General features: G+C 42.7%; 7 protein-coding genes, 1 long non-coding RNA gene and 1 pseudogene across 14 annotated transcripts in view; 6 read left to right on the top strand and 3 right to left on the bottom strand.

Moving 5' to 3' along the window:
• The window catches only part of LOC118387783 (N-alpha-acetyltransferase 25, NatB auxiliary subunit-like), a 16,446-nt gene extending 13,070 nt beyond the window's left edge, over positions 1-3,376 (bottom strand). The window contains exons 1-5 of the mRNA XM_035776489.2: positions 3,257-3,376; positions 1,100-1,185; positions 799-937; positions 587-705; positions 402-476 (exon numbers count right to left, since the gene is read on the bottom strand). Coding sequence (XP_035632382.1) covers positions 402-476; positions 587-705; positions 799-937; positions 1,100-1,185; positions 3,257-3,314 — 477 coding nt within the window. The 5' untranslated portion in view covers positions 3,315-3,376. The remainder of the gene's footprint in view (positions 1-401; positions 477-586; positions 706-798; positions 938-1,099; positions 1,186-3,256) is intronic.
• A 4,291-nt stretch (positions 3,377-7,667) lies between these two features.
• LOC118387782 (BRCA1-associated protein-like) lies at positions 7,668-20,243 on the top strand. Of its 2 annotated transcripts, none has more exons than XM_035776486.2 (14): positions 7,668-7,936; positions 8,156-8,261; positions 8,690-8,851; positions 9,101-9,335; positions 14,037-14,226; positions 14,351-14,464; positions 14,558-14,706; positions 15,114-15,189; positions 15,456-15,594; positions 15,701-15,810; positions 17,552-17,641; positions 17,802-17,905; positions 18,138-18,277; positions 18,389-20,243. In XM_035776486.2, the coding sequence occupies exons 2-14, from the start codon at positions 8,183-8,185 to the stop codon at positions 18,601-18,603; spliced, it is 1,803 nt and encodes a 600-aa protein (XP_035632379.1). In that variant the 5' UTR covers positions 7,668-7,936; positions 8,156-8,182; the 3' UTR covers positions 18,604-20,243. The 2 variants fall into 2 exon arrangements, with proteins under 2 accessions (XP_035632379.1, XP_035632380.1); XM_035776487.2 differs by adding an exon at positions 8,394-8,608 and having other exon boundaries at positions 7,669-8,261.
• A 7,962-nt stretch (positions 20,244-28,205) lies between these two features.
• On the top strand, positions 28,206-36,946 carry LOC118387780 (torsin-4A-like). Of its 2 annotated transcripts, none has more exons than XM_035776481.2 (3): positions 28,206-28,862; positions 34,710-35,186; positions 35,274-36,946. In XM_035776481.2, the coding sequence occupies exons 2-3, from the start codon at positions 34,710-34,712 to the stop codon at positions 36,126-36,128; spliced, it is 1,332 nt and encodes a 443-aa protein (XP_035632374.1). In that variant the 5' UTR covers positions 28,206-28,862; the 3' UTR covers positions 36,129-36,946. The 2 variants fall into 2 exon arrangements, with proteins under 2 accessions (XP_035632374.1, XP_035632375.1); XM_035776482.2 differs by lacking the exon at positions 28,206-28,862 and adding an exon at positions 33,260-33,529.
• Positions 36,947-37,224: 278 nt separating this feature from the next.
• On the bottom strand, positions 37,225-49,057 carry LOC118387781 (voltage-dependent anion-selective channel protein 2-like; annotated as a pseudogene). Its single transcript, XR_008143293.1, has 8 exons — positions 48,956-49,057; positions 45,904-45,975; positions 45,450-45,499; positions 43,588-43,793; positions 39,967-40,188; positions 39,213-39,363; positions 39,005-39,062; positions 37,225-38,877 (listed from the first exon to the last, which is right to left on the bottom strand). The product of XR_008143293.1 is annotated as a voltage-dependent anion-selective channel protein 2-like (transcript).
• Positions 44,672-45,442, top strand: LOC127931852 (uncharacterized). 2 transcript variants are annotated; one of them, XR_008143294.1, is made up of 3 exons: positions 44,672-44,858; positions 44,895-44,966; positions 45,291-45,442. It is a non-coding gene; the product is annotated as an uncharacterized LOC127931852 (long non-coding RNA). The 2 variants fall into 2 exon arrangements; XR_008143295.1 differs by lacking the exon at positions 45,291-45,442 and adding an exon at positions 45,003-45,235.
• An 870-nt stretch (positions 49,058-49,927) lies between the features above and the next one.
• Positions 49,928-68,313, top strand: LOC118387779 (tricarboxylate transport protein B, mitochondrial). Of its 2 annotated transcripts, none has more exons than XM_035776478.2 (9): positions 49,928-50,735; positions 57,352-57,459; positions 61,653-61,752; positions 61,935-62,073; positions 62,209-62,293; positions 64,610-64,714; positions 64,811-64,926; positions 65,047-65,120; positions 65,245-68,313. In XM_035776478.2, exons 1-9 carry the CDS (start codon positions 50,624-50,626, stop codon positions 65,357-65,359), a joined length of 954 nt encoding a protein of 317 aa, XP_035632371.1. In that variant the 5' UTR covers positions 49,928-50,623; the 3' UTR covers positions 65,360-68,313. The 2 variants fall into 2 exon arrangements, with proteins under 2 accessions (XP_035632371.1, XP_035632373.1); XM_035776480.2 differs by lacking the exon at positions 49,928-50,735 and adding an exon at positions 51,080-51,149.
• A 382-nt stretch (positions 68,314-68,695) lies between these two features.
• On the top strand, positions 68,696-107,932 carry LOC118387778 (phosphatidylinositol 4-kinase alpha-like). Its single transcript, XM_052524744.1, has 51 exons — positions 68,696-68,897; positions 74,040-74,156; positions 74,297-74,390; positions 74,486-74,647; positions 74,855-75,117; positions 75,343-75,409; positions 77,767-77,915; positions 78,049-78,114; positions 78,210-78,306; positions 78,782-78,973; positions 79,081-79,181; positions 79,325-79,584; positions 79,691-79,786; positions 79,989-80,172; positions 80,282-80,382; positions 82,829-82,997; positions 83,115-83,165; positions 83,291-83,399; positions 83,590-83,730; positions 83,855-83,877; positions 84,422-84,506; positions 84,667-84,737; positions 85,296-85,502; positions 85,594-85,677; positions 85,745-85,834; positions 86,068-86,187; positions 86,412-86,504; positions 86,734-86,890; positions 87,174-87,301; positions 87,418-87,576; positions 87,780-87,931; positions 88,043-88,150; positions 90,091-90,311; positions 93,224-93,388; positions 93,476-93,555; positions 93,715-93,914; positions 94,067-94,154; positions 94,350-94,517; positions 94,600-94,653; positions 94,740-94,860; positions 95,394-95,523; positions 95,606-95,676; positions 96,414-96,486; positions 98,110-98,287; positions 98,398-98,502; positions 99,126-99,251; positions 100,701-100,821; positions 102,106-102,265; positions 102,352-102,441; positions 102,533-102,616; positions 106,160-107,932. Exons 1-51 carry the CDS (start codon positions 68,799-68,801, stop codon positions 106,209-106,211), a joined length of 6,282 nt encoding a protein of 2,093 aa, XP_052380704.1. The 5' UTR covers positions 68,696-68,798; the 3' UTR covers positions 106,212-107,932.
• Positions 107,933-119,008: 11,076 nt separating this feature from the next.
• On the bottom strand, positions 119,009-132,305 carry LOC118387777 (hypermethylated in cancer 2 protein-like). The gene is made up of 3 exons (XM_035776476.2): positions 132,219-132,305; positions 126,266-126,494; positions 119,009-126,049 (listed from the first exon to the last, which is right to left on the bottom strand). The coding sequence occupies exons 2-3, from the start codon at positions 126,482-126,484 to the stop codon at positions 124,595-124,597; spliced, it is 1,674 nt and encodes a 557-aa protein (XP_035632369.1). The 5' UTR covers positions 126,485-126,494; positions 132,219-132,305; the 3' UTR covers positions 119,009-124,594.
• A 1,034-nt stretch (positions 132,306-133,339) lies between these two features.
• Positions 133,340-141,559, top strand: LOC118387776 (ubiquitin-conjugating enzyme E2 L3). Of its 2 annotated transcripts, none has more exons than XM_035776474.2 (4): positions 133,340-133,480; positions 139,892-139,987; positions 140,158-140,344; positions 140,659-141,559. In XM_035776474.2, the coding sequence occupies exons 1-4, from the start codon at positions 133,355-133,357 to the stop codon at positions 140,811-140,813; spliced, it is 564 nt and encodes a 187-aa protein (XP_035632367.1). In that variant the 5' UTR covers positions 133,340-133,354; the 3' UTR covers positions 140,814-141,559. The 2 variants fall into 2 exon arrangements, with proteins under 2 accessions (XP_035632367.1, XP_035632368.1); XM_035776475.2 differs by lacking the exon at positions 133,340-133,480 and adding an exon at positions 137,961-138,122.
• Positions 141,560-143,144: the final 1,585 nt, after the last annotated feature.

Below are 143,144 nucleotides of genomic sequence, written 5' to 3'. Positions count from 1 at the left end.
GCAAGGAGGCTTAGAAACCTGACTCAGTTACACCAGCTCTGTCAGGAGGAATGTGCCAAAATTCACCCAACTTATTGTGGGAAGCTTGTGGAAGGCTACCCAAAACGTTTGACCCAAGTTAAACAATTTAAAGGCAATGCTACCAAGTACTAATTGAGTGTGTGCAAGCTTCTGACCCACTGGGAATGTGATGAAAGAAATAAAAGCTGAAATAAATCATTCTCTACTATTATTCTGACATTTCACATTCTTAAAATAAAGTGGTGATCCTAACTGACCTAAGACAGGGAATTTTTACTATGATTAAATGTCAGGAATTGTGAAAAACTGAGTTTAAATGTATTTGGCTAAGATGTATGTAAACTTCCGACTTCAACTGTATAGTGAGAGACCATGCCTACCTGCATGACAAGACTCATGACAGACCAGAAGTAGTAGGGGTTCTTAGGAACGATCTTATACAAAGCCATCCCTGCCTACAGCCAGAGAGAAAGAGAGACATTAGATAGAACTAGACAAAAGACATGAATTACTGTAGAACAATACATCATTTGTTCACATGTTATTACTGTGTGTGTGTTCTGACCTGCTGCATCTTCTTGTACTCCCCAACGCGGGCGTAGGCCATGAACAAGTGAGAGTGATACTCCTCGCTGAGGGGAACCTTCTTCACCGCAGCTTCATACAGCTTAGTCACCAACTCAGCTACAGAGAGAGAGGAGGGGGAGAGTCAACAGCGTCACAGCATCGAAAAGATCATATAGAGAGTTCTCTCTCTCTCTCTCTGTGTGTACTCACGGTGGTGCATCTCTCGGTACAGTATAGTGAGAGCCTGTAGTGAGTTGTCGTCGGTAGGTTCCAGGGTGGCCACCTCCTGGGCCAGGCTAAACGCCTCATCCTGCTTCCCTGTTCGCTGCAGACCGATGGCCTTCAACACCTGGGGAGAGGGAGATCTGCCTCAGTAACATGCCACCATCATCATCATCATCATAGGGGTGGGGAGTAGAGGTTAGTGGTAGGGGCCTATGGGGTCAGTTTTGAACAACTCTGGGCTCCATCTTGGGCCCTAAATACAGCCCAGAGCCAGAGTCCCACTCACCTTGGCACAATGCAGGTCCTTGTGTTTCTTCAGCAGTTTGTCAGCCTGCTGGATCGCCATCTTATTGTTGCCATTGTCCAGGTAGTCTGATGGGAGATGACATCACAGCATCAGTCAACCTACTCCATACAGTACATAGTATGAAGCACACGCCCACACCAAGTCAAGTCCCACACAAAGGGCAAAGGAGATATTCCTTCTATTTCTCTACAAACCATTCACAGAGACCTAAGACGCCGCAGCATCCACAGTTTTTTTATAGACCGGCACAGATTTCAATAATTCAACCAAAGCCATTATCAGGCTCTAAAAGGAGTTTCTAAAATGGCATTTTCAAGATGTATGAAGGACATGGGGCGGCAGGGTAGCCTAGTGGTTAGAGCGTTGGACTAGTAACCGGAAGGTTGCAAGTTCAAACCTCCCAGCTGACAAGGTACAAATCTGTCGTTCTGCCCCTGAACAACCACTGTTCCTAGGCCGTCATGGAAAATAAGAATTTGTTCTTAACTGACTTTCCTAGTTAAATAAAGGTTCAATACATTTTACATTTTTTAAAATGACAACAACAATAACACAGTAACTGGGAGAGGTGGAGAAAGAGTCATGGCCCTGATGTTCTGCTACTGCCTGTCTGATAAACTAAACCTGAAAATACACTCTGTGGTGCGTGTGTTTATGTGGTTCACTATGTGTACTGTCTTGAGTGGAGGTGTTTGGGCATGTGTGTATTTGTGGGAGTGCCCAAGAGTGTGACGAGATTAGAATGTCTATTTGTATGACCGATCGACAGTGTCTGTGTATTCGGTCTCTGACCTCTGCCATTGTTTGCGACCTTGATACACACAACTGTCTCTCACTGTGGTCCTCCCGTGGATCAAAGCACACACACAGTCCCTTTACCAGCACAAGCTTGGAGTCTAGGCTTCTAGACAGCTGGGTGCCAAAATTAACCCTGCCAGACAGACAGACAGACACAGTGTTCTACACTATGTCATCAGCCCAAATGGCAGCTAGGCCATAATCATTGTGACTCGTGTTGGCCATTATGGTTTCCCACTCTTCATGAACCAAGTTCTCCAAGATCAGTGCCAACTTATATACAGTATCTAGATCCATATAGCAGGTCTATTTTTCATTGTGTGCACACTCACTGACTGCATCTGTCACGTGATGATAATCAACTCTACATGGTTTTAGCAGAGCTTTTGAGGAAAGAGAAAAGTTGAGAGAAAACAGAAGCCTCAACAATGGTGAGTGTTTATTATAGCAGTCATTGATATAAATCTAACTGGATCTAGTTATCTGTATGATGGAACACGTCACTGGAATGTAATCGAATGGCCAAAAACAGAGGCTAACGTTGCAGCATCAACACAACCAGGCCTATCAAGTTAGCCAACTTTAATCCTCTTATGCACATCTGACACATAACGTTACCGTTAACTAGCCATGATCACTTAAAATCAGCAGAATGAGGCACGAAATGAAACACACCCGCTAATAAAGCAAGTTAACCAGCTAGCTAACGTTGGCATCACAGTTCACAACCATGAACACTTTCTCTTGCCCCTGAGGCTGCATTTTCTAGCGAGGTGAGCTTGCTCGGACGTTAAAATGCATCCGATCAATTTGTGTAACTAATAATACACCCCGATGTACTGTATCTGAACAACTAGCTACCTAGCTAGCTAACGTAAGTTAGTTGTTGATATTTCTGCCACATACAGAACTGTTTGCAATACGGTTCAGATTCATCTCGGTTTCTGCATACTAACATGGCTAGCTAGCTTATTAGGTAGCTTACCGGTAACTAGCTAGCTGTCAAATATAGGAGACCTGAACTTTACGAGTGAGAGAGACTGATCGTTGAAGCTCTTTTGGGGTTTCGTTTAAAGCAAAGCTGTCTCATTGTGCGTTATTGGTGGGCAAACGGTCTGCAGCTGTGCGCTGTCAGAATTGTGCTGACATCCACTCAAGGTGCACTGTCATTCAGCACTACAGGCGAATTGAGAACGGGGCTAAGACTTCGGGGGCCGCGGTACTGCCCACCGAGTCCCAGACACAAGGTACTGACCAGACGACCTCTCCGGTACGTCGATAAACACTGACAAAACATTTAACCAGACAGAGATTGGCTGTTTTTCTGCGAATTGTTACCGTAAATGGGTCTGAGTCTCCTGTCGTTAGGGTCTTGCACATGGCCTCTCGCCGCCATGTTGGAGGTTACCAGGGTATATGGCTGAGCATGCGCAGTCGCGTCAAACAGGCAGGGATTTTTCTTCTTCTTTGAGGTTTATTGGCAGACTACACTCATAATGTGTATTGCCGCCACCTACTGTACGGGGTAGTAAAATATCCCCCAAAACAAATTCCTACTAAATACCAAAAATAAAAAATACTAACCAAAAGTCATGCTACTTCTTCTGTTAAAATCCAATCTGACAGACAGGAATTAAAAGCGGGAGTAGGATTTCAGTAGAATTCAACTGAATTTTCAATAAACTCAAAACAGTTTATGAAAAATAAATGTTACAATACAGTCTAAGTATGTCTGTCAACTGCCATTAGCCCATATTGACATGTTATCATTTGAAAATATCAGACTGTTATTTCTTTCATCCAGTTCACAATGACACGTGACTGTTGTGTTAAGCTGTGCCACGAGGAGTTTATTTTAGTTTATTAGGGTCCCCATTAGCTACTGCACATGCAGCAGTAACTCTTCTTGGGGTCCACATAAAACGTACAAATCAATGTCAAAATACAGAACAGTTGTAGACAAGGACATTCAATAAATAAATTAAATATAAATACATAAAACAATAATACAAAATAAGAGTTATATATTGGAAAGACACCAAGAGAAAAATATATACTATTTACACACTATTCATACATATTCATATTATATACAGTTAAATTAGACCTTTGGAAAGAGGAGAGGTGCTGTGATACAATTTGCTGTTGTTTTTTATGTTTTTTAAAGCAAAACTTTTTCCTGAGTAACCTCTGGTGGCAGAGCATTCCACGATGACATGCCTCTCTCTATACATAACTGAGTGACGCATAACTCAGTGAAGAAACCCATAATGGTGTGTCTTGTGGGGTATGTACTGTATGTCTGTTTGAAGTGTATAGATTATACCTGTGACTAGGCATTTTCAACACACAAATGTTTCTTAAAAAGATTAGAAGAGAAGTTGTACATTTCTCCTCAACCACAAAATACTATCATGCATGTTGATGATGTTAGTTCTGTGTGTGCAGTTCAGGGCAGGGTGTGTTGCTTTGTTTTGAGCCAGCTGCAGCTTTGCTAGGTCTTTCTTTGCTGCACCTGACCCCATTATCGGATCACTCTTGCCCTTGGTCTATCAAACCCCTCCGACTCACCTGTTCTAGAGATACAAAATATTTCAGATTAGAGCAGAACTATAATTTAAAATGTCTCCAAGAAAATGTAATTGATCACAATATTAGTGATCTACCGATCTGCGTTGCAGGGTGACGTCTTAAAGCGGCAAACAGGAGTTGTAACAATAACAAAGCACATTCCCCGCCACTTGTTTTGCTAAAAAGCTGAGGGATGGGGCTGAAGATACGCAACCACTCAAATTCACAGAGAGAGCTAAGAATGCAAGGACCGGCCATTCGTTATATCGAAATGATAGTTTAACCATGTTGATGCTATACAGTGTATGTGTTTACTTTGTTTAAAAACATTGGTGCAAAACAAGCTTACATTTTGGGTTCTAATGGGGTACGACAGTTGAACAAAGCTAACAAGGCAGATATATTCTTCAAGAATCAATGGGTACATATCAATGGTTTATATGTATAAAAAAATGATTTAGCAACTGCAGATTGCCACTTTAACCAAACTCCAGCAGATCACTTGGAATGATCCCCACTCCCGTCCTTACCAGTAATGTACTGTACTAGTTCACAGCTGTTTTGAACGTGGCAATAGTCCGCCACAGTGGACATGTCATAATACCCATAATAACATGGAAATTGTTGCAATGGTTTTTCCACCATTCATTTTTTATATTTTACAACAAATCTAAATTAATTGTGCTTTTGGTGTAGGCTTCCCTTGGCGTGACTTTTGATAGCTGTGTAATTCTCTCTCGGACAAGGTCAGTTTTATCAATATATTCGCCTCAATTTACTCACAAAAATTAGCTATGGTAATTATTGATACAAATTACCTTGTCTGAGATTGCCATGGTAAGCCTACACGAAATACAGACCTTACATAAAGTAGTTCTAAAATCCCTGATGGAAAAATGAATGGTGAAAAAAAGATTGCAACCATTTCCGGGTTTTATTATTCATAGTGGAACTAATGTCCCCTTCAAAACAATTGGGAACTCGGAAATCCCCGACTTCCGAGCGTTCAAAAAAATTGGAAAATACTAAATCCGACTGGAAAAAATCGATATGAAAGTCATCCAACTCGGGCCTCTTCTAGAGCTCCGACTTTCCAACCTGATATTCACTGACGTCATTATTTGACCTTTTATTTTTCCGAGTTCACAGTTGTGTATTGACACGCCTGGTGCTCAAATTGATTCAATTTGTTGCGCAGTGAAAGTCGAGTGGATACCAACGGATTCGGTTCAGTCTATAGTCCAGAGGAGTTCTTCCCAACTAACCAGTTTATGCTTGTGGCTACACTATCTAGCTACTTTCCGTTCCTTACTGCGACAAACGAGAGCGAAGGCTACTGCTTCATGTTGTTTTGTTGTCGACTTGCAAGTGCAAATTCTCCCAATTGAATAGTAGATTGTATCATTGTGAATTTCCTTTATAATATTTTCCTCGCCCCATATACAAACGTGTACAAACAACAACTCATTGTCAATCCGCCGTCTGCATTGGCCGTGCAGCATTTACGGTGATAAGGTCTCTGCATAAATCAGGAAGCATTTACGGTGATATGGCCTCTGCAGAAGCCAGGGCATTCATACTTATTGTGCTTCACAGAGCAGCGCATAGCTGTGTCAAGGAAGTGAGTTTGTTTGTTCAGGACCTCCCGCCCTCACCTACCACAAGCCAATCATGTCAATTGCTGAGCTATATGGAGACTCCACATAGTTAGAACTTTTGAGAGGCGCACACGATGCCCTACGAGCTCATTGGCCTCTGCATCCACCAGAGGCTCAGCAATTGCACCACACCATCCATAAGGCGCCTCCTTCCACATTTTACTGATCAAGCATAAATTGGCTCTAACAGATGCACACAAACATCAAGGTGGCTTTCCGATGGTTACAACCAATATTGGTAGTTATTTCTCGTTTAGGCTGCTTTCCTACTCAAAATAAAATCAAGTTGTATGGGGGGAAAAAATGCATATATTGGCACCCCTGTGTCTTGAACTCACAGGTAGCTAAGATCATTGGGCCAGTAACTGGTTTTTCACCAAGCCGACTAGGTGAAATATCTGTTGATGTGCTCTTTGAGCAAGGCACTTAACGCTACAAGTGCTCCTGTAAATTGCCCTGGAGAAGAGCATCTGCTAAATGACTAAACTGTAATTAAAGTGTGAGCAACAATAGTGGACTCAGCAGTTCGCTTTCAAAATAAATGTCCTCCATTGAAACTGATGCAAACAGATAGAAATAGTGGAACAGTACCACAATTGGACTATATAATGCTAAACAACTTTGGAATTTAGTTAATTTGAACACAAAAAAAGTGCATATCTGTTGAAATCGCACTGTGTGTGTATTAGACTTCAGAATTGCATTGGGGCATACTTATATGCACTGTACAGCGTTATCTGTGGATCTTGGGTCCTGTTGCACCCTCTACAACCACTGGGATTATTATTATTTGACCCTGTTGATCATCTATGAATATTTGAACATCTTGGCCATGTACTGTTATAATCTCAACCCAGCACAGTCAGAAGAGGACTGGCCACCCCTCAGAGCCTGGTTCCTCTCTAGGTCTCTTCCTAGGTTCCTGTCTTTCTAGAGAGTTGTTCCTAGCCACACACTTCTACATCTGCATTGCTTGCTGTTTGGGGTTTTAGGCTCGGTTTCTGTACAGCACTTTGTGACATCGGCTGATGAAAAAGGGCTTTATAAATACATGTGATTGATATACGTAGGACACGTGACATGCCGGCAACTTTGAGAAAAAAATATTTGATTTCAGAGTTGTCTCGAGATGGCTATGAATATTCATACTATAAGGCTATCTTGCCATTGAATGAAGGCGTCAACAACCCTCGTCGAATATTTAACAAATTCTAATAAGATGTATCCACCAATCCAAAGAAAGGATAGGCAGGGGCTAGGCAGCCCGTCGTGCCGCTTTGTGGACCACGACTTCCATTGATAGGGCAGAGAAACATGTATTTTGTTTATGTAGTCCTTATTTAACTAGGCAAATCCGTTAATAAGAACTCATTATTATTTACAATGACGGCCAAACCCGGACGACGCTGGACAAATTGTGCGCCGCCCTTTGTATCTTGTCAGTATATCCATAATCACAGCCACAAATAAATAATTGATCTTCTTAAGATCCGATTTGAAACCAAACCACACTAATAACCGTATGCCTAACTTTAAATTAATTGTTGTTTTCATTCATTTTAACGAAATAGGCCAATTTGGACTTTGTGGCTGTGGTAACTAGTCGATACCATGAATCGGTGTATGTGAACGTGAGTAGATTAACTTGAAAACAACGGTCGGATATCTTGGACGCAGTTCCAGTGTTTTAGTTATTATTATACCTAGGCAAACAGTTTTTATCATGACGTCAGTTTAATAACCCGGAAGAAGTTCCTCACGGGGTCAGATCCATTTTCGAAGCTATATGGTGAATACTTGAAACACATATATTTTGATAATTCAGTGGTATGTGAGTGATCGCTAAAAAGTCGTCATGTTGGTGTTTCGTTAAACGTCATAATTTATCCCTCTCTTTAACCAGACATTTGGCTTGTTAACTTAGATACTCACGTAAGTAGCTGCTGGCTAGGTTAGCTGTAACTTGCTAGCTGTCAGACAGTCTTTGTTTTGGTTTGGTTTTTCGTAGAGAAGAATCGTCATTCTTTCATAACACATGAGTGTATCACTGGTCGTTATCCGTCTGGAGCTCGCAGACCAGTCTCTCTCTCCACGGAATTTCCAATACACCGCCGGTGAGTTTAATCATTTCAGATGTACTATCGACGTCAACAACTTGCTAGATACTAGCAGGAGCTAGTTAGCTAGCAACTGTTAATTAGCTAGTCCACAGTGACAAATGTTTTTTTTTGCACTCTTCCTCACAGGAGTATGAGGACTAGGAGCATGAGAACTAGCTAGGCTAAAACATTTAATATTCTGAGCCTCAGCATCAGAGCAAGACACTCTCCCCTCCAAGGAGTAGAGACCTGCTCAGGTTACGTTTTCTGGAACACATTTGGCTCCGAGTAACTTCAGTGACTCAGCCATTATGGCAAATTATCTACACACATACACGCACTGTTTTGGATGATGATAATAGGTATTGTATCGTTCCAGAAGTTGATGCTTTGTGTTTGTCTAGTCTCCCTCTTTCTACCTGTCCCCCTCTCTGCCCCTGTAGCTGAGGATATGTCAGAGGAGGATTTGCAGGAGAAAGCTCTGGGCTCAGCCAGGCTTTCTCTGAGTGGGAAGACAGAGCTGGAGAGAGCAGCAGTCCTACACCAGCACATCGGCAGCAGAGCCATGGGAGACATGGTCATCGAGACCATCGCGCCCAACCCTGGTAAAAAATGAGGGTGTATAGCTATATGGATTACATATTTAATTAATGCAATTCTGTACACACACCAATGTATTATTGATTGTTGGGGTTTAATAATGCTGTAATAAATGTTGAGTGTTTTTTTTAAATAAGGGTTGGGATGTGTTATGACATTCTGAGATTTCATAAAGAAAATACAGCTGTAAATATCCGTCTGTCAGTCTTCAAAGGAACAGAAGTCTCTAGTTAAACCTCGTCTCTCCTCTGTAGATAAAGGAAAGGTTGAGCAGACTGGGGCAGAGGGAGAGGAGGGTGGAGGAGCCCGCCCTCTAGAGAATCAACCAGACGAGAGGGACCCTAATGAGGGCACTACAGAGGACAGTGCCGATGGCACAGAGACGGCTCCAGACTCGCCCTCCAAGCATCTTCCAGACCAGATCTCCTTCTTCAGTGGAAACCCCTCAGTGGAGATAGTCCACGGCATCATGCACCTCTACAAGACCAAGTGAGTGTCTACTGCTATATGCAACACTCAGTCGAAAACCCTTGGCTTTATATTTCAATAACATTTTAGTCATTTAGTAGACTAGCTCAGTCGGTAGAGCATGGCGCTGGCCATGTCAGGATAGTGGGTTCGGGACCACCCATATGTAAAATGTATGTACGCATGACTAAGTCCCATCGGATAAAAGCGGCTGCTAAATGTCGTGTGTGTGTGTATATATATACACGTGTGTGTGTGTGTGTGTGTGTGTGTGTATACATACATACATACATACATACATGCATGCATGCATACATGCATACAGTTGAAATCGTAATTTTACATACACTTAGGTTGGAGTCATTAAAACTCGTTTTTCAACCACTCCACAAATTTCTTGTTAACAAACTATAGTTTGGGCAAGTCAGTTAGGACATCTACTTTGTGCATGTGTAACAGTATAGCTTCGTCCCTCTCCTCGCCCCTACCTGGGCTTGAACCAGGGACCCTCTGCACGCATCAACAACTGCCTCCCACGAAGCATCGTTACCCATCGCTCCACAAAAGCCGCGGCCCTTGCAGAGCAAGGGGAACCACAACTTCAAGGTCTCAGAGCGAGTGACGTCACCGATTGAAACGCTATTAGCGCGCACCACTGCTAACTAGCTAGCCATTTCACATTGGTTACACTCACCCCCCTTTTGACCTCCTCCTTTTCCGCAGCAACCAGTGATCCGGGTCAACGGCATCAATGTAACAGTATAGCTTCCTTCCCTCTCCTCGCCCCTACCTGGGTTTGAACCAGGCACCCTCTGCACACATCAACAACAGCCATTTCACATCGGTTACACATGACACAAGTCATTTTTCCAACTATTGTTTATGGACAGATTATTTCACTTATAATTCACTGTATCACAATTCCAGAGGGTCAGAAGTTTACATACATTAGGTTGACTGTGCCTTTTAAACAGCTTGGAAAATTCCAGAAAATTATGTCATGGCTTTAGAAGCTTCAAAGATGCTAATTGAGATAATTTGAGTCAATTGGAGGTGTACCTGTGGATGTATTTCAAGGCCTACCTTCAAACTCAGTGCCTCTTTGCTTGACATCATGGGAAAATCAAAAGAAGTCAGTCAAGACCTCAGAAAATAAATTGTAGACCTCCAAAAGTCTGGTTCAACCTTGCCTGAAGGTACCACGTTCATCTGTACAAACAGTAGTACGCAAGTATAAACACCATGGGACCATGCAGCCGTCATACCGCTCAGGAAGGAGACGCTTTCTGTCTCCTAGAGATGAATGTACTTTGGTGCGAAAAGTTCAAATCAATCCCAGAACAACAGCAAAGGACCTTGTGAAGATGCTAGAAGAAACGGGCACAAAAGTATCTATATCCACAGTAAAACAAGTCCTATATCGACATAACCTGAAAGGACGCTCAGCAATGAAAAAGCCACTGCTCCAAAACCAACATAAAAAAAGCCAGACTACAGTTTGCAACTGCACATGGGGACAAAGATCATACTTTTTGGAAAAATGTCCACTGGTCTGATGAAACAAAAATATAAATGTTTGGCCATAATGACCATCATTATTATACATAAGTATTCAGACCCTTTACTCAGTACTTTGTTGACGCACCTTTGGCGGCGATTACAGCCTCAAGTCTTCTTGGGTATGACACTATATGCTTGGCACACCTATTCTTCTCTGCAGATCCTTTCAAGCTCTGTCAGGTTGGATGGGGAGCGTCGCTGCACAGCTATTTTCAGGTCCTTGCAGAGATGTTCATTCGGGTTCAAGTCCGGGCTCTTGGCTGGGCCACTCAAGGACATTCAGATACTTGTACTGAATCCACTTCTATGTTGTCTTGGCTGTGTACTTAGTTGTTGTCCTGTTGGAAGGTGAACCTTCGTCCCATTCTGAGGTCCTGAGCGCTCTGGAGCAGGTTTTCATCAAGGATCTCTCTGTACTTTGCTCTGTTCATCTTTCCCTCAATCTTGACTAGTCTCCCAGTCCTTGCCACTGAAAAGCATCCCCACAATATGATGCTGCCACCATGTTTCACCGTAGGCATGGTACCAGGTTTCCTCTAGATGTGACGCTTGGCATTCAGGACAAAGAGTTCAATCTTGGTTTCATCAGACCAGAGATTCTTGTTTCTCATGGTCTGAGAGTCCTTTAGGTGCCTTTTGGCAAACTCCAAATGGGCTGTCATTTGCCTTTTACTGAAGAGTGGCTTCCATCTGGTCACTCTACAATAAAGGCCTGATTGGTGGAGTGCTGCAGAGATGGTTGTCCTTCTGGAAGGTTCTCCCATCTCCACAGAGGAACTCTGTATAGACAGGTGTGTGTGTGCCTTTCCAAATAATGTCCAGTCAATTGAATTGACCACAGGTGGACTCCAATCAAGTTGTAAAAACATCTAAAGGATGAGCAATAGAAACAGGATGGACCAGAGCTCAATTTTGAGTCTCAGAGCTGAACACTTATGTCAATGTATTTTTTTTATAAATGCACTGTGTATACATGCATACATACTAAACAAAAATATAAACGCAACATGTAAGGTGTTGCTCCCATGTTTCATGAGCTGAAATAGAAGATCCCAGAAATGTTCCATAAAAGCTTATTTCGCTCAAATTTTGTGATCAAATTAGTTTGCATCCCTGTTAGTGGGCCTTTGTCCTTTGCCAAGATAATCCATACACCTGACAGGTGTGGCATATCAATAAGCTGATTAAACAGCATGATCATTACACAGGTGCATTTTTTGCTGGGGACAATAAAAGGCCACTCTAGAATGTGCAGTTTTGATACACAACAAAATGCGAAAGATGTCTCAAGTTTTGAGGGAGCGTGCAATTGGAATGATGACTGCAGGAATGTCCACCAGAGCTGTTGCCAGAGAAGTTAATCTCAATTTCTCTACCATAATCCGCCTCCGTCGTTTTAGAGAAGTTGGCAGTACATCTAACCGGCTTCACAACCGCAGACCACGTGTAACCACGCCAGCCCAGAACCTCCACAACTGGCTTTTTCACCCGCGGGATTGTCCGAGACCAGCCAGCCGGACAGCTGATGAAATTGAGGGTTTGCACAACAAAATAATTTCTGCACACGCTGGCAGAAACCATCTCAGAAACCATCTGCGTGCTCGTCGTCCTCACCAGGGTCTTGAACTGACTGCAGTTTGGCGTGTCATAACCGACTTCAGTTGGCAAATACTCCCCTTCGATGGCCACTGGCACACTGGAGAAGTGTGCTCTTCAAGGATGAATACCGTTTTCAACTGTACTGGGTAGTTGTGTGAGCGAGCGGTTTGCTGAGTTGGCCCATGGTGGGGTTATGTTATGGGCAGGCGTAAGCTACAAACAACGAACACAATTGTATTTTATCGATGGCAATTTGAATGCACAGAGATAGCCGGAAAGATCCTGAGGCCCATTGTCGTGCCATTCATCACCTCATGTTTCAGCATGGTAATGCACGGCCCCATATTGATCTGTACACAATTCCTGGATGCTGAAAATGTCCCAGTTCTTCCATGGCCTGCATTCTCACCATGCTTGTCACCCATTGAGCATGTTTGGAATGCTCTGGATTGATGGCGTGTTCCAGTTACCGCCAATATCCAGCAACTTCCTACAGCCATTGAAGAGGAGTGGGACAACATTCAACCGCCTGATCAATTCTATGAGAAGGAGATGTGCCGCGCTTATTTCATTTGACAGATTTCCTTATATGAACGGTAACTCAGTCAAATCTTTGAAATTTTTGCCTTTATATTTCTCACAAAACCTAGACCAATAAAGACCAGGACTTGGAGGATTTTAACAAAATGTAATCCATAGAATATGGCCTGCTGGAGGTCATTTTGCAGGGCTCTGGCAGTGCTCCTCCTGCTCCTCCTTGCACAAAGGCGGAGGTAGCGGTCCTGCTGCTGGGTTGTTGCCCTCCTACGGCCTCCTCCACGTCTCCTGATGTACTGGCCTGTCTCCTGGTAGCGCCTCCATGCTCTGGACACTACGCTGACAGACACAGACACCTTCTTGCCACATCTCGCATTGATGTGCCATCCTGGATGAGCTGCACTACCTGAGCCACTTGTGTGGGTTGTAGACTGTCTCATGCTACCTGTCTCATGCTACCACTAGAATGAAAGCACCGCCAGCATTCAAAAGTGACCAAAACATCAGCCAGGAAGCATAGGAACTGAGAAGTGGTCTGTGGTACCCACCTACAGAACCACTCCTTTATTGGGGGTGTCTTGCTAAATGCCTATAATTTCCACCTGTTGTCTATTCCATTTGCACAACAGCATGTGAAATTTATTGTCAATCAGTGTTGCTTCCTAAGTGGACAGTTTGATTTCACAGAAGTGTGATTGACTTGGAGTTACATTGTGTTGTGTAAGTGTTCCCTTTATTTTTTTGAGCAGTGTGTGTATATATATCTGTGACTAACAGTTGCATATCTGTATTCCCAGTCATGTGAAATCCATACATTAGAGCCTAATGAATTTACTTAAATTGACAGATTTTTAAATGTAACTCAGTAAAATCTTTGAAGTTGTTGCGTTTTTATATTTTTTGCTCAGTGTACATGCATACATAGTCTACCCTTTGACTACAGTATACCAAAGATGATATGATTTATTGACGAGGTATCTCACTGGTATTGAAACAATTTGGTTTCCCCTGTCTGTCCCCTCGCAGTAAGATGACATCCCTGACGGAGGACGTGCGTCGCAGTGCCATGCTGTGTATCCTGACCGTCCCCTCCACCATGACCAGTCACGACCTCATGAAGTTTGTGGCACCTTTTTATGATGTCATGGAGCACATGAAGATCATACGAGACCCCACCCCTAACCAGTACATGGTGCTGATTAAGTTCAGTAGCCAGGTGAGATGAGTATGATCATAGAACACTGCGTTTGTTGTCATTTAAAGTCTGCTTATGAACTGTGTAATTATTTACTCGGGTCTCTCTCTCTCTCACCTTTCTCTCTACTACACCCCCCTTCCAGGCTGACGCAGATAGTTTCTACACAGCGTGTAATGGCCGTACGTTCAACTCCATAGAGGACGCAGTCTGCCAGCTGGTCTATGTGGAGAGAGCCGAGGTCATCAAGTCTGAGCAGGTGCCGTATGTACACTAGTCCTTTTAAAGACTGTCTTAGCAGAGTACCGCAGGATATGGATTATAATAACCTTTCCCTCCCTCCCACCTTCAGGGCGCCAGTCTTCCAGTGATGGAGCTGACAGAGCTTCCTAAGTGTACCGTGTGTCTGGAGAGGATGGACGAGTCAGTGAACGGGGTTCTCACCACACTCTGTAACCACAGCTTCCACAGCCTGTGTCTGCAACGCTGGGAGGACGCCTCGTGAGTAATTGGGCCTGATTCAACTCGCAACTAGGGCCGGGACGATACCAGTATCGCAATATTTTTTTTCCATGGCAAAAATTAAAACGCAACATAATGACGTTTGTTTCCAACATTAGAGCTGTTTTCGTGTTTTGTTTCCTTGCCGGGATACTAACGAGTATCGCGTTACTGGTATCATCCCGGCCCTACTCACAACATGGCCTTGTGTTTCTTTCTCCATCCTTCCTCTCTCTCTGGCCAGTGAATCACTGTCATGTGCTGCTGTTTTATCCCTGTGTTTTGAATGGGTCCTTTTTTGACACCACATTTGAACAATATGGCATTGTGTTTTAGCATGGAGACAAAAAAAAGTGGTAGCTGGTAGTTTTGATGTGTGTTTAAAGGTGTTGACTGTTCTGTTCCAGGTGTCCTGTGTGTCGGTACTGCCAGACCCCAGAGCCTGTAGAGGAGAACAAGTGCTTTGAATGTGGCGTACAGGAAGTAAACCTTATTTACATACTAAAACGACATACATTTACATGCCTCTAAAGGTACTCCTGTCATTTACAGTTGCTATTGGTGTAAAAAAAATTAGCACGGTTCATGTTTTCCCTCCTACGCCCCTCCCCCTGGTTCATGGTTTCCCTCTTACGCCCCTCCCCCTGGTTCACGTTTTCCCTCCTACGCCCCTCCCCCCGGTTCACGTTTTCCCTCCTACGACCCTCCCCCTGGTTCATATTTTCCCTCCTACGCCCCTCCCTCTCCAGAACCTGTGGATCTGTCTGATCTGTGGTCATATTGGCTGTGGTCGCTACGTCAGTCGTCATGCCTACAAACACTTTGAAGAGACGCAACACACGTACGCCATGCAGCTCACTAACCACCGTGTCTGGGACTATGCTGGAGGTACAGCAGACTGGGGTGTTCAGACTTCTGTGTTTTTAAATGCCAATGTGTATAAAACGCTGCGTGTAGCATTGCAAAGGTGCTTAACTGATTGTGCATGTTGTAGATAACTACGTTCACAGGCTGGTGGCCAGTAAGACTGATGGGAAGATGGTTCAGTACGGGTGTGAAGGAGAAACCTGCCATGAGGAGAAGATAGACGCTCTGCAATTAGAGGTGTGTGTGTGTGCTTCTGGTTTTACTACCCTTGTGGGGACGAGAAGTCCTCACAAGGACTGTAAAACAAGGAAATATCGGACGGGGGGCATTTTGCTATTTTAGGTGGGCCAAACTTTTTGGGGGGGCCCACGACCCCATTTTGTTATCTGAAAATTATTGCGAACACAACCATGTGGGGGAAAAAGTATGTAATCAACAGCCGATGTTAACTTTTTTGGGTGGGGGACTATGGCAGTCAATTGAACAGTATTTCTGATGGTCCCGGCCCTCAACTCACCATCACGTACTTTTAATATGGGGCTATGACAGTCAATTTCAAATGAGTCTTGACATAATGTCTCTTATCTCACCACCACTATTGAGGTGGGTGTGCTTGATGCATGTCGAGTCAGAGCTTCTCGAAGTCAGGGGGCGTGGTTGACTGTTACTGTTACCGGAGAAACTCTAAGTGAGATGGCTGGGTATTCACTTTGAGTCAGGAACCAAAACTCCTCCATGGTGACCCGTGAATGCGTTGTCTGCAGCATTCAGTCACAATGACAGCTCGATCAGCTGTTCGATTTCACTTACCGCCATGTCGTCTGAGCCAGGATCACAGTCAAAACGGATTGGAGAGTAGGTTCCCAAAGTGCTCTTCCAAGCATTGGAGGTGAGCAGTCATCACTGGTGTGGGACACTTACTGATGCTGTTTTCTGTTGGAAACCTGCACAGCCGAGGGAAGGGGGCATGGTTCGCTTTTGAAAGACTCTCTAATAAGAATTCTTAGTTTACAAATCAAAGTCACCTGCTGCAGTGTATCTCCCAGTTCTGTGCTCGGCTTTTTTCCCGCCAGTTGCTCTCGGTGCCTCATACAATGCGTCCATATGGCAGAGGGAGACACAGGCCTGCCCGCCTTCCCTCCATAGATGGAGCTCCATCTGTGAAAAAGCCCACCATTTGATCCCATGGAATCAGTATTTGTCAATATGGCCATGCAACACACTGATCATCCTCTGTGCCCTATTTCATGCTGAGACAGAACAATATGTCCTGGTGAATAGCATCCCCCGAACAAAAGTCAATGCATGGGCATCTCGGCCCTCAAAGCTAACGTTCATTTGGCGAACGTAAGCTGGGGAGTTTGAGTCGTTCAGTCAGTTATTTCTTGCTTGCTATCAATAGCATCAATTCCTAGTTTAACAGTGATATCTGACAAAGGTATGGATGTGATTTTCTGTGCCTCTGCCTCCCCACATATTGTTTTCACCATATCAATTGAGGCCGGTAATATCAAAGCCTCTGTAATGGTGTGGTTTCATATCCTAGCGGGTCTAGCCTTTCATCATGGGAATGAGTCAAGCCTTTTTCCCTGATCTAAGGGCACGCTGAATCGTTTTCATTTTGATTTTTAAGGTTAACCACATTACAATGATTTTGAGATACTAAGACGATATAATATTTTCTTTTGGTGTATAATTTTGGTAATTTTCCTTCAACTACACTAGTCATATCAGGCAACCTCTAGTTTGAGAACCACTGGTTTAGGGGTTAGGTTAAGTGTTAGGGGGAAATAGGATTTTGAACGGGAATCCCACAAGGATCGTAAAACAAGTTTGTGTGTGTGACACCCTGTTTTTTTATTCTAATGTAATGACATCAACTCACAGTTTGATGTGTTACATAATGTGGCACAAAAAGTGTGACCTATTGTTAGTTAACACACGTGTTAAAGAAGATTTGTCTTTCCTCTTCCTGCAGTATTCTTACCTGCTAACGAGTCAACTGGAGTCCCAGCGCATTTACTGGGAGAATAAGATAGTTCACCTGGAGAAGGACACAGCGGAGGAGGTAGGAATCAATGCTGCATGTCTATCTGTCCATTCACCTAAGTGCCTGATACAGTGTGGACATGTGTTCGGAGTGTGTGTGTGTACGCATCTGCCCAGCTGAATGTGTGGTTCATGTATGCTTGGTGTGCGCGTACGCTCATGCCCTGTGTGTGTTTTAGATCAACAACATGAAGGCTAAGTTTAAGGAGACCATAGATCGCTGTGATAACCTGGAGCGTCGGCTGGGAGAGCTGGCCAAGGACAAGCAGAGCATGGACAAGAAGTAGGTGGAGCCTCTCACACTGCAGCTGTCAATCATCCTGACACAGTAGGATTTTAGAATCTGCTTGTGGATTGCAGGTACATAGTCATTGCTATACATCATAATTCTCTCTATAAAGTAGTAGGGAGAAAGGAGAGAAGTTGTTATTGAGAATCTGCGTGTCTTGGTAGCACCATCTACCTGTAGGTGGTAGGTACATATTCATTCTGTATGTCGTGCCCCCCCCTCCCAGGTGTGGTCAGCTGTCGACCCGTGTGACAAAGCTTGGTCATGAGCTGAAGGAGGAACAGGAAATGAACCGCTGTCTGAGAGCCAATCAGGTTCAACTACAGGCCCAGCTGGCCGAGGAGGAACGCAAGGCGAGAGAGACGGGTGAGTCAGAGGGAGACTAGAGCCCTACTTTGTGGACATAATCTTTATCTGGGAGTGTAATGAATGACGATATTATCTAAATGACAAGTCCATCCTATCTCCCTCCTCCAGGCGAGCGTAAGGACGGGGTGATAGCCGAGCTCCAGGAGCAGCTGAGAGATGTCATGTTTTACCTGGAGACTCAGCAGCAGATAGAAGGTCTTCCTCCAGAGACCAGGACTGAGATACAGGAAGGAAGCATCAACATCGGCGCAGCAGCCACTCCCGCCCCAGGACCCTCCGCCATAGGCAGAGGCCGCAGGGGGCGGTCCAAAAGGGGGAAGTAGAGCGGACACAACTAGGAAGTGGAGAGAGGAAGGGATGCCGGAAGTGACCCACAAAAATGACATTATTGAAGTGTGAGAGTGCGTGCGTGCGTTTTTGTGCCTTCGTGTGTGCCTGTGTTTGTGCTTTGCAAAAGGACCCTGGCTCCTTAGACACTATTTGTAGATGAAGAAGTCAGACGTTATGTGTATATCTCTGCTTTAAGGCGCCCACTTTGCTGAATTAAAAAAATGATTGATTTGAAAGAGGTTTGCTCTTCTTCCTCGTTACATACATTTTTGGGGTTGACCTGCTTGTTTACGTCCTTAAAGGAGGAGAGATTCATGGGAATAAGGACGTGAGTAAACCGGACAGTAATGATAGAGGGAGAAAGAAAATACCTCTCATGTTTGAATATGCAGGCTTTTCCAAATTTAAAATCAGTCAATTTTTGTATGTACAGGTATGTGTGTTACTACAGTTTACATGAGTTGTTTAGAAGGTGTTCTGGATCAGTGGGAAGTTCACTACCAGCTGGTTCTCTGCACTTTTGTCATTTGTTTTGTCCAACATCTGATTCCTCTGATCTCATGAAATGTCATGACTCAGTCCAATTGTGAGAATGGGGTTTCTGCTGGGTTTTTATTTCTTCATTTTGATCATTTTGACGTGTCAGAACTGAAGATCCGAGATTTAAGTTAAGTGTTGAACTGTTTAATTTCTCAATTTACGAATGACCTGTGTCAGACCTATAGACTGGCACAGGATTATGTGGCTGATGCTTTGGCATTCCTACACAACTGAGATGTGCATCTGTACAATCTAGAATATATAGTACCAGGGTTTGACATCAAGGGTTGCCCTATTTCCTTGGGCAAGTGACTAGCAGTCACGCAAGTTGAGCCTGCACTGAGGTTTCCCCATTGGGCAGGTGAATTATGTTTGTTTGTTGATGTTGTGTGAAAATAACCAAACTGCAAATAATTCCAGTAGCCTAAAACGGATCTTTCTGGTTCCTCCCGATTTGTTTAAGTGAAAGACAGACAATTTATCGTATTTATAATCAGGCAAGTTTAGCTAGCCTCGTATTTTTTTGAAAATACAAAAAATTCCAGGACTGATCTTTGATTCCTCCCCTATGTGTAGGGGAAATGCAGGCAATTCATGGCACTTCTGCATGTAAATAGCAAATAAAAACATTTGGGGCAAGTAATAAGAATCTTCAAACAAGTGCCTAGCAGATTTATGTAAATCCCTGTAATGCAGTACAATACTCTACAAATACAGTCTACATCAGTTTCACTCCTGTTTCCATGCACCTACCTATATGTATGCGATCACCATATTCTTCACTAACAACCCACCTCGGGCAAGCATGAAAAAGCACTCTTGCCTCTATACTGACCATTATGAGCTGTTTGTGTTCCTTGTTTACGTTCCTGTTTGTTTGTGTTGCATTGCTAAAAGCCTTCCAGTATGTTCTGTTCAGGCACAGCTTTCCACTAGTTTAGCATCAACATTGTTAAAAGCATGGTGTCCAGGTCGACATAGACATTCAAACGGTACACAGCTGCATACCACCTTTTATTTTAGCAGTTTAAGTTTTCACTGTGTTTTGTATTCATGTTGTTAAAGCTCTTAATAAATGATCTTACTATTTGTACTCTGGGTGAGGGTGTGTTCAGTAATGTGCAGTTCTAGCTCAGTTGAGTATTGAATGCTGTTGCTTTAAGTAGGTTGTTAGGGAACTAAATGAAACGTTGGTTCTGGTGTCATACTTTGTATTCCATGTTATAGAGAAGAACACGATATATGATATGATATACTTTATTGTCCCTGAGGGGAAATTTGACTTGGACAATAGAGCAGCACTATCTTCCACACACTGAGCATACAAAACATTAGGAACACTCTCCTAATATTGAGTTGCACCCATTTTTGCCCTCAGAACAGCCTCAATTTGTTGCACGGACGCTACAAGGTGTCACGCATTCCACTCCAATGCTTCCCTCAGTTGTGTCAAGTTGGCTGGATGTCCTTTGGATGGTGGACCATTCCTGACATGCAAGGTAAACTGTCGAGTGTGAAAAACCCGACAGTGTTGCAGTTCTTGACACACAAACCGGTGTGCCTGGCACCTACGACCATACCCCGTTCAAAGGCACTTAGATATTTTGTCTTGCTCATCTTATCTTGCACACATACGTAATCCATGTCTCAAGGTTTAAACACCCTTCTTTAACCCGTCTTCCCTTTCATCTACACTGATTTGAAGTGGATTTAACAAGTGACATCAACAAAGGATCACATCTTTCACCTGGTCAGTCTGTCATGGAAAGAGCAAGAGTTCTTAATGTTTTCTACACTCAGTGTAGAGACACACCATATATACAAAAGTATGTGAATATCATTCAAATGAGTGGATTTGGCTATTTCAGCCACACCCGTTGCTGACAGGTGTATCAAATCGAGCACACAGCCATACCATCTCCATACACAAACATTGGCAGTTGAATGGCCTTACTGAAGAGCTCAGTGACTTTTAACACGGCACTGTCACAGTTTGTCAAAGTTTTGTCAAATTTCTGCCTTGCTCGAGCTGCCCCCCGGTCAACTGTAAGAGCTGTTATTGTGAAGAGGAAACTACTAGGAACCACAACGTCTCAGCTGCGATGTAAAAAGCGTCTGTCCTCAGTTGCAGAACTCACTACCGAGTTCTACACTGTCTCTGGAAGCCATCTCAGGGCAATAACTGTTCGTCGGGAACTTAATGAAATGGGTTTCCATGGCCAAGCAGCCGCAGGCACACAAGCCTAAGATCAACATGCACAATGCCAAGCATCAGCTAGAGTGGTGTAAATCTTGAAGCCATTGGACTCTGGAGCAGTGGAAATGCATTCTCTGGAGTGATGAATCACACTTCACCATCTCTCCTCTCCCCTCTCATCCTGTCTTATCTTCCCCTCTCATCCTATCTTATCCTCTCCCCTCTCATCCTGTCTTATCTTCCCATCTCATCCTATCTTATCCTCTCCCCTCTCATCCTGTCTTATCTTCCCCTCTCATCCTGTCTTATCTTCCCCTCTCATCCTGTCTTATCCTCTCCTCTCCCCTCTCATCCTGTCTTATCCTCTCCTCTCCCCTCTCATCCTGTCTTATCCTCTCCTCTCCCCTCATCCTGTCGTATCCTCTCCCCTCTCATCCTGTCTTATCCTCTCCCCTCTCATCCTGTCTTATCCTCTCCCCTCTCATTCTGTCTTATCCTCTCCTCTCCCCTCTCATCCTGTCTTATCCTCTCCCCTCTCATCCTGTATTATCCTCTCCTCTCCCCTCTCATCCTGTCTTATCCTCTCCCCTCTCATCCTGTCTTATCCTCTCCTCTCCCCTCTCCTTTGTAATGTGATAAGGTTGTGAGAAGGATTTCTCTTCCAACAAACATTGTTTTATTTCATGCATCGAGAGAGAGAGTGAGACAACCAGCCAGCCAGTCACCTTTTTCTGTTACCATTTACACCACCATTACATCACACACACATCATCACAATCCCCAGTCTTGATCTTCTGCGCTGTGTTCTTCTGAGTCATCAGCCTTTCATCCTCTGTTTGGACCGTGTACATATACACACACCCTGCGAGTGTGTACATCACTACAAGCAGCCATGACACTATTAATAGTTCAACATCACTGGTACACACTCTCTGAAGACTTACCAAGATGATGTGTGTGTGTTTGATTGGTGGAGGACTGGAAAGTGGGGTGTGAAATACACTGCTGGAGGAGAGAGCAAGAACGAGCGCAAGAGAGAGAGAGAGAGAAGAGAGAGAGAGAGAAGGAAGGAAGGAACCTGAGTGATCTGCAGTGAGACAAGTTATTTTGTCTCTGTCAGTGCAGTGTCTGACTGTCACGGTAATACACTATATATACAAAAGTATGTGGACACCCCTTCATATTAGTGGATGCGCCTATTTCAGCCACAGCCGTTGCTGACAGGTATATCAAATTGAGCACACAGCCATGCAATCTCCATAGACAAACATTGGCAGTTAAATGGCCTGACTGAAAAGCTCTGTGACTTTCAACGTGGCACCATCATAGGGTGCCAACATTCCAACAAGTCAGTTTGTATAATGTCTGCCTTGCAAGAGCTGCCTCGGTAAACTGTAAGTGCTGTTATTGTGAAGTGGAAACGTCTAGGAGCAACAAGGAGCAAAATTGTCTATCCACGGTTGAAACACTCACTACCGAGGTCCTAACTGCCGCTGGAAGCAACGCCAGCACAATAACTGTTTGTTGGGAGCTTCATGAAATGGATTTCCATGGCCGAGCAGCCGCACACAAGAGGAAGATCACCATGCACAATGCCAAGCTTCGGGTGGTGTGGTGTAAAGCTCGCCGCCATTGGACTCTGGAGTAGTGGAAATGCATTCTCTGGAGTGATGAATCACACTTCACCATCTGGCAGTCCGACAGACGAATCTGGGTTTGGCGGATGCCAGGAGATGCTACCTGCCCCAATGCACAGTGCCAACTGTAAAGTTTGGTGAAGAAGGAATAATGGTCTGGCGCTGTTTTTCATGGTTCGGTCTAGGCCACTTAGTTCCAGTGAAGGGAAATCTTAACGCTACAGCATACAATGACATTCTAGACGATTCTGCTTCCAACTTTGTGGCAGCAGTTTGGGGAAGGTCCATTCCTGTTTCAGAATGACAATGCCCCCGTGCACAAAGCAAGGTCCATGCAGAAATAGTTTGTCGAGATTGGTGTGGAAGAACTTGACTGGCCTGCACAGAGCCCTGACCTCAACCCCATCAAACACCACTTTTGTTCATGTAGTGTAAATACATAGGATAATTTGAGAATAAGACCCCATCATACACCCCACTCCCCACCAACCAAACATTTTTATAAGTTCATGTCAGAACACAAAACACTATTTTATGAGGATATGACTTACCATTGCTGAGATATCTTAGTTTCAAGTTATCGCAAAAGGTCAAAAGGTCGCAAACAGGTCACCTGTCTGGATTTTTATTCAACACGTTTTGTCCAATATTTTATATATTAAAGTTTAAGAATGTGCGGTGTGCACGGTGTGCATGTCACACGAGTTTGTACGAGTTTCTAACATGCTGATCTGAGGTAAAGACAATCAGTTTAATTGCAAAACAAGCCTCTGTGCATTTGTAACATTTGGCGATGAGGATGGCCGAGTTTAGTTTACCTTCACCATCTCCATTTCTCCCCAAACCCGGAGATCAACCTGCATAGCGTCGGGAAGTAGGGGTGCTGAGGGTGCTGTAATATATATATATATATATATATATATATATATATATATATATATATTTTTTATATATATATATATATATATATATATATCTTTTTTTTTTTTTTACTTTTTTTTTTTTATTTTTTTTTTTATAATTATATATATATATTTTTTTTTACAAAATGTGGGCACTTTGCCTTTAATAGTCCTGTATACAGCCATCTGCAGTGCAGGCAAAAGTTTCCAGCACCCCCATCCCCAAACTACTTCCCACGGCTATGTCAACCTGTACCATGGAATCACTGGCTGGTTTCAATCCTTCCAGTTGTATATGGTAGCTGGCTGGTTTCAATCCTTGTTTTTGAAAGAAAATCACTTTTTTCCCATAAAAATAGCATAAAATTGATCAGAGATACATTGTAGACATTGTTAATGTTGTAAATGACTATTGTAGCTGGAAACGACAGATTTTTTTATGGAATATCTACATGGGCATACAGAGGACCATTATCATAAACCATCACTCCTGTGTTCCAATGGCACGTTGTGTTAGCTAATCTAAGTTTGTCAGTTTAAAAGGCTAATTGATCATTGAAAACCCTTTGGAAATTATGTTACCACAGCTGAAAACTGTTGTTCTGATTAAAGAAGCAATAAAACTGCCCTTTTGACTAGTTGAGTATCTGGAGCATCAGCATTTGTGGGTTTGATTATAGGCTCAAAATGTCCAGAAACAAAGAACTTTCTTCTGAAACTCATCAGTCTATTCTTGTTCTGAGAAATGATGGCTATTCCATGCAAGAAATTGCCAAGAAACTGAAGATCTCGTACAGCGCTGTGTACTACTCCCTTCACAGAACAGCGCAAACTGGCTCTAACCAGAATAGAAAGAGGAGTGGGAGGACAACTGAGCAAGAGGACTAGTACATTTGAGTGTCTAGTTTGAGAAACAGACGCCTCACAAGCCCTCAACTGGCAGTTTCATTAAATAGTACCCGCAAAACTCCCTTCTCAACGTCAACAGTGAAGAGGCGACTCCGGGATGCTGGAGACTGGCCGACAAGAAGAAAATATTAAGAGGGGAAAAATAACACAGACACTGGACAGCGGAACTCTGCCTAGAAGGCCAGCATCCCGGAGTCACCTCTTCACTGTTGACGCTGAGATTGGTGTTTTGCTTGTACTGTTTAATGAAACTGTATGTATCAGCTGTATGTGACCAGGTGAAAAAATCTTTCCAAGCCAAACCATATCATGCTCCACACAGCCTACATCGTTGTCAACATATTAGCTAAAGTAACGTCATAGTCAACATAGCTAATAGAACTAACACGTTAGTAAACTCGCTACAGTCATGCAGTATTGTTACAGTGTGCAGTCAGTAAGCAGTTTAGCACTTACAATGGCGGTTCCCGGTGGCAATAAATGAGTAAAAACCAAAAGCGTACCTTGACCTGGAAGAGTTCCAATGATGTGTTGGATAGTCATAGCCAGCTAGCTAACATAACATCCCTCTGTTTGAGCAGTGTGTTTGAGTAGGCTAAACTAGCTAGCTGTATTTGCTAGCTAAGTATGTGAAACTGGAAAAAAATGACAACCCGCTCTCTCTTTCTTGCTTCTCCTTCATTTCTGAAGAAACATTTTTTTTTCAAAATTGTGGTGAGTAGTTGACTCAAAGAGAGAGAAAGACAATAATTGAAAAGTTTTGAACCAATACATTTCTTCAGAAATTAAGGAGAAGCAAAGAAAGAAAGAGAGAGCTATTTCGTTATATTTTTTAAAACTTTCCCTTATGTAACTAGTGAATGCAGCTAGCAAATTTAGCCTAATCAAACACCTGGCTGAAACAGAGAGGGATGCTATTTACGGTAGCTTGCTGGCTATGGCTATCCAACACTGGAACTTTTCCAAGTCAAGGTAAGCTTTTGGTTTTATACATTTATTGCCACTGGGGCCCACCAGTGTAACTGCTAAACTGCTTGGGTTTACTAACTAATTAGTTATAGTAGCTATGTTGACTATGACGTTAGCTAATATTGTGACAACGAGTTAGGCTGTGTGTAGCTGTTAGCGGTTATGATATGAAGGTTTGGCCCGGAGCGTTTTTTTTGCCTGGTCACAGACAGCTGATGTGTTGTGCACTGAAGTCCACAAGCGAAGGGAAATGGTGAGAGGAGGAGAGAGCGTAGATGGGAGAAGGAATTATACAACGATCACAGGGATCATGTTGTTTGTATGTGGCTGCTATGAAAGTGAACTGTGTTTGCGTGTGATCATGGTGTATTCATTCCACCGATTCTGTAAAAAAATATTTATTCTTAAACGGAAGCAAACGTAACGAAATGGGGATAAACATACCTGAATTTGTCCAATAGAAACTCTTGTTTGCAATTGTTGGACTAATGAGTACACCCTATATCAGTTAGATACAGGCAAGTGTGTGCAAGGTGGTATTGAATGTGTCAATGTTTGTCACCTTGATTACTCAAATTTCCTTCGACCTGCGCACATATGTTGTGAACTTTCATTCATAGGCTAGGTTGTAGCAACCTCATGATGGTTATAGGGGAAATGTTAGTATCATGTAGTAGCCTAAACCTATCGATGTTGCCTTGAACTGGATGAATGGAATATGAATGTCAGTCATCCAATATGCTGTAATAGAAATAAAGCCATGATCATTAAAAAAATGACCTCATCTCATCTTAAACGGCATCGGCCGCCACTGGTGGGTGTCAAACGAGTTTGTATGAGTTGCTAACATGTTGGTCTGAAGTAAAGATGTTCAGTTTAATTGCACAACAAGCCTCCGTGCATTTGTAACAGTGTTGTTTTACAAGATCCTCAAAGGTTCATGATTGTCAAAATTAAGACTTCCTAGAAAGGGCCTCCTTTTAAATTATACTTTATTTACCACCCACACAGTCTGCCCAGTCACTTCTGTGTGACTTCTGTGTAAAGGGAACGAAAAGATGGTAAATTAAGCTGTCAGGTAAAAGAAAGTAAACTATAAACTGTGAGTCATAGAGTCAAGCCCAGAACTATGAGATTTGCCAGTGAGAGAACAATGCTACAGTAGCTTGGGTTGTGGTTATTTCCATGTGACAGACACGTACAGTGTATATATGTATATATATATACAGAGTGTGGTACATTTTCTAGGAAGATATTTCAATATCATTATAACTCACTTCCTGAATTGAAAACTAAATTGACCCCAACCTTGAAGGAGATTAACCTTCTCTCTGATCCTTAAGATATTATAGTGAAGGCAAGACAAGGTTAACTCAGTGGTTACTTACAAAAAAAGAGATTTGCAATATTCTTAATCTACACATAAAACACACTGACCCTTTTCCTGTTTCAAAACGACCACACCAAGCCTAAACTCATTAACATACACTCATTAAAGGCCCAGTGCAGTCAAAATTTTGATTTTTCTGTGTTTTACTTATTTCCCCATACTATGAGTTTGGAATAATACTGTGAAATTGTGAAAATGGTGATATTGCCCTTTTAGTGTAAGAGCTGTCTGAAAAGACCGCCTGAAATTTCAGCCTGTTTCTGTGGGATGGCATTTTGGCCTGCCTGGTGACGTCACCATTAATAGACCAATAAGAAAGAGAGTTCCAAACCTCTCTGCCAGTAACAGCTGTTTTCAGGTTTCCCAGACAGTCTTAGCAAATTATTGAGAGAACAATTGCTCTTGGTAAGAAGCTATTTCTGTTTCTTTTCACCATTCTGATTGAAAACAATCACAGTAAAGTACTACATTTGTTACTCAGAAATGATTTGACATTGAGATAAAAAAAAATAAAAAATGGCTGCATTGGGCCTTTAATAACACACTGACATTCTACTACTACCCCAAACTCGCTAATAAGACACTCACACCCTCTCAGCAATTAATATCACTTTGTTTCCTGAATTGTTCTCTTTAGCAGCATCATGTTCATTTGGGACATAACACAGAGGCATTCTGAAGGATGAGGAGAGGTAGACAATAGGCGTGGTGTTAAAAGGTATGTTGCCTGGGGCTAGTGCAAAGCTATTTCAATCATAGGACAAAAACTCAAACTTTTGTGGAATGTAACCTGTTGTATGAAATGGATTTGAAGGGAACCTAATCCTGTGACGTTTTTGTTATCGTTTTATTTACACATAAACGACTTACAATAGCAGAAAATAACTCAAGGGGAGAGCCCATATTGTCGTAAAGGTCATCCTTGTTCACAACCATGACAACCATTCATAAGAACATGGTCACTGACTGACTCGTGACTTAAACATGCAAAATGACACCGGGTGTAATATTCACCTTCTTTCCATGGGCTCTCTGCTACCAACTATCTATGTCATATACTCCATTATTGTTACGATTGGTTATTATATGACAAATTCTCTCCTTGAGCTCTTGGCTACCAATCATCACGTTCACATAGATCTTACGTTATGAAGGGCCTAATAGTTTTCCCACTGCTTGGGTGTCGGTATCCTCTTCTCATATTTGCTGTGAGGCAAATAACATAAAATATGCAAACATTTATCCCACCACCCAGCAGAGGACCTCTAACAAAGTAAACAAATTAATTAAACAAAGTTATCCATGAGTGCAGGCTGGGAGTAAAGGTCATTAGTTGCATGACTAGGAGAGTCACAATAGCCTGATTTTCACTCTCATCTCAACAACATGAATGGAAGAGCCGGAGGGGGGAGATAGTGGGTGGAAAGACAAAAAGAGAGAGAGAGAGTGAAAGAGAAGGTGAAAGAGAGAGAACAAGATAAAAATAGGAAGGAAGAGGAGGAGTCTGCAAAGGCCAGAAGCAGGAATTGGGAGGGTGAGTTAGAGAGATAGGAGTGGTATCGTAGTTGTAGTTGATCTGAAACCAGCTCACTATCCAGGGATAGAGTTCCACAGAAGGAGTTTACTGTTCTCTCCCCACAAAACTCATGGAGCGAGCCTAGTGAAGAACTCAGTCTATAGGAGGCTTGGTATTACCGATACGTTCAAGGTAAGCAGACTGGTTTTCCAGAATTTCTCTTTCTGCATTCTATTCTCCTCCTCTTCCCTCTCCTATTTCTCCCCTTCCTTGCTTACACGGTTTTCTGGGTGAGGTATTTGCAGCTGTGTTTCTAGGCCTCTGGCCAGCTTCACACTCTCTCTCTCTCTCTCTCTCTCTCTCTCTCTCTCTCTCTCTCTCTCACTCACTCACACTCACTCACTCACTCACTATCAGGGTTAGAAAAGCTTCCACCTAAAAAAACACAGAACCAGAACTTGAAAATCTATATTCAGCAATGGAAACAGGTTGTGAAGTGTGAAGTGAGATCTAGTGTGTTTTAGAATCATTCAAAAAACAAGCTACAAACTTCTGGTTTCTGCCTTACACAAGAAAACCTATGTTACACAAGACACAGAGGAACATTTATGCTACTCTCTATTTCAGTGTGTGTGTGTGTGTGTGTGAGCTAGGAAGGAAATGTAGTCAGCAGAGAGCAGCGAGGGTCTGGGAGAGGGACAGAAAGCTTCTGGAATGCAGCCAGGGAAAGGCTCTAGAACAGGGCTCTCCAAAGCTGTTCCTGGAGAGCGACCTCCTGTTGATTTTCACTCCAACCCTAATCTAGCACACCTGATTCTAATAATTAGCTCGTTGATAAACTGAATTAGGTAAGTTACAACTGGGGGGCGAAAACCTACAGGAGGGTAGGTCTCCAGGAACAAGGTTAGAGAGCCCTGCTGTACAATGTGTGGAATGGAGACATCACCTCTTAGGCCGCTCGCTACCTGTACATGTGAAGGCAACCTGGACTCGGGGGTAGACGTAACATATCAAAAGTAAATCTATCTCCCTCCATTTAGTATGATATGTTATGTTTTGTATGGTACGCAGCAAATTGGCCGGTGTAACCTAGTGTTGATTTTTCAGTGTAACATTTCTAGTGTTGATTCAGGTGTTAAATGAACTCTATAAGTGTTAAAATAACACTCACTGGTGTAAAACAACCCTAGTGTTGGTGTTAATAACCAGTGTTAAAGGTAAACCACGCCCAACATTATCATGTTTCTCAGCATGCTCTATTGCAGGTAGATTTTTGGAATTGTATTGTTTGTTTCAATATGGATGTTTTTGCATGAACATTAATTTATGAATGAATGTTATGCTACTCAAATACACATAACATAGATTTTTCTAAACTAATCCAATCTGTTACTTATTGCCCCCGTTATTGAAAAGTCTGTTTCAGTTTACAGTGGCTTGCGAAAGTATTTACCCTCCTTGGCATTTTTCCTATTTTGTTGCCTTACAACCTGGAATTAAAATAGATTTTTTGGGGGGGTCCATATCATTTGATTTACACTACATGCCTATCACTTTGCAAAATATTTTTTATTGTGAAACAAACAAGACAAAATACAAAACTTAAGCATGCATAACCAGCTCCTTCAAGGCAAAGCTGCTCCAGCTCCTTCAAGTTGGATGGGTTCAGCTGGTGTACAGCAATCTTGAAGTCATACCACAGATTTTCAATTGGATTGAGGTCTGGGCTTTGACTAGGCCATTCCAAGACATTTAAATGTTTCCCCTTAAACCACTCAAGTGTTGCTTTAGCAGTATGCTTAGGGCCATTGAAGGTGAACCTCCCTCCCCGTCTCAAATTTCTGGAAGACTGAAACAGGTTTCCCTCAAGAATGTCCGTGTATTTAGCGCCATCCATCATTCCTTCAATTCTGACCAGTTCCCCAGTCCCTGCCGATGAAAAACATCCCCACAGCATGATGCTGCCACGACCATGCTTCACTGTGGGATGGTATTCTCGGGGTGATGAGAGGTGTTGGGTTTGCGCCAGACATAGCGTTTTCCTTGATGGCCAAAAAGCTCAATTTAGCCTCATCTGACCAGAGTACCTTCTTCCATATGTTTGGGGAGTCTCCCACATGCCTTTTGGCAAATACTAAATGTGTTTGCTTATTTTTATCTTTAAGCAATGGATTTTTTTCTGGCCAATCTTCTGTAAAGCCCAGCTCTGTGGAGTGTACGGCTTCAAGTGGTCCTATGGACAGATACTCCAATCTCCGCTGTGGAGCTTTGCAGCTCCTTCAGGGTTATCTTTGGTCTCTTTGATGACTCTCTGATTATTGCCCTCCTTGCCTGGTCCGTGAGTTTTGGTGGGCGGACCTCTCTTGGGAGGTTTGTTGTGGTGTCATATTATTTCATTTTTTAAATAATGGATTGAATTGTGTTCTGTGGGATGTTCAAAGTTTCTGATATTTTTTTATAACCCAACCCTGATCTGCACTTCTCCACAACTTTGTTTGTTGATGTCAATCATCTATTTCGTATGATATGTTAAGAATTAAAATTCTAATGAAATGTTATGAATTGCAATTTGTGCAATATGTAACGAATTTGCAATACATACAGTTGAAGTTGGAAGTTTACATACACTTAGGTTGGAGTCATTAAAACTCGTTTTACAACCACTCCACACATTTCCTGTTAACAAACTATAGTTTTGGCAAGTCAGTTAGGACATCTACTTTGTGCATGACACAAGTAGTTTATCCAACAATTGTTTATAGACAGATTATTTGTCTTATAATTCACTGTATCACAATTCCAGTGGGTCAGAAGTTTACATACACTAAGTTGACTGTGCCTTTAAACAGCTTGGAAAATTCCAGAAAAAGATGTCATGGCTTTAGAAGCTTCTGATAGGCCTTGAAATACAATGATGCCAATTAGCCTACCTTCAAACTCAGTGCCTTTTTGTTTGACATCGTGGGAAAATCAAAAGAAATCAGCCAAGACTTCAGGAAAAAAAATTGTAGACCTCCACAAGTCTGGTTCAGCAATTTCCAAACGCATGAAGGTACCACGTTCATCTGTACAAACAATAGTACGCAAGTATAAAAAACATGGGACCTCGCAGCCTCCATACCGCTCAGGAAGGAGACGCGTTCTGTCTCCTAGAGATGAATGCACTTTGATGCGAAAAAATGCAAATCAATCCCAGAACAACAGCAAAGGACCTTGTGAAGATGCTGGAGGAAACAGGTACACAAGTATCTATATCCACAGTAAAACGAGTCCTGTATCGACATAACCTGAAAGGCCGCTCAGCAAGGAAGAAGCCACTGCTCCAAAACCGCCATCAAAAGTCAGACCAACGGTTTGCAACTACACATGGGGACAAAGATCATACCTTTTATAGAAATATCCTCTGGTCTGATGAACCAAAAATGAAAAAGGGGGATGCTTGCAAGCTGAAGAACACCATCCCAACCGTGAAGCACGGGGGTGGCAGCATCATGTTGTGGGGGTGCTTTGCTACAGAAGGGACTGGTGCACTTCACAAAATAGATGGAATCATGAGGAAGTAAAAATTATGTGGATTTACTGAAGCAACATCTCAAGACATCTGTCAGGAAGTTAAAGCTTGGTCGCAAATGGGTCTTCCAAATGGACAATGACCCCAAGCATGCTTCCAAAGTTGTATCAAAATGGCCTAAGGACAACAAAGTCAAGGTATTGGAGTGGCCATCACAAAGCCCTGACCTCAATCCTATAGAAAATTTGTGGGCAGAACTGAAAAAGCGTGTGCGAGCAAGGAGGTCTACAAACCTGACTCCGTTACACCAGCTGTCAGGAGGAATGGGACAAAATTCTCCCAACTTATTGTGGGAAGCTTGTGGAAGGCTACCCGAAACATTTGACCCAAGTTAAACAATTTAAAGGCAATGCTACCAAATACTAATTGAGTGTATGTAAATGCCTGACCCACTGGGAATGTGTTAAAAGCTGGAATAAATAATTCTCTCTGCTATTATTCTGACATTTCACATTCTTAAAAATAAAACTGGTGATCCTAACTGACCTAAAATATGGCATCTTTAGTAGGATTAAATGTCAGGAATTGTGAAAAACGGAGTTTAAATGTATTTGGCTAAGGTATGTAAACTTCAGACTTCAACTGTATGTAAATAAGGTATTTCTATATTTACATTTTTAATACATTTGCTAAATTCTAAAAACCTGTTTTTGCTTTGCCATTATAGGGTATTGTGTGTAGATTGATGAGGATTTTTTTTAAAATCAATTTTAAAATAAAGCTGTAATGTAACGAAATGTGGAAAAAGTTGACAGGTCTGAATACTTTATGAATGCACTTTAGAGTAAGCAAATTAGTTTAATTCATGACCTCATTCTCTCTCAAAATATGTTTTGTTCACATCATAACGCACTTTATTTTTGTATTTTAATTTTACCACCCTTTTTGATAATGTCTCATCGCTGCAACTCCCCAACCGGCTCGGGAGAGGCGAAGGTGGAGTCATGTGATCCACCGACCTAACCGTGCCCCTTAACACCCGCCAGTTTAACCCGGAAGCCAGCCGCACCAATCTGTCGGAGGAAATGCCTTTCAACTGGCGACCGGGTCAGCCTACAGGCACCCGGCCATCCACAAGGAGCTGCAAGGGCGCGACGAGCCAAGTAAACCCCCCCTGGCCAAACCCTCCTATACGACGCTGGGCCAATTGTGCACCGTCCTTTGGTACTCCTGGCCACGGCCGGTTATGGCACAGCCCGGGTATGAAACGGGACTATAATAACGCCTCTAGCACTGCCTCAGACCACTGCGTCACTCAGGAGGCCATCATAACACACAATAAACTAAAGTAAGTAATGATGTCTAACTTTGAGTGAACATCATTGTGCGATCCACTGTGTGGAAAAACCTCTGCTTGTTTGGTGGAGAGTAGAGGCTTCCTATTTCAGCTGGAACATCTGAAAAATATGTGAGGACCAAGTGCCTGTAATTAACCCCTTGTCATAATAGTTGTGTGTTTCTGTAAAACTACAACGATTTGTAATGATTAAATAAATGCACTATAATGATTTGAAATAACGTGTTATTACTATATTGTGGCAAAGAATGAACTTAATCAGCCACACAAGGTGCTGCACAACCAGTAGTGGACTTATAGGCCTCCAAGCACTTTCTCTCGAGACACACAGGCCAAAATATGATTGTAGTAATTTGTGTGTTTTGGGATGCTGAAAAAAGTGTGTTCTATTGGACAACGTTCTAGTCTCTGATCTCCTTATCAGGAAGTTTTGGGGTGGGCTGAAATCTTGCCTCAGAACTCTTGCCGCAACTGCGAAATATGGTTAATGGCTTCACTTCTATTCCCGTAATCGTTATCTGTCAATAAGCAGAAAAAAATGCTCGCAAACCTTCGTAGATGATTGTTCATGTGTTGAGTCACATTACGTGAAATTAGTTCTCACAGTCTGCTACTTCTTAGGATCTGAGCCTATATCTGAATAGAGGAAATGGCTGAGGATCGCACTACACGCCAAGTTTGACTACAGTCAGATGCGACTGTTTGCACATAAATTTACGGCCTGAAAGGATGACACAATATCCTTGTTGAGTTGCAATACCTCAACAAGGATATTTGTCAAATATATTGACACAATTAGATACCCAGGTCATTTTACCAGGTACTATCTGATACTGACATATCTGAGCATGTGTAATATTGGATATTTTTTACCGGTCTATTTGTTCAGTGACAGGCAAGTTATTATAGACAGTTTAAGAAGTAATTCAGTTTCAGTGGCTAAGCTGTAACCCTCTGGGTTTTTCCATGTAACTTTACGACTATAGTAAATCTAACACCATAACCGATACATTAGTGGTATCATATAGCATGTTAAATGCATCTATAAGTACATTCTTCAATAGTTGGCATCCCTTGGCGAGGTATCTTTTCCGCCCTCTAAAAAAAAGAAAACGGAACGTAATTCACTGTGACTGTAATTGAATGATTAAAGCCTCTCTCTCTCTCTCAGATGGGCGACCAAGATGTTTCTGACAGACTGTCTGGGTCCCAGACAGACGGAGAGATGGGCGAAGAGAAAGGAGAAAGCGAAGGAGAGAGTGAAAGGAGGGGGTCGTGGACAGGCGCTGAGAGTTTGTACCAGTTCTCATCCTCTCTACGTGCTGTGGTTCGCATTAGACAGAAATACCTGACCATGAAAAAACGACGGCTGGAGTTAGCCGGGCTGGGTGTAGTAGGGCCAGTGGTAGGGGCTGGTCTCTTCACTGGGGCCCCTGTTCGCACCAGCCCCAAAATCTTCACCTTTGAGGGGTTGACCCCCTCCAGCACCACCACAACCTTCTCCTCGCTCCTCCAAAAGAGGAAGAAGAAGAAGAGATCGCGGCGGGTCATGTTCCCCAGTGGAGGGGGGTGCAGGAACCCTGTCATAAAGGAACACAGCCGAGCAAAGAACTGCCTCTTCCTCCTCTGCACCATCCTCTTCCTCCAGGTAATGTGTATGCGTGTGAGGTTGATCTTCATCTTCCTCTTTGTCTGTGTTTTAATGTCTCATTCTGTACTTTATCCCTCCATACAGGTGTATAATGCCATAGAAAACCTTGACGACCATGTCCTGAGGTATGACCTGGAGGGATTAGAGAAGACTCTATGCAGGGAGGTGTTTGGCCAGCAGGGGGCGATGGAGGCTCTGTTAGCCCAACTCAGAGACTACCTCTCTACCTACGTCCACAATAAACCCCTGGTCCTCTCCTTACATGGAACCAGCGGCGTGGGGAAGAGCCACGTAGGGAGACTCCTAGCTGGGCACTTCCGCTCAGTAGTGGGGGAGCCCCTGGTTCTCCAGTACTTTGTGTTGCACCACTGCCCCCTGGAGGATGACGCCTGGCGATGCGCCCGAGCGCTGACGATCTTGGTGTCGGAGACGGTGCTGAGAGCAGAGGAGGAGGAGAAAATTCCAGTATTCATCTTCGACGAAGCAGAGCACCTTCACCCAGAGCTGCTTGATGCGCTGCGGGATCTGGTGCAATCAAAACTCTCCAACGAATATCTTAACGCAGTCTACCTGTTCCTTAGCAACCAAGGACACAATCACATCACTAAGCACCTGCTGCACAACTCCTCCAGCGACTCCATGATGACTGTGTCTGAGTACCATGGCAACTTCGTCAAGGAGCTGACCCCGTTGTTGCGGAACACTCTGGAGATGCTCCACCCACTGTGGGCAGACGCTGAACTCATACCTCTGACCCTGCTGGAGAAAGGTCACGTGACAGAGTGCTTCCTGGACGAGATGATGAGGGAGGGGTTCTACCCGGACCGTACCAACATTGAGAGGCTGGCAGGGGAGATAGAGTACTACCCCGTGGTATGGGGCCGGGTGTATGCCCGGACAGGCTGTAAACAGGTTGTGGCGAAGGTCAACCTCCTATGAGAGACCTACAGAGGGATGTTGAGATGACAGAAGACAGGGACCGAGAAAGACGTGTCCTGAGAAAAGATACTACTGGACAGTGTCAGTTCCAATAACTGTTTTGGCCCATAGTCTTTTGGAGCCTAAAGACTTTGTGTTTCTTGTGATCCATCAAGCAAACAAAGCCCAAGTTACTCGCCAGAACCCACCATTGGGGAAAAAACATTGTCGTATGTCTGAGAATGAGGAGTATCTCCACGATGAAGGCTAATCATGTCAGATAATCGTCTTTTCTATGTTCTGTATCTTAGCACCATCCGGAACGAGCCCCTTGGTTACTAGATAATTACCATTTAGGTATGAGATAGGATAGGTAAGGGCTAATATCATAGCCTGCACATCTGGAGAGGAGTCCAAATCAGGAGTTGTGGTCATGGTGAAGCACCACTGCTCATTCTCCCACGATGCTGTTAGGCAAACTACTGACAGTAATACACAAGACCCCGCTCCCAATAGAGCCTTCAAACTCAAATCTGGACCCCGAAGCCAGTTCCACTTCATTTGTTCATTGTTCCCTTCTAATCAGGAACTGATTTAGACCTGAGACAACAGATGTGTGCAATTAGTTATCAGGGCTAAACAAAAAAACAGCAAGCTCCAGACCTCGTAGTGTAAGAGTTGAATAACACCGCAATAGAGGAAGATATTAGGATTCGTACCAAATGAGTCTGGTTGTGACAATGACAAAGACAGGGCCAAGAGCAGCACAGGAAAATGTGATGAAGTAGTTGTATTTTGTTAACATACTATATTGATTAAACTGTATCATGCTTTCTGAATTATTCAGCTATCTGATTGACAGCGACCAAGGGGTTTGGGACATAATGCTTGTTCTGAAGCCCCCAGAAATAATTTTAAATAAAAAAATACATATGCAAATTATTCCAACTGAACCAAATACTGGAATAAGCAGGCTGGTACGGTACAATCTCAGAAACACTGTGCCTCTACTCATCACATTGTTATCTATAATCTCAACCCTCTTATCACTACTATTCTCACTAAAGTGTTAATGGACCACAAATATTCTCAAAATAACATTGAGAAATAAAAGACATCAAGACAAGCTTTTTTTAATTAGAATTCCATTACTTGAGGTTGGGGGGAAAAAACGAGATGCTGTGTCTTGAACACAACCAATTCAAAAAGATTCATAATTATGACAAAATTGGAAAGAAAACAAAGATACATGGAGTCATGGTTTATGACTTGGTAAAGGAGGGACCGAGCCTATACAACAGCATCCCTTTAAATGTTGTCTCACCGTATCAGTGTTGAAACTCAGGAGGAGAATATGTATACTATGTACAGAGAGTGGGACATACAGGGAGGGTCGTTTGGCTCCCAGGGGCACCAATGACAGCCAGGAAGGAGTGTAAGTCTAAAGCAGCATGAGCAACAACATCCTCATCCCTCTTCATGTGACCACAGATCTTAAGAGTAGATCGATATAAGCAACACTGTAGAAATGACATCTTTCCTCACCTACTGGGAAGATTTCACCACAGCTGTCCTCTAAAGACGAGTGGCCTCAGAGCAAAGACAAGGAAATTAAGAAATATTGCGTTTTGGGACATGTAGAACTGCATTCAGCCGACAACAATCCTAATAGGTCCTTCTGTCTGTAGCGCTGTATGCGTAATGTAGAATCTTCCTTAAACTCTCCTGCAGACTCCCGTATTCAGTGTAGTTACAGTAACAGCAGACTGTAGCGGTGGTGAAATGGTTGGTTCCCTCTCAGGGTTGGGCTCACTTAAAATCTCAGTTCGGTCAAGTCAGGAATTGAAAGAAAATTGGCTGAAGTGGCATACAATTGAAGTTGTGCCCATCCAAAATCACAAACATCCTACGATCACACTGGGTTTAACGGACAACATGGTCCACAACTGAACACAGCACAACCAAAATACACCGAAACATTTTATACTCGAACCAATACAAAAGAAACAGACGGCATTCTTTTTAAACCAAGAGAACACCGGGCTTCAAATGCATCCGGCTTCCATCCTTACTAAGCCTCCTGTCCTACACCCGGTATTCATTCAGACATGCTTACAATGAAATACGAAGGGGAAAATAAACGTAAGTTCACGCCGAGCGACACGTTTACCGAAGACTACTCAGCCAAACGCCTACTGAAATATTAGTGCCGCTTCAGTAACCAGTCAGAAGATTTACAAAAAAACTTAGCCAGTGTTTCTGTACAACGTCAGCTAAAAGGGGAGGTATCCATCCCCAGTGCTTGCCTTTATGCACTCAGACTGAAACACTCCATTTCAAACAAGATGACTAGTAGTGATAACTAACCAACTAAACCAAAAGGCTAGACTATAACGGCCATGACATTACAGAATGCCTCTCTCGGTCTCTCTATTCATTCATGTATTTTAGCCACTTTAGACAAGATGGACATGACGGCCACAGGTTTGACTATTACTGCCAAAACACTCGATGTGTGTGAGTGTAAAGGGACTGTGGTGTGTGAGAGAGAGGTGGGAATGGAGTGTCTACAGGATGATTGTTTTGGATAAGGGCTGTGGTAGGGTGTGTGGGGTTGGGAATGGGGGTGATTGGTTCTGGGCTCTTCTCTTGGTTGTTGGGTCTTGTTCCCTGCCGCTCTATGCCTCCAGCTCGAAGCCCAGGCCCACTTTGTGGCCGCCGGTGTTGAAGTTCTTCCCGTCGATCAGGGCTGACAGAGTCACCTTCACACCTACAGAGGAGAGGAATTTACTGGAGATGTAAAGCAGTATAGCTCGACCTAAAATGACAGTTGTGCTCAGAGACCTTGCTCAGAGGATATCATGAATTGTAATCAAATCAATCAGTCATTAGATCACCTGGCCTGAGGGTCTGGGTGTAGCCGACTCCAATCAGGCTGGCGTTGTTCACTTTGGCCTGCAGGGGGAGACACAGGCAGTCATTGAACGTGTTCTGGTGAGCAAATCTGAATGAATTGCAAAAAGCTTCATCCCTGCTAGGGGTGGGTCTACAGCAAGAGCCTGGGTTGAGACTAAGATAGACAGAGTACTTGTGTGTGTTACTCACAGACAGGGAAGCATCTTTGTCCAGGGCGTATTTGGCTGCGATGCCGAAGCGTGTGTTGTTGCTGCCGGCCGTCCAGGCCAGAGTGACCGCCGTCTCCAGCTTGTCATCCACCTTCTGGTAGATAGAACCTCCAAACTCAGTCCCATCATTACTGAAAGAGGAGAGAGAGAACAGATAGACATGCCCAAATCAAGCACGAGTTCACACTCCTAGACAACCTCTCTCCATTGTTCCTGAAAGAGAGAGGGGGCAAGATATAGTAAGAAACCATCCTAAAATGAATGAATACCTCCCTGCTCCATGACATTATTACTGAGAAAGAATCCATAGAGCGGGGCTTCCCCATTCATGTCAATGGTGGCATTATGGGTGGACCCATGAGTTAACCAGTCAAATTGCTAGGGTTAGAGGTGTTACGTTCATGTTTTAAGTATCCCTATATTGCTGTTATTACGGCGCTAACACCCTTATTAGTACGCCTGCGCAGGAGTCTCGTTGATGAACACAGCCTAAGTGCAATGGCAACTATGTACTGCGCTAATACAGCTGAGTAAACGTTCAACTGGAATCTTGTCGTTGTGTCATTTTGACTTAACATGAGGTTCTAAGCCATTCTATTGATTCATTTTCTATTAGAGAGACACAGGGCAACAGTTACCAAACTTGTATCATCTAACACATTTCTACATTTATGGTGATTCACAAAAACAAAACCAGCGTTTTTAGCCATGACCCACTGCACTGAGATACTCACACGTTGGTGTGGAGCTGGAAGTCTCCAGCCTTGTATCCCAGGGCGAAGTTGTTCTGGGCCAGTTTGGACTTGGCCATATCGAAGGCCATCTGGTACCCGGCAAGCCAGCCGTCATAGCCCACCACGGCTGCTGCGTGGATTATGGGACCCTCGAAGTCAACATCACAGCCCACATTAAGGAAGTCACGCTTGTAGCCAGTCTTCAGCTTGCCACTCTTCTTGCTGAGTACAGATGGAGAAGAGAAAGAGCCAATTAGACAGCCAACAAATATCCTTTCATATCTGATCCTTGATTTTCTAAAAAAGGTGATAGCATCGTCAATAAATAAATCCCAAATCCTTTCGTCAGGTCATATTTTAGTTAACCTCGCCTTTCATGTAAAAACGTCATGAACATCATGCTTTTAGGTAATTTTGGGCATGTATTAAATTAAAGTTCGACCAATTACAGTCCCCTTGTTTAGGACAGGGGTTTTCAAAGGAGGGTATTGCAGGAGGTCCGTGGGCAAGTCTCTTCATATATAATTTTGGCCAAGGAATCCATGGAACATGTGCCTGGCAGGCTCACAGGGATATTGGTCTCCACACTACTCCACCAATTATACATTTTTCAACTCAATACTTCTTGGATTCCCCAAAAGTGATTTTCTTTTCAACATAAATGCACTGTAATTTAAGCTTTAAAACTGCAATGCTCTCTCTGCCTCATTACAAAATGTGTTGAAAAAACAGGAGATTTGCCAAGAGATGGGCCTTTAAATATTCCTTCCGAGGGACCCAAGAGTTGGGTTCGCCTGGCCATGCACTATTAGAGCTCCTTGTATGCTATATTTATGTCACTTGAGTTGTGTTCTGATTATGAAGGGGTCCCTGATGAATTTACCATCACTAAAGGGGTCCCCCATCATTTTTATGTAGAAAGACTGAAAAGCTCAGTTCTGGTGATGTTTCTGCAACTTGGAGTCCACCAGTGAAAAATGAAATTGATTGGACATTACATTTAAGTCATTTAGCAGACACTCTTATCCAGAGCGACTTACAAATTGGTGCATTCACCTTATGACATCCATTTGGAAAGGCACACACCTGTCTATATAAAGATCCCCCAGTTGACAGTGCATGTCAGAGCAAAAAGCAAGCCACGAGGTTGAACTAATTGTCCATAGAGCTACATTTCTAATAAAAAAAAAAAATGTTTTTTTTTTGCCTTGTCATTATGGTGTATTGTGTGCAGATGGATGAGGGGGAAAAAACGATTGAATCCATTTTAGAAAAAGGCTGTAACGTAACACTTGGAGGGACAAATAAAATCACCCCCTACCAGATAGGAAACACTGGTCTAAACAATGCTTGAAACTCCAGTTGTACGTGTTTAAAAAAAAAAAAAATGATGCCATTGTAGGAGTAGCGATATAAATGTGGTTGCGATGGAAAGCTGGGACCAACATACAGAACTGCTTTACAGAAGAAATATCAGCCTGCGCATAGAAGCACGAGATTGAACTTCACTCAACTTGCTAGAACTTTCCCCGTTAGTATACTCCATCGTTTGTGAGAGAAGAAAAATGGTCTTTGCATTAAGGCTTATATAAATTAAGGCTTATATAAATGATAGGAGTGTTACTCTGGTTGTGCAAGTTGCTGTTTTCACATAACTCTGTACCTAATTCACCACGGCTGTGCACATCTCGTGTTCTTACCCTCCACCCTCTGTACTCTGAAACTTGCACGTTCGGAACGAGGTATCTCTATTCCATACAGTCTCTCCTTATCCTCTTTCTAAGAATAAACTTAGGTCTCGCAGGATACCTGGCAGGAGGACTCAGAATATATGGCCACCTCATCTAGTAGATATGGGTTGGTTCGGCATATTTTTTATATATATTTTTCCTTTATTTAATTAGGCAAGTCAGTTAAGAACAAATTCTTATTTTCAATGACGGCCTAAGAACAGTGGGTTAACTGCCTGTTCAGGGGCAGAACGACAGATTTGTACCTTGTCAGCTCGGGGATTTGAACTTGCAACCTTTCAGTTACTAGTCCAAACCTCTAACCACTAGGCTACCCTGCCGCCCACATTGAGACAGTTGTGGTGGATTATGGAAATGTAACCAGGTTGGGCTATATAAGGCAAGCCCCAATTCAGAATCATTGGGCTCTCAACGAATCACCTACGGTAGGTCGTTGACCAGCTCCATTATTGTAATAATGAATCATTATCAAAGAGAATGAGAGAGTGCCAAGAGTGTGCAAAACTGTCATCAAGGCAAAGGGTGGCTACCCTGAAGAATCTCAAATATATTTGGATTTGTTTAACTCTTTTTTGGTTACTACATGATTCCATATGTGTTATTTCATAGTTTAGATGTCTTCACTATTATTGTACAATATAGGAAACGGTAAAAATGAAGAAACTCTGGAATGGGTAGGTGTGTCCAAACTTTTGACCGGTACTGTAGATCATTTGTAGACAGCAATAGGGGAGTAGCATGATTTGTCTGATTCTCAGTAATAATGGTATGGGAATAATGTAGCATTTTATTTTGTAAAGTATTTTTTTTGCATCTAACACCACAACAACATTTTCAGTCACCTCATTGTCTGAAGGACAAGTCTCATGGTATGTAGAACTACATTGAACACCCCACATTGGCTGCTACTGTAGGCTAAATTATAGGACAGCTATTTCCATGATAACATGTTATGCAATGCATTTTCTCCATTGTTTTTCCCCATTATGATCAAATAGCCACAGTAGCCTACTTGACCACTGTTAAAACTAACTTAAAGCAGGTACATCCTGCTTTCACAGTAAACGTGCGCCCTGGAAGTTGCACAGAATGTTCACAATGTTCAGGTTCACACTCAGCAGACCTGTCATTTGCTCAGTGCCCCCCCAAAAAATTTAGAAATATTTATCTCGCATAGAATGCACAACATTATTTGGGAATTTATTTCATCGAATAGACATACTACTTTATTAGGCAATGTTATCCCCTCCCCTGAGATTTTTTATTGCCCACCGAAAACGTTAACACCTGTAAATGGCATATATACACTGAGTACACCAAACATTAGGAACATCTTCCCAATATTGAGTTGCACCCCCTTTTGCCCTCAGAACAGCCTCAATTCAGGGCATGGACTCTAAAAGCTGTCGAACGTGCTCCCCACGGATGCTGGCCCACGTTGTATCCAACGCTTCCCACGGTTGTATAAAGTTAGCTGGATGTCCTTTGGGTGATGGACCATTCTTGATACACACAGGAAACTGTTGAGTGTGAAAAACCCAGCAACGCTACAGTTCTTGACACACTCAAACCAGTGCGGCTGGCACTTACAACCATACCTTGTTCAAAGGCACCTCAATCTTTTATCTTGCCCATTCACCCTCTGAATGGCACACATAAACAATCCATGTGTCGATTGTCTCAAGGCTTAAAAATCCTTCTTTAACCTGTCTCTTCCACTTAATTCACACTGATTGAAGTGGATTTAACAAGTGACATTAATAAGAGATCATAGCCTTCACCTTGATTCACCTGGTTAGTCTACATCATGGAAAGAGCAGGCGTTCTTAATGTTTTGTCCACACATATCAGATTGACGTCTCTCTCTCACCCCGTGTTTGGTACGAAGGATGTGTCCAGGGCCACCTTGAGTCCCTGAGCCAGCTGGTCCTCCACAGTGACCTCTGTAGCCAGGGTGTTGTCGGTGTTCCACTTCTGGTTGAAGCTCAGGCCCAGCTCCTTCATCTTGTACTTGGTCTCCAGGTTACCTGCTGCCTTCCCCGTGTCTGTGTTACTGGAACCTGATGTGTTGAACTCCTGAGAGGGTGAGAGAGAGGAAACAAAAAGAGAGTGGGACAATGTGTGAGACAAGCGACGGTGTGAGGGGAGAGAGAGTTGAGGTCAAAGAGTTTGAAAGGACTGAGGGAATGAGTAATGAGTGTGCGAGTGAGAGAACGGGAGAAAGAGAAGAAGAATCTAGAAGAGCAGATCGTTGAAACGGGCAGTTTTGTGCTGACTGCAGAAGACATCCTGACAGAATCATGCATTATGTGAGGAGAGACACAGAAAACATGACAGGTGAGAAGAAAAGTATGCGAGGAAAAAAAAGGTCAAGAAAATCAGGGATGCAAGGTAAGGATGGTGGGTGACTGGATCCCTGGGAGAGAGGAAGGATAGATCATTTGGATGGAGACAAAAATAATAATAATATTCACTGGACAGTGATGAAGATGCAAACAGACCGACATTACCATCAGCGGGACATAATTTTAACAGTGAGATCAGACCGTCTGAATCTCCCAGCACATATCACATATATATATTTTTTTACTTGCTATATTGTATTTACTTCGCCACCAAGGCCTTTTTTTGCCTTCACCTCCCTTATCTCACCTCATTTGCTCACATTATATATAGACTAATTTTTCTACTGTATTATTGACTGTATGTTTGTTTTACTCCATGTGTAACTCTGTGTTGTTGTTCGTGTCGAACTGCTTTGCTTTATCTTGGCCAGGTCGCAATTGTAAATGAGAACTTGTTCTCAACTTGCCTACCTGGTTAAATAAAGGTGAAATAAAACATATCACGGATCATGCTGTATATAGTACAGACATCAGTACACTGTGGGAGAGAGTCTTACCATCTACAGTAGAGAGCAATCCAGGAGGCAGTGGGACAGAGCAGGGGTTAGGATGGCAGATAGGGAGACACACACACACAGTCTTACACACAACCTATAGAATGGTTGTGTTATTACAGAGCCATAGACAGGATTAGAGAGAGAGAAGCTGAGGCAGAGCAGAGCAGGTGGGACAGAGGATAAAGTGAGGTAGAGCAGAGCAGGTGGGACAGAGGATAAAGTGAGGTAGAGCAGAGCAGGTGGGACAGAGGATAAAGTGAGGCAGAGCAGAGCAGGTGGGACAGAGGATAAAGTGAGGTAGAGCAGAGCAGGTGGGACAGAGGATAAAGTGAGGTAGAGCAGAGCAGGTGGGACAGAGGATAAAGTGAGGCAGAGCAGAGCAGGTGGGACAGAGGATAAAGTGAGGTAGAGCAGAGCAGGTGGGACAGAGGATAAAGTGAGGCAGAGCAGAGCAGGTGGGACAGAGGATAAAGTGAGGTAGAGCAGAGCAGGTGGGACAGAGGATAAAGTGAGGCAGAGCAGAGCAGGTGGGACAGAGGATAAAGTGAGGCAGAGCAGAGCAGGTGGGACAGAGGATAAAGTGAGGTAGAGCAGAGCAGGTGGGACAGAGGATAAAGTGAGGCAGAGCAGAGCAGGTGGGACAGAGGATAAAGTGAGGCAGAGCAGAGCAGGTGGGACAGAGGATAAAGTGAGGTAGAGCAGAGCAGGTGGGACAGAGGATAAAGTGAGGTAGAGCAGAGCAGGTGGGACAGAGGAGAAAGTGAGGTAGAGCAGAGCAGGTGGGACAGAGGAGAAAGTAAAGGGGAAAAGGACAGTAACAGAAGACTCACCACTCCACTCTGAGACTTGGTCTTCAGGTCCAACTTCACAATGCCGAAGCCTGGATGGTTAAACAAGAGGTTGATGAGTTAATGTTACATCTGAGCAGACTCGTAGAGTCATAAAACACATACGGCCGGCCCCATTATAGTCAAAGACTTCTGAGAAAGCACGAATGACAATTGGTTTATGATGCATTCAATTACACATATTGTTTGCTTTGCTTTCTAACAAACCATAAACTCGCCAGCCAAGTGCAATTTTAAAATGTTTACATCACATTGACTGATTCCCAGTTGACTTCTGCGTTTCAAATTCTGGCAAGACCAGGCTATGAACAGTAACTTGATCTGTTCTTCACTGCTTTAGCCAACTCCCTGGCGGTCATGTGTTTTGTGTGGAATTATGGCTTCTCCTCCTTAGCCTTACTGTTCAGGTGTGCAAACATTTTTACTATTAACTCACCATAGCCCTTGCTGAATATGTCCTTGGCAGTCTTGCCCAGGTCTGAATATGAAGGAGGAACAGCCATTGCACCTGAAGAAGAGAGAAGACAGGACATTCAACATACGTAGGCCTGTGTCCCACTGCAATATTTGACTCAGTTCACATAGATCAGGTGGTTAGTCAGTGGAGTGTGATTTTCTAGAATATTGCAAACAGCCAACACGATTCCCTCAGGACTGATTCGGAAAAGTCAGAGGTGGTATGCATTTTCTTGACAGAACAGGCTGCAGTATTTGCAGACCTAGACCCTTGTTATGGCTTGACAGGACTGGGTATAGACACATATTGTAACAATATTTGCAGGCATCACAAAACCAAACTAAGAAAACAAGTGTATTTGTGTTTATTAAGGATCCTAGCAGCTACTCTTCCTGGGTTCCAAACACATTAAGGTACATACATCACACATAAAACAAAAGATAAAACAGTACATACAACATTACCCTCTTCCCGTGGAACCATAAAATGTAAGGATTGGAGAGAAGGGGGGTGTCTGAAGTGGAGAATATATACTTGTGATGGTAGGAACCTGTCTTTGTCTGAATTACAGCTGTAACGACCCCTTAAGAAGAATTCAACTTGGTTGACCTTCTCTAGTTTCCATGAGTTATTTACTCTGAACATTTAGAAACTAACAGAAGGCAGAGCAGCGCTTTATTATGGACAGACTTCTCCCCATTTTAGGTACTGTTGTATCAACATGTTTTGACTAGGGATGAAACTGTTACCGGTTTCACGATAAAATTCCCAACGGTTAGTATTACTGTTTCTAATTTTTATTATCGTTAAAACGTACGGTAAATACTGTCCAGCATCAACCAAAGTTAGCAACAGTCGAACGCAGGCGCAGCATGGGTTTTATTTTGTGTGGAAACATGGCGGAAGGCAGTGACAGCGATCGGGAGATTTTTCAGCCTTCTAATAAGAGGTCAACATCTGAAGTGTGGTCGTATTTTGAGTTTTACAAGAGTGCTGAAGGAAGTTTAATCGAAAATGGTCACTGTCTGCAGAACATGCAACGACAAAAAAAAAAAACGCGGCGAAAGGGGGCAACACTTCAAATCTCATGAGTCATCTTCGTAACCAACACCAATTAACGTTACTGTATTGCGAATGAAAGGTAATTTAACGTTTAGCTCAACGCATGTGGGGACTTCGTAATGGGGGAAAATGTAATGCTTTGTCTGTCTAACTTGCTAATAGCTTGTCAATAATGTAAACTGAAGCTTTCAGTGTTACCTACTTTTGTAAAAACACTGCACGTTGTTCTGCTGCTGTATGCGTCGTGTGTCTGCACACTATTCGTCCATTGCACAGGATAGCACGTTGTCGTTTAGTCACAGAACCAACATATTTTGTTCATTTAAAATCCGGCAGTTGTCGACTTGGTTGTAAAAGTGTTACAACAGGAGAAACACTAGACTCTTATACAAGACTCCTGTATTTATGTCAATTGTTGGGCTCATTGCAATTACTATCACTGTCTTCTTAAGACTCAATTGTATTTATGTCATATGTGCATGGGTCATTGCATATACTCAAATGCAACACAGAATTGACTGTGTGTGATAATTATTATAATGTAACACTAATAATACATTTGCTATTCCCTTGTTTACAGAGTGGGCGTGCAGCCATATTTAATGTTACTATTTTAAATGTTTATGCACACAAAGTGCATAGTGCTGCTAATTTTATTTGTTGTTTATCCCATTTGCTTACTTAAGGTTGTTTTCATTTAAACCTGCACAAGAAATTTACCTCATGGCCACATGGTGCCATCTTTAATGTTATTATTTTAATGTTTATGCAAAGTGCATAGTTCTGCTAATTGTATTTGTTGGTTTTCAATATAACACTTGGTGAAATTATTTCATTGTGTATATCAGTACTTTGAACATTTCCAGCACATTTGAACAATACCGCGATAATAGCCAACTGATAATTTTGGTCACTATAATCGTGATATGAAATGCTCGTATCGTTTAATCTCTAGTTTTGACCATGACAGATTATAATCCAATGTTACTTCAAGCAGTTTAGTCACGTCAATTTGCTAAATATCCACATTATTCATTACAACATTTTGTCGATGGCTAAATAGTTGATTTTACAGAGACATTTCTATTCATGTGTATTTTGAGATACTTTTAAATGTCGCAAAGCATTTCTATTCATTAATGATCAGGTAACTAATAATCAGTCAATGTATTTATAATATTGAAAAAATATAATTTGCTATTCTAATTAGCTAATGTTCAACGCTATAAAATTGTATTATCCTGCCAACGACCTAACAATGAGACTGGTTAATCCACTCCTGATTTTTTTATTTGACCTTTATTTAACTAGCCAAGTCAGTTATTATAGGAACAGTGGATTATCTTTCAAAATGAGCAGTCAATGATAGCTAACGTTAGCTAGCTTTAGCTGAAAGCTAGTATCTTGAAGGTGAGGGCCATCGGCATAAAATAATACCTTTGTGCCCTAATATCGGGTTTAACATGTATTGTGCACCGTCAATTTCGGACAAAGGACAGTTTGGAGAGTGGTCTTTAGCAAGGCTAGCCAAATTGTCCTAATTGGAATGCTGGCTAGGCTAGATAACTAGTTACATCTGCGTTGGGGTGGCTTGACTTCATCAGTAAATTAACCAACTAGCCAACATTAAGTAATTCGTATGTTAAGTCATTGTAATGTAATAATTTATATATTGAGTTAACACAAAATTATACTTGGGATTAGACGGTACGACATTGGCAAACAACATTATGTAACATTTGCTAGGGCACTAGCCAGTGCTCTGAACTATCTAGTTAGCTTGCTAGACAACCACATTACTCAACAGATGGACATTGGAATAGTCCCTTGTAGCCGGCTAGTTGGTGCAGTGGCTAACCTTGGACAAACGCGCTAGTTAGTGACATGCATTTTCCATGATTATTCCATGCAATAAACAGCATTATAACAAATAAACCGTTGTGCTTTATATTAGCTAGATTGTTCATACCGATGTTATGTTGTGAAGCGTCTGAGCACTGTTCTTCCTTCACCCTGTCAAGCTAGCGTACTTTAGTTCTCTCCCACCAACTAGCATGAAGAATCTGTTTGGCAAAGATAGGGCACAGTGAAGGAGACACAATGAGCATGCGCAATTCACCGTAGGGCACAGTGAAGGAGACACAATGAGCATGCGCAATTCACCGGGGCGATGGCATGAATGACTGCAGCAGAATGTTTTAGCTACATCATTTGTCAAATTCATTCCAGCATTTGCCAATAAAGCAATATATTCAGTGAATTCAATTTATTCATAGTAAAATTGCATCTCAAAGGGCTTGGGAGTGACACTGGCTCTTTTGCAATCTTCAGACTTTTTGCAACCTACAATTTATTTGGTTAGCCGCATCAACTGCAGATTTCTTTAGGGGTACGCCTCTTCTGTGATGTACGCATTTGCACTCCTAAACAACGAGATTTTAAAAAACTTTTGCAAAGTGTAAAGTCTACAAAACGTAGTCCACTCTGTTCATAACATATTATAGTTTTTGGAACAGAACTGTATTGAGATCAAATGTTTCATCGATGAGAAAATGTGCAGAATTTCGGCCTAAATCCATCTCGTTTCGTATTCTCCTACTGCCGGACAGTGGGCTTCCTCTCCCTACCATATTTGTTAGTGAGTGGAAACGCTAAACGGATGCTTCACATTTATAGAACAATTGTGTATCTGTGATATAGCCATCTTTGACTTTGTGGTCATGGTAACTAGTGGAAACCGCATCCACTGGAGATCCATAGTGGCCACTAGCGACTGCGCAGCAGGGGAGGGGGGGGGGGTGTAGTAAGCTTACCTAATATAGGGTCCAATGACGTGTCAGTGTAGAAGGCTGCCAATAATTTGTGTAAAGCTCCCGAGTGGCGCAGCGGTCTAAGGCACTGCATCTCAGAACAATAGGCGTCACTATTAGTACCTGATTTGGAGTCCCATAGTCCCAGTGTCGTCCGGGTATGGCCGGAGTAGGCCGCCATTGTAAATAATAATTTGTTCTTAACTGACTTATTTTATTATTATTTTATTTTTTTAAAGCCCAATGTGAGGGTCACGTTGGTGAATATTTGTGTTTATACCTACATACCAGGCCACCCTAAGAAATGTACAGGTTGTTTGAAGAGGTCAATGTCGGAAACGTTTTATAAATGTGGTGGTTGAGGCCAACAAGGGCTATGGGGCCGCTATGAATAACACGAGACTACTGACTGATATATTTCTTTAGGGGAGGCTGCAGTTACTCTGTCTGGACTATGGCACAGTGAACGACTAGGCTAATCAAAGCAGCTGAGGGAATTTCCCGTTCCACCTTAAATCTGGTTTGTTTGTGAAAAATAATGGAGACGTTCTCTTTTTACGTTGAAGGGTGAAAGCCCCGCCCTGTGAACACTTGCAATGCACGAGTGAACTTCAACTGTCAAAAGTGGAGGACACATTAGCTTTTGAGCTGTGCGGTATTCAATTATCAGCATCGCCTTTGTAAGTGATCGCACATCAATACGCTGTAGGTGCAATTTGTGTACAAAGCGCCGGAGTGCACGGAGGCTGACGATCGGGAGGGATAAAGAGTGTCGTCCTAGAAGTGAACAAGTTCTTGGTTGTTTGGGGGGGGCGATTGTTGCCAATATGTCCAGGAATCCCACATTTGTGAGTCCATTCCACAGACCCCACTGTTTGGCCGCTGCCGCCCAGGCAGGAAAAGCCAAACTCACCCACCCTGGCAAAGCCATTCTAGCAGGTAAGGATGCATTCATTCATCTTTCCTTGTGTAGGCTGCTGATATTGCTTCACAATTCAGGCAGCGTTCATTATAGCATCTTGTTACGTTGTAACAATGCAAATCATTGTCACTGTGACAATACTATATATTATACAGGACTTTTTACTTTTGTAGTGGCAGTCAGTTTGTAGCAAGATATTTCAACACTATTTGTACTGTATAGAGCTTGCCATGGGAGGCAACGTGAACTTTGTTAGTGTAGTAAATCATTATTTAAGTCTACTAATCTATTCAGCCTTTTTTCTTAATTTCTTTATGAACTACGTGTCCGTTGCTAGGGAGTAAGGCACATTTGATCACAATATAGCAACACAATTATGTGCTGTGCTCGACAGGGTGTCCAAACCGCCTCTAAAACGGCACCAGTGGCAAGTAAGTATCCAATGTGCTTTGGCATGAGATATTGTGTATCTGGTCATGTGCCTTGTTTTTTGTGACTGATGGGGGAGGTTTGTGATTCAAAAGTAACTAGTCACCCTTTGAGTGCGATGTACTGTCTTCATGCACTGTGGAACTTGAGGTGTGGCATGAATCTGCAGCCTGCCTTGTGTGTGTGTGCGTGTGTGTGTGTGTGTGTGTTTGCTCGCACACATGGAGCTGCAATATGAAAATTATTGAATGCATATGAGACTTTAGGAATACAAGGCAGTATTCAATTGTTTGGAAGAAAAAAATAGTCTGCAATGTCTATGCCTGGATTGTCTTCAAATTATGCACTCCCGAAGTGCACACCTCATTTCGACTATAGTTCAGGAGGACTGGCTGCATCTGTTGAACTATCAACTTGCCCTTTTAACCTTTGATTCAACTTGTCTGTGTGAGCGATCTGTTATTCCTCTTGAAACCCAGACAAAAAATACCATGATTTGGGGGATTTTCACAAAATGTATTCCATAGATAGCATGGTGCTTTGAAAGAAGGATTGTTGACATATATTTGACATTTGTATCTAAAAGCATAATAAATAAATAATTAATAAAAGTTGGCATATTTATTACATTTTGGCCATACCCGGGCTTCCTTTAAGACTCCATATTGGCGCAACAAAGCTAAAATGTGTGTCATATGAAGCTTTACCGCTTGCTCTGTAATATGAGTAGTATACTGATTTCAATAGAAACGTCCTTACATAAATGTATTAGTATAGTAAAATAAACATGAATATATAAAATGTTTGACTTGGCAATTTAAAATTTTGTTTTTTGCCCTAGCACTACACAGCTGATTCAAGTCATCATCCAGCTTTGATTATTTGAATTAGCTGGGTAGGGCTAGGGCAAAAAACTAAATGTGTCCCCATGACCGAGTTTGGGAAACGCTGGTCTATGGGCATATTAAAGTTCCAGAGTGAGCAATGATAAAAGGAGGTCTGTGATTGGTTACATTATGACAATGTAGTGAAAGATTTGCTGACTCAATTATGGTTTATTTTCCAATATTCATGTTTTTATATTTTGAAACATTCAAATTAATGTAAGAACTACTATTACAGAGCAAGCCGTAAAGCTTCCTATGACAATCTTGTTTGCTTTGTAGCATCTACACACAAAATATTATGGAGGCTTTGGTATGGCTAAAACTTAGGTTAATAACAGGTTATTTCTCAATTATGCTGTTAGATTAAAATGTGTCAACAATCCTTCCTCCAAAGGACCAACATTTTGGATTAACATTTTGTTAAATTCCTCCAAATCATGGTCGTTTTCTTTGTCTGGACAGATCACTCCTGTTCTACAAGGACACATGCTTTGCTCTAGTCGTCAGTTCCAGGGTGTGTAGAGTTAATTAGATGTGTCATGGTCCTTTTCTCTGGTAATTCCTGACCCCATGATCATACCAAAGCCCCCTTTCCCTTAGTCCAGCAGAGTGTGGTCATCATGGCTTATGAATGGGAGTTTGGCAGACACCTCTCACAGCACTGAGTGGGATGTGCCGGACACTGTAAAGCTAGGCTACATAGGTACAAAGTCCAAGCCAACCATGTCCTTGTGTTCCACAGCTGTGTAGAGGTTTGTAGCCCTAGTAAGGCGTGTCAAGGTTTGAATGCAGCCTGACGAGTAAGGTCCTTCGATGGAACCGTTGCTGCACGTGCATCCTTGAATGCAGTTGCGCTACTTAGTTTGTCTCTTTTGGGACAATGCATGGCGCCGCATTATTGAGGGCATTCATGGTTGATAACTCGTTTGTTTGCGTAAATTGCTTCTTGCAAGAGTAACAAGAGTAACAAGTGAACACTGATCCATTCCAATTCCTTGATATAGTAGAACTATACTCTCCTATCAGGTGATAGAAATCATTTGTATGTCTCAGTTCTCTGGCACATGTTTCAGGCCTGTTTTCCCATGTCTATTAGCCTATCCTTGACAAGCAACTACGCTTTCACCTGGAGTAAATTGTAAGCTAACGGGGCCTACTCATTTGCGCTCACAGGATAGATGAGAGCAATATGTCTACCAGGAAGTGCTTTCACAATCAAGCCAGATAAAGGAAATGACAGGGAACCTATTACACAACCAGTGAGATTTTATTTGATCTTTATTTAACCAGGCAAGTCAGTTAAGAACATATTCTTATTTTCAATGACGGCCTGGGAACAGCACACTGCCTGTTCAGGGTCAGAACGACAGATTTGTACCTTGTCAGCTCGGGGGTTTGAACTCGCAACCTTCCGGTTACTAGTCCAACGCTCTAACCACTAGGCTACGCTGCCGCCCCAGATTCACCCAGTAGTGTGAGTGCTTGACAGGGGGCTGAGGCCTGCAGTGCAGTACAGTGTTGTGTGCCTGAATCCATGAGCCATGATGACACAGCACAAACTGCACTCACTTCTGCAGTTCAGAGAGTACACACACACACACACACACACACACTCCTGCACAGACACACTGCTTCACACACGGCACACATGCAGCTGGTTTACAACACCCTTTCACCAGACCGGGGGCGCATGCTGGCGGGTCGGGGGGGTTATAATTTGCCTTCAATGATTACTCTTCAGTCCACTTTTTAAACGGGATTACCCCCCATAGAATGCAAAGCAATCTGATACCTAATAAAACGTGCTGTAAAATGAATTAGTAATGTTGTTGAGCATTATTATGGCACTCAACACACCCTCATCTACCCAGATTAAGTTATATCTTGCGAAACATGCAGTCGTTTGGCTTGCTTCTTATCTCTCAGGTTGTGTGCCTTTTTATAATTCAGCTGACACCTGCTTCCTTCACTGCTTCCTTAGAATAGTAGAGTAGGGAATGAATGACTGGCCTGTTATGAGGAAACAATTGGACATGTCTAATTATAAAACATCTAGCGTTTATGACAGGCACTGGGCAGAATTTGTAGCCTATTGTGTAATAACAAGATAATGAACATGAGCCTACTTGTGAGAAAAAAAACTAACTCTTTTAGGCAGTTTTTTGAAAAGGGGAAGAAAAATAATTCTGGGATGGGCCCACTTCAGACAGACAACTCTCCCAACAAATCACGAGGTACACATGCCAGAAAGTGGTTTTAGGTGAAGCTAGTTTATGTCAACTAGCCACTTGCGAAATGCACTCATTAAAAAGAACCACTCATCTCCATCTTGCTAGCTACTAGTTTGTTTTTTATTCAAGCGGTTAAGGAAGTGACATAGTTCCTCTATGCCAAACTAAAGTTTTCTGTTACATGCAGACTTGTTAAGCTGGAACATTTGGAAATTGTGGGAGGCAATCTGGATGTCTAGGGTTAGGGTGCTGTAGGTCATGTAGCTATTTGTTACATGCAATATGCTTTGTGGACATCAACGGACAGAGGTTGCACTCCAGTTTTGTGATGAAACAAAGGTGTGGTTGAATTTATTCTAACACTGTGTCTTATTTCCTTGGCCTTCGTTCCTATGCCTTGCGACCGTGATATATAGGCCTAACAGGTTATAGAGCAAACAACGTAAGATTCTCTCTCAACACATACTTTTGCATATATAGTGTATGTGGACACCCCTTCAAATTAGAGGATTCAGCTATTTCAGCCACACCCGTTGCTGACAGGTATATAGAAATCGAGGACACCGCCATGCAGTCTCCATAGACATTGCCAGTAGAATGTCCTTACTGAAGAGTTCCGTGACTTTCGAACGTGGCACCTTAATAGGATGCCACCTTTCCAACAAGTCAGTTATTGTGAAGTGGAAATGTCTAGGAGCAACAATGGCTCAGCTGCGAAGTGGTAGGCCACACAAGCTCACAGAATGGGACTGCCGAATGCTGACGCGTGTAAAAATAGCCTGTCCTCGGTTGCAGCACTCACTACTGAGTTCCAAATTTCCTCTGGAAGTAACTTCGGCACAAGAACTGTTCCTCTGGAGCTTTATAAAATGGGTATCCATGGCCGAGCAGCCGCACACAAGCCTAAGATCACCATGTGCAATGCCAAGCGTTGGCTGGAGTGGTGTATGATGTCATAAGGTGAATGCACCAATTTGTAAGTCGCTCTGGATAAGAGCGTCTGCTAAATGACTTAAATGTAATGTAAATGTGTAAAGCTCGCTGCCATTAGACTCTGGAGCAGTGGAAGCGCGCTCTCTGGAGTGACGAATCAGGCTGAACCATCTGGCAGTCTGACGGATTAATCTTGGATTAATGGGAACACTACCTGCCCCAATGCATAGTGCCAACTGAAAAGTTTGGTGGAGGAGGAATAATGGTCTGGGGCTATTTGTTCATGGTTCTGGCAAAGCCCCGTAGATTCAGTGAAGGGAAATCTTAACGCTACAGCATACATTGACATTCTAGATGATTCTGTGCTTCACAATTTGTGGCAGCAGTTTGGGGAAGGCCCTTTCCTGTTTACAAAGCGAGGTCCATACAGAAATGGTTTGTCGAGATCGGTGTGGAAGAACTTGACTGAGCTGCACAGAGCTCTGACCTCAACCCTATCGGACACTATTGAGATGAATTGGAACGCCGACTGCAAGCCAGGCCTAATCGTCCAACATCAGTGCCCGACCTCACTAATGCTCGTGGCTGAATGGAAGCAAGTCCCCGCAGCAATGTTCCAACATCTAGTGGAAGTCCTTTCAGAAGAGTGGATGCTGTTATAGCAGCAAAAGGGGAAACGACTCCATATTAATGCCCATGATTATGGAATGAGATGTTCGGCGAGCAGGTGTCCACATATTTTGTCACGTAGTGTAGGTTGTAAAAAAAAATGTTTTTTGGGGGGGGGGCTTCCCAAGTGATTAAAATAAATAAATATATTTTTTTACCCACATGCCACTACTAAGAGGGACTAATTGTGTGTGTGCTTGTGGATAATGAAGTGTTGCATGACCATTCCTGTGTGGGACTGACCACCCTGCATGCTTGTGTGGTGAGGTGAAAGGCATGCTGAAGTCCAGAGCCTCAACAAATGTCTCTTTCAGAAGCATCAGCATGGGGTTGATGTTTAAACTCAACCAGGACGTTTCCCACACACACATTAGGGTCAGATTTCCCCACTTCAAATCAAACAGATTTTCAAGTGGGGATTGTTCAGTTAACTGGTTAGAGATCTGTGGTTGAGCATGCTATGTTATCACATAACTGTTTGAGAACTTGGAAGACAGTTTGCTCAGCTCTTATGGAGTTGCCCCTTGACCCAACGTTTGTTTGTTGCCAGCAACAAACTCTATCGGTTTATGACGACTCTGTGTGAGAGAGGCGTCCACATGCTTCTCATCCGAAACAGTTTCAGTAGAGTTCGTGCATATTTTGTGACGTCTTTGTTCGTATGGACTTTGGTGAGAGTTTTTCGGCTGTTCGGGCTCACCACTTTTTTTTCTGGAGGCAAGCCGAACTTTGGAGCCGAAGTCTACGCCCCTTCATCGGTGATTAGTTAACAGTAGGGATTCTTCAATAAAGTTTCTGTTGTTATTCAACGAGAGACGACTCGTTTTCATTCACCAAACATCTTAGTTAGATGTAAAACTGCGCGAAAGATCTATTCGGCAAACACGTCAAAAATAAATGATAGATTTATTGAGTTCTCTTAGATTAGTTATATATTAAGTGTATACTGGCTACGGCGTCTCAAAATGGACAAGCAGTACTTTTTCTCGTTTTTCAAGCAAAGGTATTTTAAAGGAGTAATATGCGAGCACACTCGTTCGGCTAGCTGAGTTCCGAACTGAAACATGCTGACGTCTTAACTCTCTCTGTCAGTGGAATCACACCCCCACTGATCAGAGCAGAGGGGCGTATCCTGTGGACAGAATCCCAGCTCAGCCAATCAGAGCCCTCTTTTCTGTTAGCCGTTCAACTGCAGATGTGTGGAGCTCCGGCTGTTAAGGTGGAACCAGGAGGTTTACCGATAAAACTACAGTTACAGAGAAACTGATTAAGAGGACTTAAAAAATACATCTGTTTTTGAGACACTGATGATATTTTATTTGTGAACGTAGTAATGACGTTATACATAAAATGATGCCATCTATTCAGCCAGCAGAGAAGACACAAGCCTTTAACTGAACTTGTCTGTTGTTCCAGATGGAGCAGGGGGAATAGAGATCCGCCTAACGACCATAACTTTTCTGTCTCTCCCTTTCTCTCTCTAGGTGGTATTGCTGGAGGAATAGAGATCTGTATTACATTCCCTACAGAGTATGTGAAGACTCAGCTGCAGTTGGATGAGAAGGCCAACCCTCCCAGATATAAAGGCATCGGTGGGTATCTCAAATCAAGTGTTATTTGTCACATGCTACATGCTTCAACAGGTGTAGACTAATAGTGAAATGCGTACTTACGGGTCCTTTTCCAACAATGCAGAGTTAAAGATTGTATTCATTTAAATAGCAAGTGACATGAGGAATAAATTCAATGAATAAAAATAATAAGTGAAACATTTTTTGGCTATATACAGGGAGTTCCAGTACCGAGCCGATGTGCATGGGTACGAGGTAATTGAGGTAGTATTTACAGTACCAGTCAAAATTTAGGACACACCTACTCATTCAAGGGTTTTTCTTTATTTTTACTATTTTCGACATTGTAGAATAATAGTGAAGACATCAAAACTATGAAATAACACATATGGAATAATGTAGTAACCAAAAAAGTGTTAACCAAATCAAAATAGATTTTAAATTCTTTAAAGTGCCTTGATGACAACTTTGCACACTCTTGACATTCTCTCAACCAGCATCATGAGGAATGCTTTCCAACAGTCTTGATGGAGTTCCCACATGCTGAGCACTTGTTGGCTGCTTTTCTTTCACTCTGCGGTCCAACTCATCCCAAACCATCTCAGTTGGGATGAAGTCGGGTGATTGTAGGCCAGGTCATCTGATGCAGCACTCCATCACTCTCCTTCTTGGTCAAATAGCCCTTACACAGTCTGGAGGTGTGTTGGGTCATTGTCCTGTTGAAAAACAATTGATTATCCCACTGAGTGCAAACCAGATGGAATGTCGTATTGCTGCAGAATGTTGTAGTATATTTTGATTTGTTGAACACTTGTTTGATTACTACTTGATTCCATATGTGTTATTTAATAGCTTTGTTGTCTTCACTATTATTCCAGAATGTAAAAAATGGCACAAATAAATAAACTCTTCAATGCGTAGGTGTCCAAACCTTTGACTGGTACTGTACATAGTAGGGGTAAAGTGACTAGGTTGCAGCAGTATACTGTATGTGGTGAGTGTTAAAGCGTGTGTGTGTGTGTGGCATCCGTATGCATGTGGGCGTATGTAGTGTGCGTATTGGGTTGTCAGTTTTAGTATGCGTGGGTAGAGTCCAGTGTGTGTGCATAGAGTTAGTGCAAAAAAGGGTCAATGCAGGTAGTCCTAGTAGCTGTTTGATTAGCTACTTTTCTGACTTGTTTGCAGTCTCATGGCTTGGGGGTAGAAGCTGTTAACTTCTTATGGCTGGGGGCATTATTGAGTAGCTTGGATGAATAAGGTGCCCAGAGTAAACTGCCTGCTACTCAGTCCCAGTTGCTAATATCTGCATATTATCAGTATATTTGGATAGAAAACACTCTGAAGTTTCTAAAATTGTTTGAATGATTTCTGTGAGTATAACAGAAATCATATGGCAGGCAAAAACCTGAGAAAAAATCCAACCAGGAAGTGGGAAATCTGAGGTTGGTCGTTTTTCAACTCATTCCCTATTGAAGATATAGTGGGATGTTGGTCAGGTTGCACTTCCTAAGGCTTCCACTAGATGTCAACAGTCTTTAGAAACTTGTTTGAGGCTTCTACTGTAAAGGAGGGGCTCATAAGGGCTCTTTGAGTCAGTGGTCTGGCAGATTCACACGAAGGAACGTCATGAGCTTGTGGCAGAGTTAGCTCGCGTTCCATTGCTTTTTTGAAGACAGGAATTTTATGGTTGGAATATTTATTGTAGATTTATGTTAAAAACATCCTAAAGAATGATTCTATAAATCGTTTTACATGTTTCTACAGACTGTAACGGAACTTTTTGACTTTTCGTCTGCAACTAGTGAACGTGCTTTGTGAGTTTTGGATTTGTTTACAGAACGCACTAACTAAAAGTAGCTATTTGGACATAAATGATGGACATTATCGAACAAAACAAACATTTATTGTGGAACTGGGATTCCTGGGAGTGCATTCTGATGAAGATCATCAAAGGTAAGTGAATATTTATAATGTTATTTCTGACCTCTGACTGCACAATATGGCGAATGTCTTTTTGGCTTCTTTGGTCTCTGAGCTCCGTACTCAGATTATTGCATGGTTTGCTTTTTCCGTAAAGCTTTTTTGAAATCTGACAGCGGTTACATTAAGGAGAAGTGTATCTAAAGTTCCATGCATAACACTTGTATTTTCATCAACATTTATTATGAGAATTTCTGTAAATTGATGTGGCTCTCTGCAAAATCACCAGATATTTTTGGAACTACTGAACGTAACGCGCCAATGTATACTGTGATTTAAAAAATATATAAATATTAACTTTATTGAAGAAAACATACATGTATTGTGTAACATGAAGTCCTATGAGTGTCATCTGATGAAGATCATCAAAGGTTAGTGATTAATTCTATCGTTATTTTTGATTTTTGTGACTCTTTGGCTGGAAAAATGGCTGTGTTTTTCTGTGACTTGGTTCTGACCTAACATAATCGTTTGTGGTGCTTTCGCCGTAAAACCTATTTGAAATCAGACACTGTGGTGGGATTAAGAAGAAGTATATCTTTAAAATGGTGTGAAATACTTCTATGTATGAGGAATTTTAATTATGGGATTTCTGTTGTTTTGAATTTGGCGCCCTGCACTTTCACTGGCTGTTGTCATATCGATCCCATTAGCGGGATCTCAGCCCTAAGAAGTTTAAGGATCGTCTTGGTTCCAGACCTGGTGCACTGATACATCTTGCCAACAGTTTCCTCTAAACAAGAGAGAGAACTCATTTGTTTTTTTGACAGCACCTCATTTGTTTTAAACAAACTTTCCATATATGTTTACCCATGGAAGAAGGTTAAAGTGACTTTTTGGACCCGAATGCCAAAACATTCAGTTGACCCATTTTGCATAGCCCACCCTACCATGAAACATCCATGTCTTCATCGCTGCAAAATATAAACGGTTGAGTTTGTTATAATTTAAAAGCTAAAACAAACAGGGTTGTCAAACTGTTTAATCATTTATTTTTCTAAATAGGAATTGTCAATTATCCAAAAACGCATTAACTTAGACTCTTCTCATATTCGGATATTTTATAGCTTAGACCATATTTTATTTACGTCATCTGAGGTTTTTGTGTTGTGCCCGCCATTGTTGAGACACAACATGCTTTTGAATACTGTGTGGGTGTCAGCAGCTGTTTTCATGAGGCCTTTACAGTAGGCCTTACATGTCAGCTTAATAAAAAGCCTTGAGCAAGGGATCTGTAAATCAATAGGAGAGGTCCAAAGTGGAAATGTTTGTGTATTAAAACAGCTGCTCTATCAATCAAAGTTATTTATAAAGCCCTTTTTACATCAGCCGATGTCACAAAGTTCTATACAGAAACCCAGCCTAAAACCCCAAACGGCAAGCAATGCCGATGTAGAAGCACAGTGGATAGGAAAAACTCCCTAGAAAGGGAGGAACCAGGCTCTGAGGAGTGGCCAGTCCTCTTCTGACTATGCCGGGTGGAGATTATAACAGTACATGGCCAAGATGTTCAAATGTTCATAGATGACCAGCAGGGTCTAATAATAATCACAGTGTGGTAGAGGGTGCAACAGGACAGCACCTCAGGAGTAATTGTCAGTTGGCTTTTGAGAGAGAGCTCTTAAATTCACACTGGATAAGACAGGAGAAATACTCCAGATATAACAGACTGACCCTAGCCTCCCCGACACAAACTATTGCAGCATATTTGCTGAAGGCTGAAACAGGAGGGGTTGGGAGACACTGTGGCCCTGTCCGACTATACCCCCGGACAGGGCCAATCAGGCAGGATATAATCAGACCCACTTTGCCGAAGCACAGCCCCCACACCACTACACTGCTAGTGAGTGCCAGCGCCTTTACTGAGAATTTCAGAGCTTCCTCTGTGTGTGTGTGTGTGTGTGTGTTCAGCCTAGCTGTGTTATCTGTATGTTCAGAGTCACTGAACTTTGGCCTGGAGTCTGTCTGAAACAACATGTTAGTCAGTCAGTACTGAGAGTTCACTCTCCTGGACTTAACTGTAGCTGCTAGCACCATGACTCTCACTAACAGTTTCCTGTACCTGTACAATGCAGTTATTTGCTAAAATACCGTTGAATGTCCCACAGGTAACATGCACAACACACCATGCAAAAAAAACAACTCAAAAGTGATTTGAAATATCTGCAGTTGACTGTATTTGTGTCCTCTCTCACTCTGATTATCTCTCCGTCTCTTCCTTACCCTCCCTGTAGTTGACTGTGTGAAGCAGACGGTAGACGGTCATGGGGTGAGAGGTCTATACAGAGGGCTCAGCTCACTTCTCTATGGCTCCATACCCAAAGCAGCTGTCAGGTACACACACACACACACACACACACACACACACACACACACACACACACACACACACACACACACACACACACACACACACACACACACACACACACACACACATCACACTGTCCCTCTCTGCCTCATCCTCTGTCTCGGTCCATTTTCAATATGTCCCTGACATCCTCTCTCTCTCTCAGGTTTGGTGTGTTTGAGTTCCTCAGTAATAAGATGCGTGATGAGAGTGGGAAGCTGGACAGTACCCGGGGTCTTCTCTGTGGGCTGGGGGCTGGAGTGGCTGAGGCTGTGGTGGTGGTCTGCCCCATGGAGACGGTCAAGGTGTGTGTGTGTGTCTTAAATGACTTAAGGAAATCTTAAACCGTTATCTGCATGTATCGGTGTGTGACGTTACTAGTTTGAAAAAACAAAGGTCTGCATATAACTTGAATCTGTGTTGTCCTCTTGTCATTTCAGGTAAAGTTTATCCATGACCAATCGTCAGCCAACCCAAAGTACCGGGGATTCTTCCATGGAGTCAGGGAGATCGTCAGAACAGAAGGTATGGAAACGAGACCGACACTGTGTGTTTACTGCCACCCAATGTTCCCCCGAGACTGCTGCACAGAATAAATATCAGCCCACAGAGAGAAGCATGAGATTGAACTTCACTCAACTTTCTAGAGCAGTGGTCACCAACCGGTCGATCTCCAAGGCATTCCTAGTCGATCGGCAAACATTTCTGTAAAAAAAAAAAACATAAAGCTATTCCTGTTCTTATTTATTTTTGTTGTCTGGGGCTGTTTGTAGGCACACCCGAATCAGGTGAACTGTTGCCATTTTGAACCATTTCATGTGTCTGAAGGTACAAACTCTGCCTTCCCGGTGGGCCCGGAGAGCTAATCAAGTGCTCTATAGGCCTACTGCTGGTAATCTGAGATTAGTGTCTGCAGTAACGTAACAGGCATGAAAGGCTACAACAAAGTTGATACTGTGAGATTTCAAAACGTTTAAAACCGTGACTAGAGAGAGGCTGTCAACGAATACAGCAAAGAGCTGCTGTTTTTATGAGTGTGTTCATGTTTAATTTCTTTTTCAGCACTGTTAACACTTTGTATTCAACAATTTTATAATCCATAAAATATGCGTTCTTCCTATTTCAACTCATCGCTACAACAAGCACTGCAGCAGAAATGAATGAATAGGAAAATGTATCTATAGGCTTGCGTTGTTGTTATTATTAGCGGCTCAAAGAATATTTCACTTTCTCTGTTCATAGGAGTAACAACTTGAATTTGTATGAGGCAAAAAATGATGTGGTGCGACTCGAGTTTCGCCATCAGCTGGAAGACTGTATACCTTTTTGGTCAGTGTCAGCGGAGGGATGTTGAGAGGGGGGACCCTCAGTCTGCTGCGTTCTCTCTGCACTGAGACTGACCATTAGATGCAGGCACCATCAGCCCAGTAAAATAAAAAGCTAATTATTTAAATGTATGCTCACTCAGCTGTGACTCACAAGTAATACATCAAAGGATCTATTACCGGTGTGATCATATAGCCTACCTCCAAAAAATGGCCTGAACAGCAATGCATTGGCAGGGTAATTCAAGCAAAGCCAATATGTGGTGACAATTTATTGGGCCTACAGCTTACTGCACAAACCTCATTGCTACAGTACTGTTTTTAATTGGTTAATGATGCACAGGCTTATGTTTCTTTAAGTCATGTTTAAAAAGAAATCTGAGCGGTAGATCTTGGCTTGCGTTTTGACTCAAAGTGATCTTGACAAGGAAAAGTTGTGTGACCACTGTTCTAGAGTTTTCCCTGTTAACCTTATCAATGTTTTCCTTTACTGTGGCAATTGTGATTAAATCAATGCAAAATTAGCCACTTTCAATGCAACATACCAAAACAAAACAAACAATACAAGAGCTTTTGTTGTAGGCAGAACGCATCGGAGTAGGATTCTATTGCATTGACACGCACGACTCGGCCCGTACTCTAAACAGACCGGTGTGGCATAAACAATCAGATCTGCAGTAGGCATATATGCAAATAGACCATAGCCATATATGGATCTGTGCAATTAGACCATTGCCATATATGGATCTGTGCAATTTACTTTAAACTGGACTGTGTTTACAGCATGAACGGCCGTGAGTAGATGAGCTTGTTTTGAGATCAAAGCAAGAGCTGCATGTAGCCACGTGTGCACATTGGCTGCTACTGTAAGTTGAATGATAGAATGATTGTATTCCTCTGGTTGCACATTTAACAAGCTGGTGGAAATTTGGTCAAATGGATTTAGGTTTCCCTGCATTAAAGTCCCTGGTCACTAGGAGCGTCACCTGGATGAGTGTTTCCTGTTTGCTTATGGCGGCATACAGCTCATTGAGTGCAGTCTTAGTTCCAGCATCGGTGGTATGGTGGTATGCAGACCGCTGCGGAAAATACAGAGAAACTCTAGGTAGATAGTGTGGTCTACAGCTTATCATGAGATACTCTACCTCAGGCGAGCAAAATCTTGAGACTTCCTCAGATGTTGTGCAAAAGCTGTTGTTTACAAATATACATAGGCAGCCACTCCTTGTCTTACCAGAGGCTGCTGTTCTATCCTTTCGATACAGTGTAAAACCCACCAGCTGTATGATTTTTCATGTCGTCGTTCAGCCACGACTCGGTGAAACATAAGATAATACAGTTTAATGTCCCATTGGTAGTTTAATCTTGCTCGTAGGTCATCTAGTTTTTTTTTACAATAATTGCATGTTTGCCAATTATAACGGATGGCAGTGTAGTTTCACTTGCTCGCCTACGAATTCTCAGAAGGCAGCCCGACCTGTGTGTTGATGTGTTGTGTTATCTATGTCTCCTCTAGGCCTGAGGGGGACGTACCAGGGTCTGACAGCCACGGTACTGAAACAGGGATCCAACCAGGCCATCCGCTTCTACGTCATGACATCTCTAAGGAACTGGTACAAAGGTGTGTGATCAACTGAGTTTGAACCCTTCTCTCCTGTGTGTGTGTGTGTGTTTATCCAGAGTGTCTCACTGCTCTGTCTCTCTCTCTGTTCCCTAGGTGAAGATCCTAACAAGGCCATTAACCCTCTGGTCACGGGAGCATTCGGAGCCTTCGCTGGAGCTGTCAGTGTGTTTGGAAACACTCCTCTGGATGTCATCAAAACCAGGATGCAGGTACACACCACCATTATTAATGACCTGGTCACTTGCAGTGAATTGAGTCTCTTTTACTATACTTTTTTTTACTATACTATTGTTTTGTTAGTTAAACCCTGCCTCTCTCTCTACTAACAGGGTCTGGAGGCTCACAAGTACAAAAGCACCCTGGACTGTGCCGTCAAGATCATGAAGCATGAGGGACCTAAAGCGTAAGTGTCTCTGTACACACTAACTTTGACCTCCTGTCTCATTTTCATCGATTTGTATCAGATATAATTGTATTGATCCTGTCTGCTCTTTGCCGCCTCCCTTCATTATTTCCTCTCTCCCCAGGTTCTATAAGGGTACAGTCCCCAGGCTGGGCAGGGTGTGTATGGACGTAGCCATCGTCTTCATAATCTACGAGGAAGTGGTGAAGGTCCTTAACAAAGTCTGGAAGACGGACTGAGATCACGTTTCCGTGACAACCAGCGGAGTGGAGAACCCCCGGCAGGGCGGGGCTAATGGCCTGATTCCAAACCCAATCCCTCTGCCCTGTCCTTAGGTTATCCATGACTTGCTACCTCCTTACAGATCTGATATGGCTAGTTATATTTCATTACAAATAAGTTGGTCTCTGTCCCCTGCCATTGTTTGCTTTAGTCAGTTGGAATGAAATGCAGCCATGATAAGTGTAAACAATCTGGGGATGAGTGCACTTCGCCTATGATCCTATTGGGGATACTACTATCATATTGTTTATACCTACATCCTCTGTTCTTCTTTATATCCACAGGGGGGAGTGAGCAAGGGCACATGGGTAGGGTGAGGGATTTGGCCTATATGACTGGAATAATGGGAACACTGTATCATTCCAGAGCAGTGTCTTAGACTGACAGTGCTTCAGTTCACTAATTGCTATTATTAACATCTTATGTTGTACATTGATTAAAGATGAAACAATACTTACAGCTAAAACCCAATATAATGTGATGTAAATCAGAGGAAAAAACTTGAAATGAGAGAGGAGGATCAAAGGCTTTTAACTCCAAAGACCATGTTGTATATTTAACACAATGGTGTGACCCAGTGAAATGGGTCTGGTAGAGATGTGGAGGCCGTCGTTCATACACATGATAGCACTACAACAGACATGCCTGTTCACGTGTCACATGGGTGTTGTTTTCCAGGTTTAATGCAGGTCTGAAATGTAGCTGCTTTACATACCTGAGTGCAATTGCAACACAATGCCTTATATATCATTATATTCAGAGATATCTTTATGGTAGAGCGCTACTATATGTACAGTGCCTTGAAAAAGTATTTGCCCCCTTTCTGAGTTTCTCTATTTTTGCATATTTTAATACTGAATGTTATCAGATCTTCAACCAAAAGGGAACCTGAGTTTACAAATAACAAAAAATATATACTTATTTTATTTATTTAACATTTTGCTTACTGGGACTTCTAATTTTGAGAGGGGCAGCAGTTTTTGGTCTCGCCTAGGGCGGCAGAACAGCAAGGACTGGCCCTGCTTCCAAGAGTCTTGATGATCTTCCAGGTGCTTTATGGCAAACTTGTCAATTTTGTTGGAGGTCATGGGTCTGTATATGCCTAGCAAAAACCAAACCAGGCATTCCGCAGTAAGAACCTTACACCAACGGTCAATCAAAGGAGTCTAGGTGTCATTTAGATTTTGGCCACCAGAGGCAGCAGGGGTTCAAACTGTAGAACCCAGTTCCAACATTTTAATATAAAAATGTATTTTATCAAACAAAACTATGCTACATTTGATCTCTTGGACCTTCAGTATGACAAATCAGAGCAAGATTACTGAATGTAAGTCCATTTATTTACCTTCAGAGGTGAATGTATCAAACCAGTTGCTGTGATAAGTGTTTTGTTGTTGTGCACTCAATAAATAGCATGCTATTTTTTTTTTTACTGTAATAGCTACTGTAAATTGGACACTGCAGTTAGATTTACAATAATGTAAGTTTTCTGCCCATATAAGACATGTCTATGTCCTGGAAAGTTGGCTGTTGTCATTCTAGTCACATTAGCTCACGTTAGCAACAACTGTCCCAGTTTAGGGACACCGATCCCATAGAGGTTAAAGCAGTTCTGCATGGAAGAGTGGGCCAAAATTCCTCCACAGCGACGTGAGAGACTGATCAAGAACTACAGGAAATGTTTGGTTGAAGTCATTGCAGCTAAAGCTGGCACAACCAGTTATTGAGTGTAAGGGGGCAATTACTTTTTCACAGAGGGGCCATTCAGTGTTGCAGCATAATTTTGTTCATGAAATAAGTAAGTGATTGTTGTTATTTGTTCACTCAGGTTCCCTTTATCTTGTATTAGGTTTTGGTTGAAGACCTGATAACATTCAGTAAAATTAGAAAGGGAGCAAATACTTTTTCACAGCACCGTATGTAGTAGTATAATATTAATTGTTAAAATAAGAACTCAGTTTTGAATTACAACCCAGTCTTATTCTATGGTTGTCATAACCCTGTTTTGGCATAGAATTAAGAATGAGAATCCTAATTAAATAGTATTTTTAATAGGATTTCTATGTTTTTTTGGTGTCTGTTGGCTACAGAGATGTTGTACAGTATACTCAGACATTCTGCAGAATGAACCAAAACTTTTCAAGTGAATTACATAAAAACTGACCAAGATTGAGATGGTGAGGGACTTTGCAGTTGTAAATGTGAAACATCAGAAATATATTTACATAATGATTGTTTGTGCCTGCAAATGTAGTTGTATGATGGTTTTAGAAATCTGGTGTAACATCTCTAGTGCTACTAATGTCTAAAATTGAAATGATTCATGTTGCATGTCTTAGCTGGGTCAGTTTTTCCTCACTGAGTTACAGTATGATACAATAACACCTAATCATTGTTTTTAAAGTGTTAATTTGATATAGACAGTAACACATTGTAATGATGCCTTGCTGAGATGTTTATAAAATCTACTGGTACTAGTTGACAGTATAGCTTACCAGATCATCTTTGTAATGCAGCCTTGAGTAATTCAATGTGATGAGATATTGCCTGGTAATGTTACCTGGCAGTTATCAAGTAGGTATAAATGCCCTTGGATTTACAATTAGTTCACACATATTTTCTTGGTAGTGTTAGTGGAGGGGGTGGGGACACCAATTTTTATTTAAGATGTCTAGATGTATCCTTTTGCAAAACCTAATATACATTTTTAATGAAACAATACATTTGCCACTGTCATGGTCTCCATCTATTTTTTATGCTAAAAGACAAGATCTTATGTAAGCATGTTTTATTGAAAGACCATGCACAGCCATTGCAGATTGTACTGCCTGAGAGACTTTTGTAACATTTGCGTTTGCGATTTTGAATATGCCATGTGTGCATTAAAGAGTGTAAAGGATTGTATACAAGATGATTGAGTCTGTTTTGCGGTGATTTTTAAAGTGTTTTGGGCATCTTACAACTGAAGTATTGTTTGCAGACCATAATACCATAGAATAAGATAACAGGAGTAGTTATCGTCAAGGTCCTAAAGCTGCATTCTCCCACATCAAGATGTTTGTGTGACCACATGAGCCTTCAAACCTATTGTTTATAATCCCCTATTCATTGTCAACCCAACTTGAACATTTGACATTTAATTAATCTTATATAATTCTTCAATTTCTGGTTCTCAGCAGACATGATTTGAGAAACATTCGAGTTCTCAAATTGTTTGACTTCAAAACCTTGATCACTGCTTACCATTAACAACGCATTTTTCTAATGACCTTGTACTGCGCCGTATGAACTCACGTGCTCGCCGTAGTTGTTGGTGTCCGCTACCTAGTTAGCTTGCCCTCTTCGCAGTGGTAAGCGCTGTAAAATGTTACTACCTGTTTGTGTGGGATTATAAAAATGTCTGCGAAAGCAACAGGAACCAGAGGGTTTTATTTCAATACTGTCTTGTCCTTGGCGCGTTCTTTGGCCGCACACCGCCCTGCGCCTATAGATAAGGTGAGTCTGAATGATTTAAAAGCATTAGTGAGCTAATGCTAGCTAAGTTGACTATTAGGTTCGGTTAACATTACGTGTGTACCTTGTTGCTATATGTACATGGCTAACTCATAGTGATGTGCGATGCTATCGAGAGCAGCTACTAGCTAGCTACTCGTTTTCCATAAGCTACACAGCTGTTGGAGAAACAGTTTACTAATTTAGCTAGCTTTGTTAGTCATTCATTCTCAAACAAGGCCCTTGCTTTGGCTTGTCATTCCACATCGGAACACGATACAGCAACAAGGCAGTTGTACACATTGGGCTAGTTCGTTTTACATGACCCGGTGCCCAGGAGGATGAAGATTGCATTTAAGGACCAATGGAAAGGTCTAAGATGACCAAACTCCGCCTACCCGGAGCACCGTGCCTTGCAAAACGAACTAGCCCATACTGACAACCTAGTTTAATAACTAGCAAACAATTTGCTTGGTACGCCTTTAGCTGTCTGTCGATGAAATGGTCGATTGTCATTCCATCAGAATGAGGAAGTTAGTATAGCCATTAGTTATCAAGCTAGCTGTCAAACCTGTCAAATTAGTTAACGCCCCCATTTATTTGTCAACATTGGTCATTGATTGATTTACTATTTACTTGAATGTGCTGAATTCTTTATTTCAACCATACGGTTTATGATTTCAACAAACATAATTTGCCTCATTTCACATATCACAGTCATATAAAACCAACAACATGATTTGGGGTCTATTGTATTGCGAGGCTAATTATTCAGCGGTTGGCAGGAAAGCTGCATGGGAGGAACTGTCAGCCAAACTCTATTAAAAAACTGGAAGTCATCAATAGTGGCAAGGTGTAACATAACACAACCATATCTCCCATCTATGAAATGGATGGTTGTGTAAAAATGTTTTACTGCAAAAGTGGTTCAATTGATGGCACCACCCCTTAACTCAAACAGTGCAGAATAATGCCAGGCTGGAGGGGGGAGTGGCCACAAACTTATGTAACCCAATATTACAAGCTCTGATATTGCTCAAATTTGTTATACATGTAGCCAGCTGTCTGCCCTACACAGATAAATAGCATTATACCTGTAAACAGACAGATACAATAGGCGGAAATATAAACTCATTATGGTAAATGTAAACTTTTTGCACTCATTCAGTGCTGTATGGTCATGCCTGGAAATAATGCATACAGTTGGAAATATGTTGATGTTGTGGCTATTGTAATAGGCTCTACGGAAAACAAGTGGGCTCAGACATAGAAATAAAAACTTTTCGGGTCCAAGGTTCCTTAAGTGATGTTGTATCTATAGCCCCTAGTCTTGCGATTAAGTCAAAGGGACAATCACAGATGACCTTTTATTTTTTGCTTCAAATCCAAAATGGCTGCCGTTATAACAGTTGCTGGAGGTTAAAAACCACCTGTAAATAGGAATTTAGTAAATTGAGCATTTTTGTTTAGAATTGTGTACAACAGTCATGCCTATAAAGACTGTTGGTTTGAATATAAGTAGCCCTTGTTAATTTTGTATTGTTTTATTCTTGTTTGAATTCTTGTTTGAATTGTTTGAATAGCCGAAGCAAACTAGTTTTTCAATATGTGGGCAATTCCACCAAAATATAGTAACAAGCACACATTAGCATAACCAAGTTACAGGAAAGCAATCGTAATATAACAGGCAGGTACTCTAGTAGTGTATAAATACAGCTCTTTTCCCCAATAAAACTAATTGTGCAAGGTTGATTCAAAGTCTTTGAGCTGACCAGGTCATGATTGTGTCCTTAAAGGATGAGGAGACAATGTAGTCAGTGGTGGTTGTAGTTCTGGGGCCTGACCAGTAGCCAGTGGTGGTTGTAGTTCTGGGGCCTGACCAGTAGCCAGTGGTGGTTGTAGTTCTGGGACCTGACCAGTAGCCAGTGGTGGTTGTAGTTCTGTGGCCTGACCAGTAGTGGTTGTAGTTCTGGGGCTTGACCAGTAGTCAGTGGTGGTTGTAGTTCTGGGGCCTGACCAGTAGCCAGTGGTGGTTGTAGTTCTGGGGCCTGACCAGTAGCCAGTGGTGGTTGTAGTTCTGGGGCCTGACCAGTAGCCAGTGGTGGTTGTAGTTCTGGGGCCTGACGAGTTTACACAGCTAACTGGTCATTCTGGGCAATCTGCAGCGACAAGGTTAGTATCCTTCCTGTATGACTGGTGGAGTATTGGGGCTGTGGGCTACATTTTTACAAATGTATTAAAAATGAAAAACTTAAATCTCTTGGGTCAATAAGTTGTCTCTTTGTTATGGCAAGCCTAAATAAGGTCAGGAGTAAAAATGTGCTTTACAAGCCACAAGTTGCATGAACTCACTCTGTGTGCAATAATGGTGTTTAACAGGATTTTTTGAATGACGACCTCATCTTTGTACCCCACATCAGAGTTTCTGAACAATGTGACCGGGAAGATTTTAATTTACCAGACAATTTGAGAAATTTACCGGACATCCGTATCCATTCGATTCTGAACTGGGGCAGCCAGGGCCATCAATAAACAAGTGATATTGGCCAAATGAGACACATTTGAGAGACATGTCCTTAAAAACAGCATATAAAAAATGACCAAAACACCATTCCTTGTGTTTTGATATGTAGCATACTTTGGGGGGGTTTTTACTTTCCTAAAACAATAATTGTCCACATCACGGTTCAGGTGTCAGAGATTTGAGCACTACATGCATCAGAGCATTGCATGCATACAGTGCCATAGGAAAGTATTCAGACCCCTTCACTTTTTCCACATTTTGTTACGTTACAGCCCTTATTCTAAAATGAATTAAATAAATACATTTAAAAAAACTTCAGTAATCGACAAAAAATACCCAATAATGGCAAAGTGAAAACAGATTTTTGGAAATGTTTGCAAATTTATTAAAAATAAAATACGAAAATTCCTTATTTACATAAGTATTCAGACCCTTTGCTATGAGATTCGAAATTGAGCTCAGGTGCATTTTGTTTCCATTGATCATCCTTGAGATGTTTCTACAACTTGCTTGGAGTCCACATGTGGTAAATTCTATTGATTGGACATGATTTGGAAAGGCTCACACCTGTCTATATAAGGTCCCACAGTTGACAGTGCATGTCAGAGCAAAAACCAAGCCATGAGGTCGAAGGAATTGTCCGTCAAGGCACATAACTGGGGAAAGGTACCAAAAAATGTCTGTAGCATTGAAGGTCCTCAAGAACACAGTGGCCTCCATCATTCTTAAATGTAGGAAGTTTGGAACCACCAAGACTCTTCCTAGAGCTGGCCGCCCGGCCATATGGAGCAATCAGGGGAGAAGGGCCTTGGTCAGGGAGAGGGTTGGGCTAGTAACCGAAATGTTGCAAGTTCGAATCCCAGAGCTGACAAGGTACAAATCTGTCGTTCTGCACCTGAACAAGGCAGTTCCTAGGCCACCATTGAAAACTGACTTGCCAAGTTAAATAAATGGAAAATAAAATTTTAAAAACCCGATGGTCACTGCCAGAGCTCTAGAGTTCCTCTGTGGAGATGAGAGAACCTTCCAGAAGGACAACTATCTCTGCAGCGCTTCACCAATCAGGCCTTTATGGTAGTGACCAGACAGAAGCTACACTTCAGTAAAAGGCACCTAAAGACTCTCAGACCATGAGAAACAGGATTCTCTGGTCTGATGAATCCAAGATTGAACTCGTTGGCCTGAATGCAAAGTGTCACTTCTGAAGGAAACCTGGTACCGTCCCTACGGTGAAGCATGATGGTGGCAGCATCATGCAGTAGGGATGTCTTTCAGCGTCAGGTACTGAGAGACTAGTCAGGATTGAGGTATAGATGAACAGAGAGATCCTTGATGAAAACCTGCTCAGGGCCTCCGACTGGGGCGAAGGTTCACCTTCCAACAGGACAACGACCCTAAGCACACAGCCAAGACAATGCAGGAGTGGCTTCAGGACAAGTCTCTCTGAATATTCTTGAGTTGCTCAGCCAGAGTCCGGACTTGAACCCGATCGAACATCTTTGGAGAGACGTGAAAATAGTTGTGCAGCAACACTCCCCATCCAACCTGACAGAGCTTTGTGCAGGTTTGTGCAGTAGACAGGACTTGTACATTATCACAGCATATTAGCTATATGCCTTGCCTGACAATGTTGTTCTCAGATCATATTTTATTTAAAAACTCAAGCTTTAATAGCAAAATAGATTTAGTTTACAGCCTGAAACCAACTTTTTGGTCCACCAGCCAATGTGGCAGGTAGAAGAAAAACAATTCTACCAGCCAAATAATATATATTTTTATTTTTATAATCTTTTGCCATAATTACACTAAAAACGGATGAGGGGGCTTTGTAATGTAACTGCTGCTGACATTTATTTGGATACATCTGTAAGAATGAGCTAATGATTTGAAATTTCATCTGGCATAGAAAATGTGCTCTTTTCGTTCTACCTGTTTTCTGTTGATATTTCTTTGTATATATCCATACAAATTATGCTGATTCATGATTTCGACTGCCTGAGAAAAGCTGCCTGTCTGTCTCTCATCCAGACTCGTTCATTACTATGGGACAGCTGGATATAAATTTGAATATTGAAACAATGTTGCAGATGTCGGACAGACAGCTAGGTTTATACAAATCTCTGCTGTTGAAAATGAAATGTTAGTCTAAAAGAAATGTGAGAATGTTTAGATGCTTTGCAAATATATTCATTAAAAATACTACAAGGTGATTTTCTGGATTTTTTTTTTCTCATTTTGCCTGTCATAGTTGAAGTGTACCTATGATGAAAATTACAGGCCTCATCTTTTTAAGTGGGAGAACTTGCACAATTGGTGGCTGACTAAGTACTTTTTTCCACACTGTAGTGGTGATCAAGAGTATAAATTGCCTGACTGGGCTGATGAGAAAGTGGATTGCACAGTCAGATGGAACAGAGTAAATGGGCATTTTAACGTCGTAGCTTTAGCCGGTGGTAACATGTGGAATAGACACCGGCTGGAATGCTGTTTTAACCAATCAGCATCCAGGATTTGACCTTGCGATATAGGGCAAGATAGTATATATTCGTGGCGGTTAGGACTGATGGACTGACTAGTTAGCAAAATACAAGCCACATGTTTGCTGTTCATCTCTGTTTCAGGTCCAGAAGCTACAATGCATGTGTCCAGTAGATTTCAGAGGGGTGTTCCAGCTGGACGAGAGAAGGAGGGATGCGGTCATAGCTCTGGGCATCTTCCTGGTCGAGTCGGACCTACAGGTAGATTGAACTGAAGCAGCTAGGCCTACTCTGTTAATTGTTGCGTTTCTATAATGCTTTATATGGGACGGATGTTCCTTGAGTCCCTGACCCTGTCAGCTTTTCCTCGAGTGTTTTGCGATTTTATGTTTTTATTGCAGCACAAAGACGCTATCATCCCCTACCTGTTGGGGCTGCTGAAGGGACTTCCCAGAGTTCAATGGATCGAAGAAAGCTCTGGAAGCAAGGGACTTGGTAAGGATAGAGATGCAAGCGTTTGTCTGTCTCACGGCATTCAGTATGAATTCATCCTGTCTGACTGGTTGATGGTCTATCTTCCTGTCCTACAGAGATCCTGCCGGTAGCAGAGAACTTCTGCTTCTGTCTGGGCACTCTTCTATCTGACGTTGCCCAGCGAGATAACACCTTGCGAGGACAGATCCTGGAGGCCATCATGGACATAATGCAGGTCCTGCTGGACATCTGCCTGGACCCAGAGAGCCATGATAAAGGTACCAGCATGTTCTCTATGTCACCATTTGTCTTTCAAAAGTGTTTTTAGGAAAATGTTAGTTCCAGGTTAGTTATTGAGTTCATTTCTCTTGTCCTCCTCACAAACGTTGTGATATACGTAGATGGACACAGAAAGAGCATAGAATGAAAAATGCAGCTGTTCACCTGTCTGTCTCTTTCTCTCACCCCTCTCCCTTCCTCCCTAGAATACCTGTGCCGGTACACTGTGCCCTGCCTGTTGGGCGTGGCCCGGGCCTTCGGTCGCTATAGCAACACAGAGGAGCCCCTGCTGTCCAAGCTATTCCCGCGGGCGGGAGCCCCGCTGCTGTCCGGTGCCGAGGAGGCTGACCCGTCACGACGGCGCTCCTTCAACGACTTCCGCTCCATCATGCCGGCCTCGCTGCTCACAGTTTGTCAGGGAGACACCATCAGGCGCAAAGGAAGCTCCGTGTCCAGCATATCACAGCAGGTACTATTACCATACTATACCAACACTACTACCATCACTACTGCTTCACCATAGTACTGCCATTACTGCTCATTGTGTGTCAGGGAGACACCATGAGACGCAAGGGCTCCTCTGTTACTATTTCTATTTCAGTACAGAGAATACGTCTGTACTACCATACCCTGCCACTAGAGGTCAAGGGAGTATCGTATTTGAAATGTCTGAAAATGTTATTTTCTTCTGTAGGCCAGTCCAGAGCGAGCAGGACTGACTCTCAGCTGCCCAGTTGATCCCTCTGCACAGTACTTTGAAGGTGAGGAAATATAAGAAAAGCAATATACACTGCTCAAAAAAATAAAGGGAACACTAAAATAACACATCCTATGAAATATTCTTAAATACTTTTTTCTTTACATAGTTGAATGTGTTGACAACAAAATCACACAAAAATTATCAATGGAAATCAAATGTATCAACCCATGGAGGTCTGGATATGGAGTCACACACTCAAAATGAAAGTGGAAAACCACACTATAGGCTGATCCAACTTTGATGTAATGTCCTTAAAACAAGTAAAATTGAGGCTCAGTAGTGTGTGTGGCCTCCACGTGCCTGTATGACCTCCCTACAACACATGGGCATGCTCCTGATGAGGACTCCTGGACAGTCTGTGGTGCAATGTGGCGTTGGTGGATGGAGCGAGACATGATGTGCCAGATGTGCTCAATTGGATTCAGGTCTGGGGAACGGACGGGCCAGTCCATAGCATCAATGCCTTCCTCTTGCAGGAACTGCTGACACACTTCAGCCACATGAGGTCTAACATTGTCTTGCATTAGGAGGAACCCGGGGCCAATCGCACCAGCATATAGTCTCACAAGGGGTCTGAGGATCTCATCTCGGTACCTAATGGCAGTCAGGCGACCTCTGGCGAGCACATGGAGGGCTGTGCGGCCCCCCAAAGAAATGCCACCCCACACCATGACTGACCCACTGCCAAACCGGTCATGCTGGAGGATGTTGCAGGCAGCAGAACGTTCTCCACGGTGTCTCCAGACTCTGTAACTTCTGTCACATGTGCTCAGTGTGAACCTGCTTTCATCTGTGAAGAGCACAGGGCACCAGTGGTGAATTTGCCAATCTTGGTGTTCTCTGGCAAATGCCAAACTTCCTGCACGGTGTTGGGCTGTAAGCATAAACCCCCACCTGTGGACGTCGGGCCCTCATACCACCCTCATGGAGTCTGTTTCTGACGGTTTGAGCAGACACATGCACATTTGTGGCCTGCTGCAGGTAATTTTGCAGGGCTCTGGCAGTGCTCCTCCTTGCACAAAGGCGGAGGTAGCGGTCCTGCTGCTGGGTTGTTGCCCTCCTACGGCCTCCTCCACGTCTCCTGATGTACTGGCCTGTCTCCTGGTAGCGCCTCCATGCTCTGGACACTACGCTGACAAACACAGCAAACCTTCTTGCCACAGTTCGCATTGATGTGCCATCCTGGATGAGCTGCACTACCTGAGCCACTTGTGTGGGTTGTAGACTCCGTCTCATGCTACCACTAGAGTGAAAGCACCGCCAGCATTCAAAAGTGACCAAAACATCAGCCAGGAAGCATAGGAACTGAGAAGTGGTCTGTGGTCGCCACAAGCAGAACCACTCCTTTATTGGGGGTGTCTTGCTAATTGCCTATAGTTTCCACCTGTTGTCTATTCCATTTGCACAACAGCATGTGAAATTTATTGTCAATCAGTGTTTCTTCCTAAGTGGACAGTTTGATTTCACAGAAGTGTGATTGACTTGTAGTTACATTGTGTTGTTTAAGTGTTCCCTTTATTTTTTTTAAGCAGTGTATTTCGGAAGTATTTCAGTTGATTTAGTAGCCCACGTCTCACTTTTTGACTGATACTTTTCTCATTATATATATCACTCTCTCTCACCCTCCCTCTCTCTATCCCCCCTCTCACCCTCCCTTCCTCTCTCTATCCCCCCCCTCACCCTCCCTTCCTCTCTCTACACCCTCCCTTCCTCTCTCTATCCCCCCTCTCACCCTCCCTTCCTCTCTCTATCCCCCCTCTCACCCTCCCTTCCTCTCTCACCCCCTCCCTCCCTTCCTCTCTCTATCCCCCCTCTCACCCTCCCTTCCTCTCTCTATCCCCCCCTCTCACCCTCCCCCTTCCTCCTCCCTATCCCCCCTCTCACCCTCCCTTCCTTCTCTCTATCCCCCTCTCACCCTCCCTTCCTCTCTCTATCCCCCTCTCACCCTCCCTTCCTCTCTCTATCCCCCCCTCTCACCCTCCCTTCCCTTCTATCCCTCTCTGTCACCCTCCCTTCCTCTCTCTATCCCTCTCTCTGTCACCCTCCCTTCCTCTCTCTATCCCTCTCTCTGTCACCCTCCCTTCCTCTCTCTATCCCTCTCTCTGTCACCCTCCCTTCCTCTCTCTATCCCTCTCTCTGTCACCCTCCCTTCCTCTCTCTATCCCTCTCTCTGTCACCCTCCCTTCCTCTCTCTATCCCTCTCTCTGTCACCCTCCCTTCCTCTCTCTATCCCTCTCTCTGTCACCCTCCCTTCCTCTCTCCATCCCTCTCTCTGTCACCCTCCCTTCCTCTCTCTATCCCTCTCGCTGTCACCCTCCCTTCCTCTCTCTATCCCCCTATCGCTTTCTTTCCCCCCAGGCTCCTATCTCCCTGATGGTAGTGCTGTGGACCCAGACTATTACTTCTCCACCATCAGTTCTAGTTTCTCTGTGTCTCCTCTGTTCACGGGCAGTGCCCAGGGAGAGTTTGACGTCCCTCTGGACATTCTGCGCCAGCTCCTCAACATGGTCAGTACATGTGTAGAATCGGATTGGATAGAACTGTGGAATCGGGTTGGATAGAACTGTGGAATCGGGTTGGATAGAACTGTGGAATCGTTTTTCAGAATTAATTTCTAAGTGTTCTGTTTGTCTTGTGCAGGTTGAGCAGTTTGTCGCTGAATCCTTTCTGAAAACACTGGATGACACCTTGCAGGAATTTCTGGAGGTAGGTTCATTTCCCCTCTATTTGATTGAAAGCACCTTCCTGTGTAGCCCTCAAGATAGATGTTCCATCATGTTTGTTGTGTTCTCTCCCTGTAGTTGAACCCAGGTATGCACCTGCACTACAGGACCTTCAGTGATCCTCTGTATGTGACCATCTTCAAGATGCTCAGAGACACGCTGTATAACCTGAAAGGTAACAACCCCACTGGTCTCTCACCCGAACCTTTTTAAAGGGGAGAAATCTGCAGTTGCTACATCCATTTTTGGACATATACATGAATGATATGTACCCATATCTTATAAGTGCCTCCTGAACTCAACTGTCGTACCCCATCAGAACTCAAAAGATAAGTTGGTTGTAAGCAAACACTATGCAGCCTCAACTTGGTTACAATTATCATTTTGATTTCATGCATGAAATCAATTTGTGAATTTGAGCGTGGTTACATTTCTCCAGTCCAGTCCCTCAGCTGTTTAGCAACACCAGTGTTGTTGTTTGAACAGCAGATTGACCCTAACCTTTAACCTAACCTAACCCAACCCATCTCTAATATACAGAAATGACCTGATTTGCTATTGTTCAGAATCAGTTCAGCAGACTGTTTGCTGCACGTGTTTCTGACTGTTCCACGAGCGAGTTATTGATGTTGGTGTGGCGGTGTTCCCAGACCTGCAGACGGGCTACGTGAAGGAGGTTCATGACTTTGTCCTGGAGCAGTTCAGTAGTAGCCAGTCAGAGCTGCAGAGGATCCTACATGATGTAGATCACCTCCACAGTGAGCTGAGTCCTCTGAAGCTACGCTGCCAGGCGAACGCTGCCTGCGTCGACCTCATGGTCTGGGCCGTCACTGAGGAGCAGGGTAAGACTGTCCCCCGTGCGCATGCCTTGAAAAGCAGGGGGGGGATTGGGTCATTCATTTGGAATGAACACAAACCGACTGTTGTTCATGCGTTTTGCTTTGATCAGGAGCTGAGAACCTGTGTACCAAGCTGTCGGAGAAGCTGCAGTCCAAGACGTCCAGTAAAGTTATCATCGCTCACATGCCCCTGCTCATCTGCTGTCTACAGGTATGTTCTGAAATGCCGACAGTGGTTCCCTCCGAGTCGCTTCCTGTTTTTGTCTGTCTTCACAATATTGTGTTGATGAGAATGCCATAATACGAGTATCAATCATACCTAATAAGAATGAGCCTGGGTGTGTTTGTGTGTAGGGTCTGGGTCGTCTGTGTGAGCGGTTCCCGGTGGTGGCCCACTCTGTCACCATGTCTCTCAGAGACTTCCTGGTGGTCCCCTCTCCTGTCCTGGTCAAGTTGTACAAGTACCACAGCCAGTACACCACAGGGACAGGTGAGGTCAAGATCCACGTGACCAATGAGCACTCCCAGTCTACGTTCAGTGCTCACGCCAATAAGAAGAGCCAGCCCTCCATGTACGAACAGCTCCGAGACATCTCCATAGACAACATCTGCAGGTGAGGAAAGACTTTTGTTTTCAGAGAAGAGAAATATAAGCAACGTTCGCGCCTTTCATTCGCTGCTGTCACCAAATATGCGGTCTGTTTCTTTCCCTTCTCTCAGCTGTCTGAAGGCTGGTCTGACTATGGACAGTGTTATAGTGGAGGCTTTCCTAGCCAGCCTGTCCAACCGTCTCTACATCTCTCAAGAGAATGACAAGTAAGTCTATCTGACCCCAACATCACCTCTTACTTTACTTATGAAATAACTCTCAATGTTAGCGGGTGAACCTCAGGTGACCTGCCTAGAAAGACTGTCCTGCAGTTATTGATAGGAGCTCTAACCAATCCCCATCTCTGTGGCAATGACTGGCAGCCCCTGTGACCAACCGTATGTCTCTCTTCTCCCCCCCCCCACCCAGAGAGGCCCACTTGATCCCAGACCACACCATCAGAGCCCTGGGTCACATCGCGGTGGCTCTGAGGGACACGCCCCGCGTCATGGAGCCCATCCTGCAGATCCTACAGCAGAAGTTCTGCCAGCCGCCTTCACAGCTAGACGTACTCATTATAGATCAGCTGGGATGCATGGTCATCACTGGGAATGTGAGGCGCTCACACACTCGATCTTGTCCTTTTATACTCATTCCTTCTTCCCTCTCTCCCCTTTGCAATACATCCCTCAGCAAACGCATGGTTTTCTCTCACCTCACAGCAATATATCTACCAGGAGGTGTGGAACCTGTTCCAGCAGATCAGTGTGAAGGCCTCCTCGATGGTCTACTCCACCAAGGACTACAAGGACCACGGATACAGGTGTCCTCAGCCCCTAAACCTTTGCCCCCTATCCTATCCTCAGTAGCCAATCATGACTATAGGAGCTAGTGCTTCCGAGGGACCAGAAATCTTCCAATACGTTGTATCAAACAAACAAAAAAAATCAAGAAGACGACAGAAAACATGATATCTTCTGTAGTTGATCGGTTGTAGTGAAGGAGGAGCGATGCTTTTTGATGACATCATGAATGAATCAAACAGGCCTGGCCGCGCTTCGGGCTGCAGCACACAGAGTCAGAACCGGCACGGACACGACATCTGACACACAGCATAAAATAATGTGACCGGCAAAACAAAAAAAATCATTGACCACGTTTACATGCGCACAGTATTTCGGATAGTAGCTCATATCCCGCTTAAGGTCTTATTCGGGATAAGCTGTTTACATGCACTTTTGATATCCCGCTCACTAGTATCCCTGTAACCATGAATAAACAGAACATTCCTCATTTAAGATCATCAGGTTTAAATGGAATCGTAACTGACATCTGGACACTGACTGTAGGTCTATAACCTCTCACATGTAGTGTAATATAATATTAACTCCTGCAGAATTATGCATTTCTTGCAGTTAAATGATACACCAAATGTTGATTTTTGTCTCGGGAACAGGAGTGGAGAAATATGCTTTATTTCAGCGTCTCTTGAGAAACTGCGAATGTGGGTGTCGTGTTGTCTTGGACACTGTTATGCAAGCAGACAGTATTTCAACCACATAAAATATGCACCCAAGACTAACTGAACTGTCTTATCAGAAACGTGTTTCATCGATTTTCTCAGCATCTCATTTCCTTAAAACCGGTCAAACTGTTGACATTTTGCACAGGTCCATTCTTTCCTCTGTTGTGGAGTTATTGACTTTTCTCCCTGGTTTCCTAAACGAAACCGACAACTTTACTGGTGTCAGCTAGATTACTAATGCATTCATTCTATTGATGTAAGACGTTCTGGTGAGCACTGCTTTATTTAGACTTCTAGGGCAACAAGTTATGACCGAAGAGAATCTGCATGTAACTGTAGTTGACAAATAAATGGCCTACCAAATGTTGGAAATTATAAGCAAAAAACATAAATTAGGTGTGAAAGTAGCATAACCCAGTAAGTCAGCGTCTCCCTAACTCGGTGCACGTTTTGGTTTTTGCCCTAGCATTACAGCCGTGTAGTACTCCAACAAAAACCAAAACGTGCACCTCTTGTGGTCCCCAGGACCGAGTTTGGGAAACACCGCAGTAGGCTATATCGTCCAGTAGCCTGCAGAGTATCAGCAAAACCAATTATTATAGATGTATTATGGTAGATGGAACTGCACGGGTAACCTACTTTCTGAAGGGATTTGACAATCCGGTGAGAACAGCATCACACAACACCCGTGATATGTGAAACGGAGCAGACTGCGAAAAACAACAGTAAACAGAATAAGGTGTTTACATGCCACAGTATCCCGTCTAAGATCAACATATCCCAGCTATCTCATGACCTGTATACAAGCTTTTCCAGGTTATGGTAAATGGGATATGATTTGTAGGGTGCCGTCTTTCGGATGGGACGTTAAAACGGGTGTCCTGACTCTTTGTGGTCACTAAAAGATTCCATGGCACTTATCATAAGAGTAAGGGTGTTAACCCCGGTGTCCTGGCTAAATTCCCAATCTGGCTCTCATACCATCATGGTCACTTAATCATCCCCCGTTTCTAATTGGCTCATTCATCCCGCCTCCACTCCCCTGTAACTATTCCCCAAGTCGTTGCTGAAAATGAGAGTGTGGAGGGGGTTAATATTGTTTTTAATTATGTCTATATGCGTCAACTCCAAAAAATAATAACGGGATATTGGTGTGCGTGTAAACGTGGTTACTGTTTACACAACCTATGATAGCCTAACACCACTGTCACCAATAGAGACAACAACAGTGTCACATCAAATGTGACAGGCTCGTTGTGCTGAAAGGACAGCGACCGTAATACCCGTGCACTCCAGTTTTAGTCAAGTACATAGACACGGCTGATAGACAGACGACAGAAGTCACACACAGCATCAAATAATGTTAAAGAATAAGCAGCCCATTCACTCCAGTAGGCCCCACCCAATCAGAACAATGCAAAAGACCTTCTGTCCAGCTTCTGAAGGCCTAGCCAATGGCTGGCTGAACTCGTTAGATTGTTCTACCCAGAGACCACCAAAGCAAAATCCTGATGGGATATTTTTTTTGTCTTCAGTATTAACCCACTCACTTACTGACTCAAACTGAAGAGATGAAATCAGAAGATCATTAAAATTATTGTAAAAAGACAGACATTTTGTTTAAATCCTCAGGCCTTCCCTGTTCCCCACAGTCCCCCACTGCCGAACCCCTTCTCACTGCACATAGCCAGCTCCATGACCCACTATACTAAAAACGACTATGCTAATCTCATGTGTGTTTCAGACACTGTTCCCTGGCCGTGATCAATGCGTTAGCAAACATAGCAGCTAACCTGGCCTCAGAGCAGATGGTAGATGAGCTGCTGGTCAACCTACTGGAGCTGTTTGTCCAGCTTGGACTGGAGGGCAAGAGGGCCAGCGAGAGGGCCTCGGACAAGGGCCCCGCACTGAAGGTACACTCCATTTACACAGTAACCATAACTTAGGCCAGACTACAAGGTTCCTTGACAACAGGCTTGTGTTAGTTGTTTTGCGTTGACATTGTTTAGCTATCGTTTATTTATTTCCAGGCGTCAAGCAGTGCAGGAAACCTTGGCGTACTGATTCCTGTTATTGCCGTGGTATGTGGGTTGCCTCTATACATTTAGTATTTTCAACAGTTTGCGCAGTATTTGTCTCGAGTGTCTGTGCAGCACTACTTCATCTCTACACTCCGTATTGATCTGGGTCTCCTTTCTCTGTGTAGCTGACAAAGCGTCTGCCGCCCATCAAGGAAGCGAAGCCTCGCCTGCAGAAGCTGTTCAGAGACTTCTGGCTCTACTCTGTGGTGATGGGCTTCGCTGTTGAGGGATCAGGTGGCTGTTTAAGATTATATTAACATATACTACAGTAAACCACCAGGATTGGTGTACAATCTATAGAATTGACTCGACGTGGTTTAAATGGTGGCCTATACCCATCTGATGGTAAGATTAAAGTGAGTTTATCAGTCATTCTGCTGTGTAAAAGTGCATAGGTTTATTAAGGGTTTTGTGTGTTCTGCAGGTCTGTGGCCAGAGGAGTGGTATGAGGGAGTGTGTGAGATCGCCACCAAGTCTCCCCTCCTCACTTTCCCCAGTGGAGAACCCCTACGCTCTGAACTACAGTACAACTCTGCCCTGAAGAACGACACTGTCACCGCAGTATGAAACGCAACCACACACACACATACAGATTGTGTACAGACATACACACACATCCTACTACAAACACACACACACACTGATGTTCCTGGTTTTGGCTGATGTTTATAAACCTGCTGGTTTTGTGTGTGTCTACAGGCTGGAGTACATGTGTTTTTTTCTCTCCCCTCTCTCACCAGGATGCGGAGCTGAATGACCTGACTTCTAGACTCTGACCGTTTCACCAGGATGCTAGACTCTGACCGTTTCCAACCATCTCTCCCCTCTTCTCTCACCAGGATGCTGCGTGCTCTAGACTCTGACTGTTTCCAATCCATCTCTCCCCTGGATGCTGCGTGTCTGACTCTGACAATCCATCTCCCTCTTCTCTCACCAGGATGCTGCGTGCTCTAGACTCTGACCGTTTCCAATCCATCTCTCCCCTCTTCTCTCACCAGGATGCTGCGTGCTCTAGACTCTGACCGTTTCCAATCCACCTCCCCTCTTTCTCTCACCAGGATGCTCGTGCTCTAGACTCTGACCGGCCAGGATGCTGAGACTCTGACCGTTTCCAATCCATCTCTCCCCTTCTCTCACCAGGATGCTGCGTGCTCTAGACTCTGACCGTTTCCAATCCATCTCTCCCTCTCTCACCAGGATGCTGCGTGCTCTAGACTCTGACCGTTTCCAATCCATCTCTCCCCTCTTCTCTCACCAGGATGCTGCGTGCTCTAGACTCTGACCGTTTCCAGGTGATGTTCCGCTACTTTGAGGACAGAGCCATCCAGAAGGACAAGTCTGGTAAGCTGCATTACACAGTCATTGCAGTTAATACACAGGTGTTACATAGGTATTACTCATGTATTAGACCGCTATTACACATTTATTACAAATATATTTGCCGTTTATTCCACATGATTTAGACAGTGATATAATGAATGTCTCCTCTCTTTGTCTCCAGGGATGATGCAGTGTGTGATAGCCGTTGGGGACAAAGTGTTTGAGGTCTTCCTACAGATGATGGCTGAGAAGGTAAGGTTGTCGGATAACACTTAACATTTACATTTACATTTAAGTCATTTAGCAGACGCTCTTATCCAGAGCGACTTACAAATTGGTGCATTCACCTTATGACATCCAACACGAGCCATGGAGTCATGGAGCCATGGAGTCATGGAGTCATGGAGCCATGGAGCCATGGAGCCATGGAGCCATGGAGTCATGGAGTCATGGAGCCATGGAGTCATGGAGCCATGGAGCCATGGAGCCATGGAGTCATGGAGTCATGGAGCCATGGAGTCATGGAGCCATGGAGTCATGGAGCCATGGAGTCATGGAGCCATGGAGTCATGGAGCCATGGAGCCATGGAGTCATGGAGTCATGGAGCCATGGAGCCATGGAGCCATGGAGCCATGGAGCCATGGAGTCGTACAACGAATATTTGAGGACCGTCGTCAGATTCAATCAAAACGGAGAGACGCAAGAGCATCTGAAAGTCAAGGACACCTGACCGTCTGTGGAGCGTGTCCTCTCCAATGATTGGTGGGTTGGTTTAACCGCTGCTCTCTCTCCTGTGTTTCTCTCCCCAGCCGAAGACTAAAGCCCACGAGGAGGAGTTGGAGCGCCACGCTCAGTTCCTATTGGTCAACTTCAACCACATCCACAAGAGGATCCGTAGGGTGGCCGACAAATACCTGTCAGGTCTGGCCGAAACGTTCCCCCACCTGCTGTGGAGTGGCCGCGTACTGAAGACGATGCTGGACATCCTGCAGACCCTCTCCCTCTCCCTCGGCGCGGTGCGCACACATGCTCTCTGGTATCCACCTGCCAATTGTTATTCTCTGTGATCCCTCAATGTATTGACTTGTGCCCCTGCTTTGTGTATAGGACATCCATAAGGACCAGCCGTACTACGACATCCCGGACACGCCCTACAGGATCACTGTACCAGACACATACGAGGCCAGAGAGGTAGGAATGGGTGTTTGGTGTGTGTGTGTTTTCTGAATGTTGCATTGACGTTTCTATGTGGTTGTAGAGCATAGTGAAGGACTTTGCTGCTCGCTGTGGGGAGATCCTGAAGGAAGCCATGAAGTGGGCCCCCTCTGTCACCAAGTCACACCTACAGGTGAGCTACACACACACACACACACACACACACACACACACACACACACACACACACACACACACACACACACACACACATTTTGTAAAGGAAAAGCAGATGGAAACGCATTGCAGATGTTCTGTCAAATCATTGTTCATGAAGAGGTTCTAAATGGCTTTTTTTGAAGAAGTCAAGGTTTTAGATGAGTCTTGTCTTCATTCCCTGTTTTTGATGTTCTTCTCCATCTCCAGGAGTACCTGAACAAGCATCAGAACTGGGTGTCAGGTCTGTCCCAGCACACTGGCCTGGCCATGGCTACAGAGAGCATCCTGCACTTCGCTGGCTACAACAGACAGAGCACTACGCTAGGGGTGAGAACACACACACACCTAAAAATGTATTTCCATTCAAAATTGTATTTTCCATAACTCTAACCCTAAACCTAACCCCTAAACCTAAGCCTAAAATAGCCTTTTTACAAGTGAGGACCGGCAAAATATCCTGACTTCTCAGAGTTGTAGGACTTCTGGTACTCACAAGTATAGTAAAACGTGTCCACACACACACACTAACCAAGTCCCTTCCTCCCCTCCAGATCACTCAGCTGACAGAGAGGCCAGCCTGTGTGAAGAAAGACTACTCCAACTTCATGGCCTCACTCAACCTGAGGAATCGCTATGCTGGAGAGGTACAGATAGACACTACTACAGTTCTGGACCGGACACTCACTTCTTCATAGACCTCATATTTCTTTGGCTGAGTCAACAGAACGATGTTGCGGTTCACATCGACATTGCGTGTGTGTGTGTGTGCGTGTGTGTGTGTGTGCGTGTGTGTGTGTGTGCGTGCGTGTGTGCGTGTGTGCGTGTGTGTGTGTGTGTGTGTGTGTGTGTGTGTGTGTGTGTTTCTCCCTCCAGGTGGCAGGTATGATTAATTTCATTGAGGCGGTGCGTAGCCAGTCAGACCTGTCCACCCTGATGGTCAAACAGATGACAGAGGCCCTTGACACTCAGAACCCTGAGGCCTTCACTGAGAACATGTTCAAACTGGCTGCTCTGCTCATCAGCACTAAAGGTGTGTGTGCTGACGAGTTGACTTTGGTTTGGAACGGAATGAAGGCACCATGTAGCCCAGGGTCGGGCAATCATTTCCGGCTACATCGGGCTTTCAAAATTCAGCTGAAGGGCTGCGCATATTTTTGTCCAGATCGATTTGTTCATCAGAAGTCTTTAGCGGGCCAGAGAAAGGGCAGCTATTTGAAAACGTATTGGTCCATTATGATGTCTACATACTTTCTGTCTCTGTCTCATTATATTGAAGGCTTGTGTTGTCTCTCTCGCTCTCTCTCTCTGTGAAGAGTGTGATCCTCAGCTGCTGCACCACCTGTGTTGGTCTCCTCTGAAGATGTTTACAGAGCACGGCATGGAGACGGCTATCGCCTGCTGGGAATGGCTGCTGGCTGCTCGCACTGGAGTGGAGGTCCCGGTAAGCATGTTGTAGACATCTATTGCTGGAGTTGAAGTAACATTGTGTATTTCTGTGAAAATAGTGGTGGGACCCGGATTCAAACCCACACTAACACGGGTATTCTCTGTCTGTAGTTCATGCGTGAGATGGCGGGGGCGTGGCAGATGACAGTGGAGCTGAAGATGGGCTTGTTCTCTGATGCTCAGGTGGAGGCTGATCCCCTAGCAGCCTCAGAGGAGAGTCAGCCTGTCCCCTGTCCCCCCAACGTCACCCCTCACTGCATTTGGATAGAGGTGTGTGTGTGTGTGTGTGTGTGTGTGTGTGTGTGTGTGTGTGTGTGTGTGTGTGTGTGTGTGTGTGTGTTCAATCCAGTTCGCTTAAAATAAGAGTAAGTGGAATTCACTGCACGAGTCCTATGTGTTTTCATTCCATGCCCCCTCCCCCTTCAACTCGTCTTCTACTTTCTCCTTCTCTCTCTCCCTCTTTCTCTCTCCAGTTTCTGGTTCAGAGGTTTGAGATAGCTAAATATTCCAGTGAAGACCAGGTGGAGATATTCGGGAGCCTATTACAACGCTCGCTCTCCCTTAATGTAGGCGGGGCCAAGAGCAGCCTCAACCGCCACGTAGCCGCCATCGGACCTCGCTTTAGGTACACACACACACACACACACACACACACACACACACACACACACAAGATCCAGTTTCTGATTCAGAGCAAATTCATTGAGGTAATCTCTCTCTGTGTGTGTGTGTGTAGGCTCCTAACTCTGGGTCTAGCACTGCTCCATTCTGACGTAGTCACCAACACCACCATCAGAAATGTCCTCCGAGAGAAGATCTACTCCACCGCCTTCGACTACTTCAGGTACACACACACACACAGGAAGTTCTACTCCACCGCCTTCACTACTTCAGGTACACACACACACACACACACACACACACACACACACACACACACACACAGGAAGATCTACTCCACCGCCTTCGACTACTTCAGGTACACACACACACACACACACACACACACACACAGGAAGTTCTACTCCACCGCCTTCAACTACTTCAGGTACACACACACACACACACAGGAAATTCTACTCCACCGCCTTCAACTACTTCAGGTACACACACACACACACACACACACACACACACACACACACACACACACACACAGGAAGATCTACTCCACCGCCTTCGACTACTTCAGGTACACACACACACACACACACACACACACACACACAGGAAGTTCTACTCCATAGTCCTTCACTACTAACATGGGCGATAACTTTCCCTCTCTAAATCAGTATCTTTACCACAAGGAGAGAGCGTCATGTTGACTCAACAATATGCGATATGACATTTTAATAAATAGTTTCCTCTCCGAGGGAGGATCCTCAAAAGCCAGATGATGTGATGCCAGGTAGCCCTATGCAGGGGAAAGGAGTTCCAATGATGGGTTTTGAGGTTATTATAGCTGGTGGTGGTTAAACAGCAAGCGTGAGGATTGTGCATTATTGTACTGTGGTTATAGACTATAAGGTCAATAACATTCCACACATGGCTACCAGGAAAGCGGAGAAGAAACAGGACACTATGCTGCTGATGATACGTTTGTAGTCATTCCCAATCGGTTGTGTAAAGTACTTAAGTAAAAATACTTTAAAGTACTACTTACAGTTGAAGTCGGAAGTTTAAATACACCTTAGACAAATAAATATGAACTCAGTTTTTTACAATTCATGACATTTAATCCTAGCAAAAATTCCCTGTCTTAGGTCCGTTAGGATCACCACTTTATTTTAAGAATGTGAAATGTCAGAATAATAGTAGAGAGAATGATTTATTTAATTTTACTTATTTCATCACATTCCCAGTGGGTCAGAAGTTTACATACACTAAATTAGTATTTGGTAGCATTTCCTTTAAATTGTTTAACTTGGGTCAAACGTTTTGGGTAGCCTTTCACAAGCTTCCCACAATAAGTTGGGTGAATTTTGGCCCATTCCTCCTGACAGAGCTGTTGTAACTGAGTCAGGTTTGTAGGCCTCCTTGCTCGCACACGCCTTTTCAGTTCTGCCCACAAATGTTCTATAGGATTGAGGTCAGGGCTTTGGGATGGCCACTCCAGTACCTTGGCTTTGTTGTCCTTAAGCCCTTTTGCCACAACTTTGGAAGTTTGCTTGGGGTCATTGTCCATTTGGAAGACCCAAGCTTTAACTTCCTGACTGATGTCTTGAGATGTTGCTTCAATATTTCCACATAATTTTCCTGCCATCTATTTTGTGAAGTACACCAGTCCTTCCTGCAGCCAAGCACCTCCACAACATGAATCTGCCACAGCTGTGCTTCACGGCTTGCAAGCCTCCCCCTTTTTCCTCCAAACATAACGATGGTCATTGTGGCCAAACACTACTATTTTTGTTTAATCAGACCAGAGGACATTTCTCCAAAAGGTATGATCATTGTCCCCATGTGCAGTTGCAAACTGTAGTCTGGCTTTTTTTATGGTGGTTTTGGAGCAGGGAGGAAATGGGGTACAAAAAAATACGCTTGTGGCCATACCACCTGTTGAACACCTGTTCAGGGTCGGGCCTGATTAGTACTGGGACGGGAGACCGCCTATGAATACCAGGTGCCGTAAGCTAAAATTATAATACTAATGTAAAGAAGGTATTTATTATGCAGAATGTTGTTGTTCGTAACACGTGTCATTGGCCCAAAGGGGCCAATGATCCAGAGGTCAGGATTTTCTTGTTTAATTGTATACTTCCCTCATTCTCCCCCCTCCCTCTCTAGTGCCCCTCCTAAGTTCCCTACTCAGGGGGACAAGCGTCTGCGCGAGGACATCAGCTTCATGATTCGTTTCTACGCCAGCATCCTGTCGGACAAGAAGTACCTGGCGGCGTGCCAGCTGGTTCCTCCCGGTGAGCTAGGCGCCGTGCCCACCCCCAGCACCCTCTCTGCCGGGATATTCGGATCACTAATCGTGTCCAGCACTTCTCCGATATCGATGCTAAGTAAGCCTACAGCGGTGGAAACACCGGCTGATTAACAACAGCATTGCAAGACTACAAGAGCATGTTTTTACACAGGTCAAATCTGACGCCTGATCAGGCACCTTGCTACGTTGCTCATAGATCGATAAATCTTTATAGTCTGTAGGATCTCACTCTATTTATTTCTGTCTCTCTTTCTCTATCTATTTCTTTCTTTCTGTCTCTCTTTGTCTATCTATTTCTTTCTTTCTGTCTCTCTTTTTCTCTCTCTCTCTCTCTTTCTCTATACATTTCTTTCTTTCTGTCTCTTCTCTATCTATTTCTTTCTTTGTCTCTTTCTCTATCTATTTCTTTCTTTCTGTCTCTCTTTTTCTTTCTCTCCTTTCTCTCTTTCTCGCTCTCTTTTTATTTCGGTCTCTCTTTCTTTATCTATTTTACTCTATCCATCTATTTGTCTGCTGCGGAGCAAGGCGCAGATTTGCCACCTCTGATAAAATGCATGATTGATTATTTATTATTATTATTCTACACATTATATCATGCCGATCCGCCCCTCAGCTCGATTTGTCAATTTGTCAACAAAAAGAAAACAAACAAATTGAGAAATTTGAGAGCCGTATTTCTTCTCCACCACCCACACCGCTCCTTCCTCCTGTCCGTCCCTGGCGACCCCAAGAACAACATGATCTCACTTCATAACACATCGGATCGCGCCGGGTAGAAACTAGCCCTAACCACAGATTTAGAATCAGATGACTCTACCCTCAATGGTAACCCTTTACCATCAGGTGGGTGAAATAATGTCTGACTGTATCAGCGGTTAGGGGTAAATTCTACCACTGCCTGTGGGACCAACGCATGGTCATCTCATATAATACAGGACTAACGTTATAAAGCTCATCATATCGCTCTTCAAAAACTCCTTCCTCTCCATCGAATGCTGAGACGATGCTCGTCGCCTCATTTATATTTCACAATGTCTTGTCCATGGATGGTGATGCATGTCCGTGTGGATTAAGGAATGAATGCATTGAGTGGTAGAGAGAGGGATGCATGCCAATGTTGTTTTAGATGAATGCATTGAGTGGTAGAGAGAGGGATGCATGCCAATGTTGTTTTAGATGAATGCATTGAGGGATGGAGAATGATGTAGCTAGAGAATGTGAAGGAATTAGGCGTTAGATGGACAGAGATAGTTGAGTTTGTAGTGGAAAGAGGGAGGGATAAAGAGAAATGGATGGAGGGTGTTAAGTGAGGAAGTAGATTAGTCGGGAAACCCCCAGGGCCCAAATAATAAGGGATAGAAAGACTGTGTGTGTGTGTGTGTACTTTATCCCTACCTACAGTGTATTCAGAAAGTATTCACATCCCTTGACCTTTTCCACATTTTGTTGTTATAGCCTGAATTTAAAATTAATTTCAAATGAATTAAAAAAAAAAAAAAAAATTGTCACTGGTTTACACACAATACCCTATGTCAAAGGAGTATGATGTTTTTAGAAATGTTTACAAATTAATTTAAAATGAAAAGCTGAAATGTCTTCAGTCAATAAGTATTCAATACCTTTGTTATGGCAAGCCAAAATAAGTTCAGGAGCAAACATTTGCTTAACAAGTCACATAATAAGTGACATGGACTTACTGTGTAATAGTTTAACGTGATTTTTTTTTAAAATGACTACATCATCTCTGTACCCCACACATACAATTATCTGTAAGGTCCCTCAGTCAAGCAGTGAAGATTCAAACACAAAGACCAAGGAGGTGTTTCAATGCTTCGCAATGAAGGGCACCTATTGGTAGATGTGTTAGAATTGTATTTTTACCGTCTTTGAATATCCCTTTTGAGCATGGTGAAGTTATTAATTACACTTTGGATGTTGTATGAATACACTCAGTCAATACAAAGATAAAGGCGTCCTTCCTAACTCAGTTGCTGGAGAGGAAGGAAACCGCTCAGGGATTTCACCATGAGGTCAAAGGTGACTTTAAAACAGTTAAAAAGTTGAATAGCTATGATAGAACTGAGGATGGGTCAACGACACTAGTTACTCCACAATACTAACCTAATTGACAGATTAGGGTAATATTGTGGATAAGGCACTAAAGTAAAACTGCAAAAACTGGCAAAGAACTTTACTTTTTGTCCTGAATACAAAGTGTTATGTTTGGGGCAAATCCAACACAACACATCACTGAGTTCCACTCTTCATATTTTAAAGCATGGTGGTGGCCGCATCATGTTATGGTTATGCTTGTCATCGGCAAGGACTAGGGAGTTATTTTCTGGATCAAAAGAAACGGAATAGAGCTAAGCACAAGCAAAATCCTAGAGGAAAACCTGGTTCAGTCTGCATTTCACCAGACACTGGGAGACAAATTCACCTTTCAGCAGGACAATAACCTAAAACACAAGGCCAAATCTACACTGGAGTTGCTTACCAAAATGACATGGAATGTTCCTGGGTGGCCGAGTTACAGCGTTTACTTTCAATTGGCTTGAAAATCTACGGCAAGACTTGAAAAGGGCTGTCTAGCAATGATCAACAACCAACTTTACTGAGCTTGAAGAATTTTCAAAAGAACAATGTGCAAATATTGTCCAATGCAGGTATGCAAAGCTCTTAGAGGCTTGCCCAGAACGACTCAACTGTAGTCGCTGCCAAATGTGATTTTAACATGTATTGACATTCGGGGTTGAATACTTATCTAATCAAGATGTAATAATGTTTTATTTGTAATTATTATTATTTTTTTACAAATGCTAGAATTGTTCTTCTACTTTGACATTACAGAGTATTTTGTGTAGATCATTAACAAAATAATGACATCTATTTGAATCCCACTTTGTAACACAACGAACTGTGGAAAGAGTAAAGGGGTGTGAATACCTTCTGAAAGCACTGTATGCCTGTCTGTGTGTGTGTGTGTAGACAACCAGGACCCGTCTTTGAACAGTCTGTCTGTGATGACGGCCCAGGACCCCAGGAGCACCATGTCTCATGACTCCAGCTCCCGCTCCCAGCAGAGTGGCCAGAGTGGCTGGATCAACACCTACCCTCTGTCCTCTGGCATGTCCACCGCCTCCAAGAAGTCAGGTAACACAACACACACACACACACAAGACAGACACAATGCGCCCACACACACGCGGCGAGATCTGACCATGTCCTTCCTGTCCCCAGGAATGTCTAAGAAGAGTAACAGAGGGACTCAGCTCCATAAATACTACATGAAGCGTCGGACCCTGCTGCTGGCCTTACTGGTGAGAGCAACAGTGGGGATTTTTACTGTGGAAGGTTTCTGTTCGGACAGAAACATTCCCTTTGACTCTCCCTCCTTGCTATTCATTTGCTGTTAGTCCTACATTCTGACCGTCCACTTTGTTGCTAGGACTGACGTCCTCTTCCCCCACCTCCTCTAGGCCAGTGAGATTGAGCGGTTGACTACCTGGTACAACCCTCTGTGCACCCAGGAGTTGGCCATCGCTACAGAACAGTCCGTGGAGACCAGCATCGCCAACTGGAGGTCCAAGTACATCAGCCTCAGTGAGAAACAGTGGAAAGACAACGTCAACCTGGCCTGGAGTATAGCTCCTTATCTGGCTATGCAGCTACCTGCCAGGTAAACACACACAGTCTCACACGGACACTTGTAGGGGAAACGTGGAAAGCTTTAGATTGGTTCCACCTGAATAATAACTGTTGTTGTCAGGTTGAAGAACGTTGCGATTGTGGCATGTTAGTGCTAACCCTCTCGCGTGTGTGTGTGTTTAGGTTTAAGAACGATGCGATCGTGGCTGAGGTGACCCGGCTGGTGAGGCTGGACCCTGGAGCGGTCAGTGACGTACCTGAGGCCGTCAAGGTGAGTCAACCTGTAGTTCGGCAGTCATCTGCTACACAGGAGTGGCCAATGCTCATCATACCTCAAAGATGTTTGTTGAAGAACATGTTGTTTTTTTATGTCAGAGCCACGAAGTTCAGATTCAAAAGTGGTGGTGTTTCTAATTGAATGTTTTTTTTTGTCATTCAACAAAATAAATAATTGTGTGTTTTCTAGTTCCTGGTGACGTGGCACACCATTGATGCAGACTCTCCAGAGCTGAGTCATATCCTGTGTTGGGCTCCTGCTGACCCTCCCACCGGCCTGTCCTACTTCTCCTCCATGTACCCCCCGCATCCCCTCACCGCTCAGTACGGGGTCAAAGTACTACGGTCGTTTCCTCCGGTACGAAACACACACACACACACACCACACACACACACACTTTATACCGTCACTTATCCTAATGTATTTGTTTCTTCTCTAGGATGCCATCCTGTTTTACATTCCTCAGATAGTTCAGGCCCTGCGCTATGACAAGGTGAGTGACACTACTAACTAGCTGCTGTGTTTCTACATTACCCTGTGTGTGGTGTGAAAGATAACAAGCTTGTGTTTGATTGGCAGATGGGCTATGTGAGAGAGTATATCCTGTGGGCGGCCCAGAAGTCTCAGCTGTTGGCCCACCAGTTCATCTGGAACATGAAGACGAACATCTACCTGGACGAGGAGGCACACCACAAAGACCGTGAGACACACACACACACACACACACACACATATAGTCACGGCCAAAATTATTGGCACCCTTTGGTGTTGGTAGAAGAATGCATATGCAGAAAAGAACCCCATACCCACTGTAAAATATGGTCGTGGATCTTTGATGTTACGGGGCTATTTTGCTTCCACTGGTCCTGGGGCCTTTGTTAAGGTCAACAGTATCATGAACTTTACCAAGTACCAGGACATTTTAGCCAAAAACCTGGTTGCCTCTGACAGGAGGCTAATACTTGTTTACAAGTGGATCTTCCAGCAAGACAATTGTATTAGTATAGAGTAAGAACATAACATTTTAGGACATAAAATACACTGTAGCTCAGTGTTTTTATAATTGATTTTATACAGTCTTTTTTTTGTTCATCTTTATCAATAATGTTGGTTGTGACTTATACACACGCGCGCATATGCACACACTCACTCTTACCACTCCTTTCTCTCTCCCCCTCTGTCTCTCTGTCTCTGTCACCGTCTCTCTCTCTCTCTCTCTGTTTCTCCGTGTAGCCGACATCGGGGATCTGTTGGAGGAGATGGTTGAGGAGATAATAGGTGCTCAGTCTGGTGCAGCCAAAGACTTCTTCCAGAGAGAGTTTGACTTCTTTGACAAAATCACCAACGTATCTGCAATCATTAAGTGAGACTAACACCCATCCTTATATAGTCCACTACTTTTAACCAGTTCAGTTTTTGGACATTGAAGTGTTGGTGTTTTTCAGGCCCACCCCAAAGGGAGATGAGAGGAAGAGGGCCTGTCTCAAGGCTCTGTCTGACATCAAAGTCCAGCCAGGTAACAACAGCTAGGACACATCTGTGGTACAACAGCCTTTCCTTAATTGGATTTGCTCAACTCCTGTGTCCTCTCTCTCCTCCATTTTAAATGCATTTATTTTTTATTCAAAAACAAAAACACAAAAAAACAGGTCAAAGGTAATTGAGGAGAGGGAACCTGTGTGAAAAATGACCTTGTATGAAACGAGACTCCCTCTCCACCCGCGCGTCATCAGGCAAATGACAAAATCAACGTGTGAAGTGATGTAAAACAAGTGAAGTTACTTCTGCAAGACATTTTATAGATAACATACTATTTATTGTTTTGTCTTTAAACGTGTGCATGCTTTCAAAAGCTGGTTTCAAAGGGTGTGGTAGATCTTTTTTCAACTCCTCCGCGAAGGGCTCAGGTAGGATACACATGACTATCCTCGAGGGGAGGACACTTTCCCGTTCGCCTACTAACAAATTGACTTCTCCTTGACCTCTCAACCACTTATCGGTTTCCGGGTCACAGAGGACTGAGGGTGGAGGACAGACTTTTTCCCAAATTATGAAATACCTATGTCTGTGCGGGTGCGTGTTCGATTACAGTGAGGTGTATTGTAAATGTATAAATAGTTTTACCCAAGGTGTTTTGACCTCTGTAAGCAGTTGATTCCGATATCTGTGATTGTGCTACGTGGAAGCAGTAGTGTAAGGTATGTGTGTGTCTGACCGTTGTATGTCTGTCCTCCACTGGTGGCCATCCTCCAGGCTGCTATCTGCCCAGTAACCCAGAGGCCATCGTACTAGACATCGACTACAAGTCTGGAACACCCATGCAAAGGTACTGACGAATTGATTTTATTCATTCGATTGATTTAATTGATGATTTTTATGCCTGACAAAGACCTTCCAGTTGAAACGTTGCAATAAAGTACACAGGAGCATTCAATGGTATGTGGATATCTATTCCTTTCTTCGGCTATTTCAAGAAAGGTTTATTTTCCTATCTCACAGGATGTATAGTGCATTTGGAAAGTATTCTGACCCTTTGACTTTTTCCACATTTTGTTACGTTACATCTTTATTTTAAAATGGATGAAATTGTTTTTTCCCCACTCATCAATCTACACATGATACCTCATAATGACAAAGCTAAAACAGGTTTTTAAACATAACTGCAATATCACATTCACATAAATATTCAGACCCTTTACTCAGTACTTTGTTGAATCACCTTTGGCAGCGATTACAGGATCGAGTCTTCTTGGGTATGACGCTACACTCAAGAACATTCAGAGACTTGTCCTGAAACCACTCCTGCGTTGTCTTGGCTGTGTGCTTAGGGTCATTGTCCTGTTGGAAGATGGACCTTTGCCCCATTCTGAGAACCTGCTCAGGACTTCATCAAGGATCTCTCTGTACTTTGCTCTGTTCATCTTTCCCTCGATCATAACTAGTCTCCGAGTCCCTGCCACTGAAAAACATCCCCACAGCATGATGCTGCCACCACCATGCTTCACCGTAGGGATGGTGCCAGGTTTCCTTCAGATGTGACGCTTGGCATTCAGGCCAAAGAGTTCAATCTAGGTTTCATCAGACCAGAGAATCTTGTTTCTCATTGTCAGAGTCCTTTAGGTGCCCTTTGGAAAACCTCCAAGCGGGCTGTCATGTGCTTTTTACTGAGGAGTTGCTTCCGTCTGGCCACTCTACCATAAATGCCTGATTGTTGGAGTGCTGCAGAGATGGTTGTCCTTCTGGAAGATTCTCCCATCTCCACAAAGGAACTCTGGAGCTCTGTCAGATTGACCATCGGGTACTTGGTCACCTCCCTCACCAAGGCCCTTCTCCCCCGATTGCTCAGTTTGGCTGGGCGGCCAGCACTAGAAAGAGTCTTGGTGGTTCCAAACTTCTTCCATTTAGAAACGATGGAGGCAAATGTGTTCTTGGGGACCTTCAATACTGCAGACATTTTTTGGTACCCTTCCCCAGATCTGTGCCTCAACACAATCCTGTCTCGGAGTTCTCCAGACAATTCCTTCGACCTCATGGCCAGGTTTTTGCACTGACATGCACTGTCAACTGTGGGACCTTATATAGACAGGTGTGTGCCTTTCCAAATCTTGTCCAATCAATTGAATTTACCACAGCTGGACTCCAAGCAAGTTGCAGAAACATCTCAAGGATGATCAATCGAAACAGGATGCACCTGAGCTCAATTTTGAGTCTCATAGCAAAGGGTCTGAATACTTATGTAAATAAGCTATTTCAGTTTTTTTAATACATTTCGTAAAACCTGTTTTCGCTTTGTCATTATGAGGTTTTGTGTGTAGATTGGTGAGGACAATAATTCATTCAATCCATTTTAGAATAAGGCTGTAACGTAACAAAATGTGGAAAAATGGAGGGGGTTTGAATACTTTCTGAATGCACTGTATATCCGACTGCTGTCTCTGGTCCAACCCAGTGCTGCCAAGGCCCCGTACCTAGCTAAGTTCAAGGTGAAGCGTTGTGGGGTCAGTGAACTGGAGAAGGAGGGTCTGCGTTGTCAGTCAGACTCTCAGGACGGGGAGGACAGCGAAGAAGTAGCTCGCAGGATCGTCTGGCAAGCTGCCATCTTTAAAGTGGGTGACGACTGCAGACAGGTACGACACACACACACCACACGCATATTTTACATACTCAGTACAAAATGTCATCAGCATTTTCTGATAATTGTATTCTCTCCATACCTCCTCTCTCTCTGTCCCTCCAGGACATGCTGGCTCTCCAGATCATTGGTCTGTTTAAGAACATCTTCCAGCTGGTGGGACTGGACCTGTTTGTGTTTCCCTACAGAGTGGTTGCTACTGCCCCCGGGGTAAGAATACCCTCTACACCCCTTTTTGCAGGCCCACGGATCAATTTCAAAATTGCACCTGGTGTATTCCACTATTCTAACTCCGAACAGTAAGTTGAGATAGCTACAGGGTAAAAACGGTCTCAACTTACTGTTCGGAGTTAGAATAGTGGAATACACCAGGTGCAATTTCAACATTTTGTCGTGCATCAGCATGTCAGCTAAGATTTTTTTTTATTGGTAAGTTAGTCTTGGCCAGTTATATAAATAAGCATTTCGCTACACTCACATTAACATCTGCTAACCATGTGTATGTGAATTATTCTCTCTGCCCCATATCAACATTTTTCGATTAGCATGAAATGAGTTAGAAACTTGCTAAATCTTCTCTCTGCCCCATGGCAAAATGAGTAGAATTGCATGAAATGAGTTGTACATTTGTCAAATCTTCTCTGCTAAAATGTGTAGAATCTCAGAAATCTGCTCTAAAACTTCAATTTTTACTTTCCGCTGTCAAGAGGGGGACGCTAAAATGTTTTGCTCACAAGTTGGTTGTGGTCTACACCCCAGCCCTTAGACCTCTTGTTACTCTGTGCTGTGTAGCATCACAGTAATGGTTTCCTTGTATCTGTCTCGGTGTCCAGTGTGGTGTGATCGAGTGTATCCCCGACTGTAAGTCCCGTGACCAGCTGGGCAGACAGACAGACTTTGGGATGTACGACTATTTCAGGAACCAGTACGGAGATGAGTCCACTCTGGCTTTTCAGAAGGTGAGATGACTGTCCCCCAACCCCTGAACCTTCATCCCTGACCTGACCCACTGTGGTATTTTTTCACGTATTTGGACATACTTACAGTGCCTTCAGAAGGTATTCACAGGTCTTAACTTTTTCCACATTTTGTTGTTACAGCCTGAATTTAAAATGGATTACGTTTAGATTTGATTTTGTCACTGGCCTACACACAATAGCCAATAATGTCAAAGTAGAATTTGTTTTTTTGAGATTTTTACTTATTAATAAGAAATGAAAAGCTGAAATATCTTCAGTCAATAAGTTTTCGACCCCTTTGTTATGGCAAGCCTATATATGTTCAGGAGTAAACATTTTCCTTAACAAATCACAAAATAAGTTGCATGGATTCAATACACCCAGACACTAGAAAGATACAGGCATCCTTCCTAACTAATTTGTCAGAGAGGAAGTAAACCACACAGGGATTTAACCGTGAGGCCAATGGTGACTTTAAAACAGAGTTTGGCTGTGATAGGAGAAAACTGAGGATGGATCAACAACATTGTAGTTACTCCACAATACTAACCTAAATGACAGATTGACAAGAAAGAAGCCTGTACAGAATACAAATATTCCAAACATGCATCCTGTTTGCAACAAGGCACTAAAGTAAAAGATTTTGTAAAGCAATTCACTTTTTATCTTGAATACAAAGTGTTGTATTGGATTTGCTCCAAATATATTACTGAGTACCACTCTCCATATTTTCAAGCATAGTTTTGGCTGCATCATGTCATGTATATGCTTGTGTAATTGTTAAGAACTGGAGTTTTTCAGGATAAACAAAGAAACAGAATCCTAGAGGAAAACCTGGTTTGGTCTGCTTTCCTCCAGACACTGGGAGATCTTTCAGCAGGACAATAACCTAAAACACAAGGCCAAATCTACACTGGAATTGCTTACCATGAAGACGGTGAATGTTCCTGAGTGGTCGAGTTAGTTTTAACATAAATCTACTTGAAAATCTATGGCAAGACCTGAAAATGGTTGTCTAGCATTGATAATGATCAACAACCAAGTTGACAGAGCATGAATATGATTTTTTTATAATAATGGGAAAATGTTGCACAATCCAGGTGTGGAATGCTCTTAGAGACTTTCCTAGAAAGACTCACAGCTGTAAATGAGATTTCTGTATTTAGTTTCAATACATTTGCTAAAATGTCTAAAAACATGTTTTCACTTTGTCATTATGGGTATTGTGTGTCGATGGGTGAGAGAAAAAATTCTATTTAATCGATTTTGAATTCAGGCTGTAACCCAACAAAATGTGGAATAAGTCTGAATACTCTCTGAAGGCACTGGTATGTCTCTTGTCATTAAAATGGAACAGTTGCCTTAATATACATCAACTCTTTTACCTCACCAACATTGTGCACAGAAGGCGCAACAACCTATTCTCTCTCCGTCGCCCACACTTTCTAGGCGAGGTACAACTTCATCCGTAGTATGGCAGCCTACAGCCTGCTGCTCTTTCTGCTGCAAATCAAAGATAGACACAACGGGAACATCATGCTGGACAGCAAGGGACACCTCATCCACATAGGTACAAAATCATCCATAACATAGTCCGTATTGGTACACAATCAGTCACCCTTAACCTCATCCACACAATCATTCATTTAATATAGCAAGAGACACATTGTTTATCTTTGGGACAATAAAGATATTCATTTAATTTACAGTGGGGTCTGAAATGATGGACACCTTTTGATAAAGATGAGCAATAATTAATCAAATAAATAATTAAAATACTGAGGTATATTGTAGGCAAAAAAGGGGGAAATTATATTATTTTATACTAATACAATTTCTCAGAGAAAATGTTGTCAAAAAGGTAGGGGCCAAAATGATTGTACAAACGACTGGTGAAAGCGCAGACCAATTTAATTCAACCCACTGCGTGCCTCAGCTGCAAGCACACTTTTGCACATGATCAACCAACCATTTATATGTCATGACGAGAGTAGGATTACAACTTCTTGGAACTTCTTATGTGTTGCCCAACTGTTGCTCTGGTCAAACAGTCTGGTAGCAGTTCCTCTTTTTCCGGTCACTTCTCCATGACGTTTAGCAGTGACATCCTGTTCACCTTTACTCGACAGACCGGGGTCGTATACTGTTTTCCTTTTCTCTCACAGTAAATTTCCATTCCCAAAGTTCCTATTCACTCTTCATTGACCCCTAACACCAATAGAATGTTAACATGTACATGTGACGTAATCAATAAGTTCTAATATCGTGACTGGAATAAGTATATTTCAAGTTAGAACCCCTAAAGATTCTTATAAATAAAGTAGTCAAAAGTTTAATATTTGTTGGACGCATTTGCGGTTCGTTTAGGTTGTTTCTCTGATTTATTTTGTGCCCAATAGAAATGAATGGTAAATCATGTATTGTCATTTTTGGAGTCACTTTTATTGTAAATAAGAACATAATGTTTCTTAACATTTCTAAATTAATGTGGATGCTACCAAGATTATGGATAATCCTGAATTAATTGTGAATAATGAGTGAGAAAGGGTCACAGATCATACCCCCAAGACCTGCTAACCTCCTGTAATGGTGAGTGGGAAAGTAAATAATTTAGACTCCTATCTTTTTTTAGGAAAACCTAATATTACTTGTTTAAACTAAATATATTTCTCTGAGTAATTGTGTTAGTGTAAAATACAATTTTCCAAATGTTTTTTTATATCCAATACAGCTCAGTATTTGAGTTATTTATTTTATACAGTCATTTACTGCTCATCTTTGTCAAGGGTGTCAATAATTTTAGTCCCCCACTGTATATTAGTTGTCTAACAAAAACAAAAAAATCTACTTTCAGACTTTGGCTTCATGTTTGAGAGTTCTCCTGGTGGTAACCTGGGCTGGGAGCCGGACATCAAGCTGACTGACGAGATGGTGATGATAATGGGAGGCAAGATGGAAGCCACTCCCTTCAAATGGTTCATGGAGATGTGTGTCAGGGGGTACCTGGCCGTCAGGTAAGAGTGGGTGTGTCTCAATCTTATTTGCATCTAAACTGTCGTTCTTTTGGGTTAATCAGATTTTTTTTTCTCCTCTGCGTTAGGCCCTACATGGATGCGGTGGTGTCTCTGGTCACTTTGATGCTGGACACTGGACTACCATGCTTCAGAGGACAGACCATCAAACTGCTCAAGTCAATACATCAATAAACCACATGGGTGCATAGATTACATTTTTGCAAGTCTCTTTTGACCATTTCTGAACATGTGTGTTTGGGTTCACAGGCAGCGGTTCAACCCCAGTATGAGTGAGAAGGAGGCGGCCGCTTACATCATCAAGGTCATCCAGAGCTGCTTCCTCAGCAGCAGGTAACACCAGAGGCCCTGTCCCTTTCCAGTCTCTAGTGCCTTCCCTCACTCCATGGCCCTGTCCCTTTCCAGTCTCTAGCGCCTTCCCTCACTCCTATAACCCCATCTCAATAACCAGAAATATCTATATACATGCTAACTGTCTATATACACATCCTATACATGCTGGCTAACAGTCTATATACACACACGCTATACACGCTGTCTATATATACATGCTAACGAACTGTCTGTATACAAATGCTATACATGCTTATTTATACATGCTCACTAACTGTATACAGATGCTAAACAGTGCATTCGGAAAGTATTCAGACCCCTTGACTTTTTCCACATTGTGTTATGTTACAACCATTATAAAATGGATTAAATATATTTTTTTCCCTCATCAATCTACACACAATACCTCAAAATGAAAAATCAACAAAAAAAATTGCAATTTTTTCAAATATATAAAAAATAAACTATCACATTTACATAAGTATTCAGACCCTTTACTCAGTACTTTGTTGAAGCACCTTTGGCAGCGATTACAGCCTTGAGTCTTCTTGTGTATGACGCTACAAGCTTGGCACACCTGTATTTGGGGAGTTTCTCCCATTCTTCTCTGCAGATCTCAAGCTCTGTCAGGTTGGATGGGGAGCGTATCTGCACAGCTATTTTCAGGTCTCTCCAGAGATGTTCGATCGGGTTCAAGTCTGGGCTCTGGCTGGGCCACTCAAGGATATTCAGAGACTTGTCCCGAAGCCGCTGTGTGCTTAGGGTCGTTGTCCTGTTGGAAGGTGAACCTTTGCCCCAGTCTGAGGTCCTGCGTGCTCTGGAGCAGGTTTTCATCAAGGATTTCTCTGTACTTTGCTCCGTTAAGCTTTCCCTCGATCCTGACTAGACTCCCAGTCCCTGCCGCTGAAAAACATGCCTACAGCATGATGCTGCCACCACCATGCTTCACCGTAGGGATGGTGCCAGGTTTCCTCCAGATGTGAAGCTTGGCATTCAGGCCAAATAGTTCAATATTGGTTTCATCAGACCAGATAATCTTGTTTCTCATGGTCTGAGAGTCTTTAGGTGCCTTTTGTTTGGCAAACTCCAAGCGGGCTCTCATGTACCTTTTACTGAGGAGTGGCTTCCGTCTGGCCACTCTACCATAAAGACCTGATTTGATGGAGTGCTGCAGAGATGGTTGTCCTTCTGGAAGGTTCTCCTATCTCCACAGAGGAACTCTGGAGCTCTGTCAGATTGACCATCGGGTTCTTGGTCACCTCCCTGACAAAGGCTCTTCTCCCCTGATTGCTCACTTTGGCTGGTCGGCCAGGTCTAGGAAGAGTCCTGGTGGTTCCAAACTTTTATAATTTCAGAATGATAAAGGCCACTGTGTTCTTGGGGACCTTGAATGCTGCAAATATTTTTTGGTTCCCTTACTGTACCTTGACACAATCCTATCTCGTGGAGCTCCTTTTGAGCTCATGGCTTGCTTTTTGCTCTTTTATCACTGTCAATTGTGGGATCTTATATTGACAGGTGTGTGCCTTTCCAAATCATGTCCAATCAATTGAATTGACCACAGGTGGAATACCAATCAAGTTGTAGAAACATCTCAAGGATGACCAATAAAAACAGGATGCACCTGAACTCAATTTCGAGTCTCATAGCAAAGGGTCTGAATACTTATGTAAATAAGGTATTTCTGTTATTTGTTTTTAATACATTTTGATTAAAAAATATATATATATTTGTTTTGCTTTGTCATTATGGGGTATTCTGTGTAGATTGATGAGGAACATGTTAATTTAATCTATTTTAGAATAAGGCTGTAACAACAACATTTGGAAAAAGTCTAGGGGTCTGCAAGCTTTTCCCGAATGCACTGTACATGCTGACTGTCTGTATACACATGCTTATACAGTTGAAGTCGGAAGTTTACATTCACTTAGGTTGGAGTCATTAAAACTCGTTTTTCAGCCACTCCACACATTTCTTGATAACAAACTATAGTTTTGGCAAGTCTGTTGTGTCATGCACAAAGTAGATGTCCTAAGTAATTTTTCCAACAATTGTTTACAGACAGATTATTTCACTTATAATTATTTCACTTATAATTCACTGTATCACAATTCCATTGTGTCAGAAGTTTACATACACTAAGTTGACTGTGCCTTTAAACACCTTGGAAAATTCCAGAAAATGATGCCATGGCTTTAGAAGCTTCTGATGGGTCAATTGACATCATTTGAGTCAATTGGAGGTGTACCTATGGATGTATTTCAGGACCTACCTTCAAACTCCGTGCCTCTTTGCTTGACATCACAAGTCCGGTTCATCCTTGGGTGCAATTTCCAAATGCCTGAAGGTACCACGTTCAGAAGTACAACAGTACACAAGTATAAACACCATGGGACCACACAGCTGTCATACCGCTCAGGAAGGAGACGTGTTCTGTCTCCTAGAGATGAACGTACTTTGGTGCGAAAAGTGCAAATCAATCCCAGAACAACAGCAAAGGACCTTGTGAAGATGCTGGAGGAAACGGGTATCTATATCCACAGTAAAGCGAGTCCTATATCGACATAACCTGTAAGGCCGTTCAGCAAGGATGAAGCCATTGCTCCAAAACACCCACTAAAAATCCAGACTACGGTTTGCAACTGCACATGGGGACAAAGATCGTACTTTTTGGAGAAATATCCTCTGTCTGATGAACCAAAAATAGAACTGTTTGGCCATAATGACCATCGTTATGTTTGGAGGAAAAAGGGGAGGCTTGCAAGCTGAAGAACACCATCCCAACCGTGAAGCATGGGGGTGTTAGCATCATGTTGTGGGGGTGCTTTGCTGCAGGAGGGACTGGTGCACTTCACAAAATAGATGGCATCATGGGGCAAGAAAAATATGTGGATATATTGGAGCAACATCTCAAGACATCAGTCAGGAAGTTAAAGCTTGGTTGCAAATGGGTCTTCCAAATGGACAATGACCCCAAGCATACTTCCAAAGTTGTGGCAAAATGGCTTAAGGACAACGAAGTCAAGGTATTGGAGTGGCCATCACAAAGCCCTGACCTCAATCCTATAGAAAATGTGTGGGCAGAACTGAAAAGGTGTGTGCGAGCAAGGAGGCCTATAAACCCGACTCCGTTACACCAGCTCTGTCAGGAGAAATGTGCCAAAATTCACCCAACTTATTGTAGGAAGCTTGTGGAAGGCTCCCTGAAATATTTGACCCAAGTTAAACAATTTAAAGGCAATGCTACAGAATACTAATTGAGTGTATGTAAACTTCTGACCCACTGGGAATGTGATGAAAGAAGTAAAATATTAAATAAATCATTCTCTCTACTATTATTCTGACATTACCCATTCTTAAAATAAAGTGGTGATCCTAACTGACCTAAGACAGGGAATTTGTACTAGGATTAAATGTCAGGAATTGTGAAAAACTGAGTTTAAATGTATTTGGCTAAGGTGTATGTAAACTTCCGACTTCAACTGTACATGCTAACTAACTGTCTATACACATGCTAACTGTCTGTGTTCTGTCTTTATTCAGGAGCAAGACCTACGATATGCTGCAGTATTACCAGAACCAGATCCCATACTAAAGACCTGCTGCAGTATTATCACATACTTGGACCTGTCTGATATGAGTCCTTATTCCCTATATATGCAGTAACCTCTGCTTTTTATCCTGTTTGTAAGGTCAGAGGTTGTCCTGTACAAAGTCATTCTCTTCAGCTAGCTAGCATCAAGCATCTTGCGCACTTTATAGATCATTGTATTTCACCCACCTGATTGGACCCTGATCAAGAGTTGTTACACCAGACTGGAGAATTCACACTAACCTATCAATCAACTAACCAACCAACCAGTCGATTCCTGCGAAAGGCAATCACACAACCGGTTACTGAACTCTAATACAATCAGCAAATATCACGGTCATAATACATACCACATATCAATCATATACTAATGCTGTGTGTGTGTGTGTTTTAGTAGTCAAAAGCGATAAGAGTAGATCTTCTCTCGGGGGACATTTCTAATGGTGGCGCTGGTGACTATATCTGTCTTGAATCAATAACATTGTGTGTGTGTGTGTGTGTGTGGACTTGTTTAACTATTCTTGTGGGGACCAGTTTTCCCCACAAGAATAGTAATCAAACAAATATTTGACAAACTGGGGACATTTTGTTAGTCCCCACAAGGTCTAATGCTATTTCTAGGGGGGTTAGGAGCTAGGGTTAGTTTTAGGGTTAAGGTTAGGTTTTTGGGTTAAGAGTAGGGGTTAGGAAAAATAGGATTTTGAATGGGACTGAATTGTGTCCCCACAAGGTTAGCTGTACCACACTCTGTGCGCGTGTATCAGCTCCAAGGTGGTTGGGTCCAGTTTAGGATAAACCAATGTTTGTTTACCTACTAACCTACTAACTCTGCATGTCTTAAGACCAGACCTTTACTAGTATTAACATATTACATGGATTTAGTTAGCTGTCTTAAACGTGTGTGATTTCTATTTGGAGACATTCCTCTTTCTGTACAAAAAGATTTTCACCTTGGATCCTCTTCTTGAATCTCCAGGATTTGGGTTTAGTATTATGATGATGGTAGTGATGATAATGATAACTATGAAGACCCAAAAAGCCATTTCTCTAATCCTTGGCACAAACAGAAGTGTAATTACATAACTACTCTCCTCTGACGTTATGCAAGATGTTACCGTCTTAATGTGTGTCAACATATGAGATTGCTGTCATTATCCCTTCAAAAACCCTGCTGTACTAAATGTTCTGTCTTTATGAAGAAGATGTTTTACTTGATAGTCTGTAAAGATAATGAATCTTGCATCTGTTTATCATTTTAGATTAGAATGGTATGTAATTATATTTGTTCTGAATGGATATGTTATAATTAACGTAAGGGTATTTTACTTGGATGTATAAGATGAAATAACCTATGTATGTATTACAGATTTGTAATATGAAGGAAATTACAGAGGGCTGTATGTTTGTAATAACTAACAAGACATGCATTTCAGACCAATAAGAGCTGTTACATTATTAACCCCTAGTTGTACAAGCCTGAGTCCATTGCTGTAGTCTTTTAATTGGACTATTGTCTATTGATTTAATGTCTGTTTTCTACTGTCCTCTGTTGTCAGCCACTGTCTGCACCTTTTTTTGTGGTTACCGGTCTAAGTTCTACCATATCAATCTCTCTCTGTGTGTGTGCACGTTTCTAGAATCTTAGTAGAGAGCACATTACACCCCCCCCCCAATGTATAATTGTGATCGAGTGCTGAAACATAAACCCCAGTTGCAGCTACAAACACTTGATGTCTGTGTCATTTGATCTACTTCTGCGGTTTTGAAACGTTATCATTAAGACCTGGGTATGGGATTATCCTTGCCAGAACAGGTGCTACTCTACTGCACTTAAACATTTTGCACTTGTCCAAAAGAGAAACAACGATGAGGATTTTCAGGCAGCGACTCCTCTGTTTCCAAGCATTTGCTCCCATCCCCTGCCAACTGTCCTATGTAACATTTTTTTAAATTGATGACTTCAAACATCATTTCGTGGTGAGCTGGGCTGAAGGGGGGGAAAAAGCCCACTAGTATTAAAATAGGTCCTCAGATGCTCTAGTGCTTACCTTTTAGACTATTGGTTACCAACGTTACCAAGGCCTACTGTGCCTTCCTGCCCCATGCGGCTCTAAATCAGGCCTTTCTGCCCCACGTGCTGATCTGTGTGGGGGTAAGTTGGGTGAATTAGATTAAACGGCATGTAGTCTCAAAGAATCAGTTGGTTGATCTCAGATCCACCAGATTACTGCCTGCCACAAGCATCTTAGGTGGCCAGTAGTAAACTAAAACTAAGAGCATTGGATTTGGTACAAATCATTCCCTAAATTCTAGACCTCAGCTGAATCTGGTAATGAATGGTGTGGCTGTTGAACAAGTTGAGGAGACTAAATTACTTGGTGTTACCTTAGATTGTAAACTGTCATGGTCAAGACATAGATTCAATGGTTGTAAAGATGGAGAGAGGTCTGTCTAATAAAGAGATGCTCTGCTTTTTTGACACCACACACCACAAATCAAGTCCTGCAGGCTGTAGTTCTATCTGATCTTGATTATTGTCCAGTCATAAGGTCAAGTGCTGCAAAGAAAGACCGAGTTAAGCTGCAGCTGGCCCAGAACAGTTTCTCTTGGCTAAGAGTTGAGGAAAGACTGACTGTGTCACTTCTTGGAAATTCCTAATTGTTTGCATAGTCAACTTACACCAGACATGGTCCCCAGGTCCAGAACAACTTCAAGGAAACGTACAGTATTATACAAAGCAGTGAGTGCATGGAACTCCCATCTTTATATAGCACAAGTGAACAGAAAGCCTAGATTAAAAAACAAAGCAAGTCTCTCCCCCATGAGACCTACTTGTGTGTATGTACTGACATGTATGTGTAACTGATAGATACACACCTAATCTTTTTATTATAAAGTATTTTGTCCGTAATGTATTTTTCGTTGGACCCCAGTAAGACTAGCTGACGCCATTGGTGTCGGCTAATGGGGATCCTAATAAATCAAATCAAATCTTCGACCTGAGAGAGGGCAAGGCTAAGGACCAATTAACCCGCATGGTTCTTTATCTCCCGGAATAATAGGCTCTTGTTATGACAGACCTCAACCCAGGACCGGCGTTATGGGCAGGCCTTATTAGGGGCCATGGCCCGCCCTGCCATTTCCTCATTCAAATAAAATATTGAAATACAGATACTTTATTTGGAGGAGACCTGTGCCGACCAAAAGACACATCAATCTCAGATAAATCATCTGAACGAGCGAAACAACGCCCATCTGTCTTAGTGTGTGTACATGGGCTACATATAGTAAAACAGAGGGGCGCTCGGATGCTTTCTTTGGGAGATAGTTTAAGCCACTTGCTATACAGAGATGTGGTGCTGTTGTCCTGCGGACGAATGGTGCAGAATATCACGGAGCTGGTAAAAATATAGATGGGAAATGTAATGAATGATTTAATTGCAACTAAAATTCCATGAAAACTATAGAATGCTAAAGTCACTAAATATGTAAGCTATAGCAGCCTATACATATGTAAATAGTGGTTTCTTCCCTTTCTCTCTTTGGCGGTGGTGGGAATAATTAATAACTAAAGGCGTGTTCTGAGTACCGTCTGTTGGACGCTTGACCACTTCAAGCAGGACAAATCCGATGAAACAAGAAACGCCAAAGACAGACAATTCTACCAGGAGTTTCTAAAACGGCTGTTCTCCAAACAGTTCGTTATGGACTTGGGGTGGGACTCGTGACCCGCCCTTCTGTCCGAGTGCTTACAGAAACCTTACCACCTCTATTACGTATGTAAACAAACTGATCCACCGCATGACCCTTATCGTCACACCAATGAAATCTAGGATCCAAACTCACCGCCTATTGCGCAGTGGAATCCGGAACGATATGTCAAGGTGCTGTCCAGTGCCATAATTCAAAGGGCGCTCAAATCGCTTAAAATAACCCTCATCATTCTGTTTTCTACGCCTAATAGTTCTACTAATCACTTATTATTATTACAAATATAAGAGTATCACTTCTCACAATGGTGTTGGTTTAGTAAAGTTAGAGAGCATGGCGCTTGTAACGCCAGGGTAGTGGGTTCGATTCCCGGGACCACCCATACGTAGAATGTATGCACACATGACTGTAAGTCGCTTTGGATAAAAGCGTCTGCTAAATGGCATATTATTATTATTATTATTATAGATCAAAGCTGAATCAATGTCTTGCAAGATCAAATAATGATTAGTTAGTATTTTACATAAAATAACTGAATATAATAGCATATGCTGTAGCCTGGTAGTCCTAAAATATGTCACACCAAAACCACATCCTCGGTCATTTCTCATCTGAAGCTCAATAGCACAAAAAAAAGACACAACTCAACAGCGCTCGAAACTAGGCAGGATATATGCGTTCACATATCCTGCCTATGTGGTTTTGGTGCCAGAGAGAGAAAGGGAAGAAACCACTATTTACCTATGTATAGGCGGCTATAGCTTACATATTTAGTTACTTTAACATTCTATCGTTTTCATGGAATTGTAGTTGCAATTCAATCGTTCATTACATTTCCCATCAATATTGAATAGATCGTTTAAGCCACTTGCTATTCAGAGATGTAGTGCTGCTGTCCTGCGGAGGAACGGTGCAGAATATCACGGAGCTGGTCAAAAATATTGAAGAAAAGCTAATGGTTTGTTAACACCATTTGCTTTAATTCGGTCACGAAACAGGGATTAAATTAAACCTCTCAGTATGAGATCAGTGGGTTGGGTCCAGGGCACTGAAGGCAGGGCCTCCTGTTCTACCTCTAAACCTATATTCTCTCTACCAGTCAGCTTATCAGAGAAGATTACTTCCCGCTGGGCACACCACGTAATTTCACCGTGGATAGTTGGATAACGTTTGGTTGAGACGTTGGTCAATAAGATTACCACCTATATTGGTTAAATTTACAATTTGTTATCACGATGCTTTCAAATATCTAAAACAGGGGTTCCCAAACTTTTTCGGACCGCAAACCCATTTTGATATAAAAATAAATGTGCGATCACATCATGTAAAAAAAAAAAAAAGAAGTGATGCACTCAACAGCCAATGTTGACTTTTTAAAATTGGTGCTCTGAGAGTCTATTACAAATCAGTCTGACAGTACTTTGACCCGTATTTCAAGCTGAAGGAAGTATGGTTTGTATGACTTAAACTGACTGAAAGATATTGGGAAGTTCAGAAGATCATCAAGCAATAATTTTGTTTTATTTTCCCAGTCTAATGTACAATCAATTGGTGAGAGAGACACTCAAATATGACATTCATTTGTACATATCCACTGTATACATGAATTGCAGCAAAGTTGGTTCCTGTTTCAGTCACGTCTTTGGAAGCCTCTGCCCAAATCCCCAACAACCGGATGTTCTGGTTTTCAGGGGAAATGGAAAGAGAGCCTGTGACGCGACTTCCGCTTTTGGACGTTAACAAAGGTGTCATCTTTTTTTATTCAAGTCAACACTAGTATGTAGAGGATTTAGTTTCAGGTGGTTATTTTACTCTGGCAACATTAGGTTAAGTCTCTGCTCACGTTCAGGTGGGTCAAACAAAAACACACAACTGACAGGCGATGGCTGCAGGGTGAAGTTGGTGACGAGCAACTGACAGAGCCTCCCACAGTGCAGGCGATGGCTGCAGGGTGAAGTTGGTGACGAGCAACTGACAGAGCCTCCCACAGTGCAGGCGATGGCTGCAGGGTGAAGTTGGTGACGAGCAACTGACAGAGCCTCCCACAGTGCAGGCGATGGCTGCAGGGTGAAGTTGGTGACGAGCAACTGACAGAGCCTCCCACAGTGCAGGCGATGGCTGCAGGGTGAAGTTGGTGACGAGCAACTGACAGAGCCTCCCACAGTGCAGGCGATGGCTGCAGGGTGAGGACAGAGCGTGCAGGCGATGGCTGCAGGGTGAAGTTGGTGACGAGCAACTGACAGAGCCTCCCACAGTGCAGGCGATGGCTGCAGGGGGAAGTTGGTGACGAGCAACTGACAGAGCCTCCCACAGTGCAGGCGATGGCTGCAGGGTGAAGTTGGTGACGAGCAACTGACAGAGCCTCCCACAGTGCAGGCGATGGCTGCAGGGTGAAGTTAGTGACGAGCAACTGACAGAGCCTCCCACAGTGCAGGCGATGGCTGCAGGGTGAAGTTGGTGACGAGCAACTGCAGAAACTTGCAGTCGACTGTAGTCAAAACAATGTGACCTTTGATCACAATGTAGGTGCTAGTTAGACAATTTTTATCCTCATAATGCAACACACTTTGAAAGGCTGTGACTAACAATGGTCACTGACTTGACAAAAGTGATCTACTCGAACACGCTCAAGATCTCCACAGATCTGCAATGACCCATGCATTCTGTCTTGAACACAGCATGCTTTACATGACTACACAAGAAGACATTTATAGTTTTAGGAACTTCAAAATGTGGCCATGGATGGGTTTCTCATTTTAATGTTGAATGTTACATGAGTTTGTAAGATAGCCTTAACTTTTGTAATATAGTAAACAGCCTAAAGTTATGTTAATTTGTGTTTGGTTGACAACGCAAACAAATATCAACATTTTGTTTCAAATATGTTTATTGTAAAGCAATGGTATTCATGTATACAGTTGGACAGTATGTTTTGAGAGTTTCTTTAAATGTTAACATTTAAAGGAGATGTACAGTATCTACTGCTTGGATAGTTAAATCTGAGACACTGGCTTAATCCCATTCTTTAAAGGCCCAGTGCAGTCAAAAAGTAGATTTTTTGTGTTTTATATATATATATTCACACTATGAGGTTGGCCCTTTAACTTTTATTTTTGTTGGGTTAGAGACATGAATCTCCAAGTTAGAAGGCTATTTATTGTATTTCGAAAGTGATATTGAATTGTATTTGGTTGTCAACGCAAAGAGATTTATCTTCTGCTTGGATAGTTCCATCTGTGCCATTGACTTAGTCTGGCTTTATTTCTAGTTTGTCTACAAATTAATAATTGATATGTCTCAACCTCAATCAAAAATCTAAGTTAAAGAATAGGACTAAATCAAATCAAAACAAATGTTAGATAAAGTTTGATTTGATCCTATACTTTAACTTAGATTTTTGGTTGGTGGTGGAGATGTGAATTCAAAATGTCAACTATTAATGTGTAGACAAACTGGAATTAAAGCCAGTGGCACAGTTGGAACTATCAAGGATAGAGCGCGATGAGCAGAGTAAAGCCCCCTCAGCCAAACCCTCCCCTAACCTGGACGACGCCCTATGGGACTCCCAGCCACAGCCGGGAATGACATAGCCTGGGATCGAACCCAAGGCTGTAGTGACAAAGCAACACTATGATGCAGTGCCTTAGACTGCTGCGCCACTCGGGAGGCACTCAATGTATAATTTTCATATCAGACATATCAACTGAAATAGACTATTCACCAACCGCTCAGTTACCCAAGGTTAATTCTGGCTAGATCTAAAGGTACAGGTGGAATTAGCCAAATTTGGCCTACCAGTTCAAAGTCAGCCTACTTCTCGATACTCAACAGAGAGGAAAACATAGCTAAACTGTTGTTTTTCTATTAAACTCAATACTGCTATTGTTTTTAATTTCATAAAGCATCTTGTGTTTCTTAACCAGGCAAAGGGTAGCTAAGGAACAGATCAAAATGTACTTGGGAGAGGTGTTGGTTCAACTCAAGGTGTCTTGGGAGTGTGCAAAGCTGCCAAGAGTGTGCCATAGGGTCATCAAGGCAAACTACTTTGAAGTAGTTTTGAAGAATCTCAAATACAAAATATATTTTGATTTGTTTAACACTTTTTTGGTTGCTACATGATTCCATATGTGTTATTTCAGAGTTTTGTTGTCTTCACTATTATTCTACAATGTAGAAAATAGTAAAAATAAAGAAAAACCCTGGAATGAGTAGGTGTGTCCAAACTTTTGACTGATACTGTATGTGTTATAGCTTTACACCCCTGCTATATTGTGGATAAAGAGTTACCTGTCTAACAGAACACAGAGGGTGTTCTTTAATGGAAGCCTCTCCAACATAATCCAGGTAGAATCAGGAATTCCCTAGGGCAGCTGTTTAGGCCCCTTACATTTTTCAATCTTTACTAACAATATTCCACTGGCTTTGAGTAAAGCCAGTGTATCTATGTATGCGGATGACTCAACACTACACACGTCAGTTACCACAGTGACTGAAATGACAGCAACACTTAACAAAGAACTGCAGTTAGTTTCAGAATGGATGGCAAGGAATAAATGAGTCCTAAATATTAAAAAAACTAAAAGCATGGTATTTGGGAAAAATCTTTCACTAAACTCAACTAAATCTTGTAATAAATAATGTGGAAATTGAGCAAGTCATGGTCAAAACATATTGATACAACAGTTATGAGGATGGGGAAAGGTCTTTCTATAATTAAGCGCTGCCCTGCATTCTTAACAGCACAATCAACAAGGCAGGTCCTACAGGCCCTAGTTTTGTCGCACCTGGTCTACTGTTCAGTCGTTTAGTCAGGTGCCACAAAGAGGGACTTTGCAGCACGACTTGCTGGGAACAGAGCAGCACGACTTGCCCTTGGATGTACACGGTGAGCTAACATTGATAATATGCAAGTCAATCTCTCCTGGCTCAAAGTGGAGGAGTGATTGACTTCATCACTACTTGTATTTGTGAGAGGTTGACAGGTTCAACATTGACATGTTGAATGCACCGAGCTGTCTGTTTGAACCACTGGCACACTGCTGGGACACCATACATACCCCACAAGACATGCCACTAGATGTCTCTTCACAGTTCCCAAGTCCAGAACAAACTATGGGAGGTGCACAATTGTCTCGTCTTGTTTTAGTCAACTGAAATGAAAACTCATTTTCGTTTAGTTATGTATTTTCTGGGTCTATTTACTCACTTATAGTCCAGTCAATTGCCACTGAAAAATGACTAATATTTTAGCCACAATTTTTGTTGACGAAATTAACAGTGGCCCGATTTCGTCTTTGCTTTGGTCTGAGCTACTTAAAGTAAGGCGTTTAAGGATGTTATGTAAAAGTAATGACCGCTCACTCTATAGTCCTGGGCACAAAGACATGTGTGTTGTGTTGGGGAGGGGGGTCTCTGAACATCACAGCTGGCCCTGGGGACTTAAAGGACCTCTGCCACACACACCCCAGTCCCCCCCCCCCTCGGTACCCAGGCCCACCACCAAAGGACAAAGGGGGTTGGTCGAGTCGGGCATCTGGGGTTAGGGTGGATGGAAGCCTCAGAAGGCAACAAAAGGATGGAGACAGAAACAGAAGGATGGAGAGAGCAGTGGACGAAAACTCACAGCATCTGCTGCTTTCTTGCTCTGTATGCTAATGGTTTGTGGATGATATGTAGACAAAGTCATGCCCATTGTCAGCTAGATGTGATTGTTTGATTGCCTACGGACTCAGCTAGGATCACATCCCATCTCTAGAACACACATAAAAAAATGAACAATGAGCTCTGTTATTTAATCGGCCTTAATCGTGGTGACTTGATGAGATGACTGGCAGGGAGAGATTAGACATTGTCGACAGGAGTAGACAATCAAAACACGCATTGGGATCTGACTGTGATTAGATTTTCTTGACCAACTTCAGAGTTAGTTGAAGACACATCTTGTAAGGACATCCTTGAAGTGTAAATGAGTCCAGACAACGATGCGTATGAATTTGGCCAACGTCATGTTTGTCCCGACCTCTCAAAAAAATGACACTGGCCAGTTGAATTAGAAACCAAGTGCCTACTTGCACTGTGGTCAGTTGCCAAAGCTCAATACCGTGTCCAGCTCTTAATAAAATTGGCATGTGTAGAAATAAATATATTTATGAAGAAATATCATCCCAAATGAGAGAAAATGTGTTCTCCGGTTCCCACGTCCGATGCCAGCTCAAAATCGAATATTTGGAAACATTGCAGGCTATATAGAAAGGCCAAGGACTGCAATAGCAGAATTTAGACTAAACTACAAATGTACTGGGGATGCATGGGATGGACTGCAGTGTATGGCAAATTATAATGTGCTGCAACCTGGTGTCAGAGCATGTCGTATTATTTTGTACGTAAAATCAGAAACAACATTTAGTATGATATGTTACGTTTCATATAGTATGTATTAGTTTGTGGATGTCCATCGCCCATTTGGTAGTTAATGTTACGAATTACAATTCATATTATATGTTACATATTTGAAAAACGTGCTATATGTTACGAATGAGCAAAATGTACAATACGTTACCAATTTGCTAAACTTATGTTATGATTTCTTGCTAGGTAGCTAACGTTAGCTAGCTGGCTAATGTTAGGTAAGCTAGGGGTTAGGGTAAGGGTTAGCTAACATGCTAAGTAGTTGCAAAGTAGATAAAAAGTTGTAGTAGCAGTTGAAAAGTTGCTAATTAGCTCAAATGCTAAAGTTGTCTTTGATGAGATTTGAACTCGCGTTATATGTCCACCCCTCCAACCCGACCAACTGCCCTATTTTCATTTTTTGCCTTAAGTAACCATCTGTCTTATGTAACCATACCAAACTTAACATATCACTCAAAAAGAGTGTCTGGATTTACATTTACTATGTTACGTCTCTATGAGACCAATATGAGACCAATATGAGACCAATCTGTAAAACTAGACTACTTGCAGATGTACCTTTAACCATTTGTTTAGGCTACACCTTGTTCAGTCATGATAGATATAGCCTATGTAGCTAATAAGGTAACAACCTGGGGAAAAACAAAGAAAAATAAATCAATGATAAAAAATATTTAAAAAATACAACCTGGGGCGGGTTCAGCAGGACACAACGTTTTGGAACGTTCAGATAGAAATATGCTAGGTAGAACAAACATGCCTCTCTGACATGTTGAATAAGAAACATCTGCTCTATTCATGCTATTTCCATCTGCAATGTTCAGAACATTTAGCAACTGAACGTGGCACTGGTAACATTGCCAGTAGTCTATATGGCACAGAAAGAAAGGAAAAGGGATAGCAAACAATTTATTGACTAAATTCCTCTTGCCACTACACTATATCGGACGATGTAAATCCTTTTATTTGAAGTTAATGGGGACCCAGTGACTCAGGCTTGAGCACTTTGACCAAGACTCGAGCACTGGGACTCGACTTGTGACTCGATCATTGGTGACTCTGCCTTGGACTCGAGCACAGTGGACTTGGGACTCGATTCGGACTCAAGGTTTAGTAACTAGACGACATCACTTTAGCCCCTGTTCTGCTTTTGGACACAAATGTGGCTTTGGAACAGTGATAACAATGGCAAGGACGCGACCTAGTGATGGAGGTGCAACCCATACTACTTACCAATACTTTGCAGCACCATCTAATGATTGTGCTACTCTCGCTCGTTCTGCACTTTTGTGTGTCTGTTTTGTGTGTATTGTGCAATATCTATGTATGCTGATAAGGAATTGACATGGTCAGATTACTCTTATATATTCTTATATATGTTTGTCATAGTTCTGCTGTTGGGAAGAAATGAGGAGGTTATGCAGACAAATGTGTTGGTAGGACAAGGCTATGTATGTTTGAAAGTCAGTGATTTATGTTTACTAAAGGTAAAATGAAGCAATACAAATGTGATGTGACTAAAATGTGACTAAAATGAAAAGGCATTTAGTGGACTAAAATGGCCCACTGTTTGTGTCATTTTGACAATAACTAAACCAAATCATAATCCAAATAACAAAAATGTGACTAAGACTTCATTATATTTGAGTCAAAATGACGAAGAATAGACTAAATCAACAACAACACAAAATGAGTGTCAAAATGAACACTGTCTCGGGCTCAGCAACACCAGTCCACCTTCAACCTGCCCCTCCAAAATGAACACTGTCTCGGGCTCAGCAACACCAGTCCACCTTCAACCTGCCCCTCCAAAATGAACACTGTCTCGGGCTCAGCAACACCAGTCCACCTTCAACCTGCCCCTCCAAAATGAACACTGTCTCGGGCTCAGCAACACCAGTCCACCTTCAACCTGCCCCTCCAAAATGAACACTGTCTCGGGCTCAGCAACACCAGTCCACCTTCAACCTGCCCCTCCAAAATGCAAATCCCTTCACGTCCACCCTCAGATTGAAACGCATCTAATTATGTATCCCTGCCTGCTGCCATATTTGGGCGCGGTGGCCATGAAAGGAGGACATAGGGAGGGAGGAGGGAGGGGATTGAATAAAAATGCAGTCTATTGTGTTGGACCTTGACCCCTTTAAGGGTCAACTGGCATGTGACACCAGGAGGGGAGGGGCTTTACATGGGCCTCACATTATCAACCGCTCCGCTCCCCCAGGGGCTAGGGTGTGTGTTTAAGTGTGTTGGGGGAGTAAGTGGGGTGTACAGGTTACCACATACACAGACAAACACAGGCAGGCTATGACCAAAAGGACTGCTATGCTTCCCACTGAAAATGTCTAATGAAGCTTTGGAGTGTACAACTATCTTCAGACCAATTCTCCAATTCCAATCCTCACCGTTGTGATAACTGAACTAGGAGGGGGGCAGAGAGAGAGACAGAAGGAGTCAGTCTGTTGAAGGATTGAAGGAAAGCCTATTTGACTTGGGCACAATAGACCGTCGTACAGATGGTAGACGTTGCCCCATGCCCCTCCCCACACTCGACTCTTCAACCATGCCCAACTGGAACAGCCCCCTCCCGAGTCTGAACCCATCCCCTCCCCCATAATATCCACCAGTGACCAGTGAAGCCCCCCGACACACCACACAAAAAAAACAAAAGAATCATTCAGTTCTTTCTAATCAAGTTTAATTAAAATATTGTTATTAGATTACATTCCCATATCTGTACATTAAGAGGTTGACCAGTGGATTCTGAATCATGTGACGGTGCAGTGTGTGAGCCACACGGATAAAGAAACTCCTGAACACAAACTGAGGAATTAAAACAACTTTGGAGTTGTCTGCAAGCATGTTCAATTAAGACAGAAAATATAATTGAGCAAATATTTTGTAGAACAGAGAAACTTGTTCTACAAAAACAGACATAAGTAAATGAATACATAGATGCAGCTTTGACATGGTTTTAGCCCAGTAGTCTTAGGAATTACATTGCTTTTGGGTGGATTCATTCGTGGCTTGGTTTGGATTTGTAGTGGCATGTGTGACTACTACGTACATATTAAAGCTGCCATAGACACCTTTGGTTTTCTGGTAGAGATTAAACAAGAAGCATCTCTGTACTAGTAACAATACCAGCCTTCAACAGAAGTTGCTTTGGGAAAAAAAACAATGCTTTCTGTAGGATACAATACATAGTGTCTACCACGAGTTGGGGTTCCCATTCCAATGGATAAACTAGCATATAAAACAGATGACATGACAATAAAACACAGATCACATTCTCAAAAAACAAAACAAAAAAAACAAAACAATGCAGCACAGGAAACAATGCAGCACAGGAAACAATGCAGCACAGGAAACAATGCAGCACAGGAAACAATGCAGCACAGGAAACAATGCAGCACAGGAAACAATGCAGCACAGTAATAACATGTCATCTTTGTATTCTTCTTACTTTGGGATAAAAGTGGTATAAAACACATCAAACGCCTCAGGAGCAGTACATTAAATTCCCCCCGTCTCCAGTGTCTTGGGCTCGGAGCTTGACGTGGTTTATGGCTATTTCATGTTTTAAAAAGGGACATTTCACCAAAGATATCATACTATGGCACTCTCACAATGTAGTCATCAAGTTGTTTGGGGTTAACTTAGCCCAGACCTGCCGACCTTGGAGAATCTTTACGAGTTCCACTTCAGCGAGACAGCGATGCCCCTGGACCCCACGACGGCTCGTGTGCGACACCACGCTCAGATCCGAGACAAATGTACCTTTTGTTTTGTTGCCTGATTATGACGTTGGCAGAAGACTGCCTCGGTACGAATGGTAGGCTATAGACTCATCGGTGCTTGGTTTTGGCTAAGAAGTTTAATTTACAAACCAGGGATCTCCCTAGAATTTTCTGACAAGGAGGTGTTAATGTAGGCCTAAGGTCAGGTAAGGGGGAGGTGACCCCATCTGAAAGTTGGAGCGTTTAGCTTTTTTGAAAAACTGCAATTTTCTGAAACTTAAGAGAATTAAATTATATCAATACAATGTAGCCAACGCAGTAGTTGATCCTGACTGAATTTTGAGTGGTTCTCAATTACTTTGTAACATTTCTAATAGGTTCAATTTAGGGGTAATGATTATTCTATCAGCTGTCATTATATGGATAGTATAGTGAAAATGTAAGTTGGTGTCCAAGGTTTTTTTTTTGGGGGGGGGGGGCATCAAATTCTGAATAGGCCTAGTTCAATTACTAGATGCAATGTAGTAGACCTAGTCTACTGTAAATGGAATAATCATGGAACACCTGAACAAGGCCTATATATTTTTAAATGTAACCTTAATTTAACAAGGCAAGTCAGTTAAGAACAAGTTCTTATTTACAATGAACAGTGGGTTAACGGTCTTGTTCAGGTGGGTTAACTGTGGGTTAACTGCCTTGTTCAAGGGCAGAATGACTGATTTTTACCTCGTCGGCTCGGGGATTCGATCCAGCAACCTTTCGGTTACCGGCTCAAAACTCGAACCACTAGGCCAGCTGCCGCCCCTATCCTATACAAGCTTGTTTCAGATCTCCATCCTTGACTTAATTAATCAATCTTCCTTCTCAGTTCAGGTCTACCATTCATTCAATATGCCTTGTCGTCATTGGTGAACTGACTAGGAGGCTATTATCACATCATTAGCAGCCGAGGACAGATCAAGAACTGATGAATTGAATGAACTAAGCTAGCGCAACACCGCTCGTTTCCTTGCTAGTCAATCCGCTCGCGTTCAGCAGCAGAGACGCTGACGGTGCAGCTACTTAACATATTTTTTTCTGGGTGAGCAGGAACGTAAGTAGCAAAGCCCATGACTATCATCCACTGAGTTATCATAAAGAGGCTTAAAACAGGATCCAACTAATAAATACATTCGTGAATAATCAATAGACATCAACACTAAGTTTCTGCAACAACTTCCTAAACAGAGGGACAGCAACAGACAAATAGAACAATCTTACTAGATAAAGGTTTTGTTGACCAAATGCATGCTGATATAACATTCAAGAGCTAAAATAGTCAAATTGATATTTCATCACGCGGTTATTTGAAAGAAGATAATCACCACCCCTCTCCCTGTAAAAAAAAAAATCTCTTGTGTAGGAAGCTAGTGTTTATGCTTTCCGCACAGACATTTGACAGTGCAGACTGTTTGACAACACAACAAACACTCCCTGAAGATATGAGTCAGAAGTATCCCTGTCACGGCTCAAACGTGTTTCTCTCGGCTCTCTTTCATTTCACTTGTCGACATATTACATACATTCTTAAATGCCTCGACCAAAACAACCAGAGAGTGTTGATATGGACTGTATAGATGCCAGACGCTGACAGCGACGGTTCCTGAGTTGAGGAGTAATATACATGTTTCTGGTGTAAAAATGACTTTCATTCAACAATTGAGCGATAAACATGGGAGGAAAGAGGATTTAAATACTAGTCCAAAACAGAGTCATTACAACAGTCTTGGATTTTTGGTCTGAAATGACATGTAAATGTAGTCCTCCTGAGGACAGAGTAAAGATAATGTAAGACCATGAAGTGGAGGTTGGTCCAAAATCAACATTGGTAATTCCAACCACATGGCTGTCTGTGTGGAACTAGGAGTGGACTATACCGTAGACATAATAACATGGGTACAACTTCACGTTGACACTGAAACACTTTGGTTGTTAAGTTTGTTGGTTTTGTATTCGTTCTCTTTGGATTTCAACATACAATCTCGTAGCAGTTTCAGCTCTTTCAGCTCTTATACACTAGTAATACACGGTCCAGAAATCTATGCTCTCCTCACAGCATTAAAGACATGCTCTGGAACTTTGGCTAAGTGTTTTTTAAATCTCCAGCTTTGGGCTGGATGTGTCAATATGTAGTTCATGCATGCGTAATCTATGAGCAGAAATACTATTTTACCTCAATTTGCCACGAAAACCCTAGTTTGAAACGCAACTGTTTTTCTGGAAACTGTGCTTTGCCATTTTCCCTACATTTTCTCCCATGTGGGCCAGCCCGCTTGCAATTCGAGTTCTAGCCAATGAGCTTCAGTCCCTCGCCATTTGAGTGACAGCTAGCAAGATGCACACACAGCAGAGCAAGAGAGCAATGACGTGGGGAGCATATCTGCACATACAGTGACGTAGTAAGCATTTTTCAGCGACCACTTTTGGCTGGTGAGCATGACTTTTAGAACTACTAGCTAAAAAAGTATACAAAAGTACCGGAGAATCTCTTTAAGAGATAGGAGGAACTTGTTGAAAACCAAAAGCAAACTTAATACAGGGATACTGGCCACCTGTCTCAGTAGACCAGCCCTTTAAAGAAAAAAAACACTACACACAAAACACAACAGTACCACCAGAGTATGATGCCTCACAGAAAATATCCCCACCCCTCCCAGGCCTAAAGTAGAAATACCCAGTTTAAACATTCACAAAAGCGTAGCAATAAGTTCTCAAAACATTTAACCCCCCCAAGTTTGTCTTTTTCAAGACTTCACATAAAATACAAACCCTGACCTGTAAACCAACAGTAAAGTAAACATCATTGCGTTAAGAATACCCCTGATCAATTTCTAATAACGGCAAGTTTCAAACAGGCTGTGTATGTGGAGGTGAACATGTATTATTATATACACAGAGGGTAGGCTGACTAACCTGTTCCATCTAGCTGGAGAACAAAGTATTACTACTGACTGTTAGCCAGTCATGCCTGGGGTCCAGTATGTGTCTTATAATGAGGTAGTAGAGGCATTGAGGTCACACATTGACCAGCGAGAGACAGCTACAGCAGCCTGGAGGCACAGAACTGAGGACTAGTTTGGTTGGATGCTAAAAGCTATCATCAAAACACATTTGAGCCACCTGGGATGGGAAGGAGTCTTTGGCAGATGGCGAGGTGTGGTGTGTTAACCCTGAGATGGCCAGTACATCTGGCTGGCTGGCTGGCTATGTGGATTTTATGATGGGATTCTGAGGGTGATGTAATGGTTGGTATTAGTAAAATGGGGTTCTGAGGGTGACGTAATGGTTGGCATTAGTAAAATGGGGTTCTGAGGGTGATGTAATGGTTGGTATTAGTAAGATGGGGTTCTGAGGGTGAAGTAATGGTTGGTATTAGTAAGATGGGGTTCTGAGGGTGATGTAATGGTTGGTATTAGTAAGATGGGGTTCTGAGGGTGATGTAATGGTTGGTATTAGTAAGATGGGGTTCTGAGGGTGAAGTAATGGTTGGTATTAGTAAGATGGGGTTCTGAGGGTGATGTAATGGTTGGTATTAGTAAGATGGGGTTCTGAGGGTGATGTAATGGTTGGTATTAGTAAGATGGGGTTCTGAGGGTGATGTAATGGTTGGTATTAGTAAGATGGGGTTCTGACAATGACGTAATGGTTGGTATTAGTAAGATGGGGTTGAGGCAAGTCAGAGGAACAGTTGTCATGGGTGAGGCTATGGGTGATGGTTGTTCAGTTGTTGAGGTACGGGTGATGGTTGATATGAGGTTGAGGTATGGGTGATGGTTGTTATGAGGTTGAGGTATGGGTGATGGTTGTTATGAGGTTGAGGTATGAGTGATGGTTATGAGGTTGAGGTATGGGTGAAGGTTATGAGGTTGAGGTATGGGTGAAGGTTGTTATGAGGTTGAGGTATGGGTGAAGGTTGTTATGAGGTTGAGGTATGGGTGATGGTTGTTATGAGGTTGAGGTATGAGTGATGGTTATGAGGTTGAGGTATGGGTGAAGGTTATGAGGTTGAGGTATGGGTGAAGGTTGTTATGAGGTTGAGGTATGGGTGATGGTTGATTTGAGGTATGGGTGAAGGTTGTTATGAGGTTGAGGTATGGGTGATGGTTGATTTGAGGTATGGGTGAAGGTTGTTAAGAGGTTGAGGTATGGGTGATGGTTGTTCTGAGGTTGAGGTATGGGTGATGGTTGATTTGAGGTATGGGTGAAGGTTGTTAAGAGGTTGAGATAAAGTAAAGGAGCAGAGTTACTCAGGAGGAGTGGTTATAAAGGTGGGGTCATTCATTTCAAGGTGAGTTTCTAAAGTTGAGGTAGAACCCAGGTGTGTTTACAAGGGTGAGGAGGTACTATGGGTAACAGCAACACCAGATAGCATCTGAAGATGAGGCAGACAGACTAATAGAGCCCAGATAGCATCTGAAGATGAGGCAGACAGACTAATAGAGCCCAGATAGCTGTGTTCCAGCTGCAGTAACCATGGTGAAGTGTCCTCTATGAGGGCGAGGTGTGCATCTTTAGATGGCTGAGGAGGTTGCGTTGCTGGGTGAACTTTCCGCCACACAGCTGGCACTCGTAGGGCTTCTCCCCCGAGTGGACCCGCATGTGCTCGGCGAGGCGGTACTGGCGTGTGAAGCGCATGCCGCACTCCTCGCAGGCGAAGGGCTTGAGGCCCAGGTGGCTCCTCATGTGGCGGGTCATGGTGCCTCGCTGGGTGAACAACTTGCCACAGATGTTACAGGGGAACGGCCGGTTCAGCCAATGGCTCTTCTCGTGTTCCCTTAGCGACACCGCGTCCTTGCAGGTCTTACTGCAGACTGTGCAACGATGCCGAGGTTCGTCAGCGCCAGGCTCCACCCCCCGTGATGCATAGATGTCGGGGTCTTCGTCCTTCCGGTATCCACCACCCTCCTCCTCTTCCTCCTCTTCTTCGAGGTAGATTTCATCCTGGGTGTGTGTGTCGACGTGGGCGTTAAGCTGCTCGGAGCTGGGGAAGCCTTTCCCACAGGGGATGCAGACGTACAGATTGTCCCCCACGCCTGGCTCAAACCCTGGCTGGGGCTGACGGTAGATATAGTTGGTGTTCCCATTTCTCTTACCTCCAGCTCCTCCTCCTCCTCCTCCCTCACTCCCACTGTGCCCACTCTCTTCACTCTGGTCCTGGCCATTCTCCTCTCCATCCACCTCCCCATCCTCCAGCTCTGGGGTCACTCTATCCCCTCTGACCAGCTTTTTGTGCCCTGGGGCCCCTGGTTTCTTCACTAGGCCCTTGTGCAGTGCCTTGCCTGTCTCTCCCAGGTTGGTGGCCTCTCTGTGGGGTCGGGGTCTCTTGCAAGGGGCTCTAGGCAAGAGGTCTGTGGAGGTATTTGGAAGCTGCCTCTGGTTCTCCCTAGGCTCTGCCTTGGTGGGAGGAGTGGGAGAAACAGATGAGGAGTGGGGGGAGGAGCTTTGGGGGAGACTGCTGGGGGACACTTCCTCTGTGGCGGTGCTTCCTGATGGACTCCTCTTGGACAGGTCCAGTCCTAGAGCCAGCCCATTAACTCGACTTCCTCCAGAGGGGCTGAGGGAAGCACACCGCGAGCCCGAAATAAACACCTCCTCCTCAGAGAGATCCTCTCTCAGCCTCCCCTCCTGGCCCCATCTCTGGCTCCTCAGGTTGCCCTTCCTGGACCCTGAATGGTTGTTATGGTGGCTGGGGGTTGCTCTGGGGGGGGTGGAGGAGAGGCGGAGGGGGCCAGGGGTGTGTCCATTGGGGGTTGGGGAGGTGGAGGAGGTGGTCAACTTGTTGGAGCTGGAGGGGGTCTGTCCGTTGTGTTTGAGCTTCCTCCGACAGAGAGCAGCTAGTTCGGTCAGCTGGAGGTAGGAGGCGGCGGTCAGGAGGGACGAGACACTGTGGTCACTGACAGAGTCAGAACTGGACAGACGACCTGTATAGATGAAGTCCAATACCTAGAGGAGAGGGGGTGGGGGGTAGCGAGTGAAATGTTTATATTTTTCCAATGAGCAATTTGTTTCACAGCAAGTTGATATCAGAATACAAATAAAACAGCTGAGCTTTTCAACGATTGATGTGGAATCTAAATTGATGAATGACAGAGTCCAACACAAATATATCTGTGTATATGTGCCTACGGTCAGTGAGATGCTGCCTGTCAGGTGACCCACCTGTCTGAAGACGGAGGGGCTGACCATCTCCGTGTCCAGGTTGATCAGGTTATCGTGGGGGACCAGCGACTTGAAGTAGACGCTGCTGGCCGCCAGGACGTTCTTATGGGCGCGGAACAGCGCATTCTCCACCACGATGATGACATCACACAGGTACCCTTTGGCTCGCTGCTGGTTGAGCTGCAGCAACAGCTGCTTGAAATGGTTTTGCTGCTCCATCTCACACACACTTTGGTTAACACACATGGGAGGGAGGAGGAGGAAATAGGGAGATGTCAGTTACTCCGTTCTGAGAACTCAAAGAATCCAACCACTGATATTCCTAGACTAATTTAAAGTCCTGCAGGCCCAAATGTGTTCCTGAAATTCTTGCAATGCCCAGGATCGCCCACAAATGGCCACATACTTAACACCTCTCTGCTCTCCCTGCAACCATCGCAGTGGTTTCTTCACATAAGCCCAAACAACATACTAGCAAGCGGAGAAGGAGAAGCGCATTGTAGCTCCTCTGGCAGCATTAGATTCTGAGGAATGAGATCTATCAGTCTGTTCATTATCAAAGCATAAAGCCATACATGCACATGCCAGTGTACCTACACCATGATGTGGGCCAAAAGTTCCACCCCACCAGAACAGACTGAAATTCCCAGTATTTCAAGGGCATTATTTTCACAATTTCAGAGTGCTATTTTGACCTCATAGTGTGGAAATGTCTTTTTTTTTTAAACAGGGAATAACTGCACTGGCCTTTTAATGAATCATAAACCAAATGATCAGTAAAAACACTATAACTAACTGATAGGTCTGCCTTCACTTCTTTGAACCTTCCTCCCTCCTCACGCGGGATAAAATATCATAAAGATGTGGGATTTTGGTAACAGATTGACAAGACACGAGGCAATATTTCTTAAACTTACAGAAGGAAACTAATTTCTGGAAAACGAAATATTAATATTAGTTGGCAGGGGTCTTGACTTCAACATTATTGTGTTTTGATGTACTGGTAATACCTTCTAAGAATTTTTCTGCTAGATGTTTTCTAAGGCGCCTTTTCCATGGGTTTGGCCAGAAATCACAGCCTTAACAACACATTTTTAGCATGGACATATAATATATATATATATATATATATATATATATATATATATAAACACATACATACATATATACACACACACACTACTGTTCAAAAGTTTGGGGTCACTTAGAAATGTCCTTGTTTTTGAAAGAAAAGCATATTTTCTGTCCATGAAAATAACTTAAATTGATCAGAAATACAGTGTAGACATTGTTGTTGTTGTAAATGACTATTGTAGCTGGAAACGGCTGATTTTTTCAAATGGAATATCTACATAGGCCCATTATCAGCAACCATCACTCCTGTGTTCCAATGGCATGTTGTGTTAACTAATCCAAGTTTATCATTTTAAAAGGCTAATTGATCATTAGAAAACCTTTTTGCAATTACGTTAGCACAGCTGAAAACTGTTGTTCTGATTAAAGAAGCAATAAAACTAGCCTTCTTTAGACTAGTTGAGTATCTGGAGCATCAGCATTCGTGGGTTTGATTACAGGCTCAAAATGGCCAGAAACAAAGAACTTCCTTCTGAAACTCGTCAGTCTATTCTTGTCACGACTTCTCCCGAAGTCGTTGCCTCTCCTTGTTCGGGCGGTGCTCGGCGTTCGACGTCACCGGTCTTCTAGCCATCATTGATCCTTTTTTCATTTTCCATTGGTTTTGTCTTGTCTTCCCACACACCTGTTTTCAATCCCATTCATTACCTGTTGTGTATTTAACCCTCTGTTTCCCCTCATGTCTTTGTCAGAGATTGTTTATTGTCAGTGTAGTGTTGTTTGTTGTATAGGTGCGCGTCGGGTCTTCGTACCCATATTTTGTTTATGTTCTTTTCCTGTTTAGTGTTATGGAGCATGTTACTAGGACATTATTAAAAGACTCCATTTTACACTCCGTTTGACTCTCCTGCGCCTGACTTCCCTGCCACCTATACACATATGCCTGACAATTCTTGTTCTGAGAAATGATGGCTATTCCATGCGAGAAATTGCCAAGAAACTGAAGATCTCGTACAACGCTGTGTACTACTCCCTTCACAGAACAGCACAAACTGGCTCTAACCAGAATAGAAAGAGGAGTGGGAGGCCCCCGTGCACAACTGAGCAAGAGGACAAGTACATTAGAGTGTCTAGTTTGAGAAATAGACGCCTCACAAGTCCTCAAATGGCAGCTTCATTAAATAGTACCCGCAAAATACCAGTCTCAACGTCAACAGTGAAGAGGCGACTCCACGATGCTGGCCTTCTAGGCAGAGTTCCTCTGTCCAGTGTCTGTTATTTTGCCCATCTTAATCTTTTCTTTTTATTGGCCAGTCTGAGATATGGCTTTTTATTTACAGGCCAGCATCCCGGAGTCGCCTCTTCACTGTTGACGTTGAGACTGGTATTTTGCGGGTACTATTTAATGAAGCTGCCAGTGTGTTGTTAGTGTGTTGCAAAGGGAAGTGCAGCCAACACCTTGAAAATGAAGATTAAGAACACATTTAATGAGGAACAACATCTTTCTCCCACCTCGTGGACAAAAAAACTGCTAATAATCATGTTTATTAAATAGATGTGTACACTTAAAATGTACAACATTTTGGATGCATTATTATAGTCATCCACTTCGTCACATATGCGTTATTTGACACTAGCACCAGTAGGAGATTTTTTAAATTAGAAAAACAAAAAAGGATGTTGTGTATGGGACGCGAACCTACACAAAAAGTATCAGAGCATACTGTCTTAGCAGGGGACACTACCTGTACCAACTAAATTGATCTGAAGGGATGGGTCCATTCTATTTCTATGATTGAAATGCCACCCACCCTCATTTTCAATTGGATTGGACCATTTTACAGTAGTTCTAATGAAGGTACTGAGCTTCGGCAAAACTTAAGACCGAACTACTCTTCAGTTCTGATCTTCCATCTCCACCAATCCGTTGCCCTACATCTGTACAAGTGGCAGCACCCCGGGGGTAATTTTTGCTTTTAAACCAGGGAGATACAAAGTTAGAAATAGTACTACTGATAACAACACATCCCATCTGTCTTGCCATACATCGATGCAGTATCACACAACCCACGCCCCCCTCCTAAAATACACACTGGGAAAAAGAGACGTTTGGGTAATCTGTCTATCTAACGACTGCACAACACACCGATTGTGATAAGATGCTGAGGGTCCTTTTATGGACCTTACAGGCCCCTTCTGCCCCCCTCCTCCCCTGCCTGCTCAAAAACAACCTCATCGCTTCAAAAGAGAGAACCATAGACTTACATAAAACAGGCTGTAACCACAGTCTGGAAGAAAGAGAACAGAGAGCAGGCCATATAACCAGGTGGTCTGGTTCGGAGAGGGCGCCTGACCTGCAGCATCAATGAGTTTGCCCTGCTAGCTTCTGATCAGCATGCCTATTTAAGAAGACTACTACATTTCAATGTAGGTTCAGTTAACCTACATTGTTCTCTAACTGTTCTAGTCTTGTGTTCTGGTTTGGCCTGTGTTCGAGCCTAGCCTGTGTCTGTTCTAACCTGTTTTCTGTTTTTTCCTGTGTTGTGTTAGCCTGTGTCCTGTTCATTTGTCCAGTGTTTCATCTTGACTTCCTGGCAGAGATCACTGTCAGTAAATCACAAGATCTGGTCATTTAGCTGGGTTTTAGGCATGTCAGAGCAAAAGCAGCTTGGCCCTCTGGTAAAAACCTGTAGAATATTGATCATCTGAGCCGGCCCACTTTATATACTCTCCTTAATGCTTGTTAACTTAAATACACTGTTTTCTACAGGAGATTTGTTTAGAACTGAAGTCAGCCACCCTTGTCCCAGAAAACTACCAGGGGTCTAATCCTAATCAGTACCAAACCCAATCAATTCAACATAACCTGAGGTTAGTCTCATTGAGATAAAAATCTATTTTGCAAGAGAGACCTGGTCTAAGATAGCAGCAGGGTCAACGTTTAATTGCTGGGCTAAAACCCACACCCACACCCACACACACACACACACACACACACACACACACACACACTAGAGGTAGAGAGAGGTATTTGAAGTGAGCAAGACAATGTGAGCATACATTGTTGACATTTTCTAAATATGACCAGCCTCTGATCGTCAAACGTCCTCAGTGTTAATGTTGACAGAGTTTATTAAAACCAGAAACTGACGTTCTGGTTCATAGTGGTTCGTGTCATGTTAATGTTATGTTCCACTCCACCTTCGGGCCACCTGGTGAGTGAGAAGGGAGGGGGCTTGATTGCATTAATCACTGATACCTGAAATGAGACTGCCACAGTAAGTACAGCACATGGGGGATGTGTGAAACTTACTCTGTCCTCAGCCTGTATCCCCACTTGAGCCAGAGAATAACTCGCTTTTCGTCCTTTACATACAAAGTGGCATTACCAATAACCTTCCTACCAGAGTGCCAATACGGAGTAGAGTTGGCCTGAGCAGATCAGGTCACAGATTAGCGAGAACCCTGTTAGCCACAGAGTTATTAACCTGGCTCAAAACGATGTCCCCAGTGTGACTCTTACTGATCCAGGTTTACACAGTGTTCCTGGAAAGGCCACCCCAAGGTTAGTCCATCACGCATGATCCCTCCTAACTAGCTAACTTAATTATTACTAAACACATGCGAACTCCTAACATAATTAGGTGTAAGAATCGTTTTATACATAGATTTTCCAGATATTATGGGAAGGGAACTTTGTTTCGTCCATGTTTGTGTTCATTCGGTTAAACCAAAAAAAGGATAGTAGGTTTTTACAGCCACAATCCTGAGTTTGTGTTTCAGACAAACAGCATCCCTACCACTTGGTATAAAACTGAGGGCTGAGGAAATGTAACCACTAAAACTCAAAGACCAAGCATAAAATTGATTTAACATCACCGTTTTAAACATATTCCCAGACATTGTTTGTTTACAGACTGAAATGGCAACAAAACAAACATTGGAGTAAAATAACCGTAGGCCTATTTTGTGTTAGGATAGGATAAGACAGTTGTACTACCTGATGTAAACAACCATTATGTTTTATTATATATTTTTCAGGAATCAAATAATTTTGACGAATTGAAATTAAACAGCAGGAAATACTCTAAGAGATTGTGGCAGATATCAGAAAATGAATTTGAAAAACCACAATAAACAAATGAATAACAACATCCCCATAAGCATGTTTTTATTTGAGCTATTTACACTATTTTGTTTGAATTCTGATGAATTTTGGTCTAACCTGCGCAGTAAAACGTCAAATCATTAGTATTGTTTATAATGTTGCGAAAGCCTGACGTTCCTCACATATTGGAGAAACATTTAAATTCACTGCAGTATCCATCATCACACAAGCGATTGTAAACCAGTGTTTCTATCCCATGATTTAAAATATCGGATTCAATGACACACAGTTGAGAGAAATAAGAGGAGGAAAAAAAACATTAAATGGGCGATACTCGTCTACCACAAAAGAGATAATGGTCTACGCGCTGAAGGGGTAGGGCGAAGGAAGGAATCCAACAATGCCTTTTATTCAATTAACCTACATTGCTGCGCCTGCCCTGCATCAGATTTCAGTTCATATTTTTGTTTATTATAAGTTTATTACATCATACAGTTATTTATCTTATTCCAAAGATGTGAAAAATAAACCAAAGGCAGCAATCCACGGGTTAAAAGGAGTGCAGGTATTGAGGTGGTTGCCAAGCTGGTAATACTAGCTCTGACTTTGGCTACACACTGGGAGACCCCTCTGGGCATATGCTACGAGCCAAATTGTAGGTGTTTCTGCTATTTCTTCAAACAACGTAGTGCAAACTCCTTGAACACGACTACACACACCAAGTTGCATCACAAATCATGCGAGGAACTGAAAAAAATTATATAGATTTACCTTAATTCATCGATGATCGCGTTTTTAATTTACCATCCTCTCTCCTACCTCACTACCCTCAGTTCGCACTCCCCCACTACTATTCTGCTAGCAGTACTGGCGATGACGTCACTTTTCTATGGTAATGAGGAAACCTTCAAAATAAACGCCTGAATTTCAAAATATTGGAAGGTGGATAACTCCACACCAGGGATTGGCAGCTTTGATGGGGGTGGGGCCCACAAAAAAAACGGAACTCATCATGTGGGGCCGCAGTGGCTCGTGGGTCTGCATAGCGTGGGTCAGTTCTATAACTAATTTCATGCAATTCCCACCCCTGTCAGTAATTGGACAATGCTAACTACAAGTTTAGATAGCTGGCCAATAGACTAATTTACCAATCCCCAATTGAGTGGACAACCAAATGTTGAAATTGCACAGTAAATTGAGACCCCTTCTGGTATGGAGACTAACCAGTTGCCTATCCTTGCTTAACACTGTTTGTCAATTTCAGTTTATGTGAGAAAATAAGCATTGAATAGTGTAGGGCCCCCATACTCAACTGGCGGACAGGATCTGGACCCATAACGGAGTCAATACGGACGGGCTTCAATCCCTGGTATCATATAAACACACATAAGACATGGAACAATGTGTAGAATTGCAGGAAATTCGCTTAAAACAGAAGAAGAAGAAAAACTGCTGCAATGCAAAATGTCTAGAATTAGCTTTGAAAATGCACAATTTTCTCTCCGAGAAACAAGAGGCGTGTGAGTGGGGGTTTGTTACTATGTTATCCATTCGGACCTTTGCCACCTAAAACATTTGTGTGACTAGACCTTCTCAAATAGCTATTGAGTACCCCTGGTATAGTGAATCATTCTACCAATCTAAATCGCTGTGAAATATATTTTCAATAACAAAAAATATTATTTTTAGGCTCAGCTGTTTGAAACTGGATGGACCAAAACTGCTGTTCGAAGCTGGTGGAACAATACTTTTTCTTTTGTACAGCTCTATAAACCAATTTTTTTGTCATTGAAAATATATTTTCGATGGTGATTTAGATGATACAACGATCCCCTATTATTATTCAGTGCTTGTTTTGTCACATAAACGGAAATTGAGCGAACGGTGTAAATTTTAGCAACCAGGAAATGATAGGGCGATTTCCACTAGATAACCCAGCCACAAAGTCAGAACAGCTTTCCCAGAATGACAACAGATACCGCTCCAGTCGGAGAAATCAAGAGCAATATCACAGCCAATCACAACACTGGCGGGTAAGTAATACGGTGAAACACTGTCGTTCACTTGTTGGTTATGAATATGATTGGTTTGTTTATGAATCTTGGCAATGTCAATAGTTTGTATGTATGCTTGTTTGCATGTAACTATTCCTCTTTTGTTTGTTGATATTTGTTTGTAAATAAAACAACAATAAAAATACAATTTAAAAAAAATAAGATTCGAAAAGAAATTGTCGGTTGCTTAGCAACAAACCCCAACAGTCAAAAACACCTCAAAACAATAGATGGTATCATGAACAAGCTGAAAGGAGCCAAATAAGATTTCCCACATGGCAGTTTCTTGTCATTCTTGCTAGCAATCTGGCCATCCAGAGTCACAACAACATGCTGACTTCTGCAACATAGAAGCGCGTAGATAATTGTCATGGCGTGGTCAGCTACATATACATAGAGAAATAATAATGGCGTCTTTTTGTAGGCACTAACTCCGTCATGGTTCGTCGGACGAAGCCTATGTGGAAAAATATTAGAATTTCTGCAGGGTTTTTGGATAAACACTGAAAATATGCTCTGTGGTAAACACAGGTTTAGGAGGTCGTGTACGTTTTGTTCTATGAGCTCATATTCAACAGCTTTACGGCACTTTGTGAATTTTGAAGAATTTATGTCATAATAAAAAACAAATCACATAAACGCTTTATGATTAATAAAAGTTATGTTAACTGACTGCTATTATCTCATAGAACAAAACGTATAAAATCTCCTAAGCCTGTGTTAACCTCAGACCTTGTTTTCGCGTTTATTCCAAAACCCTATTCTTTCCCAGTTCATTTTTCCCATGGGGATGGCTGAACAAACCAGTGGTAACTTATTTCCGGGTTTTAGGACTAGAAATTGGAGAGCTCTATTAGCGCCAGATATATTATGGCCATTTTCTTAAATTACAATACTCCGTAGGTTCTATAGAATCTATATATTGTGTAATTTCATACGGCACTGAATAATATGGAGTGTTGCTGGCCTTTTACCACACCCATTCCATAGGCCACAATCAGAGGTGGGTAGTAACGCCCTACAAGTAAGTCTTTACATGTACTTAAGTCATTTTTGGAGGAACGAGTACTTGTTTAGTTACTTTCTGTGGGCTGTACTCTTACTCAAGTAACTTACTTTGTTCTCAGTTACATTTGATCAAATTACTTTAGTTACATACATTTATATTATTATATCGTTGCTGTCAGATAACCTCATCTCTCCAAATGTTTAATGATTTTCATTCACTATTCAAAATAGCTTGTCATCAAGTCTTACTGAGGATATTTTTTTTGTCAGTCCTTAGCCAGACGCGATCAGAGTTAAGTTGCACTATCATTACCTTCTGCTTTTGTAATATTATATATTTCATGAGTAAGATAAGTATTTTTCTGATATTCTGCTGTTGAAATGGTTTTGATGGCAAGTAGAAATTAAACGACTAAGTAGCTAGATAGTTAAATCCGTATCTGACAGAATGTTTAAAGGGATTCTTTACTCCCCCAGTGTCAGATGAACTTGTAGATACCAATTGTATATCTGCGTGCAGTTTGAAAAAAGATGCTAACTAGCGTTACCCCTGGACTTCCAGTCATTGTGCGATCTGCGAGCATGCTGTGGGACTAGCAGATACCCATCGACCCCCAGTCATTGCCTTAATGTTAGTTAGCATTGGCTCGCAAAACTACCTCTAACTTCCTTCATACTGGACATAGAGAATTTCCTAAATATATTTATATTTTATTAAGTGTATTTCTTTACATATACATGTAGCCTACACACTAGCTTTCAACATACTACATACTGGTGTAAACTTTCTAAAGAAATGCTGTTATAAATATAAAAGTATGGCAAATTATCCATACATCTTTTTTAAAAGATTGTTGCCATGCTGTAAAAAAAAACAGTTCTATTGCACTGGAGTGCAAAAAACTGACATCCACAAAGATTAGCATTTATTTGTAGGGGGACTCTTATTTTGACAAAAATAAATCTGTGATTGTGCTGCCAGCATAATTTCCTGCAGACAGGTGAATGGTAATGGGAACCCTAACCCCTTGACCCAAATTTAAATAAAAGCAAACTGAAAGGGGAGAGAGGAGAAAAGCCTCTCCTTAGCCCTGCCAGACCAGCTGCTGATGCACAGAAGTGCCCAAGGGAAAAAGTTTTGTGTGTCAGTTTAACCTGAACAACCAGGATACAAGCCGGATAAGTTGACCAGAATCGACAAAGATAACAACTGCCTCTGCCACACTGTATGTATGGGCCCCTGCCCCCTGGCATTGTACGAACTGAAATATCCTTTGCTTGTTGAAACAGGCTCCTTGAGGGTGCTTGACTTGGGCAGGAGCTCACCGGAGCTGAGTCTTGGCACCTCAAATGTTCTACTGCTTGAGCTCCTGTTCCTCTTGATATAATATTAGCTCAAAAGTATTGTGGAGCTCCTGCACCTAAATGTAAACAGAACCGGCATCCAAGTCAAGCATAGCTCCTTGATGAGTTAAAGCACTGGTGAATAAAGGGTGTGGTGCAGGCTGATTATATGTTACATCAGTGTTTCCCAACCAGGTGTACTTGAGAAGACTCATGAGACCATAGGTTTACTGGTATTTTATTTAACCTTTATTTAACTAGGCAAGTCCGTTAAGAACAAATTCTTATTTTCAATGACTGCCTAGGAACAGTGTTCTGGGGCAGAATGACAGATTTTGTACCTCGTCAGCTCGTGGGTTTGAACTTATATATATATGCCATTTAGCAGACGCTTTTATCCAAAGCAACTTACAGTAATATATATATATGTCATGTGTCATGTGTGCATACATTCTACGTATGGGTGGTCCCGGGAATTGAACCCACTACCCTGGCGTTACAAGCGCCATGCTCTACCAACTGAGCTACAGAAGGACCACCTTCCGGTTACTAGTCCAACACTCTAACCACCAGGCTACCCTGCCTCCCCTGGTAAAATGCATGTGAGGGGGAACTTCAGGGGTACTCTGGGCAGAGCAAAATGTACTTGGTGGTACATTAACTGAAAAAGGTTGGGAACCACTGGGTTACATAATGTCTCTGTCAGAGAATGGACTTCAATTCTTTCATGTCTTACAGCTTGCTGACATGAAGGCTCAGTATTATTTCATCCCTTGACATGTCTTATTGATTATGACTGTGCCAATAATGATTACGTTGCCAATATTTGATTGTCAATATGACATTTCGTGTGAGATAAAAAGAGCACCCAAATTAGTGGACCTCTTAAATATACATTTTAAAGAAACATTTTGACAAGAAATTGACAGGGTTAATAAATCATGGAAAAGTTGTGGTTTAAAAGCCATTGTTAATAAATGCATTCTGATTATGAGTTCAACTGTAATGCTTATACAAGTGACAAGGAGCAGAAAGATAAATAAATTAGACAACTCATTGTAACTAATGGACACCTCTCTCCATCTATCCGTATGAAGAGTGGGTCACAGGAAGACGAGGTGAAAAGAGGAGACGTGCCACTTAATCTTTAAATACTGTCACGTACTGTGTGTGTGTGTGTGTGTGTGTTACTTTCTAAATGTAATCAATAACATGAGAAGGATTTATCAAGAACAACTTCCCGCGTCTCTGTTAGTTACTAGTTACCTGTCCAAAATCGTAATTAGTAACACAACTTTTGGATTACCCAAACTCAGTAACATAATCTGATTACTTTCATCAGATAAAGCAGATGGAGCCAACATGAACTGCCACCTTTTTCCAATGCTGAATTGAATGTCATTGATAAAACGGAAAGGTGTCATAATGTATTTTATTTTCTGCAAAAATACCTTTCTGAATTTAAAAGTAATCCAAGAAGTAATCATCTAGTTTTTCAAAAGTGTCTGTAATCTGATACAATAGTTTTGCTGGTAACATAACCCATTACAGTAAACAAAAATTAGATTAGATTTAACTGATTACATGTTCTACATGGACTAGTATTCCCTCTAGAGGACACAGTATACACTTTTATAACATCTACTTCAGTTTAAATCTGCCAAGCAACTTTTAGGTATTGAACCTACAGTATACCATATCATGGTAGTTAGTAGGCTATTCAATAGCTATAAAGCAAAAGTTTGATTATTTGTACACCTTATATTGTTCCTGGTGCATAAACAAATTATTTGAAAAATAAACTCCAGCACACTGGTATTCTTGTAGCTTCAGAATGTGTTATTGATTAGGCTCACCAGGGGGCATGGCATTGAAACCATTGTAATGTATTTTGTAACATGATCTTATCTTTTTATTTCAACATCAACCTGCTACCAGTGTGTTTTCAGATGTTATATTGCCTCAGATGAATACCCTTTTACTATTTCAATCAAGTGAGAAATTGTGGCCCATGTTTAGGATTCTCCCAAAATAGCCTAAATAAATGGACGAATACTCTCATTTGACAAAATGACTTCCGGATAAATATACTAAAATCAAAGTAGCCGTGCACTCCAACAAGTACAGTGTTGTTTTTCATTCGGAAAGAGTGCGTGCGTACACACTACACTGTACAGAGGAGACAGTAAGAGCCAACATTTGGATATCGCTGTGTATTCTGGGTACAGACAGTAATTCCACGATGGCGGCGAGCAGGAGGCTGCACAAGGTATATTTCCTGATCAATCCAATTAGGATTTTCTCTTGTTAGGTTAAAGAAAGTAAAACATTAGGACTCCCAAATCTCAGATAAAATTAAATGTGTCGTTAAATTTGTTTTATTTAGCCTCACAGTGTCAGAAACCTCATGAAACTCGGTAGGCGGAAAATGACGTTAGTATGCTAAGCTAACCAGCAGTTGTTTTTTGGTCATGTTAGCACCGGCATATTAATAGGCTAGATTCGATTTAAACGTTTTGTTAATCTAAATTGATTAACAAGGTTAAACAAGTGTCATCATAAATTAAGATTCAATTCAGTATGGTGTCATCAGTTGGGTGATAATCGCGCTTGAACATTTTGGATCTTCGGCACAAAAACTTTAGCTAGCTACGTATTGTAGCTAGCTTAATACTAATTTAGCAGGGAGTTAATGGTGCTAGCTAGCTACGCACAACAGTTACATAGGTCGTTAGCAGTGTGGTTCGTTGCGCTAGCTAGCGAGTTAGCAATTCGGGTTAGTGTTACCTAGCAAGTTTATTTTCTCAATGTGAAACCGAGGCGAGGAAGCTGACCAGCTAACGTTAACCCGATGTATATACAATCTTGCTAACGTTATGATGTAGCTACCGGTAAACAGCCAAACCCACTTCCTGTGATTTGGTTTCTTAGCTTTGAATTGTTTTGAGTAGTCTAGTGAATCGAAAGTGAAATTGAGCATGCGGCTGCCAAGTACCGTTAAGCTAGCTAGTTAACTTAGTTTAATTTCATTCATTCGACCTCAATATTCGAGGTAACACCGGGTTTAAATCATGTTCTCAACACTGTGTGTCAACAACCCGGCCTTATCATAATTGGCATTTATCTTTTCCCTTGCATTTGTCAGCCACCATTTGACCCAGCCTAGGATAAGTACTCCTAGTAAACATTCCCCATCAAGTCAACCAGAATAAATACAATGTTTTGAACTCCACACTTCTTAGTTTGACAGTCGTTTGCATTGTAATCCTGTAGCAGTGGTCTTATCCAGAGCAACATAGAATAAGGCTACATTTGCGCTCTGATTTGATAATACATGAAATCAGGAAGCTGTGCACATGTTTAATTCTAATATGTATGGGTGTGTTAACTGTAAGGTCCTTGTCACTATAACAATACCCCCAAACTCATAATTTCCAGTGAAAGGTGGGATTTATGAATCAGTCCTCTGGTGTGGCAGAAGGCAGTGTTCTGTAGTGAGATCAGTGTGAGAATGCACTGGATCACTTCCTGGTTGAGAAGGGGTGTGGCTGCTTGGTTCCAGGGATGAGACTGACAGTTGATATATTAACATATATGTTAATCCCTAGTATTTTTAGTCATCCAGTCTTTTATTTGTATGACAATAAAACATTTTTTTTTAATTCACTGAAATTTGGGACAAATTAGGGTTTAGTGCCTTGTCGGCTCGGGTATTCAAACCAGCGACCTTTCGGTTACAGGCCCAATGCCCTAACCGCTAGGCTACCTGCCACCCTGTGTGAGTAGTTCCGTATGTCGCCCCGTTTGTTTATAGTTCTGTATGTCACCCTGTGTTTTTGTGTCTGTAGTCATTCTGTTGTTTTTGACCTATAGGGCACAGGTTGTTTAGTGGTTACTAGGACTCAGCCAACACAGAAACATGTTTTTATCAGTTCTTTATCTCTTGTTTGATAAAAAACCTTTCTGCTTCCTGTAATGGTTATGATTAACTAACTGTACAGGGGAACTTGCTCATGATGTATTCATCCTCTTTTTCAGGAACTTGATGAAATCCGCAAGTCTGGAATGAAAAATTTTCGTAACATTCAAGTGGATGAATCAAATATTTTGACTTGGCAAGGCCTCATTGTTCCAGTAAGTCACCATTTACTACTCTTGTCTCCGGACAGACATGAACATGACCATAATAACAAGGAGGACCAAGGCACTCTGCGATATTGCAATTCCTTTGTTGCTATGGCATGTTCAGTAGGACATCAGCTCACCTTTTAACCAAACGTCATTGTCTCTCTCCCCTCTAAAAGGACAACCCTCCATACGATAAAGGTGCTTTCAGAATCGAGATCATCTTCCCAGCAGAGTACCCCTTCAAGCCCCCCAAGATCACGTTCAAGACCAAGATCTACCACCCCAACATCGACGAGAAGGGACAGGTGTGTCTGCCTGTGATCAGTGCAGAGAACTGGAAACCAGCCACTAAAACTGACCAAGGTACGGCGTAAAGACGCACGCACACTCAGACAAAGACAATAGACAGTGGTTCCTTCTCATAACTTTTTAAGTAGTAGTTATTGTTGCAGTTCTTTGTAATTTCTCATTGAAATGCCGCCTTGTACCCTAACCCTCCAGTCTCCTCTCCCTCGGAGGCTCCTGTCTATTTGGCTGGTGAGGTTTCCATCCTGCAACCTCTACGTGGTTATGGATTTCAATGTCTTTCTCATCTGTTTCACCTGGTCTACATGACGTCATCCTCCATTTTTACATAATTCTTAGTCTCCTCTTCTGTTCTGCTTGTCTCCCTGCAGTGATCCAGTCCCTGATTGCGCTGGTCAACGACCCCCAGCCAGAGCATCCTCTCAGGGCAGACCTAGCAGAGGAATACTCTAAGGACCGTAAAAAATTCTTTAAGAACGCAGAAGAGTTTACAAAGAAACATGGAGAAAAACGACCTGTGGACTGAGAACGCAAACGTGTGACTCCCTCTTCCTATCCCACACCCCCGGCCTCCTCTATCTACTCCTCCCCCCTTCCAAAACCCCCCTACACCCCTCCCTGCTCTTACCCAATCTCCTGAAAATGCCCCCACACACGTACACACATCCTTCTAGCCCCCCTCCTCCTGGGGCGATATATCTCAGCTCCACTTCTCCCTGGCAACAGGACTGTGTCGTGAATCAGGCAAGTTGGTCACCTCTGGGTGTCAGCTTGTGGCTGTTACTAACTTTCTACTGATTTCTTAAATTATAAAAATGTCGGAATTGGGCCCAAGAGAGCAGCTTGTTAAAGAGGGAACAAAACAAATACAACGGAAAGAAAGATCTAGATGGAAATGTTATGCTCAATTTGTACACAGAAGTGCTGGTGCAGACCTCTGTATAAAGATGATCAAGTGTTTTGAAAACTATTTGGTAAATGCTCAACTTGTGGTCTGATTGTTAACTCTTTTCATCTCACTCCTTCCCCTCACTAAAATATGTAACAGGAAAAAATCAACCCCAAAAGCAACAAAATGATAAAAAAAACACTTAAAGCATCAAGGTTCAGGTGTGGCGAAATGTTTATTTTATATTTCTTTCTTCTCTTTTTTTGCCTATGTTGCACTTTACTCTGTGGAACTAGCTTTTAAGTTTACCATAAAACATCAGTTTGTCACCAATTCAATGGTCCAGATGTTATATAAAAGGGAAAAAAAAGTGTTTGACTGAACTTGCTTTTGTTTCTTTGAGAGGTTACGATGAAATGTTTTGTTCATATGTTGTCTACCTAGCAGACGGTTTGTCCATGTGACAGGAAGTACTGCTCTTCATGCCATTGCTCACTGGCCTCTTCAAGGTTCTGACTAGAGGAGTACAGCTATGATCAGAAGTTACTCTCTTTTTTGTTGTTGTAGAGGGTTAGGAGATTTAGGTCAAGAAATAACGTTTGACACCCCGTTCCCATTGAAACTGCTCGTCAGTCTCTGCCCCAACCAGCAAGGCACTGCACAAATTCACCAATCTTAATCACATGAGTAGTTATTTGGCATAAAAAGTGATTTGTGAATGATGGTGGTAGAAGTTTAGTCATTTAGACATGCAACAACCAGCAGACCAGTACCAGTAGAACAGTAGCTGCCATGAGGGTGTAAATTACACTGGACCCGCCATTGTGGGAAATATTTTGGAAGCTCTAGAAACGCATTCATGTTTATATTTATTTTTACCATGTTTATTCTACTACAGCCACCTTAATGCACACTTTAAAATTGTGTGAGCTAAACGTATGTATGAAATGTTATGGATATTACTAATGTTACGGTCCCTACTACAAAACAACAACAAAAGAAATACTTGTAATTTTGTCCTTAACATTTATTTAAAATACTGTAGAATTCCTTTCGTTCTTATGGAGATCTGCGCCTTCTGCGGTGAGGCAATATGTCCGACTGGTGGCTTCAAAGCCTGTCAGTGGCCAATAAATAGCGTCAGAAATCCAGGGTTTATATACGTCACTGCGTTATTTACGTTATTGGTTAAGACCAATATTGTATTGGTTAGGGCTCGGTGCCAATGAAATGCATACATTAGTGTATTGAGACCAGTGTATGTCACTTTTCGCCACTAGAGGGCAATACTTCTCTACAATAGAAATTGACTCCATATCCGAAGGTCTCTGGTCTTATGCTGTGGCCTGTGGACAGTCTACCATAGACGGTATATGGTCTCTACCCATATATAAACTGTGAAGTCTACCATTAAATTATAAATAATCGGTGTGTCCAAAGAGATCGGTCTGAGCAAAACACTGCACTAATCTTGATCACAGAGGGAGCTGATAGTTGAGGTGCAAAATGATTTGTAGATCAGTGATTCTGCACAGGGCCTTGCTTAGACCGATTACCTCAAACATGTATGAACTCTTGTTGTATTGGATTGTCTCTGCAGTACGGACTCCGTTTCCCATGGTCCTCAACACCTCTCTAATAGGCCAATAGATGTTGGAGCGTCGGTGAGGTAACTGCTCGCTCCTGCTGCTAACAATGACCTGTGACTGAGGACATGGTTATGGGAAATACATTTATTACAGGCAGTACCACACTGTTATACTGATGTAATCTTATATAACTTGACTATTGGGCGGGTTATGTGAATTGTCCAAATGGAAATTCAAGTCTTAGTAGAGCTTAGTGGCTGTTCTGATATTATTTATTTTCATTGTGTAATCTAGATCCCATGCTACAATGTTTTATAGCTGTACTGAACATAAGCAATAGTGGGGTGGGCAGGCCTCGAAATGAAGACGTGACGTTGCA

This window comes from Oncorhynchus keta, chromosome 9, assembly GCF_023373465.1.
Source record: "Oncorhynchus keta strain PuntledgeMale-10-30-2019 chromosome 9, Oket_V2, whole genome shotgun sequence".
Taxonomy (NCBI): Eukaryota; Metazoa; Chordata; class Actinopteri; order Salmoniformes; family Salmonidae; genus Oncorhynchus; species Oncorhynchus keta.
Note: the sequence above shows the minus strand (reverse complement) of the source record. Positions and strands in the feature narration are given on the sequence as shown.

Coding starts and splice junctions, on each gene's coding strand:
- LOC118387782 (XM_035776486.2), top strand. CDS start 8,183: ATGAGTGTATCACTGGTCGTTATCCGTCTGGAGCTCGCAGACCAGTCT. Junction 8,262..8,689: donor GAATTTCCAATACACCGCCG/GTGAGTTTAATC, acceptor CTGCCCCTGTAG/CTGAGGATATGTCAGAGGAG. Junction 17,642..17,801: donor AGAAGGACACAGCGGAGGAG/GTAGGAATCAAT, acceptor TGTGTGTTTTAG/ATCAACAACATGAAGGCTAA.
- LOC118387776 (XM_035776474.2), top strand. CDS start 133,355: ATGATAGGGCGATTTCCACTAGATAACCCAGCCACAAAGTCAGAACAG. Junction 139,988..140,157: donor GGCAAGGCCTCATTGTTCCA/GTAAGTCACCAT, acceptor CCCCTCTAAAAG/GACAACCCTCCATACGATAA. Junction 140,345..140,658: donor AGCCACTAAAACTGACCAAG/GTACGGCGTAAA, acceptor GTCTCCCTGCAG/TGATCCAGTCCCTGATTGCG.
- LOC118387779 (XM_035776478.2), top strand. CDS start 50,624: ATGTCCAGGAATCCCACATTTGTGAGTCCATTCCACAGACCCCACTGT. Junction 62,294..64,609: donor GGAGATCGTCAGAACAGAAG/GTATGGAAACGA, acceptor TGTCTCCTCTAG/GCCTGAGGGGGACGTACCAG. Junction 64,715..64,810: donor TCTAAGGAACTGGTACAAAG/GTGTGTGATCAA, acceptor TCTGTTCCCTAG/GTGAAGATCCTAACAAGGCC.
- LOC118387780 (XM_035776481.2), top strand. CDS start 34,710: ATGGGCGACCAAGATGTTTCTGACAGACTGTCTGGGTCCCAGACAGAC. Junction 35,187..35,273: donor GCACCATCCTCTTCCTCCAG/GTAATGTGTATG, acceptor CCCTCCATACAG/GTGTATAATGCCATAGAAAA.
- LOC118387777 (XM_035776476.2), bottom strand. CDS start 126,484: ATGGAGCAGCAAAACCATTTCAAGCAGCTGTTGCTGCAGCTCAACCAG. Junction 126,050..126,265: donor GCCCCTCCGTCTTCAGACAG/GTGGGTCACCTG, acceptor CCTCTCCTCTAG/GTATTGGACTTCATCTATAC.
- LOC118387778 (XM_052524744.1), top strand. CDS start 68,799: ATGTCTGCGAAAGCAACAGGAACCAGAGGGTTTTATTTCAATACTGTC. Junction 80,173..80,281: donor GCATGGTCATCACTGGGAAT/GTGAGGCGCTCA, acceptor CTCACCTCACAG/CAATATATCTACCAGGAGGT. Junction 96,487..98,109: donor TCTGGAACACCCATGCAAAG/GTACTGACGAAT, acceptor GGTCCAACCCAG/TGCTGCCAAGGCCCCGTACC.